This window comes from Malus domestica, chromosome 05 (assembly GCF_042453785.1).
Source record: "Malus domestica chromosome 05, GDT2T_hap1".
Taxonomy (NCBI): Eukaryota; Viridiplantae; Streptophyta; class Magnoliopsida; order Rosales; family Rosaceae; genus Malus; species Malus domestica.
Window position 1 is genome coordinate 41831846 of NC_091665.1, and position 116378 is coordinate 41948223.

Sequence of the window (116378 nt, forward strand, 5' to 3'; positions counted from 1 at the left end):
CAAGCACATTGCGTCGAAGTTTTTCTTCCCACATCAACAACAAGAGCATCAGAAGATTGAAGACACGCAAATCCATTCACAAGACAATTTGGCCAACCTCTTCACCAAATCACTACCGAAGGTGGCGTTAAAACTATTAGAGCATTTTTAGCAGAGTCACAATACAAAATGGGTACAAAACAAATATAGGGACAAAATGGATCTCCAATGGATCGGAAAGTAAGTCCCTAAAGAATAGATAGTCACCAGACACATAGTGTATGTATCCACATATAGGGACTGTATAGGGACACAACCTTGAGTGGAAAACACGGCTCACAATCTTGATTGGAGCTTTTAATGCTTTTAATTAATTCAAAAAAAGGTTAACGTATACAAAAAAAAATGCACATAATCAAATTATCACATAAATCATAAAATTTCAAATTTAGGGATTCTACTACAAGGACTATCCCATTGAAGGCAATATTCCTTTAGAGACACAAAGATTTCCTTGAAGTCTTTAAATGAGTACTCCAAGGCGGTGGTGGGAGTCCCTAAGATGCTCTTAGGTGTGAAAATCCTTAATTTTTATCCCTATTTTAAATTAATAGGTGTAAATGTATTGGCATCTACTTGTTCATACTTTTGTAGCATTGTGGATAAGGGAATAAAGTTGGTGTTGCTCAAAGGTATTGTTCTTTGAGCATACATATACCTGAAGCGCTTGTATAAATACTATGGCTTTTGGCTATTAAAAATCCATAGCATAAAATTTCCTTGTAACTATAAATTGCATGGTTTTATTGGTCATAAAAAATCCATAGCATTTTGATGCAGTGCCGGTGAATTACCGAGCAGTCTCCTTTTGGCAAACTGCCTATATCTTCTACATACGAAATTGAGTACATGCAGATGGTGGTCTGACCACATGATCTAATGAGAAAGGCTGTCTGCCAAAGGAGATCTGCTCAGCAATTCTACTGCAGTACTTCTATTTGCATGAACATACCGTACTCCTAATTAATGTGCTTATACATGTGATTATTAACGTCGTTACTTGAGTTTGAATTCGTTCTACATGATTTATGTAGCTATTTCATATTTATGCTGTAAACTTAATCTCTTCTTAATTTCCAATCAAGACACATTCATTATGTGTGCTAATGGCTGCTGGTACATATGATTACAGGTAGTTTGCCACAGGTTACTGGATCATTGCAGATTGGCTCTTCAAGCTGTGATAATTTGATCATTGAGGTTTCACCATAAAATCAATTGTCAAATCCTAACTTTTTATAGTGGAGGAATTGATTTTAAGAGATTGTAAGTGCATCAAATATGGGGTTTTTTCAAACTGCACTAGACTTGAATTTTTTGTGTTTCTTTTTTCGGTTTGAGTTTATATATTTTTAAGATCTGAGTTATTGTTTATTTTGTACATAATTTTGTTTTATATTTTGGTTTCAGGATCCCAAGTTCTTGGGGTGCCGGGAAGCTCCACGAGACAAAGAATGAATAAGCTCCTATTTGTTAGGTTTTATTTTAATTTTTAAGGTCTTTTATTTATGTATGCGAAGTACTATAATAAAATGATACTTTTACGAAAGAGATTATAACTTTTTGAGTTGTTTCTTGTTAAAAAAAAAAATTTATTTTGAGATCTGACTTAGCTGGGTGTTTATGATTTTCTTATTGAACAGAAGGATGAGATGAGGTGAAAGACTCTGGGAAGATGCAGTTCAAGAAATATGTTTATGTTGGTTTTTTCCGTGGCATTTTTTTTTGTATTCTGTGTATTCTTTAATTTTAGTTTTTTAGATGAGGTATTATTAAGATTTGGATCCTCGTCAGATCTCTCCCTGGGGATCCTAGGGATCAATGCACACGGACGGTTGATCAAAAATCGTGCGGTCTCAATTAAATGTTTTTTATATTTTTGAAAGTAAAGCAACCTCGTTTTGCTTGAAAAATATAAAAAGGAAAAAATTATGACCGCACGATTTTTTATCAACGGTCATTGTGCATTGATCCCTAGGATCCTCAGGGAGGGGATCTAGCAAGGATCCAATTCCGTATTATTACATACTATAATATGTACATTACTTAATTGGTTAATGATTAAAAATTCTGTAGAAATGGTTTTTTTTTTTTTTTTGGTATAAAAAAGGGGCAATTGAATATTAATCCTTTTATAAGATTGAAATTCAATTAAAACCTAATGTAAGATTAAATATTAATTATAGTCCTTTAACTAGATATCCACATAAGCATTTATATTTAAATTCATAATTAATTGTTATTAGATACTTAAATTCGTTTTTTTCATTCCCAAAATGCCCATGTTAAATATTTGATTTTTTTTTTGTCAAACTAAAATTTTGATTTATTTGATCCAGATTTTTTGCCATCACCATTGACTTCCTCTATTAATAAATGCACCTGAATGGAAAACCATAACAAAAAAATATTAATGAAACGTTAAGAAAAAAAATGCAAAATACAATCATTATGCAAGTTGCAAAGTAAAGAGTATATATACCAAACAACTATAAAATGATTGTACCTAAACATGTGTGTACCGAAGTATGTGCACCGAAGTATATGTACGGAAGTATATAAATGCACCGAAATATAGTACCTAAACATGTGTACCGAAATATATGTACCAAAACATATTATCGAAATATTGTACGAAGTATATGTACCAAAATGTATGTACATGTATAGTTCTCAAAAGTATAATATAGCTATATGAAAAAAGGCTTCTTGTTGAGATCACTATTGTTGTGAAAAATGGAAAAAAAGGCTTCATATATTTAGGTATAACAATCACCAAATGGAAAGTTCCATTCAGATTAATAGAATTTTTTGAGGCAATTCAAACTAGAAGATGCAAAATCAAAAATCATGAAGTCCAAGTTTTTATTTCGGAGACTGAAAGGGAGTTTATGGAGATAATGTGAGCCTTTGGCCGACGCTATGGAGAGGAATGGTGGTCACCGACTCACCGTGGAGCAGTATGGTTGGTTGTCTGGTAGGAGGGAGAGAGGGAGAGAGTGAGAGAGAGATCGAGAGATCGAGAGCGAGAGAGAGATCGAGAGATCGAGAGCGAGAGGGAGAGAGAGGATCATCACCTTATATCAATTGAGTAATAAATTCTACAAAATTTCAAATGAGTAATTTAAATGCAAATATTTGAATTTCAAATGAGTAATAAATTTTGCAACATCTCTCATAAAAATAATTACTGTTCACGAGGAAAGAATTGGAAGAAAGAAAACCATAAAATCAATGTAAAATGGGTAAAAATGACGTGGAATATGCATGATGACATGTAAAGCGGATCAAATGACTAAATTCAATTCTTAATCTTAGACCAGGTATTAATCAAAAGTTGAACTTATTCAAGGATTAGCCTCTAATTTCTTATAAAAAGGGTCATGCTTCATGGGCACGGTTATGTGCTCGGTGCTACATAAAAGTGGGACTCAGACGAGGATTTCAGAAGTTCCGAATTTAGTGGTACCCTATCTGAAATTACGCCCACAGTCTCTTTGGTGCTAATGATCATTAGGAACTTAGTTATAGGGCACCCTTGATGATGGTAGTATGCTTATGTTCAATGAGCACTTTCAAAAGGTGCCTACGATGGAATTGGCACAGTTTTAAAATGGTGCCCTATGCCATGATTTCTAGTAGCTTGTACATCGATGTTCTTGGAATAATATGATATTCATACAAATTTGTCGTAATAAAATTTTAAATTTGACAGAAGAGAATTTGTGGGATCATTCTTAATTAAGACGTGTAATATTGGAACTCGTTTAGAGTTCAATTCAAAGCAACTGAACAAAAACCAGCACCATGCTACAATGCTTACTACTGTTTACATGTAGGGATTTGGATCCTCACCGGATCCCCTTCCTGGGGATCTAGGGATCAACGCACACGGACGATTGATAAAAAATCGTGTGGTCCCAATTAAATGTCTTATATATTTTTAAAAGCAAAGCAATCTCGTTTTACATGAAAAATATTAAAAAAAAAAGAAAAAATTATAGCCGCACGATTTGTGATCAATGGTCCGTGTGCATTGATCCCTAGGATCCCCAGAGAGGGGATCCGGCGAGGATCCAATTCCGACATGCAGAACCCTTCTAACTGTGTTAAGCTTTAGCTTGAGTTTTCTAAGCTTAATTAAGTTGAGTTTGTCTGTACGGATGTAAACTTTTCAACTTGTTCTTCTAGGGTTTCCTCTGCTTTGTCTTTTAATGTTAGCTTACGTTGAGTTTGTCCGTATGGATTTAAACTTTCAACTTGTTCTTCTAGGGTTTTCTCTTCTGTGTCTTCTTCTCTCCACTAAGGTCATCTCCAACCGAAGGGTCCAGAGGGCCAGAGGGCCGAAAATAGCCCTAAAACCGTCTCCAACCGAGGGCTAGGCCAGAGGGCTCTGGAATCTGGGAGGGCCCCACGGGATCGGAGAGGGCTGGAGGGCTGGCTGCTTTCGGCCAGCCAGCCAGCCTCGGGCTGGCTATTTTTTTTTTTAATGATTTCCTATTGCTGTCGGTTATAACCGACAACATTAAAGGTATTCTTTTTTTTTTTAATAGTTCTACTATTAGTGTCGGTTATAACCGACACTAATAGTTTGAAATGCTTTTGAATATAACGGCTAGTAGCCGTTGGATTATTAGGCCTCTTTTTTTTTTTTTTTTTTAATGAATTTAAACTTCTTTTTTCCCTTTTTAATGAATTTAAACTTCTTTTTTTCCCTTTTTTTTTCCTTTTCATATGAATCAAATTTTGTTTCATATTTTTTTTCCTATAACTTCTATTTCACAAAATTTGTTTCATATTTTTTTTCAATTCTATTTTTTTCGTATAACTTCCTAGGCCATTTATACAACATTAAATTGTAGTTTTTAAATAATAAATTATGTTTGGCCCTATGGCCCTTTGGCCCTCGGTTGGAGACGGTTTTTTGTGACAAGGCTAAAACGAGCCCTCTGGCCCTCTGGCCCTCGGTTGGAGACGATTTTTAATATGGCCATGTACTGTTCATTAAAATATTAATATCTTGGAGAATCTTGGAGGGCTAGAGGGCTAAAACGAGCCCTCTGGCCAGCCATCGGTTGGAGATGGCCTAAGAGAGTTTGGACCAACAATCGGGCACATGTAAGATTTCTTGTATGGAAATTCATATGCATGTTACACATGGATGTGTGATTATAATACATACAGAAAATTTTATGGTGCTCCAAAATATAGAATATACTCTAAACTTTTAACCACTAGGTTTGGTTTTTTTTTTTTTTTTTTTGTCAAACGATAGATTTTGTTAGATTAGATGCTAGTTAGATTAGCTACTGACGGAGTTCGAACTAACGTCATCATGTAAGGGTTTAACACCTTTTCACCACTGTACTAAAGGGTCACTTGCTTTACCCGCTAGTTATTGATTTTTGTATTTTTGCCCAAAAATCTAACAGTTAGAAAGCCCGAAATGTCCTATAAAAAATCCTTGATACATACATCCAGGGCCGGCCATGAGGGGGTGCCAGTCGTGCGACCGCACAGGGCCCCCAATTTTTAGGGGCCCCTGAATTTTAATAACCTTTGTAATGTACTACATATAAAAAAAATGTGAACACAATTCACATTGTTTCCTTAGGGGAATCGTCAAGCGCTGATACTTGCGTTTGCGTTTGCACGGGTTCGACTCCCAGTAGATCCATTTTGGGCTTTTTTTGAACTACATTAATTTTTTTCTTTTCTCTTTAATATTTGTAGTTTAATTTCTATCGTTATAAAAGAGAACTTTTGATGATAAATCTATGATTAGGAATATCATAATTAATTAAAATCCTTAAAAAGTTTGAAGATATAATCTTTAAAACCCCCTTTTCATATATGACATCTTTTTTTGAACTACATTAATTTTTTTCTTTTCTCTTTAATATTTGTAGTTTAATTTCTATCGTTATAAAAGAGAACTTTTGATGATAAATCTATGATTAGGAATATCATAATTAATTAAAATCCTTAAAAAGTTTGAAGATATAATCTTTAAAACCCCCTTTTCATATATGACATCATTTAATCAAATGCATATCGTTCGTTTATTCTTTTGGTCAGCTTTTAAGGATCATCTAATTTTCATCCTATTTGAAGACCATTTAGTCATCCATATATAATAAAACTTTGCTCACAACACTAAAGTGGAGGTGAGTAGGTGATGCTCATCCCCCTATTGATTACCATTAAATTAATTTGGTTTAATTGATTTAAGACACGAATCTCAAATTCTAACTAATCCAACAACAATCAACCAAGTGAGGGTTAGAATCATTCTCACTTTAGGGAGTGAGAAAAAATGCATTAAAAAAACTTACAGCTCATTATAAGATGCTACAAATATCATAACCAGTGATTTGTTTAACTAGTTCATAATAAAGAGCATGAGTTGTTCTGATTATGATATATGTACGGTGATATGATATGTACATATCCACCACACCATGCTTTTTGTATTTAAAAAGTAAGTTCAAACCCAAAAACATAAAGAATGTAGATACATAGCCACCAAACCATGCTTCTTTTTTATTTATTTTCTTTTGCGTTTATATCAATTTATACACAAGAAATATATATATATATATATATATATATAAAAGAAAATATAGCAACCAAAATTTAAATCTTGTAAGGGCCTCCGTTTGAGTCTCGCACAGGGCCTCCAAAATCTCAGGACCGGCCCTGCATACATCATTCATGTCAGTGCTCGAGTGGTCAATATCCATTACGCTAATAGCACAACTGTATACAACCCTAGCTAGCAAACAACATGTCATCATATGTGCGTCCTTGCTCGAGTTTCTGCACACAAATATAACTTTCAGGTCCATCTGCTGGCAGTTGACGACAGCCAAGAGAACTGAGATTGCAACTTTACACGTACCTAAAAGATATAGATTTTGGAGAAGATGCCTGTGGAATATATGGATCTTCCACAAGCATCCATAAAAAAAAATCTGTTCTCTTTCTCTTTTTCATCTGTTCCCCATTTTCTCGATAATCCTATCAAGCATTGTTGTATTGAAACCAGAACACTACTTCAAATTTGATTCTGTGTGAAAGCTACGTTATATATGTGACCTTTCAGGTTGAGGTAGGGACAAGATAATTATATGCACTGAATACAAAATTATGACCCGTCTAATAAATTGTTAACTAAATTGATGTGATATCTAGCATATGATTTTAGGGCATGAAGGAATATTTCAAGTGTCAGATACCCTAGTATTTTGAATTCTGGGTAAGGTGAGTACTATAGGTTACCCTAGTATTCTGAATTCTGGGTAAGGTGACGGGTACTATAGGTTAGAGATCCAGGGATCCAAACTCTCATTTGTAACAAAAAGAAATCTGGATCAAGAACGTGTAATACATACAATTTGCGAAACAGAATCCTTTTCAACGTAAATTAAGAGGAATTAGTACTTATAATATTCTGTTCAACGTAAATTAAAAGGAATTAGTACTTATAATATAAGGTGATGAAAAGCATTCCAAATCACTCAAGAGTCAAGAGAAGACAGCATTGTTCTATTGTATATGCTCATCTTGGACAGTATAAATAACTGGTCTCCATGGCATCATTCTGCGGTACTGAATGAAGATCAGCTAGCTGCAGTTGCATTACAAGGCAGTTCTCTCCTTTGGCAGACAACAATTATGAGATGCAAGTGTTGGCTTCATGCATTCCTGCCAAAGGAGATTTGCCCAGCAATTCTCCTGCCGCTTTGTTTCACCTACAAAAATTCTGTTGTTAATAATTCGCTTTTGGATATAGATGTTTTGATTTATATAGAGTCATTCAAATTTATTGATTACAAAAATGGTACGGTTAGTCTATATCTGTAAGTATTTAGCAACACACTCAAATGGCATCGTCATTTTATTAGATTTCAGTAGATCTTTCACACAATATTCATTTCTTATTTCATGTCTTTCGGCAGGACGCTGGCTATATACACACATATACATCACGGAGTAACAAACTTTTAGAGTAAATAAAATATGTTTCACAAGATCATAAAATAATAAAGATAGTTATTAGCAAGGAAGAGAAGTACACACAAATAAAAAAGGGACTATAGCTAGTGACGTGCCATTGAAAATTTTGAGTAAATTTAGCATTTTATGATTAAGGATAAAAGAAACACACACACGCACAAACGAACCTTTATAGGGTTTAATATTCACGTGGTGTCGAAAGAGGTAGAACTCTAGATCAGGACTTTGGGTAAGAAAATACTTTTAATCAACTGAACAAAAAATTCCTTGCATTGAGAACTTTTAGGTAACTTTGTATCATTAATTTATTTCAAACTTTCAAGGCACTAGTCACGCCATTGCACTTTTGGGGCAAATTTGACACACAAAATTAGTCATGTTTCTGAAAGAAAAAAATCATGATGCCTTTATTGAATTTTGCTGCTTTATTCATTAATGAGACTAGTGATAATGCTTAGTTAAAATTTTACGGAAAATTTGGGGACATATAATATACCTTATTTCTGTCCCTAAACATCAATAATAACACTAATGGAACAATCAGATCACCGAATTATGGCGATATTGTTCTCTAAAGATTTTTTTTTTGACAAATTGTTCTATAGATTTTGGCCAGTCATGTGTCTTGTCTTCATAAACACATACAGAGGTCTTTTTCTTGTAGTGATTGAGGTGAACCCTTTTAAACACATCACAAGCCCTTATACGTACAAGGAATAAGATTTTTTAAAGAGTAAGTAAATTACAAGTAATTGCAAGTTTTGTGGGAGATTCTAATTAGGTTTTTTATTTTATCACAGAAACCAATGTGGATTTGTAGCCCACTTAGAAACCAATTACTGGATCCAATTTTAATACGACTGTGGCAAAAGTATACTTAGGGAAAATACTAGAAAGTGGAGAAGGAATTAAATCAATTAATCCTCTGAAATGTTCAAAACTATTGTTAGTGGATATATATACCAATTTTAATTGGCACTTTTCTAGACTAAACCTATGTTAGGATTGATTCTAATCAAGCTATCGAAGATTAAGCCCAACTAATTAAGCTAATCAGACTTGAAGGTTTGGTGCTAGGGTTTACACATGAAATATTACATATATGCTAGCTTTTTACCGTGAAAAGTTATAGAGGATAGAGAGAACTCACATATGCATTAGAGAGAAATTATGTGTGCGTGTAAACAATTTTTGAGTGAGTTCATGTGCATATCATATCATGATCCTAAGATTTGTTCCTTGGTTGAGATCTTTCTAGCTAGGGTTTAAACATAATTCCATATCTTGAGATTGTGAGTGAAAGATCCAGTGGAGAAGAGTCGTGAATCGAGATTGTCATTAAGACGACGTAGCGGTTGTGTAAGTCCCGAGAGTGTTGGAGGGTGTCCTTGCGTGCTAGGCTAAGGTGTCGTGGTGATTGCCTAATCCCAATAGGTGAGTCTTGTAAAGTTATATTTCTCATAATGGACTCGTTTTACTGGATTGTGTACACAAGGATGTTTCTCCATGTGTTGAAGTTTTACCGTGCTAAATCATAGTGTACTGTTATTTAGTTTTCTGCACTTCATTTATTCGTGCAACAGAATTGATATCTGCTTTCAATACTGTTGTCTAATTGTTATTTGCTTTCGCTCATTGCACTTATTGATCACAACTTGGTTTCTATTTTCTATGCATACCTGATCAACGCGATTAATAATTAATTAAAGTGTGTGAAAATTGGATTAAGCCTATTCAACCCACCCCTCTAGGCTTTGTGTTACAACTATTTGTGTTTTCAACTATTCACAATTTCTTGAGTGAAATTTCATCTATGAATATATTGTACAAAAAAATTATTTATTTATTTATTTATTTTTATCGGCTTTCAAGCACCACTTGACTTATACAAACTATCAAAGACTTAATTATGTCAATGCTAATATAGTGATACTTATCTGTCATCCGTTGTCTTTGTTGCTTTGAATCATCTCAGTACTTTTCAAACGGTTGTATCAAGATCATCTGAAATCACTAGCTTTCCAAGAATCAAGTCTAGTAGGGTTCCTGAGCGCTGCGCAAAATTTAGTACGTACAAATCAAACTGCAAATTTGCAGTTATCAATCTGTATCAGGCTTTCATCAGCATTGTTGTGACATGATAATGCAGACGAGTTTCTCAAGTTGAAGTTGAATAATGTAAGGCATATCCTGTTTGTCTTTTAAATAATCTGATGTCCACCCCATCAAGTTAACTACAAGATCATTAATTAACAGCAACAGCTAGCAACAAATAAAATGACAAAAATACAAAGATGTGCTTACTGTATATGAAACCGATAGATGGAAGTGCATGAATACTAATATATATATATATATATATATGGATATTCCTTGGTAGAGTTCTTGAATTGCAGGGCAATTCTCCTTTGGCAGAAAGCATATATATGTATCCAGCGATAGTACTCAAGAGTATATGCACCAGAATGACTTCTGCCAAAGGAGAATTGCACTGTTATTCATCCCTACCCTCAGCACGGTCCTTAATTAACTGTGCACCATGCATCATGCATATGCATATATACTTGTTAATGCGCTTTGCTGCAGGAAGTTGAATTGCTTGCCATGGTTTTTATTAGGGTATGAATCGTGTGATTCGCACATTTGAAATGGATATTCCGTGGAGAACGATCAGTATATGCCAGGCATCATTCTCTATTGAGCTTCTCTTCTTGCTATATGCTATCATGGTCCCCTTCCCCTTCACTTAACAAAGCTGTTGTGTATTCTCTTCCCACACATGTCAACATCAAAATGTTTAGTTCAAATTTCTTTTCACATTGAGTTTGTAGTCATCTGTCTTGATTAACTAATATTGTCCAGTCCTCTGGCTTCTGCCTAAATTATACAACGTACGTAAGATAGGTTTAGGGTTTACCATATATGTTAACAATAAAGTTATGTGTAGGTTTAGGACATATAGGAGTTTTTGTATCGATCAAATTTATTAACTTAGCATATTACGCCTCTAAACTTTACAACTGTTGTAATAATTGACCTTTCTCTATATTCTCAAACAATATGTCAATAACAGAAAGAAAGCAACAACATTCAGATATCACTAGAAATGCAAAGGGTAATTGGATATGCTGAGGAAAACAGTCGCATATGCTGCGGACGGGTCGATATATTCCTCCTGGAGCTAGCAATAGGTTCCCTTTCTCCATCATGTGATCGTGGTCCAAACCAATTTCCTCTCCTGTCCATCTCAATATTTTAGCCATCTTTGTGCTGTGAGGTCCGGTTATCAATCTCTCCTTTAGTCCATATGCATGTTACATGCAAAAGTCTTTATATACGAATATACGTACATATTTACAGCCTTCATTACGGAAACAATACGTGCTTGGAAAATAGGCATGCCTGGTGATTTGCACATTCCGTTGAATCTTCCTCCATCAAAGTCCTTTTTGAGTATTTTTCTTTTTTGGGCGGATTTTGAATTTTCTTGTTTGACCTTTTTTATTTGGGTTCTTTAGATATAAGCCCATGCAACACTTATTTCTTTGACAAAAACCTATCTCATTTTAAACATCCAAATAAAACCCAAATTTGAAATAAATTGCCATGTAAACAAATAAATACCTATTATTTTCAAAATATTTACAATTGTGCCACAACACCCTAATTATGTTGATGAATTTAATTACCACCATAATTATAGCAAATAAGTGCTCTATTATTACAAAAGTATCTATTTTATACTTGTCTTACCAGCATCTGTTCCATTTCTTTTATTTGTTTGACAATCATTGTAGGTAAATTATTTTGCATGTATACATTAGGCACATTTTGTTGTTATTATATATGTGTCAAATAAATTACCTATATTTTTAAGTAGAATAAAGGTAATTAATTAACTTTGAATCAATTGGGTAAAAACATCCTTTTATTTTGTAGGTAAATAATTTTGCATGTATTAATTTATTACATATACTAGGCACATTTGTTATTATTATGTGTTGTTTGCAATCAATCAACATTCATTTATTCAGTAGGTAAATTACAAAAGTATCCACTTTATACTTGTCTCACCATCATCTATTCCATTTCTTATATTTGCTTGACAATCATTGTAGGTAAATTATTTTGCATGCATACATTAGGCACATTTTGTTATTATTATATCTGTGCAAAATAAATTACCTATATTTTTAAGTAGAATATAGGTAATTAAAAACATCCTTTTATTTTGTAGGTAAATTATTTTGCATGTATTATTACATATGTTAGGCACGTTTTGATATTATTATTATTATTATATATATATATGTATGCAAATAGCTTAAATAACTTTTGAATCAAACAATATTTATTTATTTATTACGTAGGTAAATTATTTTGCATGTATTATTTTACCTGGAACTTATATTGTTATTTTATATATGTAAAATATTGGTAATTTTTGAATAAAATAACATTTGTATATTTGTGAAAAAAATGCTAATTTACTTGTTACAATTATTTGAAAGGGAAAAAAAATGCTCATTTTTACATAAATGTGAAAACAACTATATAAGGAAACAAAACTCTAAGGTCATGTAATTTTTGTTATTAATATGCATTGAAATCATGACACACAAATTTTTCTTTTCCAAATGTGCATAAACATTTCAAAACGTTTAATTGAATGAAATAATATAAAATAAATGTAGATAACAAGTAATAAACCCAAAGTCAATAATATTAGAGGTAATTTAGACATCTAAAAATACCAATTTTGCCAAGTCATACTTAATTATGGATATTGCTTAGTTGGAGCCTAGTCATTGGGTTTTTATTAGAAAATTTTACAATTGGGGGTTTTAGTTAATGAAAATTGAATTCCAAGGGGTATACTCATATTTTCAGTTTTTATTTTTACTTCTTTTGTAATTCATATGTGACACAAGTAATCAGGCATAACATCATAGTGTATATGAATACTCTGTTTCTATCGATTAAGCACATCCTCACGTGTGGCGCTGTTCAAACCAAAAAATGCAAAGTGGAAAGAGTTAGGAGTCTAATTAAATTACTGAAACTAGTCGACTACATAAAAAAAAAAAAAAAAAAAAAATATATATATATATATATATATATAGCCATACACACACACACACATATATCATTCTAGTAGATAAATAAATCCATAAAATATTTATTTCTTCAAGACAAATGTAGTAGCTAATCTTTTCTTTTCTTATTATTCAAACGTATGTGCATATTAGCTAGTACTGGGAAATAAGGCAAACTATACAAGGTTGTGGTGGCGATGGAATAAAAGCTACAGGACCACATATTCTCTTCACTGCACTACTCAACAAACTAATCTAACAAGCTGGTAAATTGGATGTGCTCAGGATATGCTATTATGCATGGCCGGTTCCAGACTTTTCTCTTCCATATGACTGTATATAAACATATTGAAACCGTTCTGTACTCCTCCCGAAATCAAGTCACGAGTCACAACTATTGGCCCTTGATTAGTACTCATATACATATAGCATGCACCTCTTCCCCCTAAATATTGAGGGTGAGATACAGGAGACAGAAGAGGCAAAATAAATAGCAAAAAAAAAAAAAGAGTGAGTGAGAGAGAGAGTGGTTAGTAGTCAAAGGTGGGTATGCATGGATGCATTACTGGGCAATTACTGCTTTGGCAGTTGGTCAGTGACCTACTACCTGCATGTATACTATACAGTTATATATGTTTATATGATTATATTAAACGTAGTCTGTGCTCACTGCCAAAGGAGATTTGCCCCGCAATTCATCAGCTGTGCAAGTTAACTCATATCCAACCCAGCCATATATGCATGTGATCATGAATCGTCTCCAACTCCTGCAAGACGTCCCAACTGCAGGTAAGGATATAGTACTCCCACTAGGCCACTACGTTATGTATATATGCACGCATCACTGGTGGATATGTATATATAATGTAGCTCACAAATATTAAAGAGATTAGTTTATAATGACTTTTTTTTTTGTTCTTTGGTATAACATGCAGAGAATATAGGGCATAGCTCATTTTCTTATTGCACCACATGTGTTTTGATATCAACTAGCCTGAACGAAAACAGCAATAAAAGCGTTTGGTTGCACCACATGGGTTTAGGTTGATCACCTAACTTATATATATAAGAAGGGCCTACATGATGCGGCGTGTAGATCATAGTTTTGCGCCATTAATATAAGATATCACTATAATAGAATTCATGTGTCGTAAAATTCATCGTTGAACTTATATAACTCACTTATAGGTGCATGATCAAACTATAGGGTTGACCAGTTTTGATGTGGCCACCTTCTTCCGTAGTTGAGAAGAATATATATTTTTTTGTTAATCAATAATCAAGCATCGATCAGTCAAAGGAAATAAATATGTATATACTTCTTTAACATCTGTATAAGCATTTAATCTGACTTCAATAGTTCGTTAGCAAAGGTTAGTTTATACCTAATTTTTCCAAGAGAAAACAAAATAACAAGAAGAAGAAAGAAGAGGGAGGAGGAGGAGCTAGGGTTAGGAGGGGTACGTGTAGTGTGAACTGTGGAATTGTGAATCAGTGGCTCTTTAATTTAACTTCCAGTCGGAACCAACCATTGGTTGAGAGGAATATGCACGTGTGTAAACTTGGATTATTTTGTCAAAACGTGACGCATATGAATTTTGACTCACTGATCCAGTCAGCTGGGTTTATTCATCTTAGTATGAGAATATAATTTAAAATCTGGTTCCTCCGTACTAAAACTAATTGTTATATTATGTACTCTCGTTGAGATTACACTCTAAAACTAATCAGTTTGTTAATTCTCAACTGAGATTCAAAGTCAAACACATAACTAACCGATATTGAATATTGTAGGTGATATGAAATGAAATACATATAATTATCGGATTTTACATATAAACCGAGATATTATGATAACATGAAAAAACTCGAAATTTTATCTTTAAATTAATTGAAATAATAAAAATAATTACCCAACTATTTATAAATTTTATAAGATTTATCAACTTTCTGACGTGAGAGACAATAAACATCTTCTCACATAAAGTTCTCAACCTTCACACGATATCTTCTAATTGACTTATAGTTTTCTATAGTCTACTTCTAACATTTTCTTAATACGTACCCAATACAGAGAGCTCAGAGACCTTGTCCCTCCTTGCAACCCTAGTTGCTTATTGTGAAACTAAGGCCACATGATCGCTTTTCTCTTTTAGACCATACCTTTATAAACAATTTATTTTTGATACTTAATTTTGTTTGCTCGAAAATCAAACTCATAATGTATCACAAATTGACGGGATTGTGATACAAAAAACATTATTAGTTCGATTACACTATTCATCACATTAATTCAATAATTAAGATCTGCTTTTCATGAATGAGTATAATACTAATATATATATATATATATAGGAGTGTGTAGATTTTTACTTTCCATACGCTCCCTTCAATTTCTGGCTATCAAATTGAAGAATTCAAGAAGATAAAAGAACATAAATTAACAAAAAAATGTGTGAAAAGTAAAAATGAGTGTGTGGATAGCATGTATATCACATATTATTGTAATGACAAGATGGCTTCAGGCACATGATCAGCATGGTCATAAGTAGAGGGGATCCCCCAAAAAGATGGTGCCAAGAGTGCTCAATCTCATGATCATGTGCTTCCTTTTTCTTTGGCCCAACGAACCAAACTTTCCTTAAAGCTCCCACAAACAGTCCCCATATATAGTCTGTGTAATACTTTTTCGATGCACTGATAGTCCAATTCAATAATTTGATTCTATCTACTTGAATAGGAGAGATAGATAACTCGATCGGTGTACACAAATCTTACCCAATTGTTAGGTTGCAAGTGCATGTCAAATGTTGGACCAAGCCACTTTTATGATACATATATGCGCATGAACCCTATTTATGAAAGCTGTTAGATTTGTGTAATTCAGAAGCAAGCATCATTGCTATAGTCATATTATTGATTTGCCATTGTTAGATGCACACTTATGTCATCTAACATGATAGACATGCCACCAACAGATATACATCTCAATCGTTTTTAGGGCTCATCTTTTAAATTTTATAGTGGAATAATGCGCATGTAACAAGCTACACAATTATAATCAATTTGATTATAATTAAGTAACGAATGAAAATTTACGTGAGTCTAACTTGAAAAATTCTTTAAATCAAGTAGATAGAACGGGTAAAACCGTAAAACTATAAACTACGTTGACAAGGTGTTGTGGTTTATAGTGCAGACAAATAATCATATATCACATAAGCAACGACTTTGTCACAATCTAGGGTTTTATCTACTAACTTCCTCACAATGTTCATAGAAGTTCAACGACACGGGGAATTTTTTAAGAGTAATGCTAGGAAAATTAAATTTTAAAATTAAATTTGCAAACTAAATAATGTGTCACCAATAGAAATGAGCACGTCTATCAACGTTTAAGTAATAAACCAATCATTAACTTCTATATCCTTTAGTTTCTAAAATTTAGTCTCCAAATTGAGTCTTCCTAGCATTACTCATTTTTTAATGTACTAAACATACGATCCAATACGTTAAGTGTTATAATGTAAGTGGTATGATATTTAAAATGTAACTTCCCACATAGCCCAGGGGAGTGGATCCTCTAAGCTTATATGTATATTCTCATCTTTACATAGCACAAGGCATTTTGGGAGTTCACTAGCATCGGGTTCCATCGGAACTCCGAAGTTAAGCGATGGAACTTCGAAGTTAAGCGAGTAGCGCGTGAGAGCAATTCCATAATGGGTGACCCACTGGGAAGTTCTCGTATGAGTTCCCAGAAATAAAACCGTAAGGGTGTGGTCTGGACCGAAAGCAGACAATATCGTGTTACAGTAGAATCGAGCTCGGGATGTAGTGGGGGCCCGGACCGAGATGTGACATAAAAACTCATGAATCCTACTTGAAAAAAAAAATTCAACTACAACGAGCCATGTTCCCTGCATTTTCCAAAAACCTTTTCACGACACGCATTAATTCCCTGCACGTTCATATGGCTTATGAATGTACACACTACAATCGGCAAATAAAAGTAAAATCAATAAAATCTAATTATTAAAGAAAAGACTCAGATGGAAAACGTGTAACGAGTCATGACATGTTGAATTATTTCAGTAGTATCAGGGCAAGACCGAGGGCAATTACGTAACTTTAAAGAGAAGTCTATGCGTTTATAAGGCCTTGCACACACGCACTTGCGCAAACACAAACAAAAACAAAAGTTGTTCTTAATTTTTTCAGCCGCCTCTCCGTTGATGGAAGCAGACGAAGTAATGGAGCTATATGATTCTTTCTGGTTTGAGCTCCAAATCATCAACAAACAACCGATTTCACCAATCCCATCAAGGATTGAAGAAAACCCAGATCATGAAATCGAAGAAAACCCAGAAAAACCATCAAAGCCAGAGTTTTTACGCATTCCAACCAGGCACACCAGGTCCATGAGCGACGAGTTGAGCTCCAAAACGACCTTCAACTTGAGCTCTCTCTCGCCTGATTCTGTCCTCCACAGACCGAATCTCTCCACGGTTCTTTCCGGAAAAGAAGCCGGAGAAATCGAAAACCCGAAACAGAGATGTGCAGAAGAAGAAACACCGAAGAAAGTTGAAGGGAGGAGAAGAAAGAAGAAGAGTGAGAGCAAGAGCTTGACGGACCTTCAGTTTGAAGAGCTAAAAGGGTTTATGGATCTTGGTTTTGTTTTCTCAGAGGAAGATAAAGATTCAAACTTGGTTTCAATCATTCCTGGGCTGCAAAGATTGGGAAAGAAGGATGATAGCAGATATGAGAGTTTTGACGAGTCTGCAATTTCAAGGCCGTACCTTTCTGAAGCTTGGGAGGTTAGGGAGAAGAGGAAGAGAGAGAAGCCATTGATGAATTGGAGGTTTCCTGCTTTGGAGAATGAGATTGACATGAAGGACAATCTCAAATGGTGGGCTCATACTGTTGCTTCTGCAGTTAGATGACGAACATCCTGGTTCTAAGATTTTTGTATTTTTTTTTCCTTCTTTCTGGCTTCAATTTTTGTTACAGTTTTTATACAGAAGATGTCAATTAACATTGTTCTACAATCTTGTAAATGCAAATAAAAGGTAGAAACTTTTTCTTGATCAGCTTATGAATACTTGTGCTTAACCTCCTCTGCATTCTAATTTCGAAAGCCTTAGCAATGCAACTTAAGAATTTCTTTCGATTTGTTCTCGACCATTCATTGTTATTTTTCTTTATATATAAACAATGCTGAGAAAAAAGATCTGAACTTAAAATCTCGAGAATATTTTGATGAATGCTCTTAACAAACTGGGCTGCAAAAGTCCTGGCAAAATGTCATAATGTTTTAAATTGTGTTTAATAGTCCCCACCACCATTCCTTTTGTGATGAAAAGAACCTTTAATTTGAAGCATAATTCGACGGGGCATTTTCCCTCTTATCTGTCAAATGATACATAATCGAGCCAACTAGAGGAATAGGAATTCAAACATCTTGGCTAGTGGAGAGAAAAGTTAAAAAGCATTGAAATTCCTAACCTACCAAGTCCTCACGAAGCGTATCTACTTCTACTCATGCATATCTATTATCTTATCTTAAGAACCATTGTTAATATCGTTATCATTTAGTTTAATATGATAATCACGGTCAATCACGGTCCAAAATAAAAAACTAATCATATTTATTTATGTGTTAGTTCGCGTGGGCTTAGTTATTGGAGTTTAGTTTTGCATTTTAGGGTTTGACAACTTGACCCTGAGACCCAGTCAGCTAAATCGAGTTGATTTTTAAATAAACTCTTGTTAATTGGAGGGTAATTTACATCATTAATGTAATCAGATTTTTAAATAACAAAAATCTTGTTAAATCGAGTTGATTTACTTTTCCAAAACAGGAAAAAATGGAGTTAATTCACTTAAAATTTTTGTGCAGCCTACCTAATACGAATTGAATAATTGTAAGGGTGTGATATCTACACATCCCATTTTACTTCTCACACACTTTTTTAATTTTCGGCCGTCGGATTGGATGAATTGAAGAAGATCAACGGACATAAATTATCAAGAGTGTGTGAGAAGTAAAATGGGGTATATGGATAGCATACGCCTAATTGTAAACGCAAAAAAAAGTTGTTCTTAATCTCTTTAGCCGCCACTCCATTGATGGAAGAAGATAAAGTTATGAAGCTCTATGAGTCTTACTGGTTAGTCTGTTTTGAGTTCAACACCCAAGCTCATCAAACACTACGTACTCGGTACATCAAGGATCGGAGCAGAACTAGATCACGATATTGAAGAAAACGATCAAAACACAAATGATTTTACGAAATCAAACCTTGTGTATTGTGGGAAAAAAAATTAAAAAATAAAAACCCTGCGTACTGTGTTCGTGATGATGAGCGATAGATATTTGTTGAATATGAGTTAGGTTTCTGTGAGTTAAAGTGCAGGTTTAATTTATTGAATTAATGAGTCCATAAGGAATCTAATGGCATGGTTCATGCGTTTAGTTATGAAATTTATTAATTAATTTCTTGTCACGCCTATGTAAAAAGCCGTATGTTGGAACTTTTTCTTTCTTTGAAAATAGGAAACAACTAGTGGCAATCTACGGTTATCTATTTCTTCCGGACCCGGAGAGGATATATAAAATTTCACCTTGCCCTTGGCCAAGGTTAAACAAACTTACCAACTTGAAGTATTGGGACCTCCCACATTTTTATGTTTACGCGCAGTCCGCACCCTTACCACTGAGCCACTTGCTATGGATTTCTCATTGTTAATTTGTTGAATATAAAAGTTTGAGCTAATTATAGTTGTTTTACACTCTGTTTGTTATTTTAGGGGGGTGTTGTCAAACTAAGATTTTAAAATTTTTTAAAAGTGATAGATTTAATAGGATTTAAGAGGATTAAAGACTCCTACAAAATTTATATGGATTTTAAAGAATTTGAATGGATTATGGTGGAAGGATTTGAAATCCTAGGAGGTGAGGTTGGATTCTGTGTATACCGTACTTAGGGCCTCCGTATTTAGATCTCGTATAAATACTCGGGGGATCAAATGTAATTATGTAATAAAGGAATGGGCATATATGTAATAAGTGAGAAGCCCTTATTCTATAAAAGGACTCCTCACTCTCTCCCTCAGAGGCTCTGAATCTCTCTCCCTCACTCCTCTCACTTCTCAGAGAAATACAATAATCAGTGTGGACGTAGCCCAAACCTTGGGATGAACCATGATACATCTTGTGTTATTTACATTTCTTGCAGATTCACGGTCGGATTTATGTTGTTTCAAGACCTCCGGTTTTGTGCATCAACAGATTCTTTTTAGTTTTGGTTATATATACTTTTTGCTCTCAAATCCCACAAAATCCACAACTTATTGAAATCCTCCAAAATCTTAATTTTTTTAATACACTTAGATTTGGATGGATTCTAAAATCCTTTAAAATCTTTTAATTGACTACACCTAGATTTGAATGGATGCTAAAATCTTTTAATTGACTACACCTAGATTTGAATGGATTCTAAAATCCTTTAAAATCTTTTAATTAACTACACCAAGATTTTAAAGTCTTTCTCAAATCCAAGTTTGACTACACCCCCTTTTAAACTCTCACTCATGAAAATCCAGAAACGTCACCTATTTGCATGGAATTTAAACTTGGGAATTGAAGGTCCTAAATTCCAAGTTTTTTCTCACGCGGAAATTCTAAATTTGTATATTTGTGAATCCAAACAACAGAATTAGTGCATGTCAATTTATAAATTCTAATTTTTATTAAAAGGATTTTTATCACAAATGGTCCCTGAGATTGATCAAACTCATAATTTTGGTCCCTCACTTTCAAAATCAATCAAGGTCATCCCTGACATTCACTACCACACATGAATTTGGTAATGTTGTTAAGATTCCGTCAACTATTCTGTTAGTTTGTATGTGGGACCCACAAATCCAATGAAATGGTGACAGGTGGATTACACAAAATAAGGGTTTTTATCTCAAATGGTCCTTAACATTGATCCAACTCCTCGTTTTGGTCCCTGAGTTTCAAAAATCGATAAATTTGGGCCCTGACTTTTAATGGCGCACGTCAATTTAATCATTTCATTAAAGTTTTCGTCAATATTTTTTGTCCCACTAATCCAATCATAAACTGCCACGTGGATTAACTACAAGAAACTATTTTTTTATGATTTAAAACTAAAAGTAAAATAAGAAACGAAAAAACAAAACTAAAAGAATAAAAAAGTCATCGTCATCTTCATCAAGATATGCTAAAAAAGAAAAGGAAGGCACCATGACACCACTAAAGTACTTGGCCTCTTAAGCTCACTCCTCATTTTCTCTAGTTGGTTATAATCCTATCAAATTTGAATTGAATTTGGATTCGGTTTTATTGAATTTAGATTGAATTTTTTTCCAATTGGGGTTGTGGGATGCGAGAAAAATGTCAGCGCGGAATACTCGTCTGTTGGTTCACTCTTAAAAAAAAGTTCCTTATAGTTATTCCATGTGGAGCCATATGATTGGATTAGTAGGACCACATCAACACACAAACGAAAAATATATTGATAAAATTTTAACGGAATGACTAAATTAATATGTGGTAATGAAAGTCAGAGACCAAATTTATTGGTTTTTCAAACTCTTAGACTAAAATGAGGAGTTGGATCAATGTCAGGGATCATTTGCAATAAAACCCCTTATTTTGTGTAATTCACACGTCACCATTTCAGTGGATTTATGGGTCCCACATGCAAACTAACAGAATAGTTGACATAATCTTAATAGTATGACCAAATTGACGTGGGGTAGTGAATGTCAGGGACAACATTGATTGATTTTGAAAGTGAGGGACCAAAATGATGAGTTTAATCAATCTCAGTAACCATTTGTGATAAAAACACTTATTAAAACTCCAAATTTATTTTCTTCATCCAAACATAGTGTTAAACTTTTAATTAACCTAAGGCTACGTTTGGTATACGAAAATAAATTCATGTAAAATAAATTTTTGTATTTTTTTCTAGAGGATGGGAAATTAAAATTTTCTTTAAGGGTTCAGGCTTGCTTGTCTCGCTCTCATATGTTTGATAAATAATGGAAATTTTATTTTTTACTTTTTACATGTCAATGCTTGATTAAATTTTAAGACTTGTAATTTCAGAGTGCATGTATCAATTGTGAGTACATCGTTTCTGAAGTTCAGTTTCATACTGGTTACATATTTTTCAGTGATCAAATCTTTGATCATAGAGAAATTTTCACAACTAACACATCATATAAATCCCTACATGGCTACCACTAACAACTACCACAAACACGAATGACAAATAATACAAATACGACACAAAGACAATAGACACGACATATTGGCACCAAATGTCCACACAAAACCATCGTTGAAACAAGTGAGGCTAAATCAACCATTGCTAAAACAACAAGGCCAAAAAATTGCTGAAGCAACCACAAAACAATAAATTAGCTAATCCGAGAATGATATTGGGTTTTTCCAGCACATGATGAGTTCTCCTAAGTCTATGAGGAATCATATTATTAGAAGATTAAGGTGTTTTCTCAATTAAAGTTGTTTTCCCAATTGGAGTGGGTTTCCTAATTGGAGTTGGTTTCTCAATTGGAGAATGACTAATAACTAGATTCCAATTAGGATTAGTAATCCTTATTGAAGAAGAGCTTTATTATGTATATATAAAAGGACTATTGCACTAGTTTTGAATTGGAGCAAAATGATAAGTTTTATACCACTCAAGGAGTTAAAAGTGAGAGGAAATTGTGATGACAAAGTGTGTGCGAGAGAAGAAAATAGATAGGAGTTTGTATATTCTTAGTCTTGTTTTTTCAAGTTTTTTTTCAAGTCTTAATCCTAGAGGCTTGTCAAAATTATTCGTTGTACTCCTTCTTTATATAGAGAAATATTATTGTTGCTGCCCCGTGGATGTAAAAGCATAACCGACCGTGTAAATTCTTGGTGTTACTTGTCTTAATTATTTGTTTTTTATTTCAGAGTTTGTTCATTTATCCCATTCTTAAACTCGATATTGATAACGAATGAAACCACAAATCAGTTCATCTTCATACCGAGGGCTACACCTCTTCTAGAAAGATTTGTCACCTCCATCAATAGGACACCAAAGATCTGTATGGCGGCTCAGCCGAGGGTTGGCCGAGAAGCGCACAACCACTAGGGAAATCGAGTCGTAGGAGGTAGATCCGACCAACCAGAACCACAATTCTTACCCACAACCACGAATCAAGGCCAAATTCGAAGGCATACCGGATTTGGAAAGAAGACTCCAAAAAACTTTGGAGGGTTGTATGCCAAAAGGTGGAAGAGAGGATGAGAGAGAGAGGGGGGGTGGGGGAGGGGGAAGGGAATGCTAGGTAGCACCAAGGAGGGCGCCTGAGGCGAGGGCAAAGGAACAGAAAGGGGAAATGGAAACAAAGGCGATGTGCGGGGCAAAAGGAGGGAGAGCAGCGACGCGGTGGCAGAGAGGGGAAGAAGAGACGGGAGGAAGGACTATAAGAGGGTCGAAAGGGCTGCCATCGGCCCCAAGTTGATTGGCGGCTGTGATGCTTTGAGATCCAGGATTTTTGGAGAAGAAAGGTTAGAGACCAGCGGCTGTGATAGAGGAGAGAGAAATCGGAATCAGACTCAGCCGTTTCAAAAAAAAACAATTATTAATGCAATCATATAGTTTCCCACGTTGTTTTCGACCGTTGGTTAATTTTTCAGCCCACCGAACTCGAGCAACGTAAACCTGCCGCCCACCGTTTGCTGCTCAAATGACCTAAATACCCTCACGGATTCTTCACAGAATCCCTCAGGTGGGTAAGGTCAGTTTCGTCAATCCAGAACATAGAATGAGAATATTTGAGGTCAGTCCAAGTAGACAGTGCGAGTGTCGCCCAACTACAAAGCTCTGCAGTCTCTCTGCTCCTTGCTTTGTGACTCGGGCCGGCGTCGTTCCTCATGGACGATTCGCTAGTCGCGGAGAGCTTTGACTCGCTCTGGTTCTTCGGCAACGTCTTCTCGTCCAAACCCATGTCGCCGGTTGCTCAAAATCGGCGAACGGAGCCGCCGCCAAGGGCTGAGATTTCGACTCCAATGTGCCCCAAATGCGACGAACCAGAAATTGTGGAGCCAGATTCCATGGAATTGGTGGTGGAATATTATGATTCCGCAAGTCAAAGGTCAACGGAGAAGGCAAAGAGGAGGAGGAGGAGGAGGAGGGGTCTGCAGAGAAAGAGGAAGATCCTTGGAGAGCTAGATACATTGGGTCTTGATGATCGTGCCGAGGAAGTAGGTTATGGGAATTCTTGGTCATTTAATCGGACGACTGAGGGGAATTGTGGGTTTAACAATCAGAGGTTTGGAGAACATCAGAATGCAAGTTATGGGATGCCTTCAATCAGTGATAATATGGCAATGAAAGAGCACCTTAAGTCATGGGCTTGTGCTGTTGCTTCCACTGTCAGATAAATTTTGTCACGGCCGTTTGATAACCATTTCGTTTTTAGACTCTCTAATTGCTAATTGCAGACTTCAACATAATTTCATATGTGACTGATTAAGTTGTTTGATTTGGGCATTCCTTTGACAATGTAATGGTTCTGATATGTGATTAAGGTTGTACTAATTTGATTCCAATTTAATTATGAATTTTATTGTTGCTTCTTCTTCCTTCTTATTCTTCTGCATCATCTGTCATTCCTTGATTAAACAAATTAGTTCTGTGTCAGTCTGTCAGGACGCTATCGATAACATGTCAGTAAGTTTTAATCTAATGGCAATGACATCATTACAATATCGATAACATATTGACAAAGAACATGGTTGGCTGCTCCTTTCCTTGAAAACAACCCTAGATTCGTGTTAATCACATTCTAACATGCGTGCAAAATTTAACATTCGAAGCAATGTATTTGGTCCTATCTATTAATCGTTCTTAAAACAGATGTTCGTTCCATAATCGAACTATCACCCGAAGATTCTATTTAATATGCAACAAATAGATCGTCCTTTTCTTGTGAAACGATACTTTTTTAGCAAGCAAGCAGCTTTGGGTGTCAGCTTCCTCTGGTACACAAGTTAAATGCCAAAGCTTTGGCTTATTTAGAAGCACTTTTGAGAAACTCCGTCACTAAAAATCCAAAGTACAGTCACAGGGTAATTTCTGTTCAACAAATCTTGTCGATTTTATGCAGATACCTTTTGAGTTCACGTGTGCTTAGAAAAAAGAAAGGGTTCACATGCATAATGCTGTTGCAATTGAATATATTCCACCGGAGAAGATTTTGTCCCACAAGGAAATGCAATTTCTACCTCAAATTTTTTTTTTTAATCTTTTAGTTTGGGAGGTGATTTGAACTTGTATTATTTCTTTTTTTTCTTCGGTTAATTTATTATGTGTGGGCGGCTGACTAGCATTGCTTTCAGGATGAAAAGTACCATAGTTTAAACTTTAAAGGTGGGAGGCAATGCGTCGTGTTTATGCTTTAGTTGTGTTAATTGTGTCTTATATTCATGCAAGTTTCGAGTCGTATAACGTATTGTGCCTAAAATTGTCGTGTTGTTAAAGGCGGTGTTGGTTAAACAGAGGGCTTTAAGGATGAAACGTTTTCAGTTGCCATAACTGGAAGTATTACTACACTAATTATGTTAAAATTGGGTTAATGACCAGTTTTTAATTTTTTGTTTCACCAGTTCAACGAGTTTTCTAACTTCAACTTTGCTCTTGGGTATTGGAATTTGGACTGGGCTGGGCCCAAGTGTCTGAAAAATGGGCTGGGCTTGAATGGCGGCAAACTTTACCCAACCCAAGAGAGCAGCAGCACGGCCAACACCGCGCACGCCGAACGAAAGACCAAACCAAAACGAAGAGAGTGACAAAGGTAAAGGAGGAGATGGCGGACCCGAAACCAAGGCGACTGAAGGGTCACAAGGCCACCGCCACGTGCTGCATCGCCTCAGCCGCTACACCCGGCCTCGTCGCCACCTCCGGCGAGGTATGGTTGTGGAGGAAATTTCAAATTTGAAAACTCAACATTCTGTGGCGTTTGCATGTTTTTGGGAAATTGGGTTTTTGGTATTGAAATGGAAAAATCAAAACTTTGTAGGATGGCTGCGTTTGCTGGTTCGATATGCGATGCAAAGATGCGATTGATATTATGGAGGTGGGAGAGGAACCCATTTCATCCTTATGTTTCAGGCCGGGTAAAATGTTTAACCAAGTTCTTAGTATTTGAGTTTTTTAGAGTGAAAATTTAGGAAATTTATTCTTGTGGGTTGAATCAGGAAATGAAAATATGATATATGTTGCATCCGGGAAGCAAGTCAAGAGCTTTGATGTCCGTCTGGTAATCATCAACTCTCCCCTCTCACTCTATGTTTTCGTGTTTTCGATATTTTTACTTGTTGAATGTTTAGAGTTTGTCATTCCATTTTCAAGGGGAGTTCATGCTCGTGGAAGCCCCTGGAGAGCTTTGATTATAACAAAGAAGAGATAAATCAGGTATTGGAGTTGAGGTAGACATTGTTTCAAATTCGATTGCTTACTTTGAGTTCAGGTGCCCCATTTCTGGAGCTTATTTGTATGTATGTTTGTGATTGCAGATTGCATGCAGCTCTAAGTCCTCTTTTCTTGCTGCTCCCGATGACGGCGGTGAAATTAAGGTCCCTACTGATTTTTCCCGTTCATATGTAATTGAATGTCTATCTCATAAGCGGCTGACTGTAATCATTGTGGCAGATTATTGACATTCGCCAGAAACGAATTTACAAAACATTAAGAGATGGCCATACAAGTGTATCCTTTTTTCTGTTGTAGATAATTCAAGCACTTCCATTTTTGCTTCTTCTACAAAGAATGTGACTCAGCGTCGGATTTTGAACAAAATATTGTGCTGCATATCTTTTCATTTTCCTTCTTTCTTTTGTTAAATTTCAACTGCTTAGTTCCCAGCATGATCTGTTCCTTTGAAGTTTTTGCTATCCTACCCACGCAATTCTATCACCTTAACTATACACTGTAGATTTGTAGCACCGTGCAATTCCTTCCTTGGAAACCTTGGGAAGGTATGTCTGCAGGATTTCATTTGCTCTCTATCCTTCTTGGTTGGGCTTTCTTCCATCATGGATTTTTGTTTTCAATTTATAAACTGGAGAGAAGAGTCATTCAAATCCTTTGGTGCACCCAAGCATACTCTATGTTTGCAACAAAGTGGAAAGAAACAAAAAATAATACATCTTTACCATAAATTAAAGTTAATAGTTACATTCACTTTAAGAGAACAACAAAATATGTGTACCTGAATTGATAATGTTAGTTGGCACTAGTTGGATGGAAGGAATTAAAGGCTTCCGTTAAGCATTTTTAATCCAGAATAGGGCTTTCAACCGGAACTTTGAGGGCCTCTTATCATGTTTTGGTGCTGTGCTAATATATTATACAAAAATCTTAGGATTTACTTGAACAAGGCACATGGAGCATACATGGCATATGAGTGTGATTGTGTGGGTTTGTTTGTTGAAGAATCCAGTAAAATCTCATCTTATTCTACTCACAGATAATTGACTACCAACTTCTATCTTGGGGTATCTTGGACAGTTATCACGGGAGGTCTTGATTCAAAGCTTGTAATGTGGGATTTCTCCAAGGGGCGCCCGAACAAAATTATGAATTTTGGTAAAACTTCTATCTTTTTTAATCTACAACTTTCTCTTCCTTAATTTGTTGCTTTCTGTATCCCTTATGACAGTAAATCAAAATTGGAATTGGTTCCAGGCCTATCACTCACTTAGGAAATCGTAGGCACATGAACCCTTCCTAACCATTTCTCTTGCCTTGCCACTGGCCAGTGCCTGGCGCAAAATATGATTTTTTTTTTTGTTCATTTTTATTTCATACTCGTCCTCCTTTCAACATGTTGATGCACTTTATTTCGTTTCTACTAAAATGATCATTTTGATGATTTTTTTTTGAAGAACATATAAATTTAAAATCATTGCGGGTCAGTGGTTGGATTGATTTTTTATACAATTCGTGCTTGCTGTTTTTCACTGCAGATTTGCCTGATGCAAATAATGGCGAGGCCAAGGAACAGTGTTTTAATCCTGCTTTTGTTCATTCAATAGCAGTTCCAGAAATGGATATGTTAGACAAATCAGACAAGGTTTGCATTGTGGCTAGGGGTGATGGTGCAGTTGATGTAATTAATATAGAAGCTGAACTTGCTCCCTTGAGGTCACAAGGTTCTAAAAAACCTCAGAAAGGATCTCAATCAAGATCGAAAGGTACTGATCTAGAAAACCCAGATCGAGAAGGAAGGAAAAGGTTGCATTTGGATTACTTATCCGGCGGTCACACTGCTGCTGTCTCTTGTGTGTAAGTAATAGACTTAAATGCAGTTCAAGGAAACCTAATTCACACATTGACTAGTACATGTTATTCAGGGCATTTTCGTTATTTGGAGATAGAGGAAGATTTATAATATCAGGTGGAAATGATAAGTTGGTAAAGGTCTGGGATTGGACCAAGTGTCTTGATGAAGGTAGCAGCAGCGATCTTCTACAGTTGAATATCAACCACAGCAAAAAAGTGAGTTACCATTGCTTTACCACCTCTTTCCTTTTCATTTTATCTGAAGCTTCTCATCATGAAATTGATTGCCTTGGCAGGTCAACTGGCTCTGTACCACTCCGGCTGATACGGAAAACCTAGTTGTTTGTGATACAACAAAGGTGGTAAAGGTTTATTCTGTTGCCTAGATTAAAGCCGCGCAATCAATGACTGGCAAACTCGTTCCCAGATATCTGAAAACTTGTTTACTCTCTGCGTATTGTGCCTTGATCTGCAAATCCTGAATCGCCATAATCAGCTTGCTGCACTTGACCCGGCAACCTTCTGCTTTGGGTCTCACCCTGTATTCGATGACCTGTAGACGTTTCCTATGTGTAAGTTGGGAAGTCAGATGCTAGTCTTTAACTCTATCATGTCACTGCCGGTATCACATGTTTGTTGTTTTGTTTTTTGGAGTTGGTTGGTATGCAATATCACATACCGTTGTACTCCATAATATGATAATATTGTTGAGGCGATGTTGACTCAATACCTTGTGTGTCACCAAGTGACTTCTGTGGAACGGGTTCATTTTCAGCGTCACGTACATGGCTTAGTACAAGTTTATGCAGAAGGGAGTTTTAGACATGAGTCATGACCTTGCATTAGTGATTCAGAACACCATGGTAAGTGGCATTGCATGCAAGTTTTTTCTCATAACACTACCTTTCGAAGTACTTGGCTAATTCTTATACGCCTCACAAGTAGAAAGGAGAAGGATGTACTTGAGAACCTTTACACAATAAACCTGCAGGTTGAAGACCAACTTTGTAATGTATTAATTTTGAAATTGTCACCGAATAGGAAGTTGCATGTTTCTATCCGACTTTTGGTAATTTTGTTTTCTCGTCTCTTCCAAAGTGGAGATATGTTCCTAACTCTTTCATAATCATAAACGTGTGATACAATTCAATTTTTTTTTTTTAACAAACGATAGTGTTAGGTTAAATTGTTGGTTATTCATCAGTGGAAGCCAAATTTGCACCAGAGTGCATATGAATGGTTGTTTACAGTCACTGCGGTAAAGCATCATCTGCCAAAAGTTTGAAATAACACAAATTTGAACGCTTGTGATTAATACAAAGTACACGAAGATTCCTGGTTAATTTCCTAAAGGTAGGGTAAGTAAAAGCCGTAATTAGTCTTTAACGTAATTACCAAAGCCATTTTATAAGGCATGCTTGTAGGGCCTTTATTTTGCCAGGTATAGGTAAAAGACACAACTCCAGTCCACCTCGTTTGTTCTGAGGTTTTTGGTGGGTTCAAGGATGTAACTTGCCCAACCGAAACCTTCCTTGCACTTCCCGCAAAAATTTCAAATCTCATTCCTTTTGGCAAAATCAAAGGAAAAGCAATGCGTAGCTTAAGCTGCCCACCACCCTCTCTCTCTCTTTCTCTCTCTCTCTCTCTCTCTGTGCAAAAACAATGACACCAACACCCCAACTTCCACACCCTTCCAACCACCACACTCCATCCACCTCGTCCTTCTCACCATTGCAGAAATGGGGTTTGGGCATTTCGTATAAGACCAGCAACAAGTCCCAGACTGGCAAGTGGAATGAAACCCCCTCTTCCAAGGATCATTTGGAATTTTGGGTTTCTCTGGAAATTGAGGAAAGGCTTCGACTTTGTCGAAAATGATGCAGTCCGTTGCTCCTCTATGCAATGCCTGCGGCGAGCAGGTGGGGCTTGATGCTAATGGGGAGATTTTCGTGGCGTGCCACGAGTGTAATTTCCCCGTTTGCAAGGCTTGTTTTGATGATGATGTCAAGGCCGGGCGTAAATTTTGCTTAAAGTGTGGCATTCCCTATGACGGTATGTGTTGTTCTTGGATTTCTCTGAACCATGTCTGTGTTTTCAGATGCTTTGGTATATGTCTACATTTGTTATTTGCTTATATTGGCAACATTCTGTGATAATTGTACTTATTTGCACATGAAATTGGAAATTATGTACCCTTTAAATTTATAGAAATAGTTTGGTTGATCACATTATAACAAAATCTTTAGGATACTGATTAAGTTCCCACGCACGCACTTGATGATGGATTAAGATCGAACTTTCTCTTTCTCTTAAGCTGATTTGGGCAAGTTCATCGTGTGCGTTTGCATATTCAAAGTTCAGTTCGTCTATGTACTATTTGGATTTTGGAAATGATGTGAGGAGAGTAATGAAACCAAATGTGCATATAGGTGAAATACCGTTCTGAAATTGAGTCCTTTTGAGTTTCGGAGAGAGATTGAAAAAGGGCTCATTTTTTGGTCTTGATTGATAATGTGACATTTATCATTTATACGGCTCGTTACATAATCAAATTTGTGATTCTCATGATTCCTAAGCTATGATATTGGCTGTTAAATTCTTCAGATAGCTCGTTGGCGGACTATGAAACAAAGGTGTCTGGCACTCGATCCACAATGGAAGCTCACCTGAATAGTTCTCAGGTACAAATGTGTATCTACAATGCTGTAACTTATAGATAGTCTATGTGAAATGAGATGAGTGAAGATTCTTACAGTATGCTACATACTTGTTTCAGCAGGATACCGGAATTCATGCTAGGCATATCAGCAGTGTGTCTACACTGGATAGTGGTGAGTCGTACTTCTTTTCCTTACATGATTTTTGCCCCCTTGTCTCATTTTTACCAATTTGCATTTTTTTTTTGTGATCCTTGAAGAATTAAACGACGACTATGGCAATCCAATTTGGAAGAACAGAGTGGAGAGTTGGAAGGATAAGAAGGATAAAAAGAGCAAGAAGAAAAAGGATGCGCCTAAGGTGGAAAAAGAGGCTCAAATTCCACCTGAGCAGCAGATGACAGGGGAATAGTAAGTACAACTAAAACTTGGGTTTATGTAGAGGACACTCTAAAACAGAAATGATAAAGCAGTTTCAAACATGTAAGGGCCTTGCGGTGCTAGTTTTCTGATTAGGCTCCGTGTTTTTGAGTCTTTTCCATATCGCTGTTGTCTATGTCATGCAAAGGTTCAGGTGTTCATGAAAGGAAAAATTGTTTTTGGCTTAGACAAGATGACTTTTACTCGTATGCTGTTATTTCATGTTGGGATGGTGTTCTAAGGCCATTATAGTTATCCTGCGATTCCAAATATGGGACACGAAAGAGTAGGAAAAATGCATATCAGTATCCTAACAGTGCTTCATAAACACGGTTAATGAAATGATTAAAAGCATGTTAATATTTTGGGAAGTTTCAGTGTAATTTTCAGAAGAAAAAGGTCGAATATTACGCATGTATGAATTTGGATGTGTTTGGACTTCGGATCATATCCATTACATAACATTTGAGGCTTTCTTTTTTCGCAAACTAGTGTGTTAATTGAATTATGGCCTTCTGTGCAGTTCATCAGAGGCTGCGGAACCACTTTCAACTGTCGTTCCACTTCCACCAAACAGAATCACACCATACAGAATTGTAATAATTATGCGATTGATCATTCTTGCCCTTTTCTTCCATTATCGAGTAACAAATCCTGTTGATAGCGCTTATGGTCTATGGTTCACTTCTATCATATGTGAGATCTGGTTCGCTTTTTCTTGGGTGCTGGATCAGTTTCCCAAGTGGTCTCCAGTTAATCGGATTACATTTACTGATAGGTTATCTGCCAGGTATGCATCTTCAAATGATTTTTCTTTGCTTTAAGCTGGTTACCAAAATTAGTTATCGATGTTTCGAATCTTAATTTCATGCTCACTGGAAGATTATGAAAAGAAAGTATGAACAGAAAGTCTGTGTTGTTAAAAACTGTTAACCAGTGAAGAGGAAGAAACAAATGACCCTAATTTCTGAATTGGATTCTAAACATAATCTTAAGTTTTCGCAATGGATGTACGTATGAAATGGTTGTATAAACTTCTATGCCAGGTTTGAAAGAGAGGGTGAACCCTCCGAGCTTGCTGCAGTGGATTTCTTCGTGAGTACAGTTGATCCGTTGAAAGAACCGCCCCTGATCACTGCCAATACCGTGCTTTCTATCCTTGCCGTAGACTACCCCGTGGATAAAGTTTCCTGCTATGTGTCTGATGATGGTGCTGCCATGCTTACTTTTGAATCTCTTGCCGAGACATCTGAATTTGCAAGGAAGTGGGTACCATTCTGCAAGAATTTTTCGATTGAACCACGTGCACCTGAGTTTTACTTCTCACAAAAGATTGACTACTTGAAGGATAAAGTGCAACCATCTTTTGTGAAGGAGCGCAGAGCGATGAAAGTAAGTACCTAATGGCCGAAGCTTCTTCTAGTTGCAACTGAATATTCACTCATGATCATTTGATATCAAAACTAAATGGAAGCAAACGTGCTAATTGTTTGTCTATTTATCAGAAAGCTTTCATTACTAACCACTTCATAATTTGTTTGCAGAGAGATTATGAAGAATTCAAAGTGCGAATGAATGCTTTAGTTGCAAAGGCTCAAAAAACACCAGAAGAAGGATGGACTATGCAAGACGGAACACCTTGGCCAGGAAATAACCCACGGGACCATCCCGGAATGATTCAGGTAGACAGATACCCTATTGATCCCTATATTTTTTGATGATCTAAACAAAATGTGTCAAAGTCTGCGTACGGTTCATTTGAGCACTCTGTTCATAACTTCATATGGAAAAATATACTGTTTCTTCATCGTTTTGTAAATAATTAATTTTGAAATATACTCCTTGTTTACCCTTCTCAGGTTTTCCTTGGACACAGTGGCGCTTATGACATCGAGGGAAATGAACTTCCTCGATTGGTTTACGTCTCGAGAGAGAAGAGACCCGGCTATCCACATCACAAGAAAGCTGGTGCCGAAAATGCACTGGTATAAATACATGCTTTTAGAGTGATAAATTAATACCCCATGATTTGGTATATATAAATGCTTAACTTGATTGATTGGATTGATGCAGGTAAGGGTGTCTGCAGTTCTCACAAATGCCCCATACATCCTCAATCTTGACTGCGATCACTACGTTAACAACAGCCAGGCAATTCGTGAGGCAATGTGTTTCTTGATGGACCCGCAAGTTGGTCGAGAAGTATGCTATGTGCAGTTTCCTCAGAGGTTCGATGGCATTGATCGCAGTGATCGATATGCCAACCGCAACACAGTTTTCTTTGATGTGAGTTTAAAGCTATCATACATATCTCGACATTTTGACAGTAACCTTACATTTCATGCACAATCGAAACGAATTAGTAAAGTTTTGAATCTCTCAATCTCAATTTGCAGGTTAACATGAAAGGACTGGATGGAATTCAAGGTCCAGTATATGTGGGGACAGGATGTTGTTTCAATAGGCAAGCACTTTACGGCTACGGTCCTCCTTCTATGCCCACCTTACCCAAGGCTGCTTCCTCATCCTCCTGCTCATGGTGTGGTTGCTGCCCCTCTAAGAAGCCGTCGAAAGATCTGTCAGAGGCTTACCGAGATGCAAAACGCGAGGAGCTTGATGCTGCCATATTCAACCTCCGGGAGATTGAGAGTACGTATCTAATCACTCGTTGAAACTGGATTTAGACAAAGTTGAGCTTTCGGTATATAAATTATTTGCGCTTTTTGATGCAGACTATGATGAGTTTGAGAGGTCAATGTTGATCTCGCAGACGAGCTTTGAGAAAACTTTTGGGTTATCATCCGTATTCATAGAGTCTACATTAATGGAGAACGGAGGAGTGGCCGAATCTTCCAACCCATCAACGTTGATCAAGGAGGCAATTCATGTCATTAGCTGCGGTTATGAAGAGAAGACCGCGTGGGGAAAAGAAGTAGGATTCTACTTTAATTTTTGTAGAAGTATTTGATGTAAACGAATTATGGCTTCCATTAATAACCACCGTGTTCTTCTATCCAAATGGTTTACATTCTCTTTTTCCACAGATTGGTTGGATATATGGATCAATCACGGAGGATATCTTAACTGGTTTCAAGATGCATTGCCGTGGATGGAGGTCAATTTACTGCATGCCCTTGAGGCCTGCATTCAAAGGGTCAGCTCCCATTAACCTTTCTGATCGACTGCACCAAGTTCTTCGGTGGGCACTTGGTTCGGTGGAAATTTTCCTCAGTAGACATTGTCCTCTCTGGTATGGATTTGCAGGAGGCCGCCTCAAACTGCTTCAGAGAATGGCATATATCAACACCATTGTTTACCCCTTCACATCCCTCCCTCTCGTCGCTTACTGTACACTCCCTGCAATATGCCTTCTCACGGGAAAATTCATCATCCCAACAGTAAGTTTTTTCTACCTTCATTGTCTTAAGACAGACAGACATAATAAAATGCCTCTCGCACGTGCAGAAAGGCTAGCACATCGATAATCTTGAACTTTAGAATTGTTGAATGTGTTTCTTGATATTCAAGAAACTTGGCCACTGCATTAATCAAGTTAAGAATAATTCTTTTGATCTTTGATTCAGCTTACAAACCTGGCAAGTGCCCTGTTTCTTGGCCTCTTCATCTCCATCATTGCTACAAGTGTGCTCGAGTTGCGGTGGAGTGGAGTCCGCATTGAGGATTTATGGCGTAACGAGCAGTTCTGGGTGATCGGAGGTGTTTCAGCCCATCTCTTCGCCGTCTTCCAAGGTTTCTTAAAGATGTTGGCCGGAATTGACACCAACTTCACCGTCACAACCAAATCAGCCGAGGACACAGAATTTGGAGAGCTCTATCTGATCAAATGGACCACACTTTTGATTCCCCCCACTACACTCCTCATTGTCAACATGGTTGGTGTTGTAGCTGGATTTTCGGATGCCCTTAACAAGGGATACGAAGCTTGGGGGCCACTTTTCGGGAAGGTTTTCTTCGCCTTCTGGGTGATTCTTCATCTCTATCCCTTCCTCAAAGGTCTCATGGGACGCCAAAACCGGACTCCAACCATCGTTATTTTGTGGTCAGTGCTCTTGGCCTCTGTCTTCTCTCTTGTTTGGGTGAAGATAAATCCCTTTGTGAGCAAAGTGGACAGCTCAACGCTTGCTCAAAGCTGCATTTCCATAGACTGCTGAGACATTACCTGAAAGTTTTCCACGATTTTGAATTCGTTATAGTTTGAATGCGAGGAAAAACTCGATTTCTGGGAATCACAAGTGAGTTCTTTGTAGCTTAGAAAGATTTGTAATGATTTTTTTTCCTTTTTCTTTTGGATTTTGACAATCAGTGTGTAAAGATTTAATCATTGCTGTCCTACAATATCAGTGTAAGAAGATGTTGTAACTGTCCCTTCCAATTCCACAACCTAAATCTTTACATAACATGTATAATTCCCAATAGTAAACTACAAACTATTTCTCGAAATTTTCGGTTCAACAAAACCAATCAAAACTGAACCACCAATTCAAATTAAACTTCAAAGTGTTTAGGGAATAGGGAGTGGGACTACAACTCTGTATTCGAGTGTAAGTATAATTCTTGAGCTTCGGAGGTGGCCATGGTTTCCGACTTTTCAGTTGTATCTTACCATCTTGTACGTTTGGTTCGGTACTCTTTGTGTTGTCGTTTAATTCAAAGGTTATTCTGAACTTTTGTATGGACAATTGGTTAGGCTTAAGGCTTGTTGGACTTGTTTTTAAAATGATTAAAAACGTTTTTTATTGATTTTGGATTCTAAAATCATTGCAAGTGCTTTTTAGAAGAAACATCATATATGTGCTTCTTGTCGGAAACACTTCAAGTGCTTTTCTAGGATCTACTTGAATTTTTAACAAGAATTGATTTCAAAAATATTTTTACTAAAAGAGCTTTTAGTCGCTTTAATGCATTTCCAAACGATAGAAATGAAAAAAAATTGGCTAAAATTATCAAGATGGTTTACAGACACATGAGGACTTGTTTCATCTGGATTATGGCCACCATCGTATGAATCACAATGTTCACCTTTTTAAAAACTGGTAAAGACTCACAAAGACATTTCAAATTCATCTAACCACCATCGTATTAATCACTAATCTAGGAATCGAAACTAAGTGTGACCCTTTCAACCACCCTAATATTCTAAAATAAAATTGGAAGGAAAACAAAAAACCCAACCACTCTTATTACTGTGGGCCTTGTTTGGGTCAAAATCCACATTTAGCAAATTTAATTGGGCCAAAAGCCCAAAACCAGTGTTAGGTCTATTACGCTCAAGCCTCTTCACACTTGGAGAAGTATAAATACTCCCACATTTGGTCACATATCATTTTACCTCTCTCTCACGACTCGCACCTCCACAATCTCAATCTCTCAATTTCCGAAAATCAGTGAGTTTCTCAATCCCTAATCATTTCGTACTAGCCGTTTGAATGTTTGAATTAGTTGCTGTTCGTTTTGCACGTTTCTTGATGGATTCCGTGTATTTTCCTAAAAAATTAGCTTAATTTCTTGTGAATTTGAATGCAAGTAGCTAGCATAATGTGATCGATTCCGTTGTTTGTTGAGCTTCTGGTAGATCGTAGAGTTGATTGAATTTTGAGCTCCATTCCGAGTATTTTCCAGGAAATTTTGCTTATTTTCTGCAATCGATATTTTTTTTTTGGCTTGCTGAGCCTAATGTTGAGCTTCTGGTAGGTTGTAGATTCGCTTGAATTTTGAACTCCATTCTGTTCATCTTGTAGCTCGCTGTTCAAAATTACTCTGTTAATCTCTAAATTCATGTTTTCTAATGTGCTATTGTTCCCATTTGCAACTTTTTTTTTTATTCAAATTTAGGCGAGAGTTATGTTTTGGCTAGTTCCTTTGGTTATCGTTTCGATTTGACCCTTTACTTATCATCTGATTAATTGTTGCTGCTTAAGATCATACTTTGTTCTGTCACTGGATTCTCGTAATGAAAAAAGTTCACAGCAGTCAACAATTTCTACACTAATTTGAGGTGTATTATGTTTAGCTTTGCTCTGATATACTGATCATTACAATGTTTCGTAGGTTGAAGCTCATAGTTTTCTCAGGCCTCTTTAAATTTTTATTATAAGAGTGTCAATTTGGTGGTCTGCTAACATGGCGCTAGTTTAATGTTTTGGAACAGCAGGAAACAAAGCTGCAGCACCATTGGGATTAATGACGGCACGTTATCAGCAATTGGTTATGCAAGGGCTTGCACCTCCACAAATCATCAACAATGCCGGCATAGCATTGGATGTTAGATCAGCTATAACGTAAGCTGATTGATGTACTATTGAGGCACCTATTTTTTTTTTATATATCTTTTAGAACGTCCCTTAATTATATAATCTATACTTTGGAATGCAGGAATGGTTTCCTGATTGATGTACCATTTGTACATTCTTCGAAATATCAATAGTATATCGCATTCCCTGCTCCACTGGCGGTGGAGGGAATGCCGAAACTTCTTCTGCTGAATTCCCTACTTCTATTATGTCATAATTTCTTATTCCAAGCACACGGCCCAATTGTATATCCCTTCCGAGCCAGTAAACATGTGATAAAAGAGTCAATCTGTCTATGGGAAAGTCAGGTGTCAGTTGAAGCACTGCTACCAGGTTCCTACCACTGGACAAGGATTGTCTGCCCTCCCACTTCCAGTGACCTTCTGTGCCCTCTTATTTGTGTGGTCACGGTTAAGTCACGTCAACATTTTATATTACTATTCATTTTTGTCTTATTATCTCTATAAAAAAAAACAATATAAAATTTTGACGTGACTTAACCGTGATCACACAAAATAAGAGAGCACGGGAGGGTACCGAAAGTGGGAAGGCAGACAATCCTTGTCCAGTGGTAGGAACCTGGCAGCAGTGCTTCAACTGCCACCTGACTTTCCCATAGACAGATTGACTCTGTTATCACATGGTTACTGGCTCGGAAGGGATATGCAATTGGGCCATATGCCTGGAATAAGAAATTATGACATAATAGAAGTAGGGAATTCAGCAAAAGAAGTTCCGTCATTCCCTCCACCGCCAGTGGTGCAGGGAATGTGATATACTGTTGATATTGATATTTCGAAGAAGAGTGTACAAATTGTACATCAATCAGGAAACCATTCTTGCATTCCAAAGTATAGATTATATAATTAAGGGACGTTCTAAAAGATATATATAAAAAAAAATAGATGCCTTAATGGTACATCAATCACCTTACGTTATAGCTGATCTAACATCCAATGCTATGCCGGCATTGTTGATGATTTGTGGAGGTGCAAGCCCCTGCATAACCAATTGCTGATAACGTGCCGCCATTAATCCCAAATGGTGCGGCAGCTTTGTTTCCTACTGTTCCAAAACATTAAACTAGCGCCATGTTAGCAGACCACCAAATTGACACTCTTATAATAAAAATTTAAAGAGGCCTAAGAAAACTATGAGACCACCAAATCTTGGCAAATATAAGAATCATCCTATTTAGTTCACTTCTTCATAAGGGGTAATCTTATATAAAAGAACTTGAAACAAATTCAAGGTACAGCAGCATCAAATACTAAGCATTAGTCTACTCCACGAAATTCAGTATTATATGTATGTAACACTATCACAATAAAGGAGTTAAACTGAAGAATGAAATACAAAAATTCACCCATATATATACAAAACCCATCAACGAAAAAGAGGGGTTTAGAAGAATACTCAATCTCACGAATAGACCCAAATCCTAGACTCAAGACGCAAAGAGAAATATTTAGAAAATTTTTAGACAACAACTCTCACAGAAAAACAACAACGTTTTGGGACGACAACCCTCACAAAAAGAGAACATCGTTTGACGGCGAGAGAGCACAAAGCAAAACAAAAACGAAAGTTAAAACAAAGAAAGATGCAGTCAAACGAAGCGGGAAGCAACAGAGCAAATTTCCGAGAGAACACGAACCCATCACTGATATTAAAATTATTTTTGGGTAAATTGGGTATGACTGAGGGTACTGACCTTCTCCGGGCATCTCGTGTTCGAAATTGGAAGAGTTTAAGATGTGATTTTGGTGGAAAATGGGCAGCGCTGCAGAGAGAAAAAAGCAAGTCCATGTTTCTGTGGAATCCAAATTGCAGAAATCAAACGATGTAGATGAGGATTTTGAAGATTCTGAATCTAAGAAAGAGAGGAGAAATTTACCTTTGGGGAAGAGTGGTGGCCGCTGCTGCTGAAACTGAAAAGATTTTGGCAAATAAGTTGAGAAGGAAGACAGTGGGAGTTGGCAACTCAGAATTTCAGCCAAACATAAAGAGAATATGAAGAAAGAAATAGTTGTGTAAGATGCTGAAAAGAAAAACAGGGAACAATGGGGTTTTACCTGAGGACTCGAGCTGGACTCTGAGATGTAGACCTCCCTCTCCCTTCCTCTCCCTGACATTCCACACCCTCCCCCCTTCTCCATCTGTAACTAATCCAGCTCAAAGAAAATGTAACGTTTGCATGTATATCACTAATTGTAACGTTTAAATAAATACACAATCAAACGTTTACTTAATCAAACGTTTAAATAAATGGTTGCGAATGACCTCACTGTTAAAGAGTAAATTCATAAGAACTTACCATGCACTTGAGCATTTTTCAACATTCCATTAAGCACAAACAAAATGTAATCAACACGTAGATGAGATAAGACATGTTTAGGTGTTAAGCCAAATGCAAGAAGTCAACCTTGACAACTCATCATTTCTTATACTTTGGACTCAGCGTTGGAAACTTGTCTACCAGGCATAACATCTGAAACATTATTTATTCATATGAATGTGAGAATGATTACTTTCAATGGCATTCCATCTAGAATTGTAAAGGGGTAATTGAATTCATCCATACTTCACCGTGTTCATGACTTGCAAATTTTCTAAACGACACAATAAATAACAGAGATTAGCAAGAGTTGAATCAAAGGAATCATTAGTGTAAAACTGACAACATGCTTACAAATTCAACTCCGATTGTGCTGATGTAGCTATCCAAGTATGAGTCATCCTGTTCAACGATTCCGAAGCTCAGACAAAAATTGCATGAGAAAATTGAGATTATATGCAATTGTATGTTGAATAACCTTAAGTATAACATATATCCCATATTAAGTGCATACACCTACAAACTAATCTTTATATGTACTTTAAAATAATACAGATCAATGTAATCTAAAACATTGGAAACATTATCATACAATTAAATAATCACGATGCAGAAAATTTTATTTCCATTATTTTCAGATAACTTTTCACCCCACAACACCGAGACAGAAAGCATACCCAAACCAGTAGTGGCGTTCCAACCACTGCGATTTCACAAACTTCTCAGTGGAGGAAGAGAAACACAAAATACACTACTTGACCACTTGTGGCTGAGCTTTTATCGCTCAACCTGTCTTTATCTTTGTGTAGCTCTATGACTGAAATATTATTCATATAAAATTTCATTACAGTATAAAGTATACTAACATAATAACCTTCTAAAAGCAACATCTTTTAAATACATTCCATCAATTGAACATTACCTCCCTGTCTAAGAAAATTGATGACAATCGTAAGCTAAACTATGAAATACCAAATTAAATACAGAAACATCACAATCCCAAACCAAACAAAACCCCAAATCAATTAAAAAAAAATTAGGCCAAAAGAACCCCACACCTAACAAAACCCCATATTCGCTCAAAAAGAGATTTATCTTATTTTAGCAAAATGAATTCCAACTGGCCACAATCAAAGTTGGAAAATCCTTTATGCAGAAACGTGAAAAAGAACAAATCAGAGATGCACTTACACCACAATTCATGATCATTATACAAAATTTGCAAAGCAAACATACAATCAAACAGATACCTCTCTATTTTTCATCTCTCACTCCCTGTTATTTGTATTGTGATAAGGTTTATGATAAACAATGATTTTACCAAAATTTAATAATAAAAAAACATCACAGTAGAAGTTTAACATGAGAGAAAGAGTCAATCTCTACCTTTGATGTGTTGATCCTACCATCCCCTTGCATGCTTGATCTCTACATAAAAATAGAGTTTGGTTGGTGAGAAAATGCAGAGAAAACAAACAAAATTTAATGTAATTCTAAATTTACCAGTATTAACAGAACCAATAACTTAATAACATTTTTACATCATTAATTAGTAGAAAACAATACAAAAATACAGCCCAACAAAATAAACATACCGCATTCATTGCTGAAACAGGGAGCCAACCTCCATGCTGCTGTTGGAATCACTGCAGACGGTTTGTAATTGGATGGATAATGGGATAGTATCTCTTTCACCTAAAACTGAAAAAAATGACACCTTTTAGAACTCAAAAAAACATAAAAATAATCTTGCAAGTGCCAAATAATGGATATAATCAATGCTCGTGGTTTGACAGCTCAATTCAAGAACTTATATAACATCATCATCATATGAATCAGTAAGATCACTTCCTAAAATGCAATAAATAACTTGGGGAAATTTAAACCTTATAGGACAATCCAATTCTAGTAACTCAACTTAGCAACGTGGTTGGAACCCTACACTCTAGTTATGTATAAATTCAAAACTGAGCATGTTTGAATTAAAGGTGCTAAGAAAATCCTAAACCTTTTATACACATCTTTGCTTAAATATAGGGGCTTGTAATGTTTGACATAAATAGCTCAGCCTAAAGCACACATTGACAACCAAATTACACAATCGTTCTCCTTTTTCATCTTTTCACAACTACACGTCTTTCGCCAAAGTTACTGCATTGCATCGCCATTGAATAATATGCTACAAACTAATTAGGCAAATGGGTCGCTGAAATTCACTGCAAAAATGCTCCGCAGAATTATTAATTCCAACAAAATTGATAGAACGGAGTGGAAGTTTGTAAGATCCATTTGCAGGAAGGAAATGGGTGCTCTGTAGAAATTGAAAAGATGGAAAATTGATAGTTCATGATTTTGGTAGTCCAGATTAGATTAGCTTTAGACGCCCTTAACAAGGGATACGAAGCTTGGGGCCACTTTTCGGGAAGGTTTTCTTCGCCTTCTGGGTGATTCTTCATCTCTATCCCTTCCTCAAAGGTCTCATGGGACGCCAAAACCGGACTCCAACCATCGTTATTTTGTGGTCAGTGCTCTTGGCCTCTGTCTTCTCTCTTGTTTGGGTGAAGATAAATCCCTTTGTGAGCAAAGTGGACAGCTCAACGCTTGCTCAAAGCTGCATTTCCATAGACTGCTGAGACATTACCTGAAAGTTTTCCACGATTTTGAATTCGTTATTGTTTGAATGCAAGGAAAAACTCGATTTCTGGGAATCACAAGTGAGTTCTTTGTAGTTTAGAAAGATTTGTTATGATTTTTTTTCCTTTTTCTTTTGGATTTTGACAATCAGTGCGTAAAGATTTAATCATTGCTGTCCTACAATATCAGTGTGAGAAGATGTTGTAATTGTCCCTTCCAATTCCACAACCTAAATCTTTACATAACATGTATAATTCCCAATAGTAAACTACAAAACCAATCAAAACTGAACCACCAATTCAATGCAAAAATTTGTTGTTAAATACTGCAATTAGATGAAGAAAATTCAGACCTGCTCAGAAGGGGATTTCAGTAGCAACATTGGTCACATGGAATTGAGACCTTTTCTTTCCACGAATCCCAATCCCTCCATAAAACTTCCTCCCAGAACTCTTCCCTGCAATGCAAAAACGCAATTCCATTCAAATTAACAGCAATCCACTACCATTGTCCAGCCAAAACCCACATCAAATCTCCCATCAAAACACCAACAACACCAAATTACGAACTGGGTATTTCATATATTCAATCAAATTGCAGAAAACAATCCCAAATCATGGTTCAGATGCTGGAAGAAGAAGTGGGTTTTCTTCTGTTTGGTGGGGAATGATTACCTGGGCATATAGAGAGAGGGAATTGAAGTCCTGGAAGTGCGAGATGAGAGATGTCGAGGGGCCAAAGTTGCTGCTGTCGAGCAACTTCCGAGTACGGACGCCATGGAAGAAGTGTTTAGGGAATAGGGAGTGGGACTACAACTCTGTATTCGAGTGTAAGTATAATTCTTGAGCTTCGGAGGTGGGCATGGTTTCCGACTTTTCAGTTGTATCTTACTATCTTGTACGTTTGGTTCGGTACTCTTTGTGTTGTCGTTTAATTCAAAGGTTATTCTGAACTTTTGTATGGACAATTGGTTAGGCTCAAGGCTCATTGGACTTGTTTTTAAAATGATTAAAAACGTTTTTTATGAAATTGATTTTGGATTTTAAAATCATTGTAAGCATATTTTTTTGGAAGAAATATCATATACGTGCCTCTTATTGGAAACGCTTCAAGTTCTTTTCTAAGATCTACTTGGATTTTTAATAAGAATTGATTTTAAAAATATTTTTACTAAAAGAGCTTTCAGTCGCTTTAATGCATTTCCAAACGATAGAAATGAAAAAAAATTGGCTAAAATTATCAAGATGGTTTACAGACATATGAGGACTTGTTTGTTTCATCTGGAGTTTGGCCACCATCGTATGAATCACGATGTTCACCTTTTTAAAAATTGATAAAGACTCACAAAGACATTTTAAATTCATCTAACCACCATCGTATTAATCACTAAGCTAGGAATCGAAACTAAGTGTGACCCTTTCAACCACCCTAATATTCTAAAATAAAATTGGAAGGAAAACAAAAAACCCAACTACTCTTATTACTGTGGGCCTTTTTTTGGGTCAAAATCCACATTTGGCAGATTTAATTGGGCCAAAAGCCCAAAACCAGTGTTGGCCTATTACGCTCAAGCCTAATCAATTTGCATTTACACTAATCCAGGTTAAAGAGCGCGCTAATCCGTCACAGTGATCCATCCCGCCTCTTCAAACTTGGAGAAGTATAAATACTCGCACGTCAGATATCATTTTACCTCTCACTCACAACTCGCACCTCCACAATCTCAATCTCTCAATTTCCGGAAATCGGTGAGTTTCTCAATCCCTAATCGTTTCGTACTATCCGTTTGAATGTTTGAATTAGTTGCTGTTCTTAGTTGCTGTTCGTTTGATGGATTCGTGTATTTTCCTAAAACATTTGCTTAATTTCTTGTGAATTTGAATGCAAGTAGCTAATCTGATCGATTCCGTTGTTTGTTGAGCTTCTGGTAGATCGTAGATTTGATTGAATTTTGAGCTCCATTCCGAGTATTTTCCAGGAAATTTTGCTTTTTCTCTGCAGTCGATTTTTTTTTTGGCTTGCTGAGCCTAATGTTGAGCTTCTGGTAGGTTGTAGATTCGCTTGAATTTTGAACTCCATTCTGTTCATCTTGTAGCTTGCTGTTCGAAATTACTCCGTTAATCTCTAAATTCATGTTTTCTAATGTGCTATTGTTCCTATTTGCTAACCTTTTTTTTATTCAAATTTAGGCGAGAGTTATGTTTTGGCTAGTTCCTTTGGTTATCGTTTCGATTTGACCCCTTACTTATCATCTGATTAATTGTTGCTGTTTAAGATCATACTTTGTTCTGTCACTGGATTCTCCTAATGAAAAAGGTTCACAGCAGTCAACAGTGTGTACACTAATTTGAGGTGTATTATGTTTAGCTTTGCTCTGTGATATACTGATCATTACAATGTTTCGTAGATTGAAGCTCATAGTTTTCTCAGGCCTCTTTAAATTTGTATTATAAGAGTGTCAATTTGGTGGATGGAAAATACGTAATGTGGAAAAGGACTGAAATCCTTCTTCCTGATTTGGAATACGCAGCGAGTCGTTGACAGTTAGTGTAATTTGCAGAGATTATATTAAAATCTACAAGTCTGAGACTATGGCAAAATCAGATTCAGCAGAAGAAGTTCCGGCATTCCCTCCACCGCCAGTGGAGCAGGGAATGCGATATACCGTTGATGTGGATATCCCGATGGAAAATGATATATTGTCCGTACAATTTCTTCACCATCTGCGTCAAGTGCTTGAACAACAATTTGGAGAAAATCTAGCAATAAATTTGAGAAACAAGCAACGAATTCTTCATGCGCCCCCGGGGCTTCCCAATAATGGCCTCCCCCCGGCGCCTCCCAATAATGGGCCCCCCCCAAGCCACAATCCAGGGCAAGATCCCCATAACAACAACATCAATGAAAGCAATTACAACAGCAAGGAGGAAAGTGCTAGACTGAAGCAGCAAGAAAGGGCTACACTGAAGAGGAAGAAGAGGAAGCAGCGTGAAGGTAAATCCTGTCTCTGGAAAACATTTAATATCTCAATTAACATTCTATTTATGTTTCTCCCTGTCCCTAAATCTGTCAAGACCCTCGGCGATTGAACTGCTTTCCTCTTTAGTCAAATATATGGTTTTTTATAACTTAAATTTGTTGAGCCGGACTTATAGCCTACTCCAAACACCGAGCGTGGAAACAGGCCCTTTCTTTGAGAACATGGCAGTCAAATTACATGCACTTGCTATGAGTTGCATTCTGGTAAAGAAAGTTGCAATGATGTCTCATAGCCACTTTCTTGCTGCAGCTGAGCATTGGGAAACAATGGAAGGGGTTTCTGGACTACAATGAAACTATTGGATTCATATTTCATGTAAGGATGTTGTTTCTTACGTATATCATTCGTTATTATATTCAGTTTCATGTCATGTTGGGGGCCTCATAAATAAGTAACACCCTATATGCTCTGGTTTTTGCAGAGGATGCGATGAGACAGGATAGAAGTGCCAAGAATAAATACGTAGCCTGATGTGTGTAGTACTGTTCTTTGGTAGTGCTCAATGCTTTCCAAACTGCAACAGCATTCTATACTCGCATGCAGAGTAACTTCTGACTAATGTTTGCTCTCTTCGGGCCTCGTTTACAGATTTTAGACGACTTCATATTTTCGGTTTAAGATGTGAATGTGCTACAACGGATGCCTTATATGACTGAGTTTGTTGAGTTGTATACGTCCTACGAAACTGTTCTGTTGAGTTGTTTGGAAGCCTATATAAACGCAAGAAACAGAATCGCATTGAAGACTTTAATTATTTCGTTTTAACTCGATCTTATTGTTAAGTAACGAACAAAGTCCATACAACCATCACGTAACTAACATCCACGAAGAAGTGGAGGACCAGCCAAGTCTACATACTGTTACTGTTGGAGGACCACCTGCAAGTGTAGTAGTAGTGGTGAAATGTCGAATTTAAAGTCGAAGGTATTGACACCAGTGTGAAGACCTGTTAGAACCAATCAAATGACACTTATACAATATATAATAATTTGCACAGTTTATTACAAATGAAAAATACAACAACAGATACTATATATCAAAATATAAACACTTCATGAAATTGCACATAAAATCACAAATCACTGACTTGTTATTTGAAGAAAAATTGAATCCAAAAAGAAATAAAAAACGTAGCTTGTGCTTTTCACCAATCTGAGCCCAAACCCTTCAAGTTTAAAGCCTAAGGTCCTTGGCTTTAGCTTAATTTCTTTCAAATGGACCACACTTTTGATTCCCCCCACTACACTCCTCATTGTCAACATGGTTGGTGTTGTAGCTGGATTTTCGGACGCCCTTAACAAGGGATACGAAGCTTGGGGGCCACTTTTCGGGAAGGTTTTCTTCGCCTTCTGGGTGATTCTTCATCTCTATCCCTTCCTCAAAGGTCTCATGGGACGCCAAAACCGGACTCCAACCATCGTTATTTTGTGGTCAGTGCTCTTGGCCTCTGTCTTCTCTCTTGTTTGGGTGAAGATAAATCCCTTTGTGAGCAAAGTGGACAGCTCAACGCTTGCTCAAAGCTGCATTTCCATAGACTGCTGAGACATTACCTGAAAGTTTTCCACGATTTTGAATTCGTTATAGTTTGAATGCGAGGAAAAACTCGATTTCTGGGAATCACAAGTGAGTTCTTTGTAGTTTAGAAAGATTTGTAATGATTTTTTTTCCTTTTTCTTTTGGATTTTGACAATCAGTGTGTAAAGATTTAATCATTGCTGTCCTACAATATCAGTGTACGAAGATGTTGTAATTGTCCCTTCCAATTGCATTTGGATCACGTCTCATCATCACTTAGTGATGTATTTTTGTCTATTTTTTGTTCTAAATCATTAACGTTGGGGAGAAAAACTTGTGTACGGGACCTAAACACATGATTTGTAAGACAATTTTTGTAAAATATGGGATATTCTTTGTTAGATTCAATATGAGAGTTGTCATAGTTAAGCATTTGTATCGAAGCTTTCCTCCAACAATGTGAATAGGTCATGGATACAGTTATCCCACGGAGTTACGCTCACAATGGAATGGACTCGGTGGTACCAACCATATAGGGCAGCAGGCTCAAAGGTCTAGGAGTTAGAGACTAGTGTGAAGTTGTGTCGAACAAAACACAAAATAACGTTATTTTATGTGAAAAGTTGAACGAATGACGTGATCTGTGATTGAACCGAAGCATTTTCCCTAAACCAGACTTTTCTCGTACGCTAGCTAACACATCATTTTCTTATGAGTAACCTTGTCTTGATAGAAAAGCAGAAATATGAGCATCAGAATACGGCCCCCACTCCCGATCGAATGGTCACTCTCCCTCGCATGGTCTCAGAACCAGAAATCTTACCGTTGTTTCACAACTAAATTCCTCAAAACCTTTCTACTTCTATGTCGCACCCTCTGTCTTTTAAAATAAGTCACAACAACACAATGATTGTTTTCTATATATATATATATATATATAATATAGAGTATACCGTAAGGCAAAAGGGTTGGACACAACAAAAGTCCACTTGAGATTCTTTCTAAATTTCTATGTTCGGAGTAGACGGACTCAGAAATTCAAGTTGTTCAAAAGAGAGATCATGACTATTTAAAACTTTGCTTTTCTGTAAAATGGATCAGTGTAATATGATGTTTTAGACACAGAATTTCGGAGATATCTCAACTCTAACTAAAAAATATTGGATTTTCAGATTTTCAGATTTTATATTATAAATCCCGTTGGGCTTTTGGCCTTTGCCTTTAACGGAAGGCTAAATATTTAAAAGAAATTTGTCGGATTAACAAGCCATTTACTTATTATTTAATTAATTACTCCATTAATTAACCTGTTGAAAACTGGAAAGCTGAAATCTGCCTTCGAGTCCTTCTGATGAGATTTTTTTTCAGATTTTCTTTGTCGGGATCCTAAGAATTTTCATATATTCATTGTGTGATCAGTTTTCATTAAGTATTATTTATGTTTAATTTTAAATAAAATAATTTAAAATAATTTTGACCGCCTAATATACGATAGAAAGTTAGAATATGAGGAACTTTAGGATCCCCACAATTTAAATCCGGATGAGATCCAAATCCAAGTTGTTGACCCATGTTCTTGTATTTAACAGAAAATGATCCTCTCCTAATCTCTTTCCACCTAATCCACCTAGTTTGGGATCTGGACCGTTGAAATTTAATTCAACTGCTACAAATAGGGGATCCCTTTAAAAGTGATAATAACTATAGCCGGTAGATCAAATTTCAACGATCCGAATTCCAAACTTGATGGATTAGGTGGAAATTGATTCGGAGAGGATCCCTTTCCGTATTTAACAGCAGCACGTATGTTCAAACAAGGTACTACACGTGTGGCCACATAAGAATGTCCCTGGTTTTATCGTTATTTACACACTCAACCAGGCCAGCCTTTTCATACAGGCAACCACTCTTTTATTTTCCATAATTAATGCTGCAAAAAGACAAAGGTGAAAAAGTTGGTAGATTATTATTTTGTTTGCCTAAATGGTGTTAATTGCTGCTGGTTTAATTTCTCCAACTTGATTAATTCAACACTTTTTGACAAATAAAGGGGACGAATAAGGATGGTAAAAATCATCATGACAAATCTTTATGTTTATCAACTACAAATCATCATTAAACTTCAAATTAACTAATTACCTTACTCCTTGGAAGAAAAAAAAATCAACTACTATGTTGATCGCTCAAAGTTGTCACTTAGAATTACTATTTAGTAAATAATATTCTCTACTTGTAAGTAAAAATTTTTTAATTCAAGAATTTTATCTGAGGAGGGGCCTCACAACATGAAAAATTAGAGTAAATTGCACAAACGTTGAAAGACCCATCAAATTCTATTCAGTGAGCTAAAAACATTGTAGAAACTCAAATGCTTGAATATGAGGTAAATAGTTAAGCGAGAACATTTAAAATATGACAAAAGGACTAAAGAAAATACAAAGAAAAGTTAATAGCAAAATGAGGGAAAGGGAAATCTACACTGAAATAAGAGAGATGAGTGAACAAGAGGCCTGCAAAGAAAAAGAGAATTTGGACTGAGAAGAGGCACACTTGAATTTTAATAGTATTCGACTGATAAGCAACAAGAACAATATGTTATGGTTTGTCTAAAGGAAATCCAGGTCCTACTGCATGTGGATGAGTTTTCAGGAATTGTCATGGTCATTTTGTTGGAGGTTTCTGTCAACGGATTGGTCATCGCAACTCTTGTTTTGCAAAGTTATCAGCAATTATTATTGGTATTGAGTTTGCATATCAGCGGGGTTAGCATTGTCTTTGGTTGGAAAGTGATAGTTCTAGTATTATTTCTGCTCTTCAATCGTCTGATTTTTGATCCTCCTTGGCCTCTTCATACGCAATAGTCTATATGTTTGGATCGCATTCGGAAAATGACTTTCTACACATCTCACATATATCGCAAAGGAAATCTTGTTGTGGACAATCTTGCTAACATGGGCTTGTCTTCTCCATTTTTAACATGGCATGATTCTCCTCCGATAGCGGTTCGTGCTGCTTTGTTTTCAGACTATGTTCGCTTGCCTGGTTACCGCTTCTCAAATTAATGTGCATGTCGACATCCAGGTTTGTCTCACTTTCTTTTTTTCTCCTAACTTTATGGTGTTGTTTGACTTGTTTTGCAGGTTTAGACCTTTAGGTTTGGTTCTAAACGGGTTAGGTTTCATGTCCACCCCTCTTTTCTTTGTATCATTCTCTAAAGTTTATGTCCCCCTGACTAGGTGTAATTTATTTTTTCGTTATTAATAAAATTACCCTTGTACCGTCGAGATCTTCCAAAGAAAAAAAAAAAAAAAAAAAAAAGGCAGAATGGTCCAAAACCATTCTAATCCCTTAGTGGCTCCACACATAAACAATGAATGACTACCAACCAGCATTAATAAGATGAGTATGAAACTCAAATAACATTTGTTAGCCTATCATAATTGCTCGAAAATAATAAGCTAAGAATTTATCACGGTTTTGAGGTGTAGCGGAAAAATATAAATAGTGAAGAAGCACAAAACATCAATTTTAAAACAAGCATGAAGCGGGCTGTAAACTCAGACCTGCGAATAGGTGAGTTCACCTTCATGTTCGTATCTTGATAATGAGGTGAATGCAGGAGGAATACCAGCTGGACAATGAAAACAAAAGTCCCGTTATGCAACTTTTGCAAGAGTTGAAGGGCATAAAAGTAATTCTAAGAGACAACACAGCTTCCTAAATCTCATATCATTGTTCCCAAGCTCTCTCACAGGTCACTCACTGTACACACTCAAGCACCTCACACAAATACACACTCACACTCTTCCCCATAACGCCAAAGCTCTCTCTCTCTCTCTCTTTCTCTCTCTTAAAAAAATGGAACCACCACCACTGCCTCCCACTCTGCTTCTCTACCTCCTCCTCCTCCTCTCCGCCACCGCCCTCTCAGCCAAAGCACCACTCCCCCCAACCCCATCTCCCAACTCCTCCCCCACCCCACCGAATTCTACCACCACCCCAAGGTCCCCAACCTTACCATCCTCACCATCAGCCAAAGCACCACTCCCCCCAACCCCATCTCCCACCTCCTCCCCCACCCCACCGAATTCTACCACCACCCCAAGGTCCCCAACCTTACCATCCTCACCATCTTCAAGCACACTTGACCCAAAGCAACTCAGAGCCCTCCAGTCCCTCAACATTCCCACCTCCAAAGACCCCTGCAGAAACCCCTCCATCCTCCCCCCAAACACCACCATCTGCGACTCCTCCAAGCCCTTCCGCCACCTCCTCTCCCTCCGCCTCGCCAACTGCTCCGACGACGTCGCCCTCTCCTTCACCGCCCTCAAATCCCTCTCTACCCTCCAGTCCCTCCAGTTCCTCAACTGCCCCATTGCCCCAATCCGCTTCCCCGCCGACCTCGTTGCCTCCCTCCACTCCTTCACCTGCATCAACTCCCTCCGCCACCTCACCGGCGTCTGGCTCGCCCGCCTCCAAAACCTCACCGATCTCACCGTCTCCAACGTCCAAGTCAATGCCTCAGGACCCTTCGTCATCCTCGGAAGCTTGAAGAAGCTCAGATCAGTCACCATCTCCCACGCCAATTTAACCGGCAGCATTCCGAAACGCATGAATTTAAACCTTACCCACATAGATTTTTCCGGCAATAAGCTTCAGGGGAAGATACCCAGTGCCCTCACACTCCTGGAAAACCTCGAAACCTTAAACCTTTCCTCCAATTCCATCAATGGCTCAATACCCACTTCGTTCGGGGACCTGATTTCGTTAAAGAACGTGTCTTTGTCTTCAAATTCTTTATCCGGCGCCATCCCGGAGTCGATTTCAGCAATCCCGGGCCTAGTCCATCTCGATCTGAGCTCGAATCAGCTCAACGGAACAATCCCGAAATTCCTCTCCGACATGAAGAGCTTGAAGCACTTGAATCTCGCAAACAACAAATTTCACGGTGTCGTGCCGTTCAATGTGTCGTTCATTAGCAGATTGCAAGTGTTCAAGATCAGCAGGAACAGCGACCTCTGCTACAACCACTCTGTTCTGTCGTCGAAACTGAAGCTGGGGATTTCTCCCTGCGACAAACATGGACTGCCCATGTCGCCGCCACCGGCGAAAGCTGATTCGTCGGCGGACAACAGCAGCGATTCGGACTACGACGACACCGACGAGGATGATCAGAAGCAGGATCGACATCATGGTCCGAATAAGGTTGTTCTTGGTGTGGCCATTGGGCTTTCTTCCATTGTCTTCCTCATTATTTTCTTGGTTCTTGTCTCGAAATGCTGTCGTTGAAAGTTGATCAAGCTTGAAATTGCATTGTTTTGTTGATTAATTTTAGGGAAAGTAATTTTGCACACCAGTTTTCTCCTCGTTTCTGTCGATAGGTGTTTTTTTTATAATTTATTCAATCCGATGACCGGAAAAATAACGGTAAGAGTCCCGAGGAGAAAAAAAAAGAGTGCGGAAAACATTTCCTTTAATTTCATTGCTTAAAGTTGATTAGATTAGGCCAAATTGGTTGTTAAGAGGTGAATTTTGATGGATTGCTGTGGAGAGAAAAGAGCAGTGGGGTTTTTTCATTATTTTCTGATAGGTTTTGGCAAGTGGCCACTTGGGTGTATTATTATTTTCATGTGTTCTCCAAATATAATATAATTATGTAATATTTCTTCCTTCTGCCACGATCATTTGCTTAAATTTACTTTGGTTTTGGTACAGTTTGGTATTTTCTTAGTTAATAGAAGTCATGATCCTTGTATGCCTCTTTTGGAATTCAAATAATGTTGATGCCAGATATGCGCGTTCGGTCAGTTGGTCAATACAGTATTTTCGCTTGCCTAACATCCAAATATGAATTTCACATTAAAGTTGTTTAGAATATCGTGTTATTAAAACTTTGTGGATTTCCTTTTTAGGATGCTAAGAACAAAAAAGAAATATTTACAGCTGTTTCTGCTTGAATAGAGAAGACAATGGTAGGTTGGTGATGATTGATCTCCAAGTGGAAAATTATGAAGAATAATAGGAACGATCGTATTAGAAGCGGTTTGTTTCGGGAAGTGGCAAGTGAAAGAAAAATTAACTTCGATACCAAAAACGACTAGGATCCGGCTTTTCTGCCCTTCCGCTTTCTATACACTCGATCCATTCTTATTTTGCGCAGTCACGGTTAAATCACATTAATATTTTATATTGATTTTTTTATAGAGATAATAAGACAAAAAGCAATAGTAATATAAATTGTTGACGTGGTTTAACCATGACTACACAAATAAGAGGGAATAAAAATATATGGAAAGTGGGAGGGTAGAGAAGCCAGGTCCAATGAGCAAAGAAAGATGATATGATTGGTCGCACACGCGTGTGTGATTTGTGGTCACAATTAAATGTTGATGCGATTGTTTATTTCACTTATTGTACAAATGTAGAGTGTCAATGCGTTTGTTTATTTCACTTATTGTACAAGGGGTGTGATATTCACATACCTTATTTTACTTCTCACACATTTTTTTAATTTTCGACCGTCAGATCAGATGAATTGAAGAAGATCAACAGACATAAATTATCAAGGAGTGTGTGAGAAGTAAAATTGAGTATGTATATCACACCCCATTGTACAAACGTGTAGTTTTGATGCGTCGGTCGCCCCTTGTGTACTTCCACCTGAATCCGGATTCTCGTCGAATCTTTTTTGTGATGATTTTAGGAATCCGTGAATCATATTCATTCATCGTATATTATACAGTTAGAAATTATTTTAAATATTTTTATTTAAAATTAATTACAAACAATATTTGACAAAAATTAACCACATGATATATACGATGAACAGACACGATATACAAATCTTCAAGATCCTCACAAAAAAGAATCCGAAGAGGATCCTATTGGTTTCCGCCTAAACAACAAGACTAGCCAAAAATAAACAAATAAATAGTGGCGCGTGTTTTGCACACGCCACGAGAAGTTGTGGACGAGAAAATTTGTAATGAAATATTACGCAAGGGGAAAGAAGTGTCAGAATCTAATCCGTTTGTATTCTCAGAATATTCAAGAACAATTTTCCAGGAAAATCTAATTTCCGCATTCAGAAACCCAAAATTTTCCGGGAAAATATGGGCGCGAGTGGTTTTCAATACGATTCTGTGCTTCGGTTTCCGACTTTCTTCTCTTTCAGCAAGCAGCCCAAGCTGGGAAACCCCATTTTCTCTCTCAAAGGTATTCACTTTTCCGCAATTCCACCTTAAATTTTGCAATTGGGTTCTTCTCAGAACTGTTCAAAAAAGATCCCTCAGCTTGGTTTAGGTATTTTCTTGTCTGGAATTGCTACAAAATTTTACTACTTTTAGTTGATAACGCGATATTTTAAACTACTCTGATATACGGGACGAGAAAAAGGATTCAAACAATAATTTAAACTACTCTGATCTACGGATGAAGGGATTCAAACTCGAGTGCAAGGACTACATCGAATAAAATAAATAAATATTTAGTAGCTATTGAATTATCATTCCTGTTTTGATAACGGAAGTTCGGATATTTGATGATGCAGCTTGTTGATTGCAGATGTGTCCCCACTCTTTGAGCGAAAGGAGCTTCACTTAACAGTCACCTGCAGCGTTGGATCTCAAGGAAATGGAAGAGACCAACCACCTCGGCGACGATCAGAAAGAGCGAACAAGGATGGAAGCAAGAAACGGGGATCCAGAAAAACGAACGCAAACCAGGAAGAGATCATTTCTCTATTCAGACGGATTCAGACTTCGATCTCAAAAGAAGGGTCTGTGGATGACGAGAAGATTGGCTCCGATGACTATGAAGATAGGCCGCATTCTGATTCGATTCTTCGCGCTCTTCACGGGTTAAGGAATCCGAAAGGTAATGTCGATGAGATGAATGCCTTGTTTGATTCCGTCGTGCACAATTTTTGCAACTGGACATGCTCATTTTTCGTGGTTAGGTTAGGTGTCGACTGCAATGTGCCTACCTCGTTCCATCTTGGTTTGGATTTCTATCCCGTAGATCAGAGTAGTTTAGAATATTGATTGCTTGCAACAAGGAGGAGTCGAAGCAATTTAAGAGTGATTAGTTTCGAGTTATGATGATTAGGTTTATCATCTTTCACATACTATTTCTTAATCAAATTATATTTACTGCAGGCAAAGCTGATGAGAAGGACGGGAAAAAGGTTTTCATAAGGAGAACCGATACGAGAGAGGAGCAAATGCAGAGTAATCCTCCAGTTGCAGAGTTCAAGTTGACACGGCCGCCATCAAAATTTGTGAAACGATCCCCGATTCCACATCCATCGACCCCGAGATCACAGTTTCTGGATCTGGATAACGGAGCAACACCTTCGGCGACTGGAAGGTCCGGTGCAGAGGAATTAGATTTAAGGTCCGGTGCAGAGGAATTAGATTTAGTGAGAGTGGAAGGAATGAAACTCCCCGAGCTGAAGGAGCTCGCAAAGTCGAGAGGAATGAGAGGTTACTCAAAACTCAAAAAAATGGAGCTTGTGAAACTGCTCAAGTCTTAAGGCAGCGTAAAAAGCCGAAACATTTACATTTGTATCAGAGCATTATGTGTATGCGAGAAATCGAATTTCGGATTTTTCTCTTCAGGTTTTATGCAGATAACCCGAAAACAGCAAGACATCGGGGTTGTTTTCTAAACCGAAAACAGCAATCACAAATTTAGCTAAAGTGGTTGTAAAGGAAGCACTGTAACAAGAAATAAAATACGCTCCCATATAAGCAAAACGAGTTTGACCGTCGGATAGCTCTTAACATAAAAAATACTCGCACGTCTTAGAAAACGTCTTAGAAAAGTAATAGCTCCTGAATTGACACAAAGTAGCAACAACTTGCCAAACCTAAAACAAAATATCCACGATTGTGGCTGATCTGTCTAGCCGGTAATATTTTGGGACTTGTTGAGGATGACTCCTTCATATTTGACCTGGAACCACTTCATTGCGTCCTCCTTGGTAACCCTGTGCTGAATGCCAACACGCGCCTTGCATCTGCGGCGGCGTCCCACACGGTACCCTGGGCGCTCTAGAACGACAAAGAAGTCCATACCATAGATACCGGTAGAAGGGTCATACCTGATGAATGAAAAACAAACTGGTTAGAGATTGGAAATCATACACCGCCTATGTTCGCACATTATATTCAACACGGATCTAAAATAATATCAGCCAGATAAGAGATGGTAAAAAATGAATCCAAAATACATTGTGAAATTTAACACCTTAGAAAGATATAAACATGATTGAGAAAAGATAACTAGGACAAAAAGTCGTTCAAAGGGAATCCGAGATGACCACAGGTAGGGCAAGGTAAGCATATCATTCCCAACCTGAGGTATATAGTGCCTCACTCAAACTTGAAATAATTTTAGCGATGCGAGACAACTAGTGCCTCGCGCAAACCCGAGATAATCCAAATTACACCAAACACTAGCTTTTGCGAAAATGCTATTTTCCGTTCACAAGGATCTAGCTCCATTGTTACGCTACGCTGCACAACTTTTCCAGACCATTTATTCTGAAATGTAAACTGAATTGCGGCAGTCTAGTTGGAACTTATTTTAAGAATTCAAAAGTTTATGAGCAAATCCAAATCCCGTATAAAAGCTAAATAACTATTCCCAATCTCATAAATTGTAATCTAAAGCGCGAACACAAAACCAACCAGCATACCATACATGTCATTCCACCAATTCATCAAACACAATCATTCTGCAAAGACAATTTTAACGAGGGTATATGGCAAGATGAAAAATTGAGAAGCACCAACTTGATTCCGAGATCGATATGTTCCTGAATACCGAAACCAAAGCATCCGGTGTCGCTGAAGTTCCTGCGCAACAGCTCGTATTCCTTGACCTTCAGTCCACTCTCCAAAAGCTGCATTGCCTTATCGCCGCGGACAGTCACGTAGCAGGCAATCTTCTCGTTACGCCTGATCCCGAAAGACCTCACAGTGTACCGAGCTGCACAGAATCACAACTCCCAAATAAATACACGAACAAATAATACAAAAATAACCACACAAAAAATATCAGAGATAATCTAATCTGATCAAATCAAATCTCACCTTTGGAAAAGACAGGGGTCTGGCCACTGAGCTGCTCCAAGACCTAGGGCAAGGGGCAAAATAGGAAATGAAATATCAGCATACGATTGTTGATTTATTTTTGGGTGGGTGGGGGAGGTTGAGAAGTAAGTAAAAAGGAGAAACCTTGGCGGCTCTGGTGAGACGATCGCCGCTTTCTCCGACGGAGATGTTGAGGACGAGCTTCTGAACCTTGATTTCCCTCATGGGATTCGCCAGCTTGTTCTCCGACGCCTGAAAATTCAATATACAGAAACAACAGATTCATCAGAAATCCATACTATCATGAGAGAGAGAGAGAGAGAGAGAGAGGGAGAGAGGGAGGAGAAAGAGACCATTGTGGGATGAGGAGTGTTGCAGAGAAGGCGGAGCAGCAGCGGAAGTTGGAGAAGATGGAGTACAAATAGGAGGCGATATGAGGGAGCTAGGGTTTTTATTTCTCATTTGGGCTGGGTCGGAACGCTAATTTGACTTCAACCCGACAGTATTTCGGGTCGGAAGTGAATAATCTAACCCAACACTTTGGTTGGGCTCGTGGATTTTTTCCGGCCCAGCAATAAATGTTTACGTTTTTATTAGGGAAATAATTTTTCCCACACCATCGTTAACTTCTCATATGTGTGTAAGCATCTTACAAAAAACTCAAAAACAAAATTTGGCAGCTACGTCAAATTAGGCAGCAAAGGCCTAGACGTTATTCCGTGTCAGATATGAAGCATCGGTTGGAGAAAGTTTTGTTGCTTTTTGTTACCGTTGAATATCTACTTGGCACTTTTGACATCTCATTTGAAAATGCTCTAAATAGAGTGAAGATCATTTCATTTTTATAACAATATATTTACACTATGGGACGGAGAAATAAATTGATATCGAACTCGCCATTTACGAAATTCAACCTCTCATTTTTAAGTGAAAACTATGACTAGCAAATAGATGGAAACCCCGTTTAGTCAGTGATTCGAACTTCTCTCCCGGTATGCTTGTTCTTCCACAGTTACACACAAAAGTCATGCTGCATCATAAGTCGCTGCAACCTAACATTTGAACTGAAAGTGCAGAATTCATGGAAACATGTCTATTCAATTCAATCACTTTAACAAATGGAGTCTACAACAAACAAACGACAATTTTTTCCTTTTCTATATCATGTCCTAGCTTTTCGTTTTCATATTTGAGCTACAGCTGCGAAAATCTACGCCAAATCCCACAAAAACAATCGAAAAACATCACCCGTCACACTGCAAGAAAGCAGCAAATAACCGCACTCTGCCAGTCGCCAAGACGGCAACTCTTGTAGCGTGAGACCTCTAGTCTTCAGGGCGTGTACGCAGAAACCACAAGAGTTTGTTTTACAAGAGACCGGAAACAATCCGATTAAAAGCAACACGTCACAATACTCCACACGATGCACGATACATGATACACATACAGCCTTGAAACATAATGCAACGGAGGAACCTTGAGATTTTATTCACATCCCTTTGCTAGAACATATTCACACGAAAAAACCATGGAAGTACAAAAGCTATTACCAGACACGCCATTAAGAAGTTGCAAAATGGCTGTCGCCGCCAACATGATACATTCCTCTCCGATGAATTATTACCGATATCAGCAAGCGTTGCTTCATGCCAGTCCTCCATAAATCCATTATCCCCATGACCGGTAATATTTTGCGCAGTCTCACCACATATTTCACATGTCCTGCATGAATAAAATGAGAATGGATTTTGCATAAATTGTAACAAAAACAGTTTAAAATCAACTAGGATTGCTTAGTTGTAGGAAATGAAGACCCTCTCTCTATCCCTCTTCTGCTACCTCGCGATTTGCTTAGTTGTAGGAAATGAAATCTGATAAGTTTTCACTCAAACACTTAATGGAGGTTCAGTTTGTTTCCTCATTCCGAAAAGGAAAAAAACCATCGTTCTTCCAGCAAGCGACTAAGTTAAACATTTAGTAACAAGTTGATGAAAACTTGTTTATCGGGAACCTTCGTCTGAAGTCCAGATTTTAACGGGCATAGATAAAAATTAAGATCACATACCCAACATTATGAGCTCAGAAACATCAAACACGAGATGCATAATAAGAAAAACACAAACACTATAGGCAGTGCTGCCGAGCACAAAGTGTATGAAGCTTAAAGCATATTGTCAAAAGACATGTATTGTTAAAAGGAAACGAGGAAAGAGTTACCTGTTTCCTCTTAGCCTAAACCATGCTTCGGCACAATGACCATGAGCAACGCCAAGCTCATCTTTACACCCACAACCGAGATTAATTAAATCCGCTGTGATAGAACTATTAGCAGTTTCCATTTTTCTCTCCGGTGAGATATCAGAACCTAAATGGCAAATCCTGCAAACCCTTTCCCCATCCCATCTATCACCAAACCCTCTACCACTCCCAGACTTCATATCAATCACACATGAATCCTTTTCTGCTTGAGGCACCTTCTTCTTTGAATCTTCTGCTAATACCTTACTCGACTCACCCGAATTAATGACAACAACAGTCTCAGACACATTCCCATCAACCAAATTGTTTGAATTCTTATTAGCTCCTTGCTCAACTTGACTAGGTACCTCATCTCCTTGCTCAACTTGTCTAGGTACCTCATCACTACCACGCTGTCCGCATGCCTCCTTATCATTCGGCTTCTCAAGCCCTTCTACCACTGCTTTATCAGACTCCAGCTCACTCCCCATTGTGTCCAAACCTTCATTTTTCCCGTTGACACGAACATCCTCTTCGGATTCAATCACAATGGCAGTCTCAACAACCGACCAAACAACAGAATCTTTCGACTTTTCGCTCCCCTTTTGATCAACTCCACCCAACACCTCACTCCTATCCTGCAAATCACATGCCCCGGCATCCATTGCTAAACAAAAGCTCTCTCTAACCTCCAAAGACACCAACTTTCTCACACGCCCAGCAAAACAATACAGACCCAATTCTAAAACTTCACAGAAAAAACACTAACTCCAAGAGTTCATACACAAATCCAATTGAACAACCAAAGTTCACATAACATTCTTATCTCTCTAAACCATAAGCAATGTGATAAAAAAGCACTCCATGCGTGTGTACATATAATCTCCAATCATAAAATAATAGATGAATAAACTAAAACAACTAGAAAATCCCAACAGGTAAAAATCCAACCTTTATCCGTACACGCCTGCTCAATCCCAGAGATGTAGCTGCAAAAAACAGAACTTTATCCTCAGAAACTAAAATATGGGAACTTTCAGATCTGGGATTTTAATTTTATACGATTTCAACTACACCAAGTGTGTGATTTCAAATTCTAGGAATTGGGTTTTTGATAAAATTATATAGTGGGCACACAGGAAAGAGTAGAAGGTTGGTGAAGAATCCAAACAAAAGATGAAAATTGGATAAAAAAAACATAGAAATGTTGAGGGAATGAATAAATAATAACCCTTGAATTTGGATTGGTTGGAAAGTGCAGAGATTTATTTCTATTTTTATTGGAGGTGAAGGTGCAAAGAATTAATCAAAAATATTTTTTTGTTATTTGCTAGTTGTGGGAATTTAATGTAAGGAAAACGAAAAGGATATATCCTTTTCGTTAAAGATGAACAGTAACAGAAGTGTTGCGTTAAAACTCCTTTTAATGTATTCTTATTTGGATAGGAATTGATTTTTTTTCTTTTTAAAACGGGGCTAAATGCAAAAAATTCAAATAGAACTATTCAGTAATAAATCTTAATCGAGACATCTTAAGTTGATCTTCATGAATAAAACTAACTGAACACGGAGAAATAAGGTAAAATTGCCCAAATCTAAATCATGACTATAAGTTTTTAGGTCACTAAACTATCGGTTACAAATTCTTTTTTCTATAGACATGCCTAAGTTCCATTGTCAAGATCTTCAAAACAACTTTCAACATGCCAAAACAACGAGACCAAAAACTGATTATTGCCCAAACGCTTTCAAGACCAAATGGACAGGAATTCTATTTGGCAGAAATTGCTTGGGGTTGCGTTTTAAATGGGTAAATCGTTGTGTGATGGCGTTTTGTGTTGTGTCGGACTGTTTTTGCCGCGAATTGAGGACCCAGAGGAGTGTACAAGGTGGGAAGGAAGTCTTCAGGTAGATTCAATTGTTTGCGGATTTACTTTCAATGATTGGTTAGATGTGATGTCTCTTCCTACTGACAAGGCCAAGTACTCCTGACGGTACGCCGTGTTTGACTCCCGACTAGTTAGAGTGATATAACTCTTGATGTAGAATTCTGTAGTAAGGTCTCAATGCCTTTTTCATTGGGATACCGACAATAAGTCGCTATGTATAGTAGTTAGAGTGATGCTAGATTGACAATAAGATGTGTATAACTCTCCAATCCTATAGTGAGGTCTTCCTTCTTGATGAACTTGGATCCAGTATTTAAATTATCCATGAAATTGTCGATATTTTCGTTGAAATATCCGAAAAATCAATGATCATTATAGAAGCAGGGGTAAAATGTAAACTTCACATTTTATCAATGTGGTATATTTACCGATTTGCTATAGAAATTTAGTCGAAACCGCATTGCAGATTTCGAACTTTTAAAAAAAAAAAATTCTCTAATTTTGACTAAATATGTATGAGTTGATATACTCATCCCATTGCAAATTTCCATAATTTCTTTCGAAGGGACCAATATCGATATCGATACATTCAACGATATTTTCATAAATTTGCATATTGATATTTTAAACATTGGTTGAATCTAGGTAAACTTTTCCATTTGTTCTTTTTTTTTTTTTTTGGTTTGCAAGTTAAGAACAAGATTCATGATTCGTCAGAAGTTCAGAAAAATTACTAAAAATGGTGCACCAACCCTACCCTATCGACAAAAACATGTTGATGCTCCAAAGCTTCTATCTTGAGTGATAGAAGGCTTTATTTCTCTATTTAAAAATATAAGATATTAGGAGTTGGATTCTTAAATTTGTCTTCTTCTTCTTTTTTTTTTTTTTTTTGTCAAAGCTTAATTTGTCATTGGCTCAGACTCAAATTATATTACTAGGGTTACAATAATTCATATAAAACTAGTAAGCTATGGTGTATTTATCACGAAATATAAGTTCATAAATATTGTATGTGATTTTTCTTTTGAGTACGAAGAAAGCTTTGTTGATTGACTCAAGAATTACAATAGTGGATGTAAGACTTAGCCTGTTTGGAAACTATCCTTTCAGGATTGAATTGTAAATAATATTAAAGCACATTTCAAGGCAAACAGAAATTACTCGATAAACAAAACGTCAAATGCGACCCAAAGTTATAATTTGTTGAATGTTGATTAACCAATTGGATAAGCTTACTTTTCTTGGACGGCAAACAACTTCTCTTATTCTTGGTATCAGTCTCTAATTATATATGAAAAATCCTTAACTCAAGGAGGTCAAAACTTAAAATACTTTAATATAAGGTAGCCAGGTAGTGGGATGGGATATTAGGGGAGTTGATTTGTAGGAAGATAAATGTTAAGGAGACTCTTTCGAAGTGAGACTCTCAGTTATCTCATAATTTTATGCTAATTTATGTGCAAATATTATGAAACATTGTGCTAAAAACAAGATACGGCAAAGTCCATAGAGAGTATCTTCTAGGAAACAAGTTAAGTAGGATTAGTTATTTTCTTGATGGTGAAAGTTACCTAACTAATTGACAACAATTAGCAGTATCATTGTTTAACTTAGAATTAATCAGACGTTTGTTGTACTTATACGCAAAATAATAAGCATCAATATAATTATATTCTTTAAAAATATAAAAAAATAAAATATAATTACATTCTTTTGTCCTGATAGCAATAAAGAAACCCATTTGGATGGAGGAATTTGAAAGAAAAGAAATGTGGTGGATTTGAAATTTTGGTTTTTTTTCTTTGTTTTTAGTTTAAGTGCATACGTAGATTCTAATCGTTTAAACAAACAATTTTACCTCATAATATTTTATATATTCTTATTTGAAGAAAGAAAATGAATGAAATAATATTAATAGTTCCTAAAGGGACATTATCTGATTAAGATACACAAGGCCCCTGCAATAATTGCAGAGATGACTCAATCAACTTCGTATGTACCAAAAATATATTATCTCACACCTTACATGAAACCAGTTCATCGTTGTGTGATATTTTGATTCAATAATACATTGTAATGTAAAAAATAATAATTGTACATGACAATGCATTATTAAACAAGAGACATCACGTAGCGATAAAACTCATTTTATGTAAGTCTTTCTCTATTTCAACTATTTAGTTTTAACTTATTTATGTCTGAAACACTAACGAAACAATAACACATTGTTATATGTGTTTAATTTGCCCACGTGACCGTGCGTTAACAGTTTAGAATACTCACGAGTGGCTCGTGAGTGTAGATACAGTTCAAATCCCAGCAAATTCAAGGTACATACTGTGGAAGATAATGGTACACCGGGTATATGTTCACCTCGGTCCTAGGGAGTAGGATTTTCTCCTCTCTTTTTTTCCCTCCCTTTTTCTTCCCTCTTATTTGAACGGTCACGGTTAAGTCTCATCAACATCTTATATTAATTTTATATAGAAAGAGAAAGATAAAATAGATAATGTGAGAGGAGGGAATGGAAGGGGATGGAAATAGGAGGGGAGAGAATCCTAGTCTCGGTCGTAGGCCATGAAAATTATACAAGTGGATTATGGGACCTGTGTAAATCGGACACATGTATACCCTAATTAAGAAAAAGACTATGAACGTGATAAAGAAAGCAAGGAACCACGAGTTGGTGGTCCAGTGGTAAATGACGAATTACGAGATTTCCTTAAAACTAAAAACTAGACGTCTCGGGTTTGAAACCGCTGCTAATGTGCTAGTGTGGAAGTCAAACTTGTGGGCAGAGGAAGACTGAAATGTCTTTATGAGTCTTCTCGACTCTTGAACCGCGTTGTTCTTTCTCACTTGAATGTGCTGTCTACTGTCTGTTTGTGCCACCATTTTAATCACGAAATGGAAAGAAAGAATAGGACTAGTCTTCTCTACTTGATCGTATTCTTAAAATTTCAGGCATTGAATTATGGAGTTGAAGGTGGAATCCGCACGTTTTCCCGTTCTATATCTGTTAAATAATAATCACATGGAAAGTTTAAGAATTGAAATGATTCTAGTACCGATGTTTTAATAAACGCAGAAAATTAAGATTAATTCCAGTTCTCATTTGTAAGTAATCATGTTAGTTTGATTAGGAAAGAACTCTAAGGGAAATTAGCAACTCTATCCCAACAACAAAATGTAAGATTCATTTACAGTTGCACTTTCCTTTTGAACTTAGCTGCGAGAGGGTGGAATGACGGCCCTGGCGACCTGACCTAATCCACGTCTGCATTTACAGTTGCACTTTAAATCTACAACTCGATATTTTCTTGTCACCGAGGTCCTGAAAGTTCCATGGCTTCAATGATGAAAGACGACTCTTGACGCACATCACTACAAGTCCTGGAGAAATCATGAGCCCTGGCCTCAAAGAGGTTGGTTCCGCCTTGTGATACCTCTGTATGTCCTGAATGCCCAACAAGGCCTTCCAAAATCTTCAAGACGTCTGACATCTTTGGTCGGAGGATGGGGCTTGATTGAGTGCACTGAAGAGCTAACTCGACACATTGTTCCAGTTCGATTGCATCGAAACATCCTTTAAGATCTCGGTCTACTAACACTTCAAGCCTTTTCTCCTCATGTAGGGTTCTAACCTGCAAAATTCAACAACCCGTGAAATATTTGGAAAGACACGAAACCAATAGAACAGTGCAAAAATAGGTAATCTGAAAAAATAAATCCAATTTTATGTGGCTTAGAAGTTTCATAAGGATGAGTTATATACCGAGAACCAATCCCACGAGGAATGAGACCGACAATTTTACATGAGATAAAACAACACGAAAAAAACATGTGAAATTATTACTTACCAAATCAAGAATCATTCCCTTCTGAACTTGACCATTTCCAGCATCTAATGCCTTTTGGCCGGTTACGAGTTCCAGAAGCAGTATGCCGAATCCAAAAACATCAGTTTTTTCGGAAGACTGTCCAGTTGAGAGATACTCCGGGGCTATGTGTCCTACAGTGCCCCGCACTGCAGTAGTGACATGTGATTCCCTCCGATCTAAAAGCTTGGCAAGACCAAAATCCCCAACCACAGCTTCATAACTTTCGTCAAGTAAAATATTCGCAGCTTTGACATCCCTGTGAATAATTTTTGGATTACACTGTTCATGCAAGTATAGAAGTCCACGGGCTGCCCCAAGGGCGATACAGAGTCTTCTGTTCCAATCCAATGATGGTTTTTCTTGACCAGTCTCTGTTGGTAAGAATCAAATCATAAGGAGCAACTAACAAAGATGTAAAACGGATCAGCTACTTAGATATACTTTCAAAGTTAACAAGATGAATGTGACATGAACAACTGTTAAACTGCTTGAACCGAGAAAAACATATAGAATGCCTTACTAGTCAAGGTATAGAAATGTGATTGATATTCCTCACGAAGATTAACAATTGGATAGAGATTTTCTTTAATAGAAAGAAAGTAGAGACATAGCATGCATCAGTATTCTGCAATTAAACCCCAAAATAGTAAAGCAACGTAATGATTTTATGAGAGAGAGAGATGCACGCAGCGAAATGTAGACGAACCTCTCAAGCGGTCAGCAACACTTCCATTTGGCATAAAAGGATAAATAAGCAACCTCTCGTTTGGAGTCATACAAAATCCATATAAACGTAAAAGGTTTCTATGCAAAGCCAAGCCAATCATTTCAACTTCAGTTTGAAACTGCACTTCTCCAGTGAAATTTGGATCTCTCAGTCTCTTAACTGCTATCATTGTCCTATTTGGAAGACATCCTTTATAAACGACTCCATATCCACCTTGCCCTAGGATGTTTTTGGAACTGAAATTGCCGGTAGCAATTTGCAATTCTCGATAGGAGAACCTCTTCAATTGACTAATATCAAATTCATAATCTTGCTGCACTGCAAATATGAACCAGAGAATGTCATGATATATCCGCCATATATTGTGCTCGATAAAATAAGTCAGCGTAGATCAGGAAGTACCATAAGATGTAAAGAGATGACGAGATCTGAACCAATGCACCCAAAAAACAAGCAGCATTATGGAAATGACAAATGTACAACTAATGCCTAGAGCAACAGAAAGCACCCATCGGTGGTGACTGCTGACTTTCTGTGGTGAACCTGTCCCTACAGGTAAATATTCATGAGCATGAAACCATATCCAAGGAACAGTACAATAAAAAATAGTTTGAGAGGTTGAATTACCGTTTATAGGTTTGGAGACACCGATGCAGATTTGTGCCGAGTCTGGTGATGAAGGATTGCAAAGAAAGCTATTGCCTGTAACACTGCAGTAAAACAAGTAAATTCTTAGCTGAAGTTAAGGTGTTCAAACAAACCTCATACTGATTGAATTTTTATTACCATCCCACCCTCATTCATTTTTTTTTAAAGATCTTTTATTTCCCTCTCTCAAACAATATTTATGCTGATGGTCTCACCTGTAGCCTTTTGCCTGTATTTTTGGTGTAGGACCACTAAGATTGTTAAACGATAAATCTCTGTAATATTGTTGGGAAACAAATATTAGAGTTGCTCTAATCAATACAGAAATAAGAATACACAGTTAGAAATGAGAGGAACACATACAAGAATGAAAGACCTGCGAGATCGGCAACAAGTTTTGGAATATGACCACTCAACTTATTTCTATTCAGCCTCCTGAAATGCTTGGCATGGAAAGGTTTCAGATACAAATACATATCACTAGCAAACATGTAGCTAGAAGCAATCGAAATATTAGTATACGATCAATTTTGAACCCTACTCACAAGTAACTTAGATGAGTCAAAAGCCCCAAAGAGCTCGGAATGTCTCCAGAAAACTGGTTACCCGAGAGGTCAAGAGTTTGAAGCTCTGAAAGCCACCCTATCTCAGCCGGGATTGGACCAGATAACTGATTGTTTTGTAACAACCTGCAGTCATAGAAATCATAGAAAGTTCACAAGTCATAAACTACAAGAACTTAACTTTTGATTTCCCAGGTTAGGAATGCACTTCAAGGTTCACGGGATGGTTACGCTACTTCATTTTCACATTAGCAATCAACAAGATTCAGAATAAAGTTCGCCAAAATATCCTACAACAAGGCCTCCTTACACACTTGTGATTATCTCATTCCAAATGACGCGTGATTGAACGAATTGATTGTATTCTACTCATGTTAATTCACAGAAGCGCAAACTCGCACCAAGGCAATTATCTACTTCCCCTGCTTGAAATAATTCGTGGATTTTTCGCTGGACACACCCCATAACTTCATTTTTCAGCATTACTGTGTACTGAATGACACAATGAAGAAGTGCTTGCCACATGATTGAATACAAATCAAATTGTCTCACAATAGAGAATACAATTGGAGTGGCTTACAGTGTTTGAAGGTGACTCAAGTTCCCAATACTCGGCGAGAGCATCCCAGATAAATTCGTGCTGACCATTGCACTGGCAAAAGTAATAACATTAAACCCCATTTTCGAGTTTAGCCACAAATGCATGCTACAGCTACTAATTAGATAACTCATAGCTTTCAATGGAAACAGACTGTAGAAAACACTCTCGTTTCAACAGATGCTCACAAAAGAAACGTTCTTTGTTTCTTTCTTGTTTCATTGATTTCCGAATAACACAAACGCAATGCACCATCCAATGCTTTGCACCAATATTTTCCCAGAGCATTTTCTCGAGAAACAAACAGAAACCAATACACAATGGAGAATTACAGGGACACTCACAGGGAGATTACAAAGCCCTCAGTGGAGCAACCAACCATGTTCCAAGTGCAAGGATCAACGGAGTTTATATCCCAACCGGCCATCACAGGCAACTCATCCTTCATATCTCTCTTCACCGACATCAATGCCGCCACTAAAACCCCACCAAAAACAAGAACATCACACATACAATTTCACCATTAAAATTCAAGTAACTCAGCAAATCGAAAAAATGGAACTTGGGTTTTGAATCTCGAGAGGTCGTACCTTCAAAGTTGACACCTTTGGGAGAGAGAAGGCTGTCAGAAGCAGTAGCCAATGGCACACACAAACAGAAGAAGCAGAAGCCAAAAAGCAGCTTTTTTACACAGTTGTTTTCCATTTTTAACAGGAAAAGAGAGAAGACAAAAGCAACTTTTTACTAGTGCAAAATGCAGAGATTGAAAGATTAGTTGATAGAATTTGAGCTCCACCACCACTACCACCAACTTCTGCTTTTCTCTTTCTTCTTTTCTTTAGTCTCTTCTCGGTTTGGAATCTCTGCTTACTGCTTACCTCGAAAACCGTTGCGAGTGAAATGATTAAAAAAAGGAAAAAGATAAAGTTTGGTTTAGGATCGTAAGACCAGGAGGGGAGGGAAACTCGAGATTTAGGAAGCGACAGAGGTTGTCTGCCAAATTGAGATGGCTGAGGGCTTCTCTGTGGTTGGCTTTAGGATTTTTTTCTAAATCTGATTGTTTTCTGACCGTTGGATTTGTATACTTCTTTGTCTTTTACTCTTTACCACTCTGTTTTTCATTTCTTTTCAAAATATTAATTACCAAATTTGAACTTTAATTATATATTCAAGATAAATTCGTCACTTGCTACTTCAATGTTTATTTGGGGAATGCTCAAAGCCTCAAACTGCTACTCCCTGGCCACTTCAGTGGTAACCAAATTGTTCATTTCGTAAATTATAATCTGATGATACCTCTGCAGAAAGTCAATCAAATGGAGCATTCCTATCGGAAATGCGACGCATAAACCAATAGGAAAGTTGGGGGTGGGAGAGGAGACGGAGCCATACATATAACGAGACAACGCATTACACTTAAAAAGTTTGCACAAACAGCAGCGGAAGTAACAATATTTGTCCGGAAATTCAGGTCAGCGAGCCACCACAAACCACCGCAGGACTTAAATACGAAACAACATTAAAGCAGAGGAAACCCATCCGGCAGCAACCAACAACTTTCTCTATTAGGAGAGCCCTCTTTCCTAGCTATATAAATACAATTTTCCAGTTTCCTAGCTTTTCCTCTTCTACCAGCTTTCTTACCAGTCCGGTCCATCTCCGAATATCTTTTAACTATCAAACATGTACAGGAACAAAAAGGAATTTCGGGAAAAGGGAGGAAATCGTAGAAACGATAGCACATTACATGAAGCCATCCATCCCGCCGCAGTTTGCGTACTCTTCTTGGTAGAGCAACAAAATGACAATAGTCAGCCTTCAATCCGTGGTGATTTACCCACAAAGACAGTAAAACCTTTGTGTCACACATCAACGGAACATATTAACTTATCCACATTTATGTGCCAGCCGGATGCAAGTTCAGACCCATCTGCCGTTTCACATGGTCAGGTATCAACCTATTGACAAGCTCTGGGGTGGCGCCGGACAGCTGCAAGGAGGATTAGGTAATTGTATTTAGGTAAATGATAATAAAGACCCTGAAGTGTATTCATGCTTCTTTTTTTCTTGGACAGGCATGCTCAGGCTCCATAACCCGAAAACATGAAGATTTTTCTTTTGTTTTTTTTTTTTGAAGATGAGGGAAAAAATAACATACCTCCTGCTTGAAATTAAAGAGAGGTGGAAATGGGCGTCCGTTTGGAAGACGAGCATTGGGCTCACGAAGGTCATCAAAGAATGAATGTGCACATGCTTCTAGCTGCAAAGACAAAAAAGTACTAGTCAAACAGGAGAGCCACAAAACAGAGATGAAAACAGGACAACTTCACATGTAAAACAAGACACGAAAGATAAAAGCTTTGAACCAGAAAATTCATTTTTCAGTAGTGACCAAAACTGAACTCATGAGTATTGAGAATCACACGAAAGAGCAAAAACAAACACAGATGGAGTATTCATAAGCGACTATAAAACAAAAATGAATCCTGAAACAATACACAATGACAACCATATGCAATTAAATGAAATGAACTTACAGCTGTGCAGCGAAGGCTTGGTGAGTATTGCAGCAGTCGGGAAGCCAGATCAATTGCCTCTGGAGGCATCCGTTTGTGGAAAACCTAAATCAAGGAAACAAAATGGAAATTTATAAATCTAGTACCAAGTATCTTTTTTTATTAAACATCAGAATGGATTTAACAAAAGCAAGATAAAATATGCTTATAATGCAACCTTCTACAAAAAAATGCCTCAAGTCCCCAACAGATTATCTCTTAAAGCCAATAGACGAGGATGTTCCTCTACATTAATGTGATCAGTGCAGTAATGGAAGGAAGCAGACCAAATACCTTGTGCCAAGGGTGAGCTTTTATCTGTGGGAACCTAAAATCCGTATAATTTGGATTCATACAACGAATTTCTTCACGTGTTGGCGTGCCAAGAACCTGCAAGACATAGTGTCAGATGATGACGCGCTATTATAAGAATTATGTAATTTACGCATTGATCACTTTCACTACTCACCTTGATGATCTCCACAAGCTGGTCCACTGCATTTTCTCCAGGGAACAATGGCTGCAAAACAGTTGGAGTATATATGAGTACATATGTAGTTGGAACAAAATCACTTAGGCAAACACAATCAACTAATGCCATCGAGTGTAATAAAGAGCTACTAACCTGGCCCAGTAGAAGCTCTGCTAGGACACAACCGGCTGACCAGATATCGATTGAAGTTGTATAATCCGTGGCACCGAATATAAGTTCTGGAGCCCGATAGAAACGTGAACATATGTATGATATGTTTGCTTCACCTTTCACCTGCACACAAAGAAAATTTACTATAAGTGAACTAAACCCTACATATAGAGACTGAAATACCAAAAATATTTAAAGCCTGAAGAATTAGTCAACATACCAGCACTTTTGCACTTCCAAAATCACAAAGCTTAACTTGGTGCGTAAGAGGATCAACCTGGTGGAAGCCGAGAGCAACTTTAGAAAATCAGAACTATATACATGGGTATATGCAAGCATGTATGAGACTGTATCTCAATTAAACCATATATATTGCTACGTAAGAGAAAAAGTGAATAGAATACCAGAAGATTATGAGGCTTCAGATCCCTATGGCAAACTCCGGGAACGCTGTGTATGTAGGCCAGCCCTCTGAAAATCTGGAATGCCTCGCCAAATTAGTGCCACGAAGAATATAAAACAAGTCAACATACGAAAGATGCATTATATATTACCTGGTACATGTAAAGTTTGACATAGAGCAGTGGCATTCTCTGGTTTGCATTGCTGTAATGCTTCAAAACGCGGTCCATAGTCTCCGGGACATATTCCATAACCAGATTGAGAAAGAGTTCATTTTTACTGGTAGTGGAAAAGAAACAGTGCTTCAAAGAAACCACATTCGGATGGTCCATCACACGCATCAATTGAAGTTCCCGGTTCTTATATCTTCTGTCCTGCAACACCTTCTTTATAGCCACTGTCTCGCCGCTTTCCAAGCATTTTGCCTGAAAGAAAAGAATTATCAGCTCCTGACATGACAAATAAACTAGTACCCTGACGCAATACCTACAAAGCTGATATTGTGACATACCTGGAAAACAATTCCAAATGACCCAGTTCCTACAACGCGCTCCGCCATGTAACTAATGGTCTGCAAAAGAAGCATTATACCAAAACAAATCAACTTCCGAAGGCAGGAAACAAACCCGATCAGCTATAAAAACATATAGATCTCCAAAATTGGAATAACAATCAAGAGGCAAACTTTAACAACGAAACACAGGTAACACGGCAAATTCAAAGAATAATAACCTGCTTTGGTTCTCCATTTTTGCCTCCAATGGTTGTGGATATGATGTGACCGGTCGGATCGCTACCGTCCACGACGGGAGCAGAAATTTCCTGCACAGCACAAAGTTCAGACTTTGAAGTAAACAAATTGGCCACAAAACATAAGAAATTCACGGATTAGAACCACCAGAAGCACACAAAACACGACCGCAGATCACGAAAAATACCCCGAAAACTTCACGAAACAGAATCCCTGAAAATTCACCAAAAGCATCGACAAAAATTTTCCCCTTTTTCACAGATCAGCAGGCAATTGTGATGCTGATTAAATAAATGCAAATCTAACCCAAATTATACAAAAGCTTCAGACTTTAATCAAACCCAGTTGATTTATCTCAGAGTGATCTGAGCTAAAACCGGAAGTAACACAAAAAACCCCTAGAATTTGAAGAACCCTTGCTCATACCAAAATCCAGATCAGAGAAAAAGAAACAGAACTGCTGCTCAGCCGAGAAAGTTTCCTCCCTTCGCAACCAAACAAAAACAAAATATTGAGAAAGTAATGAAGGAGTGAGAGTACCTTATCGTCAGCCATGCTCAGAGAAGAAGGCAGAGGAGAGAGAAAGAGGGAAACAGGAAGAGGAGAGAGATGATCAGACTGTATATTCTAACGGGAAGAAGGAGGAGAAATCCATGGCGGTGGAGGTGGAGGTGGCGGTGGCTGAGAGAGAAGAGGAAGAGGAAGAGGAAGAGGAAGAGGGGAGAGGAATTAGAGGTGTCTGGTGTAGCCAAAAGGAATTAGACGAACAACAACCCCCATGTGATTCCAGCTCTTCTTTCAGTTTTTGCTTCTTCTCTCTCTCCTCTCTTTCTCCCTCTACCCAACGGAGTGGGCCCTCTGGTCTAGTCTTTGCCTCCAATTACGACTTTACCCCGCCTTTTTCTTTCTGTCGTCCGCCGACGTCGGCAATTGCCCGATTTCTCACCACCTTTGTCTTTCTTTCACCTTTCCAAATTTCCTCACCCAGCAATTATGCAATTTCCTTTTTCAATTTTTAATCTCATATTTTTATGGTTTACGTCTTTTTTCTCATCATATGACTAAATAAACGATGAGTTTATCTTCTTCAACCTCGTCGAAGAAACTTTAGATACTTCGGTTATATTAACAGACGTACACAATTAGTATACATGTTACGAAATGATTGTTATTTCATGCCGTTAGTATTAACGGATGTATACAATTAGTATACTTTGTTATATTCACTCATCGTTGCAAAACTTAAATAATAAAATTGTACGTTATGATTATAGTTTTTATCTTTTATCACGTGATTAGATAATTAGTTACGGTGACTTTTTCTCTAATAAAATACACTTGGATATTCCGTTACATGTACCTACCTATGTAAACAACAACTACATGTGAGTTTTCACCCGCCATTAGAGATCTGTGAACGTGTTTTCCTTGCTTATTTTTATTTTTTTAAATCAAAACAAACAAACAAATAAACGGTAAGAATTACATTAACAATTCCCCATGAATTATTTGTTAATTTGTTACATATGTAAGTTGTGACTGTTGTGGTAAACAGCTAATCCAATCGAATGATATGAACCATCCATGCGTACAAATTGAGGGCAAACACTCCCAAACATCGACATGTCCAAAAGTACCAGAAGCGCAAGCTTTATGTGCCAAATGTAAGAGATATTCTATCTTAAACTAAATGTACTGCAGAAAAAGTGAAAAATTCGAATTCAGAGGCCTAATTAAACACATTTTTTTAGCAATATTATTATGTCTACGTTCGCATGCTAGTCCAACGTTTTAAACGTTTGTGGCTTCATCCAATGAAACTTTTCAAAGTAGCTAATTTTATGTTTGTTCCGACAATAAGAATTGACAAGATTGCTCACTCCTAGTGTTTGCAACCCTTGTGGTCCGATGGCAACATGGTATGTCGATTTTTCTTCAGTGCAACCGAGTTTCCATATAGAATTGTTATAATCTTCTGACATGTGAGTGAGATTAAAAAAACAACAAAATTATATTACTGCTTATAATTTTATTTCGAGGTGAAAGATTAAATTATCTTTTAATTAAACAAAAAATGTTTTGTAAATAGGTAGTTTATATATTAAAATTGAAAAAAAAAATTCTGTATTGGTGCTCAGTTGCATGCACCAAAGAAAAATCAATGGTACGTAGGGTTTCTGGACAGATTTTTCAGTGTGTCGAGTTATATTTTAGTACATCAATTATAATAATATAATCAGTTAAAATAACAAAAAAATTTCGACCAATTATATTATGTATCAAACAGTGTTCTCAGCACATTGAAAAATTTCTTGAGTTTATGAAGTTGAATTGAATTGCATATATACCATTGATAAACTCTGGTATGTGGATTAGGCAGTTAATGGTTTGATTGGTATAACTTATACAAAACTTACACAAAATATAAAATATAAAAGAAAGAATAATTAAACGAGAAGAGTGATTCACAAGTTGAAAAGATGAACAATATATCCTATAATTTTTTGAAGGTTAGATTGTCTTTTTCGCAGTGTTCAAAGAATGAAGAGATGCATTGACCATTTGCATAAACCTCCATATTTTATTATTCTTTGACGCATTATTCTATCAACCTATGCATTTTCTTATTCACAATTTCACACTACTATTATCTATAATCCCAATTCAACACCACTAAAGCACTACATAATCATACAATCTTTACTTCTTGATTAGCCGAAAGAAAAAGGTTTAAGGTTAATATAATATATTTCTTAATCTTAATTAATTACGCATAGAACCATTAGTATATTGGTTGGCTCCATCTCTTCGAGAGAATTTTAAGTATATTAGGAACACAACTTAGTAAACTAAGTGTAACACTACTTTTTGAATTTTTTTTTTTTAAGTTTCTAACCAATTGTATCATTACACTTAATGTACTAGACCGTATATTTAACATATTGGGTTCATCTTTCTTGCCAAATCGAAGATATACATATATATGCAAAAATAACTCATTCAATTACTACGTAGAAAAAATTATACATACAAGTGGAATTGTGGTTCATAAGTAAGTATATAAAATAGGGTGAGTTTCTGCTGTCGCCACTAAAATGATGGGTGAATTTTAATGACCGCTACTTATATAAAATAATAGGTTGAGTTTTTACTCACCGACACATCACTTTAAAACGGTTGTGAGCATCAATACTATATAATAACAATCAACGAGTAATTTTTATTTCATTTTTATGCAAATAACTCCTAAAAAGGGCACAATAAAATTGTGGTTCGCATGTAAATTAGAATGATTAGATTCATCAAAAGAAAATTGCTTGTTTTTTCAATCATGCATAGTCCAAGTTTAATTTTGAGAACTTTAACGAAAAACTCTATTACTGTTCACTTTAACGAAAAATCACATTTTTATATTATAAAATCAATCCTGGTACTATTCATTTTACCTTTTATTTTATATTTATTGTTAAAACTCAAAATTTTCAAAACATTTTTATTAATTTTTTTAATAGAAATTCCTTTCTTTCTGTTGAACAAAAAGAAAAATGATTTATTTGAATTCACCTTGAAAACACAAACTCCACTTTTGTTTCAGCTCATCTCACAGCCCTGGACATTTTTCTTTACAACTAGTAGCCTAGTCATTAGCCTAAGTGTGAAAAGGGCATGCCCAATCATTTTGTCTGAACCACTGTTTTGACCAGTATTACATTTGAATATAATTTTCTAATAGTTTTAGGAACTGTTACCGGCATGATTCGTATGGGATTCCTTTCACCTAATTATACTAATCAAACATTTGGATCTTTGAAATTTGATCTAACAGATAAAATTATTATAACTTTTAAAATGAGCCCCTCTTTTTAACCGTTTGATAAAATTTAAAAAGCCCAAATTGTTTGATGAAGAAAATTAGGTGAAAGGGATTTGTACTAACATTATAAAACATTATGCTAAAAATATAAGATGACATAAAGACTATAGGGAGGCACACTTTGAGAAAATCTCCTTAACATTTATCTTTTTTTTTTTGTTAGAACACCACACCAATAATCAAAGCTTAGCTACTAAGCGGAGTTGACTACATGAATCATACAGCGTTACTCTCTTCAATTTTGCGCCATATTTTGGGTTAGCTCTAAGAACTCTATATTTTTTCTTAAAATCTATTTTCAAGTCTTTTTGTGTCTTCCTCTATCCCTTTTACCTTGAGTCTTCGTCCTATAGACTCATCTTCTAATCGAAAAATTTGTAGGTCTTTATGTGTGTTTTCATATTAAAAAGCCATTAGTTTTGTATACTTATTTGATCATAAATTACTAAATGTAACTGTTGATATAAGTCAGACTACTTACTCAAAGTAATTTAGCACTCAAACAATCTCTTTGTTCATATGAAATTTGAACGAGTCGTCACATAAAAAGTGATTAAAAGATTCTAAACAAGCAATTCTAGATGAGATTCATATTTCATGAAGAATGTTTTACATTTTAGTGGATATCTGATTCCTGTTCTTGGTAAAATTCTCATTTTTTAGACATTTATCTTGAGTGAAATACGACAATAGATTATTTTGTTTTATAAGAGCATGCTCTTAAACTGTCTTGCGTATGATTTATGAACTCTTATATATAATTCTCTTATTCTTATATTACATTTCAGATTCGACGTAAATTTTCTTTGTAATATTCTCTCTTTCAACTTTAATAGAATGACCAATTGTATGGATCCAAGTTCAAAACACCACCCCGTACATTTCAACAAAACTTTATCGACCTGTGACAAAAATATACAAACATTACAAAAAAAAAAAAGCTATTACAAAACTATAACAATAACTTTCATCATGGTAATGATTGTGGTTTCATATAAAACTATTTATTTAATGTGTTGGCAAAATAAGACAAACAATTTCGAATTAGTTTCGTAGAAATATGAGAAGAAGTGGGTTAATAGTTACTACCATAACCTGTAGCGTCGGTGGTCAGTGGAGGAACAGTGTTTATTTATACTATTGGTCAAAACTGGATAAAATGGCAACTGTGTAGTTAGAAGCGGTGGTCGAAGCCTGGTCGGTCGTCGTCGTCTGAACTCTGCAGCCTCTGCTGTTGCTGCAACTGGGGAACCCACTGCAGTGCCAGTAGGGTATAGGGTGGATGAATCTCACGGTCCCTAAAGCATCACGTGTCGCGATAGGGAGATGGCTGGATGTTGGGCTTTGACTATACTCAAAGAGATGTGATGGTTTCGAACAGAAACAGTTTTGCCCATGAGGGTGTTCGAAACAGTTATGCCCATGAGGGTACAGCATTTTCTGGGATCTGTAAAGTTGAAGGGTTGGAGTGTTTGTGGCCCGTGAGCATGAGGCATTTATTGGGCCAACCTCGGCTTGTCCGAGGTTGTTAACTTGCAGGAGGAAGTAGTGTTGATTTGGTGTGGGGATTGCAGTATTTTGTGGATGCTTGTTTCGCCAAGGCTAAAAGGAAATCGTCTCCCATTTGATGAAAAAATGGCCTCCACTGGACCACTGGTGCAAGAGCATGTTTAAGAGAGACACTCAATTTTTAGCAAAAACTAGTGAAAGGCTGAAAACTACTTACTTGGCATTGAGAGCTTTGGCTCAACATACTAAGGAACATTTTCAGATGGGATAGATGTTGCTGTCAAGATGGTACAAAGCCGCTTCAAACCTAAATAGCACAAAACTACATTCAAATTCTAAATAATGAACTACGTTAGTTTGATTCCACAATTGGTACGTAGGCAGTCTAGTACCAAATAGAACCAAACCCAAATCCAAATCTGAACTACATGTGGCTTGATCTCTCACAAAGAGAGTATGTAGGAAATCTAGTTCCAAATTCGAACCCAATCACAACCACAACCAAACACATACCCAAATCTAAACTACATGTTGTTTGATCTCTCATAAGGAAAGTATGTAGGCATTCTAGTACCAAATTCTAGAACCACGCTCTCTTAAAACTAATTCATATCCACCAAATTAAATCCAAACAGAATCGCTAACTCACCCGAAACTAAATTCAACTCAAATTAATAACTGACTGACCCTAGACCAAATTCCCCTCAAACACTTCAAGCACCAAATCAAATGGCCATCACCAAATTCCACTGAATTACGAGTTTCATTCTCTTCAAAAGGGATATACAGGCAACTTAGGATTTCTTCCAAGTGCAGCTACAGTAACAAAACCAAACAAACCACCATTCCCCGCAAATGACGTTTCCTCGTAATCTTAATCAAACGGTGTTTCTCTTTTGGCATCGTTACAAGAAATTGTAATCAACAAATTTTTAATCTTGAATGGGTCCGAACTCAAATAATAAAACCTTATTCTTTTCAAGCAGTGCTGAAATTGTTCGAAGAAGTTTGTGCTTGAATTACACTAACCACATTTCTCATTGGGAATTTTTGAGAGGTAAGCTACATACCGGAAAAGGATTCTCGCTTGGGATCTTAGGGTTCTCGTAATCGTGATCGTTCATTGTTCATTGTGCGATTAGTTTTCGTTAGGTACTATTTATATTTAATTTTAAATTTTCAAATGATTTTTAACTGCACGATTTACGATGAACGATCATGATCACGGGATTCCTAGGATATTCAGAAAAAGAATCCGACAAACATCCTTTTCCCTACCTACGTATCTGTTGAATATGTGGCTCATTCCTATTGGGCCTGTTCTGTTTCCCATTTGAATGACAGGGGAGTGGCCTTAATATAAGGCAGCAACTAAAAGTTGCAGATTTGGGAGAGATAGAATGGCCGACTGCTCTATGGAAGAAAAGAGGAAGAAATGATCCTCCTTGTGGATAATCACTGAGTCAATGATATTGGTCCTACGTTTTGTGGTTTTTGGGTGAGAAGGGATTTGGTCCTCCGTTGTAGTCTAGTTGGTCAGGATACTCGGCTCTCAACCGAGAGACCTGGGTTCAAGTCCCGGCAACGGAACCGCTTAACCCCACTTAATGGGAAAAGACTTTGTTATTGTTGTTGTTGTTGATTGTTTGAGTGAGAGAGTTTTGAGATTTGAGAGTAAATTCTATTTGTAAATTCAAATTTGATATTAATGGAATTTTCTGGTTGTCTCCAAATTGGACGTAGGCTTACGCCAAAGGGAAATTTTATTTAAACCCATGCAACCTCTTTTTACATCCAACTTAAAATTTTGAATGTTAATTGTCTATTTTACCCTATTGCATAATTACTATTAAGTACAAAATGAAATTAATAATAAAACTCAAATTTATCAATAAACCCAAACACTATAATTAAACTCTACGAAATTTACACAAGCTCGAAAATCTACTTAACAATAGTGAAAGTGGTACTTGGTTTTGAGAGAAACTACATCCTCATCTCCCACAAGATTTGAGACGATGGCCATCACTTCTTTGGGGAACAATGAAGGATCCACATCCTGTTCAGCCCAACTGCCAATAAAAAAAAATGAGAAGATCAGAACTTCCGAAATCAACAGATGAATTATGTGTCAACTCCTTGGAGTTTCTTAAACCAAATTTCCCTGGACTTCTTGTTCTTTTTCGAATCGTAAAACGTCATAGGGTAGATAAGCAAGCCAACATAAGTTCCATACCCAGAAACACCATCAGCAATAGCAAGAACTCCCCCAGCGGTCTGCAAAGGCCATCCTATTGAATTGGGTGTAAAAATAAATTCACATATTAAATTGGGTTTATGGGGGTATATTAGGTATTAAATTTGGGTTTAAAGAGATATTAATAATTTAGTTAAAAATCAAATTGGTGCAAAGAGTAAGTTGAGTGTATAAATAAGTTACATGGGTTTAAATAAAATTTCCCTATGCCAAATTAGTATAAATCATGGATTGTTTGACTTGTCATAGTTTTTCATATTGGTTTATTGATTTCATAATTGACGCTTCCACGCAACATTATTGTCTTTGTCTAATAGTTAACCCTCTGACTTCTCATGTTTTTTATGCTTAAAATTTTTTCCCTTGAAATTAGAAATTATGAAAGCAATGCAAATCAGCCAAGAATGTAAACCGAGTCATAAAAAAACATAAGAAATAGTTGAGGATCACAATAAAATCCAAAAAATGCAGCTGAAAATGACACCCGGCATTTGAAATCTATAAGATACATCAGGCTCCTTTTAGTCAACAATCATTTTGTTTTTAGCAGTCTTTATCGGATAAGTTTAAGTTTTCTATATGAAAAATATATACAAACTTCAAGTTGCAGACACGTATGTCTTCTTGGTTTTCAGAAAGTGTTTGCTGTATAGGACAATGGCGAGAACTCGTTCCCTCTTGTCGATAGCGTTGTTGCTCGTCCTGAGCTGTTGTATGTATCTGCGGAACTCATTAATAGGCACAGTAGCAGCACAAACCAACATCAGCACAGACCAAGCTGCTCTTCTTGCTTTCAAAGCCCATATAACTAGTGACCCCCGAAACATATTGACCACCAACTGGTCTACCACGAATTCCAATATCTGCAACTGGGTTGGCATTACTTGCGGTGTAAGCCACCTTAGAGTCACAACCGTGAATCTGTCTTACATGGGTCTCAGAGGCTCTATTCCTCCTCACCTAGGCAACCTCTCATTTCTTGTTCAGCTGGAATTCAGAAACAACAGTTTCCATGGTACCTTGCCACCAGAATTGTCTCGTCTACGGAGGTTGAAGTTGATTAGGTTCAGCTTTAACGACTTTATAGGAACAATTCCATCATGGTTCGGGCTCTTATCTGAACTTCAAACCTTCGATTTGTATGGTAATCAATTTTCAGGTTTCATACCGAATGCCATCTTCAACTTATCTGCACTGCAAGTACTTGATCTAAGAAACAACCAGCTATCTGGTATGTACTTATCAAACAAAGCTATCTGGAACTCTTGGTGATCATTACTTATGTTTAAACACCATGCTTGTGATTTATATGGTATTTTAATTTCTTTTCCCCGGCCCTATTCTCTTTCCGCTGCACATATATCACGTGTTCCCTAAATTTATAGGTAGCATACCAAGAGATGTCGGGAAGTTAAAAATGTTGAAGGAGATATCACTTGGAGACAACGATTTCACAGGTGTGACTCAATCAGCTTAACTCTTTCTAGTGATTGTATATGTATCCTACTTTGTTGGTATTTTTTTTTAATAGGGAACTTTAACGAAAAGCTTCCGGTAATGTTCACTTTAACGAAAAACCATACTTTTACAGTAAAAAGTCAATCTCACTATTCATTTTATCCTTTATGTTGTCATTATCGTTAAAACTCAAAGTTTTCAAGCATTTTTCATTAGTTTTCCATTTTTTTTAACTATGGGCTGAGATGCACATGTTTTATCCAATTAACAGGTAGAATACCAAGAGAAATCGGGAACTTAACCATGCTGAAGAATATATACCTTGACTTTAACATGTTCGAAGGTAGGAAATCTTGTCGTTGAAGTACTGCATTAAGAAAACTAATTTATGTGTAACCCTTATCATAAGGACCAGCAGATGACTTAAACACGTATGTATGACTTTTCAGAAATTCCAAACTTGATTGGTAGTAAAGATCAGGTGGAGAAGTTGTACGTGCAGGCTAATGCCCTAAAAGGACCTGTTCCTTTGGCTGTCTTCAACATGTCTTCTTTGAAAATTTTGGCTCTAACAGCAAACTACTTGACTGGTAGCATTCCGGACGATTTATGTCAGCATCTTCCAAGTATCCAGATCTTGAGTTTGGCTCGCAACAAACTTGATGGTCCACTTCCATCCAAATTATGGCAATGCAAAGAGCTTCTCCAGTTCTCTTTAGACTATAACAACTTCAGTGGAAGCATACCAAAAAGCATCGGGAACTCTACCCAGTTAGAAAGGATTGGCATTAGCTACAACAACTTGACAGGTACCTGCCAAGTAACATATTGTTTTGTTCCAATCATGATTATTTCTTGATTCAATAAATGTGGGGTGGTAGTTACTTATGAACGATTCATAATTTTTAAAGTACTTAATTTTAGGCCCCTCTCACCTTGCTGTTGTGTTGTTAAAAAGAGGGAAAAATGCTTTTCGTAAACTGGGGATACGATTAAAGAGAATTCTTTTGAAATTTAAATCATCATGTTCAACATAAAGAGCGGAAGGAATCCCGAGTTAAAAGAAAATAGAGAGTACCCATCTTCTGCATAAAGAAATTTCATAGAACATACAAAATCTGAGATGTTTTCTGTAGCTGAATATGTATAAACAAAAACATTGGGGCTTACAATGCTGGCCATAATCCATCTTCTTCATCCTCATTTTTTTACAAATAAGGATTCTTTTCTATTTATATTTTCTTTATAGTGATTTGGTGAAGTTGGCGAATCGATTAATACTATAATCGCGACATTTTAACTAATAGTCTTAAAGACAACTTTTGTTATATTATACCAGTTTAAATATGTAGTCATTTGTAGTATCTAAGAGTATGCATTGCGGCAGGTACCATACCAGATGAGATTGGTCATCTTAAAAATTTACACAGATTGTCACTGCATGTTAATAATCTCCATGGCCCCATCCCATCCACAATATTCAATATGTCCAAGATCACAACTATTTCTCTTCCTGAAAATCAACTCTCAGGCAACCTTCCTGCATACATAGGTCTTGGGGTCCCAGACCTACAAATGTTTTATGTAGGTGGCAATCAACTCACTGGAGCATTTCCCAACTTTATGTCCAATGGTTCTAAGCTCACAAGTCTAGATATGTCCAAGAACTCATTTTATGGGTTTATTCCAACCAAGCTCTGTCTCTTGAAAACCCTTGAGTATCTTAGCTTAGGCACAAATAATTTGGCGATTGATACTTCAACTCCAGAAGTAAACATCCCTTCTTGTTTTGCTAATCTCACAAATCTTCGGGGATTCCATTTATCAAATAATCCATTAAACACCACTCTTCCGGTTTCCTTTGGAAGTATCTCTACATTGCTTGAACATCTTGATATAAGCAATTGCAACTTGAGGGGTAACATTCCAAGCGATATTGGAAACTTAAGCAACCTGAGAGTCTTGGACTTGGGAGACAATGAATTCGGTGGGTCAATTCCAACTTCTGTGGGAAGATTAGGGAAGCTTCAAGGTTTGTATTTGAATGATAACAAGTTGCAAGGATACATCCCATATGAACTTTGTCAACTCGACAATGTGGCTGAACTACTTTTGGGTGGTAATCAACTCTCTGGTTCTATACCTTCCTGCTTAGGTAATTTAGCCAAAAGATTTAGAGTTCTATCCTTGCAGTCCAATTTCTTATCTTCCACAATACCATCTACCTTGTGGGAACTGACAGATATCTTGTACCTAAACTTGTCATTTAATTCTCTATTTGGACCTCTCTCAGAAGATATTGGAAAATTGAAAGTTGTGACAATTGTTGATTTGTCAAACAACAATTTATCTGGTATTCTACCAAGTAGCATTGGCCAACTTCAGAATTTGCTTAAACTTTCACTGTCAACTAATGGTATAGAAGGCCCCATTCCCATTACACTTGGAAAGATGACAAGCCTAGAACAGTTGGATTTATCCAAAAACAATCTCTCCGGAGTGATTCCAAAGTCTCTAGAAGCACTCTCTCATCTCAAGAATCTAAATTTGTCTTCCAACAGACTGCAAGGTGAAATTCCAACAGGTGGACCTTTCCAAAACTTCTCTGCCCAGTCATTTGTTTCAAATGCTTTACTCTGTGGTGTCCCCCGCTTGCAAGTTCCACTCTGCAAAAGTCGTACAGACCGCAAACCACATTCAAAGAAAGCTGGTACATCTACCTTGAAATATATTATTCCAGGATTCATTTCAGCAATAATCCTAGTGGCAATTGCTTTAATGTTGATACGACGTAGGAAAAAGAATGTGCAAGTTGTAACAAGTACTACCTGGTCACCTGAATTTTTTTGGAGAAGCATTTCACGCTTAGAACTTGTAAGGGCGACAAATGGATTTCATGAAAGCAACTTACTTGGCGCTGGGGGTTTTGGTTCGGTATATAGAGGTACACTTTCAGATGGGATACATGTTGCAGTAAAGGTTTTCAATTTACAGGTGGAAGGGGCTTTCAAGAGTTATGAAAGGGAATGTGAAATGCTAAGCAATATTCGCCACCGAAATCTTATCAAAATCATTAGCTGTTGCAGTCAAATTGATTTCAAAGCCATGATACTAAACTACATGCCTAATGGGAGCCTCGAGAAGTGGTTGTATTCTCAAAACTCATCTTTGAATATCTTACAGAGGTTGAACATAATGATAGATGTTGCATTGGCATTGGAATACCTACACCATGGTTATTCAATACCTGTTGTCCATTGTGACGTGAAGCCAAGCAATATACTCCTAGATGAAGATATGGTTGCACATGTTGCTGATTTTGGCATTGCAAAGCTAGGTGGAGGAGATTATGTTACCCATACCATGACCCTAGCCACAATTGGATATATGGCACCAGGTGATGTATTGTTGCAGCTAGTTTATTTTTCAATTTTGTATATCTTGTCCTTAACTAAGAAAAAAATCAATTTATATCAATTTATTTTCCCTTAAAATTTTGCAGAGTATGGAACAGAAGGAATTGTTTCGACAAGAGGGGACGTGTACAGTTTCGGTATTGTACTCATGGAGACATTTACAAAAAGAAAACCAACAGATGAGATGTTTGTTGAGGAAATGAGTTTAAAGCAATGGGTTTCAAATTCACTATTATCAGATGCATTATCTACAGTTGTGGATGCTAATTTGCTTGGGATGCATCAAGAAGATCATGACTTTGAGACCTGTAATGATTGTTTATCATCCATAATGAGATTATCCCTTGCTTGTGCGGCCGAATCACCGGAAGAGAGGATAAACATGCTAGAAGCTGTATCCACACTCAAGAAAATCAAGATGAAGATTCTGGAGAACGCTGCCAGAGGTGTGCGTTTAAATCTTCCAGTGCTTCCTGTCTAGGTTGGATAAATTGTATCATTCTCTCCAATAGAACATACTAGTTTTCGTTTCTGTAAATTTTAAATGGAAATGAGTTTGGTGTATTCGTTGAGTATTTTGTTCATGGAACAATGGTTGTGATTTAATCAAAATTGTTCTTGTATCATTATCTCCAAAGGACTTGCCTATGCACAATTTTAGTCCATATCAACAGTGGCCTCAAAAACCTTGACCACCAAATCGGTCAGTAGTTCTTGCAATTCCTTTTGCAAAGTGGCCACCATTTCATGCCAAAATTCTCACAAATCTCACTTCAGATTTACGACTCACTCCCTCCAAACACTTAAAGACTCAACTGTACTTTGATTCTTGATGTATAGACACAAATCTTTCGAACAATAAATGAAGAAAACGTCGTTTGGGGAAATCCTGATGAGGTATGTCAACTTTCTTTTTTTTTTCTTTTTACCGAGACCTACATTTGATTTCTCATATTTTTAATGATGGGTTAGGAAATTGTTCAAAAAGTCAAACCATTTTTTGTAGGTGTTTAGTAGAAGGAATGTAATTGTATAAATAAACTCTAGCCAATAATCGAGTAAGACATGAATCGATAAGTAATGAAAAACAGAAAATATATAAACTTTCGAAGCCACACGGCTGAACGTCCTTCGCTATCAACCATTCCACCTCATCATCCAAACTCTTAAATCTTCACCTTTGACACAATCAAATCTAAAAAATTATGAAAATACACGCAAAAGAAAAACAAGAATAAAACTAGACGCAAGTAATCCAAATGACCATTTGGGCTGATAGACTTTCAATCATCAATTCCATTTGATCTCTCCTCCACAAACTCAAATTTGGATTACTCAATTATTTCCGCAATATAATTATCTCGTTGTTCAATAGAGCTTGAGAATTTGATGCATATATGTGTTCATATTAGATATTCACCAAAATTTTAAAACAATCTTTTATTTTATTATTTTCACTTTTCTCAGGTTTTGCGACCGGAAATTTTTAGTGCAATTGGGTAGAGTACCATGAATATCAAAGGGAAAAGGATCCTGGCCGGATTCTTTTATTGAGATCTTAAAGATCTTGTGATCGTGATCGTTCATTTTATATCGTGAGGTAATAAATTATTAGGTACTATTTAAATTTTATTTTATATTTTATATTTTAAAATATTTTTGACTGTACGATGTACGATAAATAGTTACAATCATGAAATTCCTAAAATCCCCAGGAAAAGAAGCTCAAAGGGTCGTCATTGTTCAGGTGAGCACTATTCTAAAGTCAAAGATATTATTAATTAGTATATTGGGAATGGTAAGGACGCCTTGGCCGGCATTTGGATGCTGCTAATTCAGTCCACTTTGGCACAGTATTGTATTGATAATTTAGTCGACTTCGGATACTGCTAATTTAGTCCACTTTGGCACAGTACATGTTAGCTAGTTGGATCAACGAAGGCATTACTTCCACTCCTTAAATTCCATAAAATACATCTGGCTCCTTTTAGTCAATAAATTATTTTCTTTTCAGCAGTCTTCGTCAATAAATTCAAGTTTTATAATGAATACGAACTTCGAATTGCAGACACTTGTGTCTTCTTGGTTTTCAGAAAATGTTTGCTGTATAGGACAATGGCGAGAACTCGTTCCCTCTTGTCGTTAACTTTGTTGCTCGCCCTGAGCTGTTGTATGTATATGCCGAACTCATTAATAGGCACAGTAGCCGCTCAAACCAACATCAGCACAGACCAGGCTGCTCTTCTTGCTCTCAAAGCCCATATCACTAGTGACCCTCAAAACATATTGACCACCAACTGGTCTACCTCGAATTCGAATATCTGCAACTGGGTTGGCGTTACTTGCGGTGTAGGCCACCTTAGAGTCACAGCCTTGAATCTCTCTTACATGGGTCTCACAGGCTCTATTCCTCCACAACTAGGAAACCTATCATTTCTTGTTCAGTTGGAATTCAGAAACAACAGTTTCCATGGTACCCTGCCATCGGAATTGTCTCGTCTACGGAGGTTGAAGTTGATTAGGTTCAGCTTTAACAACTTTATAGGAACCATTCCGTCATGGTTCGGGTCCTTATCTGAACTTCAAACCTTCGATTTGTATGGTAATCAATTTTCAGGTTTCATACCGAATGCTATCTTCAACTTATCTGCACTGCAAGTACTTGATCTAAGAAACAACGAGCTATCCGGTACGTACTTATCAAACAAAGCTATATGGAACTCTTGGTGATCATTACTTGTGCTTTAAGTTTTAACACCATGCTTGGTATTTATCTGGTATTTTAATTTCTTTTCCCCTATTCTCTTTCTGCGGCACACATATTATGCGTTCCTGAATTTATAGGGAGCATACCAAGAGAAGTGGAGAAACTAAAAATGCTGGAGGAGATATTACTTGGACACAACAATTTCACAGGTATGACTCGATCAGCTTAAATTGTTCTAGTGATTATGCATCCTACTTTTTTGGTACTTTTCATAACTATAGGCCGGCATGCACATATTTTGTCTAATTAACAGGTAGCATACCAAGAGAAATCGGGAACTTAACCATGCTCAAGGTCATATACCTTGATTATAACATGTTCGAAGGTAGCTAAACTTTGTCATTGCAGTACTGCATTAAGAAAACTAATTTATATGTAACCCGTATCATAAGGACCAGCTGATGACTTAAACACGTATGTACTGATTTTTCAGAAATTCCAAACTTGATTGGTAGTAAAGATCTGGTGGAGAAGTTGTACGTGCAGGTTAATGACCTAAAAGGGCCTGTTCCTTTGGAGGTCTTCAACATGTCTTCTTTGAAAATTTTGGCTCTAACAATAAACCACTTGACTGGTAGTATTCCGGACGATTTCTGTCAGCATCTTCCTAGTATTCAGATCTTGAGTTTGGCTCGCAACAAACTTGATGGTCCACTTCCATCAAAATTTTGGCAATGCAAAGAGCTTCTTCAGTTCTCATTAGACTATAACAACTTCGGTGGAAGCATACCAAAAAGTATCGGGAACTCTACCCAGTTAGCAGAGATTACCATTAGCTACAACAACTTGACAGGTACCTGCCAATTAACATATTTTGTTTTTCCAATCATGATTATTTCTTTATTAAATGTTGGGTCATATTTACTTACTCATGAATGATTCATAATTTTTTTACTCAATTTTAAGTCTCTCTCACCTTGCTGTTGTCAAAAAGAGAGAAAAAAAAAAAAACTTTTCGTAATTTGGGGATATGATTAATGAGAATTCTATTGAAAATTGAAATCATCATGTTCAACATGAAGAGCGAAAGGAAGCCTGAATTAAAAGAAAAGTACAAAGTACCCATCTTCAGCATAAAGAAATTTCATAGCATATACAAAATTCGAGATGTGTTCTGTAGCTGAATATGTACCCATCTTCGTCCTCATTTTTTTTACAACTCCTTTTCTATTTATATGTTCTTTAACAATTTGGTGAAACTAGTGAAACGATCAATACTATAAATGCGACATTTTAACTAATAGTCTTGTAAGATGAGTTTGCTGTTGTGCTTGGATAGCACCAAACCCGTTGGAACCAACTCAAGCTAACCCACAGGAAATTTATCAAATGAAAATGCAAGAACAAAATATAAAAGAACACCAAGATTTTAACGAGGTTCCTCAACAGTCAGTGTAACTGGAGTACGTCCTCGGAGCAGTAGGAGCTCACCCAATAATCCACTATCAACCAAATGGGAGTTTACAAAGTGTTGGCAATCTCACAACCCAAATAACTCAATACACCCAATAACTCTCACTCACCAAAGAAACAAATAGAGAGGGAAATATAGTGAATAATTTCCTCTCTATACAAAGCTCAAAACTAATACACAAATACAACTTTGATTGAGTGAGTACCAACAAAGAAAGAAATCACCTTTCTTTCTTCTCTTTCTGCTCTCAGTTTTCTGCTCTCTGCAGCTCTCTTTGCTCTCTCAAAGATGGACTACAAAACAGAAAATGGTGATCTATCTTTCCTCTCTCTTTCTCACTTCCGTATACTAACATTCATCCATCATCATCACCCAATAAAAAATTCAAAAACATCATCATGACCATCAACTTTTCTTTTCAACAAACATAATCATGATGCCTCCTCATCATGATGTCTTTCACCTTTTTTTATTTTGGTTTGTTTATTAGCCGAAAGTTTTTTTGGACACTTGTGGCCATTAATTCAACAATCTCCACCTTGGCCAAGTTCCGAAAAACGCCATGATAAGCCAACCAACACAATTAGCACACAACATCACTCCCGAACACTAGCAAGAGAACAACTCATGCCGAGCCAAATGCTCCAAAACTCCTACTGCTCAACGCCTTCTTTATATAGGCATAATGTGAGCCAAGTTCAAACAGTGAACAAACTTGGCTACACCAACAACCTTAGTCAACATATCAGCGGGGTTGTCTTTAGTTGGAATCTTCTGGAGAATGATTTCCCCTTCACCAACAATTTCACGAACAAAGTGATAACGCACATCTATGTGCTTGGTCCTCGCATGATGAACCTGATACTTAGCCAAATAAATGGCACTCTGACTATCACAATGTACCTCCACCTGCTTCTGATCAACCCCCAAATCTCTAATCAGCCCATGTATCCAAATGGCCTCCTTTATAGCTTCAGCAACTGCCATATATTCAGCCTCTGTAGTAGACAAAGCAACAGACGACTGCAAAATGGACCTCCAACAAACTGGCCCTTTAGCCATAGTAAACACATAGCCTGTAGTAGACTTCCTTCCATCCAGATCACCTGCATAATCTGAATCAACATAACCAACTGCAAAATGACCAATACCAGAGTCATCTCTCTCAAAACATAAACCAACATCTCGAGTACCATGGAGATATCTCAATATCCACTTAGCTGCTTGCCAATGCTCTTTACCTGGATTATGCATATATCGACTCACCATGCCAACTGCATGAGCAATATCCGGTCTAGAGCATACCATTGCATACATCAAACTACCAACCAAATTTGCATATGGTATATTTTTCATTTGCAGCTTCTCTTTATCATTTTTAGGACACTGTAGAGAACTCAATTTAAAATGAGGAGCCAAAGGGGTACTAACCGGTTTGGTTGAATCATGAACTCCAAACTTCCGAATCAACTTCTCAAGGTATTGTCTTTGATTCAAACTGACAAAACCCTTTGCTCTATCTCTAGTGATCTCCATGCCAAGGATCTTCTTCGCTTCACCAAGATCCTTCATCTCAAACTCATTCTTCATTTGTTTCTTCAATTTCTCAATCTCTTCAACATTCTTTGAGGCAATCAACATATCATCAACATATATCAACAAATAAATGAAAGACCCATCTTGCAACTTCTTGAAGTACACACAATGATCATATTGACTTCTAGAATAATTTTGGCCTCTCATAAATTTATCAAACCTCAAATACCATTGCCTTGGAGATTGCTTCAAGCCATAAAGTGATTTCTTCAATTTGCAAAACAAATTTTCCTTCCCTTTCACTATATACCCATCCGGTTGACACATATAGATCTCTTCATTCAAATCACCATGTAGGAAAGCCGTCTTCACATCGAGTTGCACAAGCTCAAGATCATATTGTGCAACAAGAGCTAACATAATACGAATTGAGGAGTGCTTCACAACCGGAGAAAATATTTCATTGTAGTCAATGCCCTCTTTTTGTGCATACCCTTTAGCAACTAATCTTGCTTTAAATCTCACATTGCTTTTCTCATCAGCATCTTCCTTCTTGGCATACACCCATTTGCAACCAATAGCTTTCTTGCCCTTAGGCAATTTAGCTAACTCCCAAGTCTTGTTCTTCAAGAGAGAATTCATCTCATCACCCATGGCATTGCACCACCTCTTCTTCTCCTCACTCTCAATGGCTTCCTCGAAATTGGATGGAATCTCATCAGTGATAATAGGAAGAGCAAAAGCAACATAATCACTATACCGAGCTGGCTTGGTAATTTGTCTCTTTCCTCTGTTCTTGGCAATAGACTCTTGAGGTGAAACTTGCTCTTCAACTTGAATAGAATCTTCAAGTTCAACTTCTTCAACATCCTCATGGTCTCCCACTTCTTCACTTGTAGTGGCTTCGACATCAGCGGAAATAGGATTTGAAGTACCAGAGGCAACTTTCTCAAGCCCCACCTGTTGGACATCTTTCACATTTTTCTCAGAGTCTTTGAACATACTTTCTTCATCAAATGTCACATCTCTACTAATTACCAGTTTCTTCATCTCTGGACACCACAACCTGTAACCTTTGACACCACTACTAAAACCAAGAAAGATAGCCTTTTTGGCTCTAGGATCAAGTTTATTTTCAGTCACATGAAAATAAGCAGGTGAACCAAAAATACGGATATAGTCATAATCAGAAGAAGGTTTTCCAGTCCATACCTCCATTGGTGTCTTACCCTGAATAGCAGCTGAGGGTAACCGATTGATGATGTGACATGCATAATTAACTGCTTCTGCCCAAAATGACTTGCTTAAACCCGACTGAGACAACATACATCTAACCTTCTCAAGCAAGGTTCGATTCAATCTTTCTGCAACTCCATTTTGTTGTGGAGTTCCCCGAACACTGAAATGTCTCACAATTCCTTCCTCTTTGCAAACTTTAAAGAAATGATCGGATGTGTATTCACCACCATTATCCGATCTCAAAATCTTAATCTTTCTCCCAGTCTGGTTCTCAACCATTTTCTTCCAACTCAAGAAAATGCTCAATACCTCACTCTTGTGCTTCATAGTGTAAACCCAAGACCTTCTTGAATAATCATCAACAAAGGTCACGAACCAATGTCTACCACTCAAAGAGGGAATCTTTGTAGGACCCCAAACATCCGAATGCACATAATCAAGAATGCCCTTCGTCTGATGTACAGCAGTACCAAACTTCACTCTAGTTTGCTTCCCCAAGACACAATGCTCACAGAAATCAAGCTTACAAGTCGTGGCACCTTTTAGAAGACCTTGTTTCACAAGCCCTTGTAGAACTTTCTCACCGGCATGGCCTAATCTCATATGCCACAATTTAGTAGTATCTGAATCAGATGTGCCCATATTTTCAGATACTACAGATGCTTCACCTGTCACAGTGCTTCCCTGCAATAAATACAAATGGCCACATCTAGGAGCTTTCATCACAACAAGTGCACCATAAGTAACTTTCAATGTCTGTCCATCTGAATGAAACCTGAAACCCTTGGATTCCAAAGTACCTAAAGAAATAAGATTTTTCTTCAAATTCGGTACATACCGAACACCTGTCAACTTTTTAACCATGCCATCATGCAACTTCAAACGAACTGTACCAATCCCTTTTGTTGTGCAAGGATTGTCATCTCCCATGAACACAACGCCACCATCAAACTCTTTCAAGCTTGAAAACCAATCCTTGTGAGGAGTCATATGATGAGTACAACCCGTATCCAACACCCACTTAGTAGCACAATCAAATGATGAGGAAGTGGTTAAAGCAAAATCAGAAAAATCTGTTTCAACCTCAGCAACATTAGCTTCAGAACTTTCTTTGCCTTTGGTCTTCAATTTAGGACAATCTTTCTTCCAATGACCCTTATTACGACAAAAGGCACATTCATCCCTTTCCAAAGGTTTTCTACCTTTAGAGTTTCCTCTAGGTCGAGACTGTGATTTTTTCCTACTAGAAGATGATCTCCTCTCCGATGATCTACCTCTAACAAATAAAGTTTCAGAGGTACTATCATGATTTTTATCTCTATGCCTCATTTCATAATTCATCAAGGCATTTGACACATCTTCAAATTTCACAGTTTCTTTACCATGCATAATAGTGGTAACAAAATGCTCATAAGAGTCCGGCAATGAATTCAACAATATTAAGGCCTTATCTTCATCCTTAATATCCTCATCTAAATTTAACAAGTCGGCAATCAACTTATTAAAAGCATCAAGGTGTCTAATCATTTTTGTACCTTCTTTGTATTGGAAGCGGTAGAGTTTTTTCTTCAAGTGTAGCCGGTTCTCTGCACTCTTCGTCATATACTTGTCTTCCAATTTTTGCCACAACACACTTGCTACCGTCTCCCGCATCACAAAATACTTCTGAGTTTTTGCAAGGCACAACCAAATTGAAGAGCAAGCCCACAAATTTAATTTCTCCCATTCCGACTTCGACATAGCTTCCGGCTTCTCTCCCAAAGCGGTAAGTAGATCTTGTTGAGCCAACACATCTTTGACCTCACATTGCCACATCCCAAAGTTGTTTGTGCCATCAAACTTTTCCACTTCGAACTTTGCATTTTGCACCGTAGTTCTTGCAAACCCGGAGCTGCTTCCAAAAGGATTTTCATCTTGCCCGTCTGACATCTTTGGCAACTAGACAGTACCCAAGAGCAACCAGTGCTCTGATACCAATTGTTGTGCTTGGATAGCACCAAACCCGTTGGAACCAACTCAAGCTAACCCACAGGAAATTTATCAAATGAAAATGCAAGAACAAAATATAAAAGAACACCAAGATTTTAACGAGGTTCCTCAACAGTCAGTGTAACTGGAGTACGTCCTCGGAGCAGTAGGAGCTCACCCAATAATCCACTATCAACCAAATGGGAGTTTACAAAGTGTTGGCAATCTCACAACCCAAATAACCCAATACACCCAATAACTCTCACTCACCAAAGAAACAAATAGAGAGGGAAATATAGTGAATAATTTCCTCTCTATACAAAGCTCAAAGCTAATACACAAATACAACTTTGATTGAGTGAGTACCAACAAAGAAAGAAATCACCTTTCTTTCTTCTCTTTTTGCTCTCAGTTTTCTGCTCTCTGCAGCTCTCTTTGCTCTCTCAAAGATGGACTACAAAACAGAAAATGGTGATCTATCTTTCCTCTCTCTTTCTCACTTCCGTATACTAACATTCATCCATCATCATCACCCAATAAAAAATTCAAAAACATCATCATGACCATCAACTTTTCTTTTCAACAAACATAATCATGATGCCTCCTCATCATGATGTCTTTCACCTTTTTTTTATTTTGGTTTGTTTATTAGCCGAAAGTTTTTTTGGACACTTGTGGCCATTAATTCAACATTTGCTGTTATATTACATTAATTTATATATGTAGTGATTTGTAGCATCTGAGAATATGAATTGCGGCAGGTACCATACCAGATGAAATTGGTCATCTTAAAAATTTGCAGAGTTTGGGACTCCATGTTAATAATCTCCATGGCCCCATCCCATCCACAATCTTCAATATGTCCAAGATCATAGCAATTTCTCTTACTGGAAATCAACTCTCAGGCAGCCTTCCTGCAAACATAGGTATTGGGGTGCCAGACCTACAAAAGTTTTTTGTAGCAGACAATCAACTCAGTGGACCATTTCCCAACTTCATGTCCAATGGTTCTAAGCTTGCAAGGCTAGATATGTCCACGAACTCATTTTATGGGTTTATTCCAACCAAGCTCTGTCTCTTGAAAACCCTTGAGTATCTTAGCTTAAGCAAAAATAATTTGGCGATTAATACTTCAACTCCAGAACTAAACATCCTTTCTTGTTTCGCTAATCTTACAAATCTTTGGGGGTTCCTTTTATCGGAAAATCCATTAAACATCACTCTTCCGGTTTCCTTTGGAAATCTCTCTACATCGCTTGAATATCTTGATATAAGCAATTGCAACTTGAGGGGCAACATTCCAAGTGATATTGGAAATATGAGCAAGCTGACATCCTTAGACTTGGGATACAATGAATTGAGTGGGTCAATTCCAACTTCTGTGGGAAGATTAGGGAATCTTCAAGGTTTGTATTTGAACGATAACAAGTTGCAAGGATACATCCCATATGAACTCGACAATCTAGCTGAATTACTTTTGGGTGGTAATCAACTCTCTGGTTCTGTACCTTCCTGCTTAGGTAATCTAGTTGCAACTCTAAGAACTCTATCATTAGCTTCCAATTTGTTAAGTTCCACAATACCACCTTCCTTGTGGCAACTCACATATATCTTGCACCTCAACTTGTCAACCAATTCTCTATCTGGACCTCTCTCAGAAAGTATTGGAAAACTTACAGTTGCAACAGATATGGATTTATCAAATAACCAATTATCTGGTGCTCTACCAAATAGTATTGGTGGACTCCAGGATTTGGTTAGTCTTTCATTAAAAGATAATAATTTAGATGGCCACATTCCCAGTTCATTTGGCAACATGCTAAGCCTGGAATTCTTGGATCTGTCCAAAAATAATCTGTCGGGAGTGATTCCAAAGTCTCTAGAAACACTGTTACATCTCAAGTATCTAAATTTATCTATCAACATACTCCAAGGAGAAATTCCAACAGGTGGTCCTTTCAAAAACTTCTCTGCTCAATCATTTACATCAAATGCTGCACTTTGTGGTGCACCGCGACTCCATGTTCAACCATGCACAAACAGTACAGAGAAACCAAATTCAAAGAAGGCTAGAAAATCTATCGTGAAGTATATTGTTCCAGGGATATTGTCAGCAATGCTCCTAGGGACCTTTATAGCGTTACTAATAGTGCGCATGATAAGGAATAATGTGGAAGTTGCAACAGATACTATCTTGTTGCCTGACCTATAGAAACGTGATATAGCAGAATGCTTTTCACTTGTATTCACCGAATGCTAGGGTTACAAAATATATAGGAAACAGATACATTCCTGATCCTAATCTAATGCCTACAATCAAGGAAACCAAACTATAATAGGAAGCAAATAACTAATTACAGATTTACAATATTTACTATAATTAATCTTAGATATCTTCCTTAACACTCCCCCTCAAGTTGGAGTGTATGTTAATGACACCCAACTTGCTGAGCAATGTTTCAAACTGTGTGGAACCCAACGGCTTGGTGAAGATGTCTGCTGGTTGGTCATTTGTGCGTATGTATGCCGTACGAATCAGTCCTTCTTGAACCTTTTCTCTCACTAAATGACAGTCAATCTCTATATGCTTTGTCCGTTCATGAAACACCGGGTTCGAAGCAATGTATATGGCTGCTTGGTTATCACAGAACAACATGACTGGTTGTGAATGACTCACCTTTAAGTCCCTCAAAATGTTCTTTAACCATGTGATCTCACAACATGTGGCTGCCATGGAACGGTACTCGGCTTCTGCACTAGAACGGGAAACAGTGGTTTGCTTCTTTGTTTTCCAGGATATCGGTGCTTGACCAAGTTGAACACAATAGCCTGTTATCGATCTTCTTGTGTCTTTGCATCTAGCCCAGTCAGCGTCACAAAATGCCCTTAACTGTAAGGATCCCTTAGATGGCAAAAATATGCCTTGTCCTGGTGCACTCTTGATGTATTTGAGAACTTTGTGTGCTGCTTCAAGATGTGGTTGTCTAGGCTTTTCCATAAACTGGCTTAACATATGCACAGCGTAAGCTAAGTCCGGCCTCGTTATAGTCAGGTAGATCAACCTACCCACAAGCCTTCTATAGGATGAAGCATCAACCAGAAGTTCTCCTTCTGCCTGTGTGAGAGAAACATTGGGCTCCACAGGAAATCGTGAAGGTTTAGCACCCAAAAATCCTGCATCATCTAATATATCCAATGCATACTTTCGTTGACATAAGGTGATGCCATTGTTAGACCGTGCAACCTCTATCCCCAAGAAATATTTAAGTTGTCCCAAGTCCTTCAATTTGAATTGTTGCGAGAGGAACTTTTTCGTTGCTTCAATTTCTTGCAGATTATTTCCTGCCAAAATTACATCATCAACATATACCAACAAAGCAATGAAGTTACCGTGCTGACTTCGGACGAACAAAGAATAATCAGACCACGATTGATGAAATCCAGCAGCCTTGAGAGCATTGGAAAGTTTAATGAACCATTGTCTGGAGGCTTGCTTTAAACCATATAAGGATTTGTGTAGCTTGCATACACGAGTCTCCCCCTTTCGACCGAAGCCAGGAGGTAAGTGCATGTACACTTCCTCATCAAGATCACCATGCAAGAAGGCGTTGTTGACATCTAGTTGGTGCAAATGCCACTGACGCACAGCCGCAACACTAAGGAGCACACGGACAGTGGTTAACTTGGCAACCGGAGCAAAAGTTTCACGGTAGTCAACCCCTTCTATTTGGCTATAGCCCTTGGCAACCAACCTGGCTTTGTAACGCTCGATGGTCCCATCAGGTTTAAGCTTAACCTTGTACACCCATTTGCACCCAATCGCCCTTTTACGAGGAGGAAGAGGAACGAGAGACCAAGTATGGTTGGCCTGAAGAGCAGCAATTTCGTGTTGCATGGCGTCACGCCATTGTGGATGTTAGACAGCCTGCAGGTAAGTGGTAGGCTCTCGGATGGTGGTAACGTTAGTGACAAAATGTTTATGCATGGGAGAAAGGCGATTGTAAGATAGGTAATGAGATAAAGGGTGAGCTGTACCTGAGACCTGAACCAGATTCGAGGAAGGAGCAAGTCGGGACGGGAGAGAGGTCTCGACGTGGAAATCCTGCAAGAAAGAGGAGGGTTTTGTAGGACGTGTGCCACGACGAGGTGGCGGTGGTGCAGTGGGGAAGTGAGCAGCGGGGGGGGAAGGTGGAGGTGAGGAGGATGGTGCAGGTGAGGGAGGCGAGGGGGTTTCAACAGGTGGAGAAGAGCCTATGTCAGGAGAAGGTTCTATGGGAGGTGGAGGGAAGAGAGGAGGTGATGTATCAAAAGATGGCGAGTAAGGTTCTATGGGAGGCGGAGTGGGAGTGGTAGAAGAAGCAGCGGAAGTAGGAGGTAATTGATAGGGAAAATGATCTTCGAAAAAGGTGACATCCCGGGACACGAAAATCTGTTTAAGTGTGAGATCAAACAATCGGTAACCCTTTTGACCATGGGGGTACCCAAGAAAAATACATCGTCGTGCACGAGGATCAAATTTAGAGGGTTTTTGTGCATGGGTTGATGCAAAACATAAGCAGCCAAAAACACGTAAATGCATGTAATTTGGTGCTGTGTTAAACAACTTGTGATATGGTGTTTTCCCTTGAAGAAGAGGTGTGGGTGTACGGTTAATAAGATAGGCCGAAGTGAGAATGGCATCCCCCCAAAATTGTTTAGGCAGGTTGGCTTGAAAAAGAAGTGCTCGTGCAACATTTAACAGGTGTCTGTGTTTGCGTTCAGCAACACCATTTTGTTGTGGTGTGTTGACACAACTGGTTTGGTGTAGGATCCCTTTGAGTTCGTAAAAAGAGACAAGTTTGAACTCGGGACCATTATCACTTCGAATCACCTTAACTGTTATGTTGAATTGATTCTCAACCATGTGTATGAATTGAACAAGGATAGCTTGTGTGTCAGATTTGTGTTTCATCAAGTAAACCCAGGTGCACCGTGTGTAATCATCTACAATGGTGAGGAAATATTTTGCGCCTGAGAGGGAAGGAACTTTATAACCACCCCAAATATCAATATGTATTAATTCAAAACATGAATGAGTAGATATAGAACTCAAGGGAAAAGACAATCTGGTTTGTTTAGCCAAGGGACAAATTAAACATTGATGAGAATCACACGTTTTATTGTGCACAAATGGAAGTAACGAAGACACTTTAGATGATGGGTGCCCAAGGCGTTGGTGCCAAAAAGAAGAGCTCATGGTGGATATGGTGTTGCAGGATCCCTTCCTTGGTGGTTCGAGATAGTAGAGTCCCTCTCGTTCAATTCCCGTCCCAATCATCTTCCCCGAACGTAGGTCCTGTATGACACAAAATTGTTTGAGAAAAATGGTGATGTAGAGGGAATCATAGGCTAATTTGCTAATAGATATCAAATTTAACCTAAACAAGGGTACACATAAAACATTGTCAAGGATAAGGTTGGGAGAGAACACCACTTGGCCGACATGGGTTACGGTAGCAAGGGAACCATTTGGTAATTCAACACTATGATTTTCAACACGTTTTGAGGACGTGAGGAACTCAGGACTGCATACGATGTGGTCTGTGGCACCACTGTCCAAAATCCAAATGGTTTGCTTTCCATTACGCATGAAGGAAAATGCTTTACCTGAAAGGTCTTCATGATTGGAAGAATTACCCACTTGATTGGCGAAAGAGGATTTGCTCTTGTTCAAAAGCTGAAGAATCTGCTTGCAGTCCTCCGGAGAAAAGGGAAAGTTGGGCATTGTGTCCTTCTTGTCACGACCCGTGACCTGGTTGCCCTTGGAAGGCCGACTTTGGTCAGTTTCAGCCGCTGCCTTTCGTTTGCGGCAAAAGTCGAAAGTGTGTCCCTTCCAACCACAAAATGTACACTTGAGATGAGCACGACAATTCTTGGTGCTATGATTGGTCTTGTTGCATTTGGAGCATCGCTGACCACCATCTTCTGTCTCAGGTTCTCGACCCACACCTTTCACTGAAAACGCGGCAGCCTCAGGTTGCATGGTGCTGCTCTTTCCGTTTGACACCTCAACTTGTTTCTCATGACGAAGAACAAGCGCATAAGCTTTGTTAACAGTTGGCAATGGATCCAGCAAGAGGGTGTTGCTACGAACCGTAGCATATGAGTCACTTAAACCCATGAGGAACTTCATTGTTTTCTGAGTCTCCACATATGATGTTATTTCATTCCTTGCTTCGCAATGGCACGTCGGGATTGAACATAAGGCATCACGTTCATCCCAAAGGCTTTTGAGTTTGGTGAAATAGGAACTCACCGTCATGTTGGTTTGCACACAATTATGAATTTCGTTTTCTATGTGAAACAGTTGAACGATATTCACATGAGAAAACCTTTCTTGCAAGTCAAGCCACATCTGCCGCGCGTCCTTGCAGTGTATGACACTTCCTGAGATGTCTTTTGACATGGAACCGAGCAACCATGTTTTCACCAGATTATTACATCGGTTCCATTGCTGTAATTCTTCAACCTGCGCATCAGTTGGCTTTGTGATTGTTCCATCAACCAGCCCTAACTTGTTTTTGACCATCAAGGCCATGGTCATGGATTGCACCCATGTGCCATAGTTGTCTTCCACGAGTGGCTGCGGAACAAGGATGGCGCCAGGCTGATCCGAGTGGTGAAGAAAAAGTGGATGGTTAGGGTTTTCCCACTTTTGATGTAAAGTCATGCCTAAAGAGGTTGACTTGTCTGGTTTGTCACCCATGGCTATGGTTGCTAGGGTTTAGATTTCTGTCGTGGTTTGCCCAGATCGATCGCTCTGGTACCATATAGAAACGTGATATAGCAGAATGCTTTTCACTTGTATTCACCGAATGCTAGGGTTACAAAATATATAGGAAACAGATACATTCCTGATCCTAATCTAATGCCTACAATCAAGGAAACCAAACTATAATAGGAAGCAAATAACTAATTACAGATTTACAATATTTACTATAATTAATCTTAGATATCTTCCTTAACAACATTGGAGAAAAGTTTCATACCAAGAACTTCTAAGGGTGACAAGTGGGTTTAATGAAAGCAACTTAATTGGCACTGGTGGTTTTGGTTCTGTATATAAAGGAACGCTTTCAAATGGGATGGAGGTTGCAGTAAAAGTTCTCAATCTACAACTGGAAGAGGCTTTCAAGACTTTTGATAGTGAATGTGAAATGCTGAGTAATATTCGTCATCGGAATCTCATCAAAATCATCAATAGTTGTAACGAAGTTGGTTTCAAAGCCTTGGTACTGAACTACATGTCTAATGGGAGCCTTGAGAGGTGGCTGTATTCTGAAAAGTTTTGTTCTTTGAGTATCCTAGAAAGGTTGAATATAATGATAGATGTTGCATTGGCACTGGAATACCTTCACCATGGCTATCCAATACCTATTGTCCATTGTGATTTGAAGCCGGGTAACATACTCCTAGATGAGAATATGGTTGCACATGTCGCTGATTTTGGAATCGCAAAACTTTTGGGAGGAGGAGATTCTATGACTCAGACATTGACCCTAGCCACAATTGGGTATATGGCTCCAGGTGATGTGCTAACTATAGTTTATCTTTAAGTTTTATAGATGCACTTGTCTTCAATTTATAATCCTAGTGTATCACATGTATAAAGGTACTTGCATATAAAGTTTGCGTATCATCATACACGTATATATGTATTTTTTCAAAAATACTTTCATTTTCCGTATACTTCTTAATGCTAAAATTTAAAAATGTCCGAATTTTAAAAAGTTATCTATTTCACGAAGTTGCAAAATAATATACGTACCTACTTTTCATGTACTATACCCATTCTATATTTTACTAACTATATACATATTGCATATAGAGTATGGGAGAGAAGGAATTGTTTCGACGAAAGGGGATGTGTACAGTTTCGGTATTGTGCTCATGGAAATATTCACAAAAAGAAAGCCAATAGATGAGATGTTTGTTGAGGAAATGAATATGAAGCAATGGATTGCAAATTTGTTAATCCAAGATGCAATAGTTGACGTTGTGGATGCCAATTTACTCGAGAAGGAGGCAAATCATGATTTTGTGCGGATGGGGGATTTTTTATCTTCCGTTATGGGATTAGCTCTAGCTTGTTGTAGAGAATCACCTCACGAGAGGATAACTATGCGTGATGCTGCAGCCATCCTCAGTAAAATGAAGACCAAGCTTTTGAAGGATAGTGTAGGAGACAGTGTGTAGTGTTAGGATCTTTCTTTCTCCCAAATATTGTGAAAGTGTACTTAATTAATCAACATTCCTCAAGTCATCGTTGTTTACTTTTCCTTAGAGATTTCTTCTAATTTCTTCGTACCATGCTCTAGTAAGTCACACTATAAGAACAAGAAGCAACAATTAGTTATTACTATTATCAATTGTTTGACTTGTCTAATTCTTCATATGTTTCGGATCAAGTTTTTATCTGTTTGGTTGTAATCGTTTTATAATCAGTATACTCTCGATTTTTCTTATTGTCATTATATTAAATAAATCAAATGTGAATCAAAGAAATAAATAAATAAAAGTATGCGAAAAGAGAAAAAGAGTGCGGAAAATATTTTCCTCAATGAAGACTCTTTTTCTAATTAACTTACTACTTGGGCTCCTGCAAATGAAAAGAAACAATAAAAAATAGGTGGTTGGGCTCTAAAATTGCTAAAGAAAATGTCAAAACTGTCACATAGACAAATAACAATAAAAAAATGGCAACAAAATTCTTTTAATAGATGTCATGCAATTCATAATAAATGTTGTGTGTTCCAAGTATTTAATTGATTGTCTCAATAACTGAACACCATAAAGAGATGGAAAAAATTATAAAATGGTATTTTTATGGAGCGAAAAATGATACACAATATCAAATCGTTACATAATTCATCAAATATCATTTTAATGTTTTACATTTAACATCTGAATAGATGCTCTAATGATGTATCTGACTCCTCCTGTATGTAGTACTCATCCAATCATAAATAAGCCCAAATTAGAAAATTACATTCTAATAAATGAGAGATTTTTCAATGTGTTTGGAACATGGTGCAAAACATTACATGTTATTATATAATTGATGGAAAGTTTTTCTTTTCATATCCCTCCAATTATTTTATGACATGTGATATTACGCCCCGTATTTCTGACATTCTGAAAAACCTCTCCTAATAGAGGGTTATAGTCCCAACTGTTTTTTGAGCCTTTGTATATATAACTTATAAAAATTCTTTGTCTACAAGTTTGGTTTGTTAAATATGGTTGATGTTTATAAAAAAAAAAAAAAAAAAAAAATGGTGTTGCTGAGTTTTCACTTTTCGCTTGCATTTCACTCATCTGCTTATGTTGCCACTTTCAACTACTTCTTATCTTCACTTTGAATTCATACCTTCAATGTCCTGCTCCGACCTTATACTTTTCTCATCCTTGATGTCATCATGTCAATGAGTAACACCAAACCTGAATTTTCGTTACATGGTCTAATGGTTGGTGGGTCGATTTTGGAAAACAAAAATATCATAGATTATTAGATTTAGAGGGTGGTGGTGCAACTTCAAGCTTCTAGAGTTGTTTCCAGCGTTTTTTCCTGAAGTATTTTTTTGCTCTCAGTTACTTTATTGGCAGAAATTTCTTGACCGTTTCGGAAACTAGAGATGGTGAAGAAAATTGTGTGCTGCTTGTATTGAAGTATTACTGAAAGATCACAGAGTCTAATGGGGAAACAAGGGTCTCCGAGAAGTCCACATCCCGAGCCACAGATTGACGATAACTTATCATCAGGGACTAAAGACTATGATCCTTCTAATGTTGGGAGGAGAATGTCAGGAGGAGATAACCATTTGAATTCCAAAATGTTGTTCCTTCATGGTCTGAAAAATGACCATTTTCATGCTGTGAGAAGTGATTCTGTAAAATATGGTACCTGTAAAGGGAGTTTCGTGGGGAAAAAGCATTTGTGGCTTCGAAAAGATGTGCGATCATTCATCATTGTGTTTGCGTTGATGGGTTTCCTTCTCCTGCTTGATTCTTTTCTAGTGTCAGTTTTTTATTCGATGGTTCTTCAGAATTCAACTTATTATGTAAGAAATCCACAGGGGTTTAAGGTAAAGACCTTACACAATTCTTGCCATAAAATTTTCAAATCATCCTATATTATATGTTCATAACGTCTGTAATATGTACTTCAATTCTTTTCCGAAGGAGGACAGGGATGCCTACATTATGAAAGAAAAATCACCAGTACATATGTATGACCAGCTTCTAAAGGTTGCGAAAGACGCCATTGCAGAGGTTTTCTTCTTAACTTATGATCTTTTGACTCAGATAAGCTTGTTAAGTTTGTTTACAGGATCTTTCTTTTTACTCACGTAAATCTTTTGCTTTAGAAAGAGTTTAAGCCAGAGTCGTCGACTTTATGGGAGGAACCATATAAGCAGGTTGCTGCATGGAAACCTTGTGCAGACAGAAAAGTTTCGGCAGGCCTAGGTATTTGTTCATTTTTTTTCGCAATTTTGTTTTCTAAAATTAAAACCCTTACCCTGTTACTTAGTTATTTAGTTTTTGATCTTCCCTCTCAGAGAGATACAAGAAAAGTAATGGATACATAATAGTCAGCGCAAATGGCGGTCTCAATCAACAACGAGTTGCTGTAAGTCTTCTTGTGATGAAGTTTTAATCCTTATCTAAGTGCGTGTGTAAAATTAATAAGGTGGTTGTTCATTCATTAGATGAGTGTTTCAATTGACTTACATACATATTCTTCTTATGATGATTACAGATTTGCAATGCTGTTGCTGTGGCATCTCTTCTTAATGCTACTCTTGTTCTTCCAAGATTTCTTTACAGCAATGTATGGAACGATCCAAGGTTTGAGATAATTATCTGATCATCTTCAAATATCATTAACAGCTTCAACTTGATGTTGCAGTTTTGAAAAAATTATTGATGCATAAGTTCACTGATGTATTCGGCGTACTGATAAGCTCAGTTTGTTCATGTTATTGCAGCCAATTTGAAGATATTTACCAAGAACAGTATTTTATAGATGTACTGAAGGATGAAGTAAACATAGTCAAAGAACTTCCTTCTCATTTGAAAACACTAGACATTGAAGCAATTGGTAGCCTTGTACGTCATCCTCCTATTTTGTTACATTCATTTCCGCATCAAATTTGTAAACTGATTACCTTTTCCTCTTTGCAGATTACTGATGCAGATCTTGTGAAGGAGGCAAAACCAATTGATTATATCAGAATTGTACTTCCTCTTCTCTTGCGAAATCAAGTTGTTCACTTCCTCGGATATGGAAATCGACTAGGCTTTGATCCATTGCCTTCTGAGCTTCAGGTTATAACTTGACCACATGTATATAGACATTTAATAAGAGGACATTGTTGGCTAGATGAAATGGCAGTGTAACATATTTTCCAATCTCTGTTGCAGAGATTAAGATGCAAATGTAACTTTCATGCTTTGAAGTTTGGACCTAAAATCCAACAAGTCGGTTCTCTGTTGGTTAGAAGGCTAAGGAATTATGATGCTGCTTTGAGTATGTTGGACAAACAATTGCTTGGAAATTTCATGCAAAAAACTCCCTCAAAGGTACATGTTGCTGCAAGAGGCCCAACGAAATATCTCGCTCTACACTTAAGATTTGAGATTGACATGGTGGCCTACTCCCTGTGTGAATTCGGAGGTGGAGAAAGTGAGAAAAAGGAACTCCAAGCCTACAGGGAAATCCATTTTCCGCTGCTCATTAAGCGCTTGAAGAACTCAAAGTATTTATCTTCTATTGCCTTTTTAGGTGTTATTTTCTCTAATTTCGTGTGAAGACAACTTTTTTTTCTAACCGATGCTTTTTCTCTGTGCTACCAAAATTTGCAGGGCCGATTCTCCAAGACAGTTGAGACTGTTGGGGAGGTGTCCATTGGCACCAGAAGAAGCCGGACTAGTTCTTGCTGGTTTAGGTTTTAAGCATGTAACTTACATTTATCTAGCAGGTTCTCAAATATACGGTGGAAGCTCTCGGATGAAATCCTTCACTAGCCTCTACCCTAACTTGGTCACCAAGGAAACTCTCCTCACACGGAGCGAACTTGCACCTTTTCAAAATTTCTCTTCTAAGGTAAATGCGCACTGTCTACTACTTTCACCAGTAAATTGTAATATACCCTTCATATTATAACAATGTGATTTCTGGTGCAGTTAGCAGCATTAGACTTCATTGCCTGTTCAACAGCCGATGTGTTTGCTATGACTGACTCTGGGAGCCAACTATCCTCCCTAGTGTCTGGATTTCGAACCTACTATGGTGCTGGCGGTGCTCCTACTTTGCGGCCAAACAAGAAGAGGCTAGCAGCAATTTTGTCTGAGAATAGTACTATAGGGTGGAACAGCTTTGAAGACAGAGTAAAAAAGATGATTGACGAAGGCCAAAGGGTGCGTGTGAGGAGGTTCGGTCGAAGCATTTATCGGCAGCCAAGATGCCCGCAGTGCATGTGCAAATCTCGCTAACTTCGCTCGATCAGACAACCCCTTCCGATGTTCTTTAGTCATTGATACCTCTATTTTTTGGTGTCATCTAACACTCTTTTTTTATTTTCTTCCCGGCGGTGGTATATAAAGTGTGGCAGCTGCATGCATTAGTTCTAAAGGTTCTCTTTCAAATAACACGCTTCTGGAAACATTAACCATATATTTTCATTGAAATAACTCAACCATGGGCAATGGAGCTCGCTCGACGCCGCTAATCATGAAGTAGCTCGACACAACCAAGCCAAACGCTTGATTTAAGAAGGAGAAAACACTCACTCACTTCAATTGCACAGAGCAAATATATTTTTTTATTCATTCAAGTCTCCTTAAACATACATATGAAGTCCTTTAAATAGAGAGATTGCAATACATTGATAGGGTAGATACTTAAGACTATAGTTACTAGGCAGCTAATAAAAACATAACTTTGAAAGATTTTGTTTTTCTTTGGGAAACCTCAACGGTATGAGAGAAATTTTATTGATAACGAAAAAAGACGTTACACCTAGTCAGGGGGGGGGACATAAACCTTACCCTTCATAAAACAAAGATAACAAAAACAATACATGAAAAAGAAGGGGGGATATAAACCGTACCCTTCTAGAAACGAAAACAAGAGAGATACAAAGAAAAGAGGAGGGGATATGAAACCTAACCCCTCTGAAACCAAACCTAAAGGTCTAAACCTGGATGCCAAGATGCACATTAATTTGAGAAGCAGTAACTAGGCAAGCCAACATAGTCCTAAAACAATGCAGCACGAGCCGCTGGCGGAGGAGAATCATGCCAAGTTAAAGTTGGAGAAGACAAGCCCATGTTAGCAAAATTGTCTGCAACAAAATTTCCCTCCCGATATATGTGAGATGAGTAGAAAGTCATTTTCTGGATGCGGTCTAAACAAATAGACCATTGTGTACGAAGAGGCCATGGAGGATCAAAATCAGAAGATTGAATAGCAGAACTAACACTAAAGCTTGTCACTTTCCAACCAAAGACAATGCCAACCTAGTTGATATGCAAACTCTACACCAATAATAATTGCAGATAATTCTGCAAAAAAAGAGTTGCGATAACCAATCCATTGGCATAAACCACTAAGAAAATGACCATGGCAATTCCTGAAAACTCCTCCACAAGCAGTAGGACCGGGATTTCCTTTAAATAAACCATATGTATTAAGTTTAATCCAAGGAAACTAAGGAGGAGACCAAAGGACATGAAGAATAGTAGGCGCCTTGCGAGAGAAAGGTCGGATCCCTATTGAAGAGATGATTCGAGTGTCAAAACCCTGAGAGTAACCAGGAATAAACTTTCCACCGTGAACAATCGCATAGTTGATAGACATGCAGAGACGATGAAAACTGAGTGGTCGACCATAAAAAATAAACTTATTTCGAGCCTTCCAAATAGCCGCAATAGTAGAAAGACCTGCAAAAATCCAGAGATTGTGCAACTGATGGGAGAAGGGTTTACGCACATAGATATCCCAAAAAACATCCAAAGAATCTGAAAGAGGCAAAGAGGTACTGTTACACCCCACCCCCGATTTTAAAAATAACATTGGTTTTTAATTTAAAAAATTGTTTTTGGGTCTTAATATGTGTGCCCTGGGGCCCTCGTTCCTTTTTTGTCTCCCTTACCCGACCCCCTTTCTTCTCTTTTCCCTTTGGGCCCGTGAGTCTTCTCTATCTTTCTCACAACTCTCTTATTTCCCTCCCTCACTCTATTCTCTCTCCTCTCACCCGTGTTCTTCCTCCCTGCACACCCTCATCTCCATCATCATCAAACACCACAACAATGACAAAACATCATCACCATCACCCTTGTGTTCTAAAAAACAAAGAAATAACACCCAAAACCCCTATCTTCCATTCAGCCGGTACTGTTCATCGTCTTCCCTGATGGGTTTCATGATTTTCCAATGTTGGTAAGCTTCTAAAAACCCTTGGGATGTGTTTTAGGGTTAGGTCGAAACCTGTTTTAAGTTGTGTATACGTTTGAATCGCAGAAAATAGCTCGGAGTAGTTTTTCCAAATTTTTCGACGAGCACCGCCCATTTCGAGGCAATGTTTGGCCAAAACACGGCAATTTGGCCGGCGTGCAAGGTATCAATCTCTTCATCTCGCTGGGTACTACAACTTTACTTTTTGAATCACTCGATTTGGTTGAGTAATGAAAAGGTTATGAGTGTTTGAAGTTTGCCCATAAACTGGCCAAAACCTTGGCCTAGAAATGGGTCAACCCGACCCATTAACCCATTTACCCAAGCCCAAGTCTGAAACCCAAACCCAGGCCTTTGGGCTGGATCACTTAAGCCCAAAACCCTTTTTATTTTGTTTGTTTCTATTTATTTTATTTCAAACCCAAAGGCCTTTCGGCTGGGCTTTCAAGCCCAAACCTTTTAAACCCTTGGACCCAAACCCTTTAGGCCCAACTCGGTCCAACCCAAACCCTTTAGGCCCAACCCGATCCAACCTAATACCCTTGACCCAGATCCTTTGATTCGGTTTGACTGTTGACTAGGTCAACGTTGACTTTGGCTTTGACCGGGTTGACTTTTTCAGGTTTCGTCCGAGACCCCTCCTAGGCTAATTTCGACATCCTTGATCCATTTTGAAAGTCCGTTATCCCAAATTAAATCATTTGAGTAGAGTTTGACTAAATGTACCATTTATATGCTTATGGGCAATTATAGTGGCATTTCTGTCTTCGCTAGTTGCGTGACTTTTCGGCGGCGAAGTACTGTGAGTGGACCCTTTCTAAAAATGCATGTTTTGATAGTAGAAATGCATACATGAAAAACATGATTTAATGATTATGTTCTATGAAACGCTTTGAGATAACATGTTTAGTGAGACTAGATTGAATTACTACTATTTTTCTTATAACCCATGTTCTTATAGAATATCTAATGGATGACGATCTAATATTTAGAACATGTTTCGATCACCTCTTTATAGTCTAGATAATGGATGACTTTATACTATGAAGTTGCTTTTCAATATATATATGTTCAATGGTTTTGTACTTACCTAGTGGTCCTTATTCCACTACGGGACGTAGGGATAGATTCCGGTCTGTCCTGGGTGACGGATTGGTGTTGGCATAGGGCCTGGACTGTGTTTCCTCTGGCTATTTAGCACAGGGACGGGGAGCCGGCATGGGGCTTGGAGAGATATTGGACATTTACTAGTGATTATTACATACGAGTTATGATTTGAGACATTGCATGGTATGCTAGGTTTCGGAAAACCTATTTTATCATGATATATGAGTTTTCATAAAACCTGGGGGTTAGCATGTTGATAACTGTTTTATTATATATATATATATATATATCAACTTGGTCCACTCATGTTTGTTTTGCGCCCCTTTCAGGACTTAGAATCGAGGCATACAATCCCCGCATCCAAGCACTTCAACATCAGCATCTTCAAGTTCTCTCGGTGTAGGACCCATTCCTTTGTTCATTTAATTTTTATATTAATTCTTTCAGTGTTCTAGATTAGATGTGTGCTTGGAACATGTTCCTTAAATCCATATTCTTTATTCTCTTATATTATAACTCTTATATATCCCTTGTTTTCAGCATTTGCACTCAATAAATGGCTTTCGTCACCCTCATGTGTCGACCAACACGTGCCTATCTTGGTATTCGGGGAATATCGGGATCGGGGCGTGTCAGGTACCAAAATGACATGCTAACCACCTCCAAAGCTGCCTAGATATGCGACAGCCGAAGAAAAGATGAGCAGTAGATTCTTCAGAATTACGACATAAACAACAAATGGATGCCAAAGAAATAACACATCGTTGAAGCGCACCCTCGGTAGGAAGTTTATCATGAAAAAGCCGCCAAGCCAAAATAGATAGTCGTGGTGGAATAAAATGACGCCAAATAACATTAGCCCAAACACAGTCACTACGTTTCCTTCAAATAAGCTGATAACCAGAAGAAAAGGAAAACTTCCCGGTAGGTGAGGGCTCCCAAATCAATTTATCATCCTCGACATTTAAGGACAAAGGTAGATGTAAAATTTGTTGCACCACATAATTGAATAAATTTATAAAATAATCTGGAAAATACCAACTTTGTGCTTCAATAACATTTGAAACCCGAGGAAGAACCTTAGGTGAAATGACTGAGGATAAACAAGGGCTAATAATATATTCATCCAACCATTTGTCAAACCAAAAGGAAACGGACCTCCCATCACAAATAATCCAACGACTATTATTATTCAGAATAGACAAAGCATGCTTCAGACCATGCCATACAGAAGACCGTAAATAGATATTTTGTTTTTTGGAAGGCGAAAGGGGAAAACGCTGACGAGCAAAAGAACCCCACAGAGAAGAGGATTGTAAAGCATCCCATCCAAAACTAAGCAAAGCCGTCAAGTTCAAGGAAGCCAAATCACGAAGACCAAACCCACCTTCATTTTTAGGTCCACACACCATTGCTACTATAGGAACTATATTTATTGTCGTGCACTGCATCATATATTTAAAAGATGAGAAGCCACAAATGATCAAATTTAATATAATAACTATATTTATTGTCGTGCATTGCATCATATATACCCTTCTTCTCGGAAAAAAAAACTCGTCATCGAGTTTCCTTTGATTTTTTTTCCTCGATCATTTAGATGACCTTTCAAACATTTCCGTAGCAGCCACGTCAAAAGGAAATTCTGAGTTGTTAAAGTTTTCAATCCAACAAAAAATTCAAGTAAACTCCACTTCCACGTTATTCCTAAGCAAGTACACCGTAGTCCAACCTTGTTATTAGAAGTCAACTTCAAATCATGCACATATGATTTCCAAATTGTTTTCTAAGATAAGTAGTCTTGGAAGGATAATACAAACTCACAATCAAATGCAGCAACTATATTCTCCGAACGGTAGTGCTATTCTTACCATCTATTTATATCATTTCTCTAATAAAGATAGGGCCCGCCAACGCATGTGACTCTCATCTCTATATAGATATGGCACAAATAATGGTACAAATAAATGACAAGGATAACATTTTTGTTCTCTAAAGGTTTTTTTCCTGATATCCCGAGCAACAAAATCTTCTCAAACATAATCATCATACAAGTGCAAATCTTTTACCTCTATATGAATTTGTACATAAAGACCTTCAGCCATTGCAACTATATCCTCATCACTTTCGTAAGAACCAAAGATTGGGGCGGTATCCCATTTGGCAAAATTTTCAACTTCATCATTGCACTCACTATATATGTTTCACTTTCGTGCCAAACTCCATGCCCGAACATTCTTCGACCTCAAAACATATACCACAACAAATATCACAAGAACTATTTGGACAACGATCAACTTTAGAGGAAGGCCAAGTTTTAGAAACTCGTCACCTGAAAAATGAGATAGCAGTTTCTTCTACGTTTGTTTCTAAATCATATTCAACCTCGTACAACAGCGACATGCTTTAGTAAACTGAGAATTTCTTTTTGTAGAAAGAATGGATGGACGAAGAACTTGAAGATGTGAAAAGCAGACTGCAAGGGCTTTCCATAAATGTAAGATTCAAAAATACAAACACAGGTTAAAGAACTCGAAATCAACTGAACTGATTATGTTTCCGCAGCAGCACAGACACACTGTGGTATTTTGTGAATCAATCTTCACCTGAAATTCCTTTTGACAACCGTTCGCTGTACTAGAAACTAAACTTCCACTTTCCAATGAAATATGACTCTCAAGACAGAAATCACGGAAACTAAGTTAGTTTCGATGACGAACACAGATTATATGTGCAAGCTCCACCAGGTTTTCGGATAAAAAAAAATCCAAAAATCTGTTTTGATGCCACTTGATGCAGGGTAAGCCAATTCTCGGGGAGACAAAGGGATAAAAAAAAAAACCTCAGAATCACTCAACCAAGGGCAATGGAGTTCCCTTGTTGTTGCTAATCGTGGATTCACTCGACACAACCAAGCCAAACGCTTGATTTGAGAATGAGAAAACACTCACTCACTTCAATTGCACAAATATATTTTTCAATTCATTCAAGTCCCCTCAAACATACATATAAAGTACTTTAAATAGAGAGATTACAATACATTGGTAGGAATAGATATTTAATTTGCAAACCAAATGATTGTCACCAATAAAAATAAGTACGTTAATCAACGTTTAAATAATTATCCAATTATCAACAACGACGTCATTTGGTTTACAAATTTAGTTACAAAAATTTGATCTCATTAGTATTATCCTTATTTTTAAAGGAAAACTAATGAAAATGACTTAAAAACTTTGAGTTTTAACGATAATGACAAAATAAATGGTAAAATGAATAGTACTAGAATTGACTTTTTAGTGTAAAAATATGATTTTTCGTTAAAGTGAACAGTACCAAAAGCTTTTTGTTAAAATTCCCTATTTTTAATGCAAATTATTGGTGCTTATTGGCAAGATTTCTTATAGACGGGCTAGCAACCCATTAGTACTAATACCAATCACACTACTTGTCTACAACTTGTAGCCAAAGATTTGCAAAAAGCCTCCAGACAATAAATAGTGATTTTATTTTATTTTAAGAAAATTTAGGTTTTTATTCCTTTTTTTTATTGATTGAAATTTGATTAATTTTTAATCAAGGTCTTTTGGATTTTATTCACATCATTGTTTCACTAATAAAATATTTATGTTAAAATATTTAAGTTTTATTATTAATATTATTTAATCATTTCCAAATAGAACCATTTAGTCTTAGAAACGTCACATTTGATTTATTTACTAAATTTTGTACCATATGTTTTCTTTTTTAATTTGTACCTGTTAACGCTGGGTCTTTTTCGACCTCTAGAGCAGTGCAGCCCAAGAGGAAGCCCAACAAAGGCCCATGAAAGAAGAGAAGATCAAGGCCCAAAGGACAGGGGGAAGACCAAGACATCAGGAGTTAAGAGGATACAACTCTTTTGCACATGAGTGCTAGGCATGCAGTGCTAGGCAAATGTATTAGGCATGTAGTGCTAGGCAAAGATGCTCTATCAAGACCTCCAAGAGGGTGCTAGGCCGAGACCATAACAAATCAGGGTGCTCTAATTAGACAACTTGAGAGCCAGGTAGACCATCTCTCTATCAGACCATAATGCTTTACAAACGACCATTACATGAATGCACGTTGGCCAAGATAAGATATTCGTTGAGTGGTTGGGAAGATGCCATGTCTCAGGGCCGTTTCTGAGATTCCGGGGGTCTGTGCGAAATTCATAAAAGGGGTCATTCTTATAGGACATCTTAAAAAAAATTGAACAATGTATTGATATTAAACAGCAATATCGAAATAAACTTTAAAACTCACTATCTATTTCTAGAGTAAATTACATAGTAGCCCCTCAGGTTTGAGGTCAATTACAACCCCATACAACAACTTTAAAACATTTCACTTTCATACATCCAGTACCATTTTATTTCAAAATAACACCTCCGTTAGATTTTCCATCCATTAGTCTGTTAAATGCTGACATGGCTGCCACATTTGTGCTGATGAGGCTGCCACGTGGCAAAAAATAATAATTTTTTAATTTTTTAATTTTTTTTAATCTAATCTTCTAAATATTAAAAAAAAAAAAAAAAAAAAAAAACTTGAAAACGCAGAAACCCACCCACCTCTCTTCTCCCTCTATCTGTTTCTTCTTCTCCGCCCAACACAGAAAAACACCAACCACTCTTTCTTTTCTCCCTCTCTGCTCTCTGCATACAAACCCACATACCCCCCCATGCGCCGCAACCTCTCTTCTTCCCCCCCGACGCCGCAAGCAAACCTGGAAACATCCACCCCCAAAAAATCTGCAACCAAACCCAGAAAACTTACCCCCCCCAAACAAACCCATATCCGAAACCTCTTCTTTTCTCCCTCTCTGCTCTCTGCATACAAACCCACATACCCCCCCCCCCCGACGCCGCAAGCAAACCTGGAAACATCCACCCCCAAAAAATCTGCAACTAAACCCAGAAAACTTCCCCCCCCCAAACAAACCCAGATCCGAAACCTCTCCCCTCTCCCCCCCCCCCCAAAAAACCCGGACCCAGTGCCCCTCTCGTCGGCTCTAACAACGAGGTATGTATTCAAATTTTGAATTTTTTCAGTGCTTGGTTGGTGGGTTTGGGGTGCTTACGAATGCGGTCAAAGTTCTGATTTTTGAATGGTTAATCTCAAACCACGGAACGATGCCGCACCGAGAAGAGAGAGAGAGAGGGGAGGAAGGCTGAAGAAAAAGTGAAAAAGGATAGTAGAGAGCAGAGAGGGAGAAAAGAAAGAGTGGGCGGAGAAGAAGAAACAGAGAGGAAGAAGAGAGGTGAGGGGGGGGTTCTGCGTTTTCAAGTTTTTTTTTTTTTAATATTTAGAAGATTAGATTAAAAAAAATTAAAAAAAAAAATTTTTGCCACGTGGCAGCCTCATCAGCACAAATGTGGTAGTCACGTCAGCATTTAACAGACTAATGGATGGAAAATCTAACGGAGGTGTTATTTTGAAATAAAATGGTACTGGATGTATGAAAGTGAAATGTTTTAAAGTTGTTGTATGGGGTTGTAATTGACCTCAAACCTGAGGGGCTACTATGTAATTTACTCCTATTTCTAAATATTATTAAATGTAAAGAAAGCTACAAAGTAACCATAGTACTAATAACTAACCATAAGTTCAAAAGAAAAAAAATCATTATAGATGAGAAATATCCAAATCTTCAAATTTCAAGTCAATATACTTAAATTAGTAACTATCTTACTTTAATCGAAGTCTACATCACTTTGATCAGTTGAATTGTCTTCATGATTCGGAAGTTTCTCTTCAATTGCATGAACTTATAAATTAGGGTTTAATGATTTGTGGGAAAAAACCAATGGGACAAAGAGAGAAGTAAAGTAGATTGGGTCACTGGCGACAACGTCTGGGACTCTGGTGTGAAGGAAGAAAAGTGGGAAGCAGCGATGGGACTTTGGCATGAGAAAAGAAAAGTGGATTATGAGTCTCTGACACTGAAATATTTGCCTCAGTGGGGTTCTCCCCTTAGTCTTATGGCTTTTGTAACGATCCGTCCCCAAAATTACGGTTTTGTAAAATTTTTAACATATGATTTTATTAATTATTATTATATTTTATTTGAGAATTTTGTGGTTCGTGGGGCCCACACCCCATTTCTCTCTCTTTCTTCTTCTCCTTGTATTCTCTCCCAAGTGCTCTCGAACTCTCTCCATCATCTTTCTATCTTCCTTTCATTCCGAGCGCACGCACACACACACTCACTCATACAACCACAACAACATTAAGGATAACCACCGTCACCTCCCTCGCACTCCGGCGAAACCCATGAACCTAGAAACGGTGATGGGAGTTTTCTCTTGCTTTCCTACTAGGGAATATGATGGGTTTCGAGCCACTTTCCGGCCGATTCACGACGAGTTAGCCATCGCGAAATGTACTATTCTCTTCGTCTCGTCGAGAAGTATGATTTTCGTTTTTGAATCACTTGATTTTGTTTCTTTAAGTATTGAAGAAGTTATATCCATTTGAATCTTACCCAATTTCTTGCAACCTCCAAGGATTTCAAGGCGTTTTCCGGCCAGACCATGATGAATTAGCTAACTTGCAAGGTACCATTCTCTTCGTCTCGTTGAGAACTACGATTTTCGTTTTTGAATCATTCGATTTCGTTGAGTATTGATAAATTTATGGATGTTTAAATTTCGTCCATTTTTTCGGCAAAAAAACCCAGTTTTCTGATGAACCGGTGCCTTCCAGGCCATTTTCCGGCCAATTCCGACCATGGTTGAGGAAACCAATGGTATATTCCGATTTCTTGTTCTTTGGGTTTCAATTTGGTATACTGAATGACTAGTTTTGGTTGAGAATTGGGTCTGAACGGACTGTTCGAAGTTCGCCAGATTTTTGGTCGAAAATCTGAAGA

The 116378-nt window shown here is 37.4% G+C and overlaps 14 protein-coding genes, 2 long non-coding RNA genes and 2 other non-coding genes across 31 annotated transcripts; 11 read left to right on the forward strand and 7 right to left on the reverse strand.

Annotated features, from left to right (window-relative positions):
- The first annotated feature begins 1174 nt into the window (after window positions 1–1174).
- On the forward strand, window positions 1175–1885 carry LOC139195983 (uncharacterized). The gene is made up of 3 exons (XR_011581076.1): window positions 1175–1305; window positions 1450–1516; window positions 1683–1885. It is a non-coding gene; the product is annotated as an uncharacterized lncRNA (long non-coding RNA).
- Window positions 1886–10444: 8559 nt separating this feature from the next.
- MIR399A (microRNA MIR399a) lies at window positions 10445–10559 on the reverse strand. The gene is given in 1 exon segment (NR_120957.1): window positions 10445–10559. It is a non-coding gene; the product is annotated as a microRNA MIR399a (primary transcript).
- Window positions 10560–17407: 6848 nt separating this feature from the next.
- On the forward strand, window positions 17408–18097 carry LOC103435110 (uncharacterized). Its single transcript, XM_008373500.3, has one exon. The coding sequence runs from the start codon at window positions 17408–17410 to the stop codon at window positions 18095–18097; it is 690 nt and encodes a 229-aa protein (XP_008371722.3).
- A 7894-nt stretch (window positions 18098–25991) lies between these two features.
- On the forward strand, window positions 25992–36069 carry LOC103419746 (cellulose synthase A catalytic subunit 8 [UDP-forming]). The gene is made up of 26 exons (XM_029103582.2): window positions 25992–26156; window positions 26268–26364; window positions 26446–26507; window positions 26600–26662; window positions 26764–26823; window positions 26900–26956; window positions 27183–27225; window positions 27758–27835; window positions 28216–28534; window positions 28603–28747; window positions 28828–28908; window positions 29326–29394; window positions 29573–29600; window positions 30383–30583; window positions 31136–31212; window positions 31308–31362; window positions 31449–31599; window positions 32132–32398; window positions 32655–33000; window positions 33153–33290; window positions 33468–33593; window positions 33682–33894; window positions 34005–34257; window positions 34341–34540; window positions 34653–35006; window positions 35193–36069. The coding sequence occupies exons 1-26, from the start codon at window positions 26055–26057 to the stop codon at window positions 35778–35780; spliced, it is 4173 nt and encodes a 1390-aa protein (XP_028959415.1). The 5' UTR covers window positions 25992–26054; the 3' UTR covers window positions 35781–36069.
- A 1482-nt stretch (window positions 36070–37551) lies between these two features.
- Window positions 37552–43819, reverse strand: LOC103427865 (uncharacterized). Of its 12 annotated transcripts, none has more exons than XM_029103132.2 (9): window positions 43566–43819; window positions 43244–43348; window positions 41853–42898; window positions 41644–41685; window positions 40612–40659; window positions 39995–40084; window positions 39817–39850; window positions 39634–39702; window positions 37552–37741 (listed from the first exon to the last, which is right to left on the reverse strand). In XM_029103132.2, exons 3-9 carry the CDS (start codon window positions 41859–41861, stop codon window positions 37707–37709), a joined length of 327 nt encoding a protein of 108 aa, XP_028958965.1. In that variant the 5' UTR covers window positions 41862–42898; window positions 43244–43348; window positions 43566–43819; the 3' UTR covers window positions 37552–37706. The 12 variants fall into 12 exon arrangements, with proteins under 12 accessions (XP_028958965.1, XP_028958964.1, XP_028958960.1 ...); XM_029103131.2 differs by having other exon boundaries at window positions 39634–39732; XM_029103127.2 differs by lacking the exon at window positions 37552–37741 and adding an exon at window positions 38430–38984.
- Window positions 37776–38112, forward strand: LOC139195804 (uncharacterized). The gene is made up of 2 exons (XR_011580838.1): window positions 37776–37907; window positions 38002–38112. It is a non-coding gene; the product is annotated as an uncharacterized lncRNA (long non-coding RNA).
- Window positions 43820–44558: 739 nt separating the features above from the next.
- LOC103434901 (uncharacterized) lies at window positions 44559–46682 on the forward strand. Its single transcript, XM_070821456.1, has 4 exons — window positions 44559–44639; window positions 45422–45885; window positions 46076–46246; window positions 46353–46682. The coding sequence occupies exons 2-3, from the start codon at window positions 45483–45485 to the stop codon at window positions 46222–46224; spliced, it is 552 nt and encodes a 183-aa protein (XP_070677557.1). The 5' UTR covers window positions 44559–44639; window positions 45422–45482; the 3' UTR covers window positions 46225–46246; window positions 46353–46682.
- A 4322-nt stretch (window positions 46683–51004) lies between these two features.
- Window positions 51005–53124, forward strand: LOC103427904 (receptor-like protein 51). Its single transcript, XM_008365989.4, has one exon. The coding sequence runs from the start codon at window positions 51305–51307 to the stop codon at window positions 52733–52735; it is 1431 nt and encodes a 476-aa protein (XP_008364211.2). The 5' UTR covers window positions 51005–51304; the 3' UTR covers window positions 52736–53124.
- Window positions 53125–54418: 1294 nt separating this feature from the next.
- On the forward strand, window positions 54419–56063 carry LOC103408876 (SAP-like protein BP-73). Its single transcript, XM_008347696.4, has 3 exons — window positions 54419–54661; window positions 55010–55321; window positions 55603–56063. The coding sequence occupies exons 1-3, from the start codon at window positions 54559–54561 to the stop codon at window positions 55977–55979; spliced, it is 792 nt and encodes a 263-aa protein (XP_008345918.2). The 5' UTR covers window positions 54419–54558; the 3' UTR covers window positions 55980–56063.
- A 103-nt stretch (window positions 56064–56166) lies between these two features.
- On the reverse strand, window positions 56167–58038 carry LOC103408875 (large ribosomal subunit protein uL5). The gene is made up of 5 exons (XM_008347695.4): window positions 57897–58038; window positions 57688–57795; window positions 57544–57586; window positions 57244–57439; window positions 56167–56549 (listed from the first exon to the last, which is right to left on the reverse strand). The coding sequence occupies exons 1-5, from the start codon at window positions 57897–57899 to the stop codon at window positions 56351–56353; spliced, it is 549 nt and encodes a 182-aa protein (XP_008345917.1). The 5' UTR covers window positions 57900–58038; the 3' UTR covers window positions 56167–56350.
- A 583-nt stretch (window positions 58039–58621) lies between these two features.
- Window positions 58622–61088, reverse strand: LOC103408878 (uncharacterized). The gene is made up of 3 exons (XM_008347697.4): window positions 59761–61088; window positions 59094–59265; window positions 58622–58993 (listed from the first exon to the last, which is right to left on the reverse strand). The coding sequence occupies exons 1-3, from the start codon at window positions 60444–60446 to the stop codon at window positions 58754–58756; spliced, it is 1098 nt and encodes a 365-aa protein (XP_008345919.2). The 5' UTR covers window positions 60447–61088; the 3' UTR covers window positions 58622–58753.
- Window positions 61089–64746: 3658 nt separating this feature from the next.
- On the reverse strand, window positions 64747–69104 carry LOC103434900 (probable LRR receptor-like serine/threonine-protein kinase At5g45780). Of its 2 annotated transcripts, none has more exons than XM_008373273.4 (11): window positions 68681–69104; window positions 68435–68567; window positions 68073–68144; window positions 67475–67618; window positions 67293–67364; window positions 67145–67204; window positions 66909–66991; window positions 66684–66830; window positions 66261–66599; window positions 65534–65925; window positions 64747–65317 (listed from the first exon to the last, which is right to left on the reverse strand). In XM_008373273.4, the coding sequence occupies exons 1-11, from the start codon at window positions 68793–68795 to the stop codon at window positions 64997–64999; spliced, it is 1878 nt and encodes a 625-aa protein (XP_008371495.1). In that variant the 5' UTR covers window positions 68796–69104; the 3' UTR covers window positions 64747–64996. The 2 variants fall into 2 exon arrangements, with proteins under 2 accessions (XP_008371495.1, XP_008371496.1); XM_008373274.4 differs by having other exon boundaries at window positions 66684–66824; window positions 68681–69057.
- Window positions 69105–69479: 375 nt separating this feature from the next.
- LOC103434899 (shaggy-related protein kinase eta) lies at window positions 69480–73416 on the reverse strand. The gene is made up of 12 exons (XM_008373272.4): window positions 72982–73416; window positions 72423–72512; window positions 72202–72261; window positions 71843–72115; window positions 71693–71767; window positions 71509–71565; window positions 71271–71411; window positions 71115–71165; window positions 70940–71035; window positions 70628–70711; window positions 70249–70350; window positions 69480–70080 (listed from the first exon to the last, which is right to left on the reverse strand). The coding sequence occupies exons 1-12, from the start codon at window positions 72994–72996 to the stop codon at window positions 69988–69990; spliced, it is 1137 nt and encodes a 378-aa protein (XP_008371494.1). The 5' UTR covers window positions 72997–73416; the 3' UTR covers window positions 69480–69987.
- Window positions 73417–79341: 5925 nt separating this feature from the next.
- TRNAE-CUC (transfer RNA glutamic acid (anticodon CUC)) lies at window positions 79342–79414 on the forward strand. The gene has a single exon. It is a non-coding gene; the product is annotated as a tRNA-Glu (tRNA).
- Window positions 79415–80657: 1243 nt separating this feature from the next.
- On the forward strand, window positions 80658–85584 carry LOC103435109 (putative receptor-like protein kinase At3g47110). The gene is made up of 6 exons (XM_017332146.3): window positions 80658–81312; window positions 81467–81538; window positions 81811–81882; window positions 81989–82348; window positions 82927–84936; window positions 85042–85584. The coding sequence occupies exons 1-6, from the start codon at window positions 80661–80663 to the stop codon at window positions 85434–85436; spliced, it is 3561 nt and encodes a 1186-aa protein (XP_017187635.3). The 5' UTR covers window positions 80658–80660; the 3' UTR covers window positions 85437–85584.
- A 1432-nt stretch (window positions 85585–87016) lies between these two features.
- Window positions 87017–102304, forward strand: LOC103435108 (receptor kinase-like protein Xa21). Of its 2 annotated transcripts, XM_008373498.4 has the most exons (6): window positions 87017–87644; window positions 87800–87871; window positions 87976–88047; window positions 88156–88515; window positions 100987–101445; window positions 101747–102304. In XM_008373498.4, exons 1-6 carry the CDS (start codon window positions 87071–87073, stop codon window positions 102112–102114), a joined length of 1905 nt encoding a protein of 634 aa, XP_008371720.2. In that variant the 5' UTR covers window positions 87017–87070; the 3' UTR covers window positions 102115–102304. The 2 variants fall into 2 exon arrangements, with proteins under 2 accessions (XP_008371720.2, XP_070677564.1); XM_070821463.1 differs by lacking the exons at window positions 100987–101445; window positions 101747–102304 and adding an exon at window positions 94641–96134.
- Window positions 98989–100716, reverse strand: LOC139195805 (uncharacterized). Its single transcript, XM_070821464.1, has 2 exons — window positions 99526–100716; window positions 98989–99214 (listed from the first exon to the last, which is right to left on the reverse strand). Exons 1-2 carry the CDS (start codon window positions 100622–100624, stop codon window positions 99177–99179), a joined length of 1137 nt encoding a protein of 378 aa, XP_070677565.1. The 5' UTR covers window positions 100625–100716; the 3' UTR covers window positions 98989–99176.
- A 1055-nt stretch (window positions 102305–103359) lies between the features above and the next one.
- On the forward strand, window positions 103360–106552 carry LOC103434898 (O-fucosyltransferase 8). The gene is made up of 10 exons (XM_008373270.4): window positions 103360–104003; window positions 104101–104190; window positions 104286–104385; window positions 104478–104548; window positions 104678–104766; window positions 104907–105027; window positions 105103–105246; window positions 105343–105677; window positions 105784–106024; window positions 106105–106552. The coding sequence occupies exons 1-10, from the start codon at window positions 103614–103616 to the stop codon at window positions 106411–106413; spliced, it is 1890 nt and encodes a 629-aa protein (XP_008371492.3). The 5' UTR covers window positions 103360–103613; the 3' UTR covers window positions 106414–106552.
- Window positions 106553–116378: the final 9826 nt, after the last annotated feature.

What these genes read in the sequence shown, in the direction of transcription:
- LOC103435110 (XM_008373500.3), top strand. Translation starts at nt 17,408, where the DNA reads ATGGAGCTATATGATTCTTTCTGGTTTGAGCTCCAAATCATCAACAAA.
- LOC103419746 (XM_029103582.2), top strand. Translation starts at nt 26,055, where the DNA reads ATGGCGGACCCGAAACCAAGGCGACTGAAGGGTCACAAGGCCACCGCC. An exon ending in TCGTCGCCACCTCCGGCGAG is followed by an intron (nt 26,157 to 26,267) that starts GTATGGTTGTGG and finishes AAAACTTTGTAG; the next exon opens with GATGGCTGCGTTTGCTGGTT. An exon ending in ATATCAACCACAGCAAAAAA is followed by an intron (nt 28,748 to 28,827) that starts GTGAGTTACCAT and finishes TTGCCTTGGCAG; the next exon opens with GTCAACTGGCTCTGTACCAC.
- LOC103427865 (XM_029103125.2), bottom strand. An exon ending in GTAGGATCAACACATCAAAG is followed by an intron (nt 40,660 to 41,643) that starts GTAGAGATTGAC and finishes ATCGTTGAACAG; the next exon opens with GATGACTCATACTTGGATAG. An exon ending in AGTCCAGCTCGAGTCCTCAG is followed by an intron (nt 39,851 to 39,994) that starts GTAAAACCCCAT and finishes AAATCTTTTCAG; the next exon opens with TTTCAGCAGCAGCGGCCACC.
- LOC103434901 (XM_070821456.1), top strand. Translation starts at nt 45,483, where the DNA reads ATGGCAAAATCAGATTCAGCAGAAGAAGTTCCGGCATTCCCTCCACCG. An exon ending in GAAGAGGAAGCAGCGTGAAG is followed by an intron (nt 45,886 to 46,075) that starts GTAAATCCTGTC and finishes GCGTGGAAACAG; the next exon opens with GCCCTTTCTTTGAGAACATG.
- LOC103427904 (XM_008365989.4), top strand. Translation starts at nt 51,305, where the DNA reads ATGGAACCACCACCACTGCCTCCCACTCTGCTTCTCTACCTCCTCCTC.
- LOC103408876 (XM_008347696.4), top strand. Translation starts at nt 54,559, where the DNA reads ATGGGCGCGAGTGGTTTTCAATACGATTCTGTGCTTCGGTTTCCGACT. An exon ending in CCCCATTTTCTCTCTCAAAG is followed by an intron (nt 54,662 to 55,009) that starts GTATTCACTTTT and finishes TGTTGATTGCAG; the next exon opens with ATGTGTCCCCACTCTTTGAG. An exon ending in CGGGTTAAGGAATCCGAAAG is followed by an intron (nt 55,322 to 55,602) that starts GTAATGTCGATG and finishes TATTTACTGCAG; the next exon opens with GCAAAGCTGATGAGAAGGAC.
- LOC103408875 (XM_008347695.4), bottom strand. An exon ending in GTCTCACCAGAGCCGCCAAG is followed by an intron (nt 57,587 to 57,687) that starts GTTTCTCCTTTT and finishes CCCTTGCCCTAG; the next exon opens with GTCTTGGAGCAGCTCAGTGG. An exon ending in CATATCGATCTCGGAATCAA is followed by an intron (nt 56,550 to 57,243) that starts GTTGGTGCTTCT and finishes TTCATTCATCAG; the next exon opens with GTATGACCCTTCTACCGGTA.
- LOC103408878 (XM_008347697.4), bottom strand. Translation starts at nt 60,446, where the DNA reads ATGGATGCCGGGGCATGTGATTTGCAGGATAGGAGTGAGGTGTTGGGT. An exon ending in TTTAGGCTAAGAGGAAACAG is followed by an intron (nt 59,266 to 59,760) that starts GTAACTCTTTCC and finishes TTATTCATGCAG; the next exon opens with GACATGTGAAATATGTGGTG. An exon ending in ACTTCTTAATGGCGTGTCTG is followed by an intron (nt 58,994 to 59,093) that starts GTAATAGCTTTT and finishes TTATGTTTCAAG; the next exon opens with GCTGTATGTGTATCATGTAT.
- LOC103434900 (XM_008373273.4), bottom strand. Translation starts at nt 68,795, where the DNA reads ATGGAAAACAACTGTGTAAAAAAGCTGCTTTTTGGCTTCTGCTTCTTC. An exon ending in GAGGGCTTTGTAATCTCCCT is followed by an intron (nt 68,145 to 68,434) that starts GTGAGTGTCCCT and finishes TACTTTTGCCAG; the next exon opens with TGCAATGGTCAGCACGAATT. An exon ending in AGGGAATGATTCTTGATTTG is followed by an intron (nt 65,318 to 65,533) that starts GTAAGTAATAAT and finishes TGAATTTTGCAG; the next exon opens with GTTAGAACCCTACATGAGGA.
- LOC103434899 (XM_008373272.4), bottom strand. An exon ending in TGAAGCCTCATAATCTTCTG is followed by an intron (nt 71,566 to 71,692) that starts GTATTCTATTCA and finishes GGCTTCCACCAG; the next exon opens with GTTGATCCTCTTACGCACCA. An exon ending in CAGAGCTTCTACTGGGCCAG is followed by an intron (nt 71,166 to 71,270) that starts GTTAGTAGCTCT and finishes ACTGTTTTGCAG; the next exon opens with CCATTGTTCCCTGGAGAAAA.
- LOC103435109 (XM_017332146.3), top strand. Translation starts at nt 80,661, where the DNA reads ATGAAAAATATATACAAACTTCAAGTTGCAGACACGTATGTCTTCTTG. An exon ending in TGACTTTAACATGTTCGAAG is followed by an intron (nt 81,883 to 81,988) that starts GTAGGAAATCTT and finishes ATGACTTTTCAG; the next exon opens with AAATTCCAAACTTGATTGGT. An exon ending in AATTGGATATATGGCACCAG is followed by an intron (nt 84,937 to 85,041) that starts GTGATGTATTGT and finishes AAAATTTTGCAG; the next exon opens with AGTATGGAACAGAAGGAATT.
- LOC103435108 (XM_070821463.1), top strand. Translation starts at nt 87,071, where the DNA reads ATGGCGAGAACTCGTTCCCTCTTGTCGTTAACTTTGTTGCTCGCCCTG. An exon ending in AAGAAACAACGAGCTATCCG is followed by an intron (nt 87,645 to 87,799) that starts GTACGTACTTAT and finishes CTGAATTTATAG; the next exon opens with GGAGCATACCAAGAGAAGTG. An exon ending in TAGCTACAACAACTTGACAG is followed by an intron (nt 88,516 to 94,640) that starts GTACCTGCCAAT and finishes GAATTGCGGCAG; the next exon opens with GTACCATACCAGATGAAATT.
- LOC139195805 (XM_070821464.1), bottom strand. Translation starts at nt 100,624, where the DNA reads ATGGGTGACAAACCAGACAAGTCAACCTCTTTAGGCATGACTTTACAT. An exon ending in CAATCATGAAGACCTTTCAG is followed by an intron (nt 99,215 to 99,525) that starts GTAAAGCATTTT and finishes TGTGTCATACAG; the next exon opens with GACCTACGTTCGGGGAAGAT.
- LOC103434898 (XM_008373270.4), top strand. Translation starts at nt 103,614, where the DNA reads ATGGGGAAACAAGGGTCTCCGAGAAGTCCACATCCCGAGCCACAGATT. An exon ending in AAGCGCTTGAAGAACTCAAA is followed by an intron (nt 105,678 to 105,783) that starts GTATTTATCTTC and finishes CAAAATTTGCAG; the next exon opens with GGCCGATTCTCCAAGACAGT. An exon ending in TTCAAAATTTCTCTTCTAAG is followed by an intron (nt 106,025 to 106,104) that starts GTAAATGCGCAC and finishes TTTCTGGTGCAG; the next exon opens with TTAGCAGCATTAGACTTCAT.